General features: G+C 48.2%; 9 protein-coding genes and 1 pseudogene across 18 annotated transcripts in view; 6 read left to right on the top strand and 4 right to left on the bottom strand.

Annotated features, from left to right (window-relative positions):
• Zscan21 (zinc finger and SCAN domain containing 21) overlaps positions 1–9,807 on the top strand; it is a 12,554-nt gene extending 2,747 nt beyond the window's left edge. For both annotated transcript variants that reach the window (XM_040731348.1, XM_040731347.1), the window contains exons 2-4: positions 1,597–2,076; positions 2,826–3,015; positions 8,622–9,807. In XM_040731348.1, the coding sequence (XP_040587282.1) occupies positions 1,681–2,076; positions 2,826–3,015; positions 8,622–9,463 (1,428 nt within the window). In that variant the 5' untranslated portion in view covers positions 1,597–1,680 and the 3' untranslated portion in view covers positions 9,464–9,807. The remainder of the gene's footprint in view (positions 1–1,596; positions 2,077–2,825; positions 3,016–8,621) is intronic.
• Positions 9,808–19,658: 9,851 nt separating this feature from the next.
• Znf3 (zinc finger protein 3) lies at positions 19,659–32,547 on the bottom strand. 4 transcript variants are annotated; one of them, XM_005080438.4, is made up of 5 exons: positions 32,202–32,543; positions 30,006–30,132; positions 27,737–27,828; positions 27,056–27,182; positions 19,659–23,668 (listed from the first exon to the last, which is right to left on the bottom strand). In XM_005080438.4, the coding sequence occupies exons 2-5, from the start codon at positions 30,058–30,060 to the stop codon at positions 22,599–22,601; spliced, it is 1,344 nt and encodes a 447-aa protein (XP_005080495.1). In that variant the 5' UTR covers positions 30,061–30,132; positions 32,202–32,543; the 3' UTR covers positions 19,659–22,598. The 4 variants fall into 4 exon arrangements, with proteins under 4 accessions (XP_005080495.1, XP_012976184.1, XP_040587284.1 ...); XM_013120730.3 differs by having other exon boundaries at positions 32,230–32,542; XM_040731350.1 differs by lacking the exons at positions 27,056–27,182; positions 27,737–27,828 and having other exon boundaries at positions 32,230–32,547.
• Positions 32,548–36,042: 3,495 nt separating this feature from the next.
• On the top strand, positions 36,043–40,241 carry Cops6 (COP9 signalosome subunit 6). The gene is made up of 10 exons (XM_005080437.4): positions 36,043–36,189; positions 36,400–36,522; positions 36,715–36,846; positions 37,274–37,362; positions 37,456–37,518; positions 37,877–37,924; positions 38,268–38,382; positions 38,465–38,557; positions 38,649–38,749; positions 38,865–40,241. Exons 1-10 carry the CDS (start codon positions 36,126–36,128, stop codon positions 39,003–39,005), a joined length of 969 nt encoding a protein of 322 aa, XP_005080494.1. The 5' UTR covers positions 36,043–36,125; the 3' UTR covers positions 39,006–40,241.
• On the bottom strand, positions 39,742–46,904 carry Mcm7 (minichromosome maintenance complex component 7). 2 transcript variants are annotated; one of them, XM_005080434.4, is made up of 15 exons: positions 46,749–46,904; positions 45,387–45,466; positions 44,679–44,843; positions 44,470–44,594; positions 44,218–44,398; positions 43,791–43,928; positions 43,322–43,471; positions 43,042–43,156; positions 42,840–42,971; positions 42,615–42,698; positions 42,120–42,513; positions 41,817–41,900; positions 41,115–41,283; positions 40,255–40,364; positions 39,742–40,097 (listed from the first exon to the last, which is right to left on the bottom strand). In XM_005080434.4, the coding sequence occupies exons 1-15, from the start codon at positions 46,777–46,779 to the stop codon at positions 39,896–39,898; spliced, it is 2,160 nt and encodes a 719-aa protein (XP_005080491.1). In that variant the 5' UTR covers positions 46,780–46,904; the 3' UTR covers positions 39,742–39,895. The 2 variants fall into 2 exon arrangements, with proteins under 2 accessions (XP_005080491.1, XP_040587227.1); XM_040731293.1 differs by lacking the exon at positions 46,749–46,904 and adding an exon at positions 45,894–46,237.
• A 155-nt stretch (positions 46,905–47,059) lies between these two features.
• On the top strand, positions 47,060–54,812 carry Ap4m1 (adaptor related protein complex 4 subunit mu 1). Its single transcript, XM_005080435.4, has 15 exons — positions 47,060–47,265; positions 47,357–47,445; positions 47,808–47,914; positions 47,992–48,088; positions 49,126–49,236; positions 49,313–49,393; positions 50,149–50,211; positions 50,297–50,363; positions 50,447–50,500; positions 50,607–50,713; positions 50,810–50,904; positions 51,129–51,173; positions 51,868–51,918; positions 52,013–52,124; positions 52,217–54,812. The coding sequence occupies exons 1-15, from the start codon at positions 47,208–47,210 to the stop codon at positions 52,439–52,441; spliced, it is 1,362 nt and encodes a 453-aa protein (XP_005080492.1). The 5' UTR covers positions 47,060–47,207; the 3' UTR covers positions 52,442–54,812.
• Positions 52,605–61,819, bottom strand: Taf6 (TATA-box binding protein associated factor 6). Of its 4 annotated transcripts, none has more exons than XM_040731295.1 (15): positions 61,724–61,819; positions 58,300–58,515; positions 57,818–57,904; positions 57,558–57,711; positions 57,295–57,351; positions 57,072–57,191; positions 56,379–56,524; positions 56,222–56,299; positions 56,005–56,106; positions 55,715–55,897; positions 55,101–55,175; positions 54,885–55,010; positions 53,743–53,916; positions 53,391–53,588; positions 52,605–53,124 (listed from the first exon to the last, which is right to left on the bottom strand). In XM_040731295.1, the coding sequence occupies exons 2-15, from the start codon at positions 58,453–58,455 to the stop codon at positions 52,747–52,749; spliced, it is 2,034 nt and encodes a 677-aa protein (XP_040587229.1). In that variant the 5' UTR covers positions 58,456–58,515; positions 61,724–61,819; the 3' UTR covers positions 52,605–52,746. The 4 variants fall into 4 exon arrangements, with proteins under 4 accessions (XP_040587229.1, XP_040587228.1, XP_040587230.1 ...); XM_040731294.1 differs by lacking the exon at positions 61,724–61,819 and adding an exon at positions 61,342–61,717; XM_040731296.1 differs by lacking the exon at positions 61,724–61,819 and adding an exon at positions 61,342–61,717 and having other exon boundaries at positions 58,300–58,477.
• Positions 61,820–62,054: 235 nt separating this feature from the next.
• On the top strand, positions 62,055–67,857 carry Cnpy4 (canopy FGF signaling regulator 4). Its single transcript, XM_040731298.1, has 6 exons — positions 62,055–62,286; positions 64,697–64,823; positions 64,911–65,007; positions 65,888–66,010; positions 66,753–66,870; positions 66,949–67,857. Exons 1-6 carry the CDS (start codon positions 62,172–62,174, stop codon positions 67,074–67,076), a joined length of 708 nt encoding a protein of 235 aa, XP_040587232.1. The 5' UTR covers positions 62,055–62,171; the 3' UTR covers positions 67,077–67,857.
• Positions 67,858–69,287: 1,430 nt separating this feature from the next.
• On the top strand, positions 69,288–78,130 carry Mblac1 (metallo-beta-lactamase domain containing 1). Of its 2 annotated transcripts, XR_005870993.1 has the most exons (2): positions 69,288–70,260; positions 77,837–78,130. XR_005870993.1 is itself a non-coding variant. In XM_005080490.4 (1 exon), the coding sequence occupies exon 1, from the start codon at positions 69,333–69,335 to the stop codon at positions 70,128–70,130; it is 798 nt and encodes a 265-aa protein (XP_005080547.1). In that variant the 5' UTR covers positions 69,288–69,332; the 3' UTR covers positions 70,131–70,299. The 2 variants fall into 2 exon arrangements, 1 of the variants encoding a protein (XP_005080547.1); XM_005080490.4 differs by lacking the exon at positions 77,837–78,130 and having other exon boundaries at positions 69,288–70,299.
• A 2,517-nt stretch (positions 78,131–80,647) lies between these two features.
• On the bottom strand, positions 80,648–123,840 carry LOC121133996 (NXPE family member 3-like). Its single transcript, XM_040731508.1, is given in 7 exon segments — positions 80,648–81,505; positions 88,721–88,933; positions 102,266–102,348; positions 103,715–104,048; positions 104,051–104,092; positions 104,095–104,455; positions 123,679–123,840. Coding segments are annotated over 7 exon segments (1,623 nt in total). The 5' UTR covers positions 123,736–123,840; the 3' UTR covers positions 80,648–80,972.
• On the top strand, positions 118,640–119,426 carry LOC101837002 (annotated as a pseudogene).
• Positions 123,841–138,498: the final 14,658 nt, after the last annotated feature.

Genomic DNA, 138,498 nt, shown 5'->3' with positions numbered 1-138,498 from the left:
ACTACTGTGAATGAGGTACAGCCCTCATTCACACGTGCTCGAGCACACACACATTGACACACAATTTTAAAATCTTTTTTTTTTAATACAAACCTGAATATAGAACTTGGGAAGTGGCTTAGTCAGTGCAGTGCCTTCTCTGCAATCATGAGGCCCTGAGCACCCAGATATGTCTGCTTGTGCCTGAAGTCTCAGTACTAGAAGGGCAGAGACAGGTGGATCCCCGGGCCCACTGGCCAGCTAGCAGACTTTGCTGGCCGGTGAGCTCCTGGTTCAGTGAGAGACCCTGTCTCATAATAAATAAGGTGAACAGTGACAGAGGAATGTCTGGCATTGACCTGTGACCTACACACAACACACAGGAAAGTTCATCTGCACACTTGTACACACCCCCCAAAAAATTGAATATGTTCTCCTTAAAATAAGACACACAAAATTCAAATTGCATCCTAATTAGATTTCCATTATGTTTGTCTTTACATTTTTGTTTGTTTATTTAGTTGGTGGTAGGGGTGGAACCCAATGCTTTGGGTCCACAAGGCAGATATCCTACTCCTGAGCTGTCTTCCAGCCCCTATACCCCATCTTTTTTTTAACAAGCTAGTTAATCCAGCCTCGGACGTAACATGCTCATGCTACCAAACACAGGCATTTGACTAGTCTACCTTTCTTTTTAGTTTCTAGTTTGTTTGTTTGTTTTTGAGACAGGGTTTCCTGGAACTCACTCTATAGACCAGGCTGGCCTCAAACTCACAGAGATCCACCTGCCTCTGCCTCCCGAGTGCTAGGATTAAAGGCGTGCGCCACCGCCCGGCCCATGCCAGTTCTTCTAAGAGGAGTGCTTACTTAGGGTTCCTTACAGTTTCAGAGGTTGAGTCCATTCAGGCGGGCACTGGAACAGTAGCTGGCAGCTACACCCTAATCTCTAGGCAGAGACAGACACTGAACCTATTATGGCTTTTTGAAACCTCAGAGCCCACCCCCAGTGACACACTTCCTCCAACAAGGCCACACCTCCTAATCCTTCTAATCCTTTCAGATAGTACAATCTCTGGTGACTAAGCTTTCAAATATATGAACCTGTAGGGGCCATTCTTATTCAAACAACCACAGTGTATATAAGTATTTCAATCATACTTAGTCCTTAGTTCTTGTTTTTATTTTTGTCCCCTTCATACTCCTTTTATCCCTTCCATATTCCTTCGACTTTTACATCGTCTGCTCCTGCCCTTCAGATTCTGTGTGGGAGAGAAAGCATGCCCGACTTATTTTGGTTAGTCCGGCTTATCTTCTTCATCATGGTGATTTCCACTTCCATCCGTTCTCCTGCAAACATTTCTGAACAGTGCTTTTTTAAAATATGTGTGTGTGGGGTCAGAGGACAACTTGCAAAAGTTGGTTCTTTCCTGGCACCATGTGGGTCACAAGGGTCAAACCTGGGTGGTCAGGCCTACCAGCAAGCCCTTAATCAGCTGGGCCATCCCACCAGCTCTGAGCAGTACTTTTTTTTTTGTGGTAGTTGTCTGGTGGCCCTGTGATAGAGACCAGAAAAACATTTTTCTCTTTTGACAATTTTATGGCAACTATGTTTTTTAGGTTTGAAGTGTGACCCTTAAGAAACAGAAACCCAAAGGCTCCGGGTCTGCTCCCCAAGGCCCTGCTGTGTCTGGAATCTGTGTGATGACCAAGGTGGTAGGCATGGCCACAGTTCTGGGCCCCAGGCCACCTCAGGAGCCAGTGGGGCCTTCGACCATTAATGCTGAAGAGGATGAAGCGAAAGACAGCTGCCGCCCTAGCCTGGAGATATCCCGTCAGCGCTTCAGGCAGTTTGGGTACCATGACACTCCTGGGCCCCGAGAGGCACTGAGCCAGCTGCGGGTGCTCTGCTGTGAGTGGCTGCAGCCCGAGATCCACACCAAGGAGCAGATTCTAGAGCTGCTGGTCCTGGAGCAGTTCCTGACCATCCTGCCCCGAGAGCTGCAGGCCTGGGTGCAGCAGCACTGCCCCGAGAACGCAGAGGAGGCCGTGACTCTCCTGGAAGACCTGGAGCAAGAGTTGGATGAGCCGGGGCTGCAGGTGGGCGGGAAGCCATCAGATGCTAGGAGACGGGACACCCTTGGCAGCAATCGGGGCTTGTCCGTCTGTGGTGTGTGCTGTGCAACTTTTCCCGGGGAGTAGCAACACACAGATAGGGAATCCATGGCAAACCCAAGTACAGACACCGCCAAAGCCCAACGTTTTATTGAGGCTGCTTTACCATGCTTTGGGTGAGGGGTTATTTACAGGAGCAGAAATGACTCTGAGACAGCTGCATCACCAGAGCCCAGCATGCGTGACAGCTCTCAAAGCTGGGAACCTGGAGCACACTGCACAGCCTGCGGGCAGCTCAGAAGGTTGGAGAGTGCCCTTTCCAGGCAGGTCAGCTGGTCTGAGAGTCTTCTTTACAGCTTGGCTTTGCCGGGTTTCCTTTACAGCTCTGCCCACTAATCTAAGAGGGACTCTCGGCTTTTATTGCTTACTCTGGCAGGGAGGGGCCTAGTGCATCTGGTCAGTTTCAGGGACTTCCTGAAGCTAGTTTATGTTGCTTCCCTTCCTATAGGATGGAAAGCAGAAATTGTTACACAGCACAATCCAGTAAGATTATTAACCAGCTGGGCTCTTGTGGGGAGCTGGATCATGTTTGCTCCTATGGTCTGCTCTCCTCTGAAGTACCTCTGGGAGCCAAGTGGGATGGCTGTTTTCCCTTTCCTTCTGAAGGCCTGCCTGGCTCACTTGCGGCTTCTCTCTGAGTCAGCTGTGCATACCCCGTGTCTCGCTGTCTCTAGGTCTCATCTGCAGATGGACAGAAGCAGGCTCGGGAGAAGATGCCAACTGCAGAGACTACAGCGGAGTCCTTAAGCAGCTCCCAGGCTCAGTCCGTGGACGCCAGCCCCAAGTATGAGTTTTGGGGGCCCCTGTACATCCAAGAGACTGGTGAGGAGGAGGTTTTCACTCAGGATCCAAGAAAACGTCAAGGTAAGGTCTCATCTCCTTGTCCAGAGAAATCATAACTCCAGGTAAGGGGTGACCTGACGACTGGGCGGAAGTCACACACTTCTTTCTCCCAACCCTGAGTGCCTCACACAGGCACCCAGCACTAGGGCAGGCCTGCAGAGGCGGAGCAGAGTGAGCTGCTTTAAACAGCAGTGAGACTGGTTGGGAGACATGGACAGGCTGGCTGAGGGAGCCAACATAGTGCCAAACTAGACAGCAGTGAAAAGGGATTGCTGCCTGAGAGTCTGGAGGGTCAAGAAGGGAGACCTGTTATTACCAGAGCCCCACAAGAGCTGAGTCTTGGTAGCGAAGGAAGGAGTTACACGCTAGGAGCTATGACTCCAGATCCTGCCGTTGGGTAAAGAGAAAATAGACTAGATACCTCATTTTCTCAGTTCCTGCCCTCACATCTTCTGGTGTACCAATTGGCAGACGCAACCGCAGCCAACAATGTGGAAAGTCTTTAGGCCTAAGGGTCAGTTTCCTGAGATACAGAGCAAGACAGACTGGGTCCGGAAAAGCCCAAAAACCCTGGGTTCCATCCCCAACACACGAATTCAAGGTCCTCCTTAGCTACATGGTGAGTTCAAGACCAGTCAGGGTTTTATGAGATCTTGTCTAAAAACAAAGAATATTAGGGTAACTAACTATTCTCTCACTCAAATCTCCAAAAGTCATGATTTACATAATAGCCTTATTTTTCTACTGGTGGTTCCTGTTCTTATATACTTTCATTTACCTGGTATAATAAAGTTTTCAAAGATTAATCAGATTTACATGTTGATAGCAGATTGTTCCAAATCTTGTATTTATCATTTTTCATAGGTATGGTATGTTCATGAGCTCATGGCCCTGAGAAAATGCCTGAATTACTATGTTGTAGACATTTGAAATCCCCTCTTGGGACAGGCAGTGGTGGCGCTCGCCTTTAATCCCAGCACTCTGGAGGCAGAGGCAGGTGGATATCTGTGAGTTCGAGGCCAGCCTGGTCTACAGAGTGAGTTCCAAGACAGCCAGGACTGGTACACAGAGAAACCCTGTCTCAAAAAAACAAACAAACAAACAAACAAACAAGGAAGGAAGGAAAGAAAGAAGGAAAGAAAGAAGAAATCCCTTCTTGGAAACAAAATTCTGAGTGCTGTTGAAACTGTATTCTGTACCAGGCATAGTGGCACACATCTTTAGTCCCAGTACTGGGGAAGCAGAGGCAGGTGGGATTTCTGTGAGTTCAAGGCCAACCTGGTCCAGTGCTATGTAGAGAGATCCTGTCAAAAAACAAAACACCAACAGCAACAAAAACTTGTTTAGGGCTGGAGAGAGGGCTCAGCAGAGGCTGCTCTTACAGAGGGGCAGTGCAGGTCTTACACCACATGGAGTGGCTTACAACAGCCTGTGACTCTAGTTCCTAAGGTTCCAACAGCCCCAGCTGGTCTGCAGGCACATAAACAAAATAGTTTGAAAAACGTACATCATAAAGCCGGGCAGTGGGGGCACACACCTTTAATCCCAGCACTAAGTTCTGAATGCTTGACTGAAGGTGCACCGCCACTCCTGGCTGAAAAATCTTTTGAAAGCTACATTCTAGGGGGCTGGAAAGGGGGCAAAACATGTGTGTACATAAAGTAAGTAAATCTAAAAAACCGAACAACAAAACATTCTATAGCCTGGTATGGTGTCACACAACCTGTAGTCCCAGCACTAGAAAAGACTGACATGGAAGAGTTCAAGGCCAGCCAGGCTCTATATCGACACTCAAATTGCTTTTGCTTTTCCAGACAGGGTTTCTCTGTGTAGCTTTGGAGGCTGTCTTGGAACTCACTCTGTAGACCAGCCTGGCCTCGAACTCACAGAGATCTGCCTGCCTCTGCCTCCCGAGTGCTAGGACTAAAGTCGTGCACCACCAACGCCCTGCCAACACTCTGATTCAAGAAACAACAAAGTTGTATTCTCTGGGAAAAGTAAAAATTAAACTTTTATTTTATTTTTAAGTTTTTCATTGTTAAGAGTTGTTTATAGTCTTCCTACCTGGGAGCTTCCCTGGGCTGCAAGAGTAATTATGTGAAGAAAACCAAAAATACAACTGCTCACATTTGGAAGTCTGAAGCAGGAGAATTTCTGTGAGTTTAAGCCAGGAGTGTCGGTACACCTTCAGTCCAGCATTCAGAACTTAGTGCTGGGATTAACGGTGTTGTGAGGGATCCACCAGAAAAGACCTCTCAGACATGGCTCAAACCAAGACAGGCAGCATCAGCCAACACCGACTACACTGGCTGAGGTTAGAGTTTCTCTAGACCACCAACCAGCTCCCAAATAAAGACATGGAGACTTATTACTATGAATGCTCAGCCTTAGCTTCTGCTTGTCCTTCTAGCTCTTAAACCGTCGTTTAAACTGTTTTTATTCATTAGGTTTTGCCTGCAGGCTCTTTTCCTTCCTTTCATTCTGTATGCCCCACTTTCCTGCCTCCTCAGTATCTGGCTGGCTGGTCCCTGGTGTCTCCCTGATGTCTTTTCTTTTTTCCTTTGAGCCTAAATTCCTCCTCCTTGCTCTTCCTATCTGGAAGCCCTGCCTTTACCTCCTTCCTCATTGTTGGCCATTCAGCTTCTTATTAGACCAGTCAGGTGCAGGCAAGGTAAAGCAGCAACACATTTTTTCATAGTTAAACGAATATTCCATAACCATTGGGTTTTCAGAGTATAGTCCCTAGCCCTTCTCTGGGTAAGCTTTTAAGCATAAAAACCACATCCTGGATTGATACACCTCACTTAGCAAGAATGTTAGCCAGAAATCAAAAAGCAAGGTTAGTGCATTTAGGAACTTTCTCCAAACTATGAACTTTGATGGATTAAGACTTTGTTCCTGTTTCAGCAGGTGTTGCTGCCTGTGTTGGGTTCCAAGGCTGAGCAGTACTTTCGTCATGGCATAGGTGTGCTAAGAGCTGGGGCCTGTTGCATACCTACTGTGTGCCAGGAGAATACAGAGCAAGGCCCTGTCCCCCAAAGAAGGGAGACCGTCCCCCTTGCAGAGAGAAGTGTCCCCACGAGCCCAGTTTAGAATGTGGCCTGCCTCAGTCTGCTCTCTTCCTTCTCTTTCTGCCCTGCGCCACTCGGTCCTTCTGCCCCTCCTCCTCGCTTCGGATTCTGAGACCCTGACCCTTTGAAACTTGATTCAGCCTGGGATAGCAAACTCCCAACTCAGACTCTGCTCTGAGCGGCACCACACAAAAGAGCACAGAATACAGGGAGTTGATAGGCATGTACTCCTGATCGCACCGTGGACTGTTGTCAATAGATTTTGTACCCAGTGTACTTTTTCACATTTGTAAATAGAATTAGGACTGGAGATAAGGCTCAGTAGATAAGAGCACATGCTGCGGTTACAGAGGACCGAAGTTTAAGTCCAGCACCCACATAAGGCTGTGTGTGACTCCCGCTTCAAGAGACCTGATGGCCTCTTCTGCCCCCTGCAGGCATCTACAAGCATGTGGCAGACACACAGTTACACACAAATAAATCTTTTAAAAACAGGATAGCCAGGCGTTGGTGGCGCACGCCTTTAATCCCAGCACTTGGGAGGCAGAGGCAGGCGGATCTCTGTGAGTTCGAGGCCAGCCTGGTCTACAAAGTGAGTTCCAGGACAGCCTCCAAAGCCACAGAGAAACCCTGTCTCGAAAAACCAAAAAATAAAAAAATAAAAACAGGATAATTGGGATCAGGTGGCGGTGGCGCACGCCTTTAGTCCCAGCACTTGAGAGGCAGATCTCTATGAGTTCCAGGCCAGCCTAGTCTGCAAAGCTAGTTCCAGGACACAGACAAACCCTGTCTTGAAAACCAAAAAAAAAAAAAAAAAAAAAAAAAAATTGGGACGGGAGAGATGGAGAGATAGTCAAGAACACTTTGTTCTTTTGCAGAGGACCCATATTCAGTTCCCCGCACCCATGTGGCAGGTTAAAACAGTCCAGAACTATAGTTCTGGGAACTTTTCTGGAATCCATGAGTACCAGGCACACACACTTAACATATGTGCAAGCAAAATGCCCATACAAACACCATTCATTCATTTTTGGTTAGAAAAGAACGCTGATTGGTGGTGGTAGCCTTCAACTTAGGAGGCAGAGGCAAGAGGATATGAGTTCGCGGCCAGCCTGGTCTACAGAATGAGTTCTAGGGCAGCCAAGGCCACACAAAGAAACCTTGTATGGGGGAGTGAGGAAGGGAGTACTGGCCTCAACGTATTATGTAAATGGATGGTGACCTTGAACTCCTGGTCCTGCTTCCAGTTCCTCCCAGGGTTGGGATTTAAGCTATGTACCACACACAGCTTCATGCCTAGAGATTCTCAGTCAGCATGTCACAGAGACTTGGGCCAATTTTACTGTAGCTGTGTTCATAATACTCAAAATATGAGGGGCTGGAGAGATGGCTCAGAGGTTAGGAGCACAGACTGCTCTTCCAGAGGTCCTGAGTTCAATTCCCAGCAACCACATGGTGGCTCACAACCATCTGTAATGAGATCTGGCACCCTCTTCTGGCGTACAGACATAAATGGAGGCAGAATGTTATATTCATAATAAATAAATAAATCTTTAAAAAAATACTCAAAATATGAAACCAGCCTGTGTATCAGTGGATAAATGTGCATATGTACATTTCTTTATATATACAACGGAATTATATTCAACTGTAAAAACTTAGGAGTAAAATTATGTGACAGTTGGAAGAAAAAATAGGATAAATTGAATCCTTACATACGTGCCCCTTTGCATAGTTACTTGTCAGTTCTACACAAAGTAGAAGGCTGAAAGGAAGTATTCCAGAGCTACAAATGGGCAGTTTTTATTGTTTGGGTCTGGAATTTTTCTCTTTGGTTGGTTTTGGCTTGATTGTAATTGTGTTGTTTGTTTTTGTTGTTTGTTTTGGTCTCTGTAATCCTAACTGGCCTGGAGCTCATTATGTATACTAGGCTGCCTCAAAAGACAGAGCTCCCTTCCTCTCGTTCCCAAGTGCAAGGCTTAAAGACATACACCACCACGCTTGACCCAAGCTCAGGCTTAGTGCCCAGTTGGGGAAACGGCTTTTAAGTACTCCTAAGGGAGAGCAGTTGGCACTATTCTCAAAGAAGCTGAGTACTCCTGGCAAGGTGTGCTGGACTGGAAGGCTGAGCCCATGGCACTGAAACCTGGTATCTACCCTGGTAGAACTTGAACTCCTTTCTCCCAAGACAGAAATCACTCACAAACATTGGCTGTGAGTATGTTGCAGAAGCAAATGTGAACTCACAGACAAAATAGGTCAGTGTATTCTAGACTGCTTCAGAGCATACAGAGGGAGGACGTGGGAACAGTCTTTCTGGATGATAAGATTTGTAAAATGATCATGCAGTAGGTGTTAGGGGTAGCTCGCTTCTGTCAACACACAGGAGCCACTGTAAACTAGATGCCACAGTAACTCTGTATCCCTGTTAGGGCTGTTTCACACATGCGTCATCCTTTCAAACCCACCTACCTCCCTGGTGACCCTGCTTCCCAGGTGTGAGCTGCCTCCTCGCAGTAGGGACAACTGATGCGTCCTTAACCTGCCTGCTTTCAGGTTTGAAATCGAATCCTCAGGAGGACTCAGCGGATGAGCAGAGAAGTTCTGAAGAGGAGTCTCACGCAGATGGACTGGAAAGGGACATCATCCCTGTGATTGCTGCCAACAAGTACAGCAGGTCCAGGTCGCAGAAGCAGTGGGCCAGCAATCTGGCCAGGGGGAGGGGAGCAAAGGCTTCTCTGCAAGACACAGGTTCCAGGAGAGGGGCAGAGCCGGTGTCTAAGGCTGCCCCAGGAGAGAAACGTTACATATGTGCAGAGTGTGGGAAGGCCTTTAGCAATAGCTCAAACCTCACTAAGCACCGGAGAACACACACTGGGGAGAAGCCATATGTGTGCACCAAGTGTGGGAAGGCTTTCAGCCACAGCTCCAACCTCACCCTTCATTACAGAACACACTTGGTGGACCGGCCCTATGACTGTAAGTGTGGGAAAGCCTTCGGGCAGAGCTCAGACCTCCTTAAACATCAAAGGATGCACACGGAAGAGGCGCCCTATCAGTGTAAAGACTGTGGGAAAGCCTTCAGTGGGAAGGGCAGCCTCATTCGACACTACCGCATCCACACGGGGGAGAAGCCCTATCAGTGTAACGAATGTGGAAAGAGCTTTAGTCAGCACGCAGGCCTCAGCTCCCATCAACGCCTGCACACAGGGGAGAAGCCCTATAAGTGTGAGGAGTGTGGCAAAGCCTTCAACCATAGTTCAAATTTTAATAAGCATCACAGAATCCATACTGGCGAGAAACCCTACTGGTGTAACCACTGTGGGAAAACCTTCTGTAGCAAGTCGAATCTTTCCAAACATCAGCGAGTCCACACTGGGGAGGGGGAAGCGCTGTAACTGGTCACCCTCTTCTGTCGTCGTCATCCTTGTTGTGAACATTAGAATGTGAATGCTAGAAAGCAGCTCTGTATTCCGTGGTGTTTGGTGGTAGATTTTGCGCTAGTCATCAAGGGATGCCGTGGAGGGAGAACTCCACAGTGACACAGCAGGCAAGAGGTCCCCTCACTCCAGGCCTAGTGAACGAAGCTGACATTGCCTTCTGCGTAGTTAAACTGATGTATGTCCAGTATAGTTAAGAAAGAAATATTAAAATTGTCTGTTTTAACATATACCCCACAGTGTAGTTTGTAAAGAGTTGAGCCACGTTGAACCGTCTGTTTCTGAATAAACGTATAGCATCATGTAATGCCTCAGGACTGTTATTGTGATAAATGATGTTGACATAGAACATGTTTTTTTTTGCAGTTTTTGGGTGGATGGATGTATGAGTGTGTGCATGCCCTAGCCATGTGGTGGCCAGAGGACAGCCTGAATGAATTATTCTCCCCTTCCATCCAGCATAAGGGTTCCCAGGATCAAACTCAGGTTTCCCACCTGGTGGCACGCTCCTCACCCACTGAGCTCATCGCTAGCCTTGGTTATTGGACTCGGGTGAAACACTGGCCAGGCACGGGGTATACTCTATGCTCCCGACACTTGAGGGAGGATCATGAGCTCCAGGCTGGCCAGACTGTCTCAGAAAGGGAAGGGAGAGGAGGATAGAGGAAGGAAGGAAGAGCAGCTGCCTCCAGTCTGGAGCTTGTGAACGTGGGAGGCAATCAGGCGATTGTGAGTAGCAGCTGCCTAATGGTCTGCGTTGTGCTGTGTCCTGACATAGTGAGGGCACACTTTTTTTTTTTTTTGAGACAAGCTTTCTCTGTATAGCCATGGTTTTTTTAGATAGAATTTCTCTGAGTAGCTCTAGCTGTCCTGGAACTCATTCTGCAGACCAGGCTGACCTCGAAGTCAAGATCCACCTGCCTCTGCCTCCCAAGTGCTCGAATTAAAGGCGTGTGTCACCACCACCTGGTGTGAACGCATACCTTCATCATTGGGATCCTTTTGTCAGCTGTGAGTTTTATATTAACCCTGTCTATGCCAGTGTCTATGAAAATCAGCTCTCTGTAAGCCACTTCCTTCTGAAAACTCCACATTGAAACCCAACTGCATCACCTTAACCTCCCCTGGTAACCCCGCATGCAGTCTGCACTCTGAAGCGTCTCCCGTTCCTTCCTAGAAACCCAACTGCTCCCTTCCTCCTGTCACTGGCTTCTCTGCATAGTAGGGCAGGTTTTTCGCCTGCGGGAAAAGAATCACTGAGGCATCCAAACCTTAAGACCAGTTTGATAGCTAAGAGCTGGACGTGAGGGAGTTCCCGTTGAGTGCCACGCCCACACTAAGTCTCCACGGACCAGCCAGTGGGAGGGGCGGGGCACTGAAAACAAAAACTGGCATTTTCTTGCTGCTACAGTAGCGTAGAAGATGTATATGGATGTTATTCCCAGAACCTCAAGCTCAGTACATTGATGACCTGTCTCGTTTGTGTTTTCCCTGTAACGGAGGTCCACAGAGGAATGGGGCTTCAGGCAACAGACATGATGTCCACCCTTTAGTGTACTTGACTTCTAACTGCTGAATCCTTGCCTCTGTGACAACCACCACCAAACCCAATAATACCCATGTTCCCATCACTAGCATATGCCTTGTTTTCTTGGTGAGTGAGTTCTTAGGGTCCCTTGAGAAGATGGCCCATCATTAGGTTGTCAGATTTCACGCATTAAATTCATTTTAACAGGGCTGGAGAGATGGCTCAGCAGTTAAGAGCACTGACTGCTCTTCCAGGGATCCTGAGTTCAGTTTCCCAGCAACCACATGGTGGCTCACAACCATCTTACAGTTCAGTCTGGTGCCCTCTTCTGGCCTGTAGGCAGAACACTGTATATGTGATAGATAAATAAATCTTTTAAAAAAATTGACTTTAACGTACATTGAGTCTGCCGACCCTGCTCTCAGGACTCTGCTGGTTAGTGCTGTGTCTCTAACTCATCAGTGCAGGGCATCACTCATGGCCAAGTGTTGACCATCCTGGGCATGCATTAGGACAGTGTAATATTCCCATGTGGGTATGTATGCAGAGGCCATAGGAGAATGTCACGCCTTTGCCCTATCTCTGCCTTATTCCCTTTGTCCGGTCCCAAAGAAACCCAGGACAAATGGCTAACTGTGGAGTCTACTAGCAAGCCAAGTTCATGCTGGCCTCAGGCCCGGTATCACAAATACCTGTGCCAGAGTCCTGGCTCCCCTTAGCGGTTCTCACGCCACCCCACCCCTAACCCTCCGCCGTCCCTGAGCGCCTCTTTCCTGTATAGCCCTGCCGCTTCAGCCACAAGCTGTCTTGGTCCTCTCTCTCCTCTTCCTCTCCCCACCTCACCTCTCCTCTCATGGTCCCGTTCAGTCTACTGGTCATGTCTAGTCTACTTTTCTCCCTGCTTGGAACTCTGGCTGTACTCTCTCAGCTACAGTAAAATCCTTCTCCTCAACTGTACTTAGGGGCAGTCATGTTCTCATTTCCATTCACCCTTGAGATAGGATCTCTCCCTGAGCTCTGTAGACTGGCAGCCAGCAAGCCCCAGCATCCTTCAGTCTTAGCGAGGCCCAGATTTTTATGTGGGAACTGGAGATTTGAACTAGTTCCCCTGCTTGCACAGCAAGGACATTTAGCACTGAGTGGATCCCACAACATCACAGTATTCCTTTGTGATTGTTGCCGGGCAGAAAGGAAAGAGAAATCACCCAAGTGCTTCCTTCCGTAGTTGCTAAATGAGTGATTTTTGAAACTACTTAATCTGCAACTAAGTTTGGGAACAGAAGTGGCACTGTATCCTTTTTCTTATCTGCAGAAGTAAATTTATTTAAAGAAGGCCTTTCTGTTTTAGACTTTGTCCTGGGGTAACACTGTTTTGCCTATGTCTTCTGTTATGTACCAAATGCATGTAATCCTCAGGGATGCCAGATGAAGGTGTTGGATCCCCCCGAATTGGTGTTCTAGGCGGTTGTGAGATGCATTGTGTGGGTGCTGGGGATTGAACCCTGGGTCCTCTGTAAGAGCAACAAGTGCTGTTAAATACTGAGCCATCTCTCCAGTCCAAAAAGAGATTTTTTTTTTTTGGTTTTTTACGAGACAGGGCTTCTCTGTATTATTTTGGAGGCTATCGGTCCAGCCCGGCCTCGAACTCACAGAGATCCACCTGCCTCTGTCTCCCGAGTGCTGGGATTAAAGGCGTGCGCCACCACCACCCGGCTTAAAAAGAGATTTTTTTGAAGGTACCTCATGTAGGCTTGCAGCTGAAGGTGGTGGATGTGGAAACAGAGATTAAAAAGAGCTCATTGGTCTAGGTGGTGGTGCACGCCTTTAATTCCAGCGCTCAGGAGGCAAAGGGAGCTGAGTCTCTGTGAGTTCAAGGCCAGCCTGGTCTACAGAGTGAATTACAGGACAGTCAGAGCTGTTGCACAAAGAAACCCTGTCTTGAAGAAACAAAACAAAAAACTCACACACTCACCAGAGGAGCCCTTACTTTCTTTTGGGGGGCAGGTTTTGAGAAAGGGTTTCTCTGCATTGTTTTGGAGCCTGTCCTGGAACTCACTCTGTAGACCAGGCTTGGCCTCGAACTCACAGAGATCCACCTGCCTCTGCCTCCGGAGTGCGGGATTAAAGGCATGCGCCACCAACGCCCGTCAAGGAGTCCTTACTTGACATAGGTCACAAGGAGCTTGATTTAAAACATAGCTCATTAACCATTGTGTGTATTCATGTGAGTGGGTGTGCATGTGAGTGCGTATGCATGTGTGTGTGTGTGTGTACATGTAGAGACCAAAAGGCAACCATAGATGTCTTCCTCCATTACTGTTCACATTACTGTTTGAAACAGGGCGTCTTACTAACCCTGGAGCTCATTGGTTTGGCTAGACTACCTGGCCAGCGAGCCCCAGGGACTCGCCTGTCTCAGCAACTGAACTCTGGATCCCTTCATCTCTAGTTATAGAAGGACTCTGTCATGCCCAGCTTTATAGTAGTGTTAGGTATCCAAATGCAGGCCCTAAGCAAGCCCTGGTCAACTGAGCCACCTCCCCAGCCATTAACTCTTCTGAACAATCGTAGTTGTGCTGTTTCTTGGGAAAGGGAAGACAGTTAGTTCCTTTAGCAGGTAGTCTGGTGGGTTATTTCAGAAACTTCCAGGCATCAGCCAGCGAGTGACAGAGATCAGAAGAATAAGGGAAGTGCTCTTTCACTTCTTAGGTCCCTTCTATTTCCTAACTGGCTTTCCTGCCTCAGAGTGTGACAGAATTGGTAAGATGCAGTGGGTTCAATGGCTCAGCCAGTGAAGGTAGGTGCCGCCGTCAACACCTGGCTTGCATCCTCAAGTAAAGGTGCCTGTGTCAACGCCTCAAGTGAAGGTGCCTGCCATCAACGCCTGGTTTGCATCCTCAAGACCCAGGTAGTGGAAGGAGAACCACGCCAACAAACTTCTCTGTTATCCACACCCTTGGTGTATAGGGACACACGTACACCCACAAATTTTGTAATGTTTAAGGTTTAAGCCGTTTATAAGATGTCTGGAGGGCTGGCTCGGTGGTTAACAGCATTGGCTGCTCTTCCACAAGACCAGGGTTCAACTCCTAACACCCACATGGTTCACAAGCACCTGTAGCTTCAGTTCTAGGAGATCTGCCACCCCTGCTGGCCTCCCTGGATACCAGGCACTTGTGTGGTCCACAGACATACACGTGTCAGAACACTCATGCACATAAAGTTTAGTGTATTCATTAATTTTAAAAGAACAAAGGCTGGGCATGGTCGTGCACACCTTTAATGCCAGCACTGAGGAGGCAGAGGTAGGTAATTTGGGAGCAGCCTGAGCCACACATGGAAACCCTATCTCAAAAAACAAAACACACGAAGAAGGAAGAAATTTGTTTTGGGGTTTTTCCAGACAGAGTTTCCTTGTACCTTTGGAGGCTGTCTTAGAACTTATTCTGTAGACCAGGCTGGCCTCAAACTCACAGAGAACCACCTGCCTCTGCCACCAGGCGTCTTTAGCTCTTTTTAAGTTGCTCAAGTTGACATTGCACTTGGATTCTCCCGCCTTTCCTACCGTCCTAAGAAGCTGGAATTACAAGTCTGCACCCCCAGGTTAGGCAACCCTGTGGTGTTGGTCTCATGTTAGACTCCCAAGGTACAGGAGCTTGTATACTTCTGCTGTTAGCCATTTGTGGGACACCTAGTTAACAAGCATCCTTCTCCAACCCACTAAAATAACATGAAGAATTAAGCCTTGGCCCTCAGATAAGCCTTCAGTGTGTGTGTTTAACATCTGCAGACTCAACATCTCTCCAGTTTCTCTGACCTCCTGGAGCTGGTTCTTCAGTGTTACAAGTGCTTGCCTAGCAATCACAGGGATCATTTCAAGGTCATCCTTCACCTATTCAAGGCCAAAAACCCTGTCTCAATAATAATTAAGGGACTGGAGAGACGGCTTGAGCATGCCTGAGACTGGACTCAATTCCCATCAACAAAATAATGAAGTGCACAGTAAAGTTCTCACAGGTAGCATGAAGGCCAGCAGGAGCAGGCGCCACACAGGCGTTACAGGTGTTCCTGTAGCCATGCTGCTTTTGTATCATCAAGGCAAGGTCTGTAGGAGGGGAGGAAGGCTGTGAGGGAGTTAAAGAAGGCCCAGAGGTAAGAACACGGATGTAGGCAAGGCTGAGTTGCGAAGAAACAAAACAAACCCTGTGGCATGAAGCCGACTCTGGCTCAGCAGGAAAAGCACTCGCCTCAAGCATCGCAACCTCGGTTTGATCACGTGGACCCTGGGAGTGGTCCAGCTTCTGAAAGCTGTCCTCTCATGCACACGCCCAAGAAATGAAAACATATTTAAAAGTTAATTTTGGTTTTTCTTCCAGGGAAGGACACACAGAAATACTGTTAACATGCTGTCGGTATGACAGTTCACACAGTGTGACACTTTAGCTCATGTGCTGTGTTTGGTCTCCAGTGGGTATGACCATTTGGAGAAATAGTGGACACTTTGGGAGATGAAGCCTAGCTGGAGGAAATGTGTGGCAGGGTCCATTCGAGGAGGACACCTAATCCCACCTTTCTCTTCTTCCTTGCTGCCATGGAGTGAACCTTCTCCTCCACACATCCCCGCTGTCATGCTGTCCAGCCTCTGGAGTTGAGGGTTGGTTTCTGGCCGGGCTGAGCAGGCCATTGGGTTTGTTGAAGGACATCAGCTGTGGATGTGCGGCACAGACAAAGCACTGTTGGCTCAGATCTTACCTGTTCGGATTAAAGAGTAGACTCCAGTATCACAAAGACCTCCAGGGACTAACATCAACTTCTTTCAGTAAATGTTCTCTTCCGCCACCTCCCATGGAAACCTGAAGTCACTGAAGTCACGGCAGAGCCACAAACGGTCCAGTTCACTGTTCTTAAAAGGTATCCCACCCTTTGAAACTTGGTTTGTGGATGTGTGCCCCATATGTGTGCAGCAGAAGAGGGCTGCAGTTACAGGTGACTGAGCTGTCCCACAGTGCTGCTAACCAAACCCAAGCCTGTGGAACAGCAGCCAGTGCTCTCAATCGCGGGGCCATCTCTCACACCCCTGTTCTCCAGCTCTTCATTCATTCAGAGTAGAATGGATTCTGTGCTGTCCACAGACAGGAGGAGCTTTGATGATCTAACACTTCAAGCTTAAATCTAAAAATCCACAGCTGTGAGAGCAACATAAACAGATTCTAAAACGTCTGACTTCATCTGTTAAGTTCCTATATCTGGAGGGGTAATGTCAACTCATCATGTAATACTCAATTTATACAATAAATGAAAACCAGGACAAAGGAAAAGAGGCCCCCAATTTTGTGTACTATAATCTGTGAAACTGAGCCAAGATTAATGTTTCCTCCTTTTATCTGTTATTTGGCCAGGGCCACAATACAGTAACTAATATATGTGGGTAGGAAGAAAAGAGTGTAAGAAAGAATGCAGGTCATTCTTAGCTTGGAGAGACGACGGCTCATCAGTTAGGAGTGCATGCTGTGTGTGGTGGTTGAACACCAATGGTAGTTAGTTAGGAGTGCACACTGTGTGTGGTAGTTGAACACCAATGGTACCCATAGACTCATATATTTGCATGTTTAGTCCCCAGTGAATTGTTTGGGAAGGATTAAGAGGTGCAGCCTCTTGGAAGTGTGACACTGAGGGTGGGCTTTGAAATTTCAAAAACCAGTGCCAGGACCAGTGTCTGTTAGTCTGTCTGCCTCTCTGCTTGCTGCCTGTGGATCAGGATGTAGAGCTCTCATTTACTGCTCCAGTGCAGTGCCTGTCTGCTTCCTGCCATGATGATCATGGACTAGCCTCTGAAACTGTAAGCCAGCCCCCAGTTAAATACTTTATTTCTAAGAGTTGCCTTGGTCAAATGCCTAAGAGTGGAATTGCTGGGTCTAGTGGTAGATTAATTCCCATTTTCCTGAGGAATCTCCATACTGATTTCCAAAGAGGCTGTATGAGTTGGCATTCCCACCAGCAGTGGAGGAGTGTTCCTCTCTCTCCACATCCCCTCCAGCATAAATTGTCTTCGGTGTTTTTGATTCTAGCCATTCTGACAGGAGTAAGATGGTATCTCAGAGCTGTTTTGATTTGCATTTCCCTGATGGCTAAGGATGTTGAGCACTTTCTTAAGTGTCTCTTGGCCATTTTAGCCTCCTCTACTGAGAATTCTCTATTTAGCTCTGTACTCCACCTTTCAAGTGGATCCTTTGGTGTTTTGGAGACTTGTTTCTTGAGTTCTTTGTAAATTTTGGAGATTAGCCCTCTGTCAGATGTAGGGTTAGTGAATATCTTTTCCCATTCTGTGGCCTGCCTTTTTGTCTTTTTGATTGTGTCCTTTGCCTTACAGAAGCTTTTTAGTTTCAGAAGGTCCCATTTGTTAATTGTTGATCTCAGTGCCTGTGCCACTGGTGTTATGTTTAGGAAGTGGTCTCCTGTACCAACTCGTTGAAGAGTATCTCCCACTTTCTCTTCTAAAAGTTTCAATGTGGCTGGATGTATGTTGAGATCTTTGATCCATTTGGACAAATGAGGCAGGTTCATACAACAAGGGCATCTGCTCCACTATGTTCATAGCAGCATTGTTTGTAATAGCCAGAACCTGGAAGCAACCTAGATGCCCCTCAAGAGTGGATAGAGAAAATGTGGTACATTTACACAATGGAGTATTACTCAGCAGAAAAAAACAATGGAATCTTGAAATTCGCAGGGAAATGGATAGCACTGGAAGAAACCATCATGAGTGAGGTAACCCAGTCGCAAAAAGACAAACATGGTATGTACTCACTCATATATGGATTTTAGATATGGATCAGGATAGTGCCAGTCTGCACTTCCACAGATAGAGAGTCTGGGAAACAGGAAAGAACCTAAAAGATATGCATATATGCATGGTACCCAAGAGAAGAGGATGGAGACAAGATCCTCTGAATGGATGGGGAACAGGGCGAGGGGGGGGTAGTGGGACCTGGGAAGAATAGAGGGGGTAAAGAGGAAGGGAGTTGGTCATGGGGGAACAGGAAGTTGAGGGGGTGGGGGTAGAATAGGGGGAAGAGGGAATCATAGGATCGAAGACAGATCAGGCACCAGAGTGACCTCGAGTGATCTAAAGGTATAACATCAATTGGCAAGCTAAGCAATAGTCGAAGGACCACCTCGAATGCCCATTCCTGATAATGAACTTGATGTCTATAACTATCCGGGAGCCTTCATCCTGGGACTGATGGAAGCAGAGGCAAACACACAACTAAGCACTGAACTGAACCCAAGGAACCCAGTGACAGAGAGAGAGGAATGATGAGCAAATTGGCAAAGAATGGGCTGGCAAAACCAGCAGAGACAGCTGATCTGAACAGGGGAGTGCTCTTGGACCCCAGACCGACAGGGGGGAGGCCAGAATGGGACTGATCTGGACCCCCAAATGTGAGTGTCAGTGAGAAGGCCTGGACAACCTATGGGGCTCTGAGCTGTGGATCAGTGTCTATCCCTGGTATACAATCTGTCTTCATGTGCCTATAGCACAAAGAGAGATGCTCTCTCAGCCTGGACTCTTAGGGGAGTGCCTTGACCCTACCAAGAGTAAAATGATAGACTCTAGACATCCCCTATGTGGAAGGATTTGGCAATAGGGTGGGAGGGAGGGTGGAAGGGGAGTGCGGGAGGAGGGGAGGGAGAGGGAACTGGGATTGACATGTAAAACAAGCTATTTAAAATTAAAAAAAAAAAAAGAGTTGCCTTGGTCATGGTGTCTCTTCACAGCAGAAGAGCAGGGACTAGGACAGTTTCTGTAGGACCCGAGTTTGGCAGTTGTGAACCCTTGTCAGACAATTCACAACTGTCTGTAACTCCAGATCCATAGGGTCTGGTGCCCTTCACAGCTTCCTCAGGCCTATACTCAGATAGAAATCTTGCTGGGCGTTGGTGGCACACGCCTTTAATCCCAGCACTCAGGAGGCAGAGGCAGGCAGATCTATGTGAATTCGAGGCCAGCCTGGCCTACAGAGGACAGCCTCCAAAACAATACAGAGAAACCCTGTCTCAGAAAAAAAAAAATCTTAAGAAAGAGCAAAAGAACCTCCTGGACTTTTTTTAAAAAGATGTATTTATTATGCAGTTTTCTGACTGCATGTATCCCTGCAGGCCAGAAGAGGGCACCAGATCTCATTGCAGATGGTTGTGAGCCACCATATGGTTGCTGGGAATTGAACTCACGACCTCTGGAAGAATAGCCAGTGCTCTTAACCGCTGAGGCATCTCTCCAGCTCCTCGCCCCCCCCTTGGCTTTTCAAGACAGGTTTCCTCTGTGTAGCTTTGGAACTCACTTTGTAAACCAGGCTAGCCTTGAACTCAGAGATCCACCTACTTCTGTCTCCTGAGTGCTGGGACTAAAGGCTTGTGCCACCAATGCCCAGCAGCAGGACTGATTTCAAAGCTAGCCTGGCCTATATAGCAAAATCCCACCTAAAACACAAAGCAAACAACTTTTCCCCTCCTTGTTTTTGTTTTGTGTTGTTTGCTAGAAAGGAACAATCCAATACGATGCTCATAATCACTGCATGGCCCATCTTGTTACCTGAAAAGTGCACATGGAACTGGGCTCTGGGCTCACTTAGAAACTTTATTACATAATATACTATTCCAGAATCATTTGAATGGGATCTCAGAGATGTCACTGGAGATGGATTCAAAATCAAATTCCTAGTTAGGTATGGTAGCATATGCTTGTAATCCCAACCCTTGGAAGGTAGACACAGGAGGATCAGTTCAAGGTCAGTCCTGGTTCAAAAGCAAACCACAAAATAAAATAAAATCCCTGGATCAGACAGAAGGCTCCACAGGTAAAGGCACTTGCTCTTGTCAGGCCGGATGACCTTGGCTTCATCCTTGGGACCCGCACTGCAGGAGAACCAACGCCTGCGAGCAGACTTCTGACCTCCATATGCATGCCATGGTGTATGCAGACATGAATATGCAAACCAAAAATAAATGCAAACAATTTCTGGACTGAGGTACTCAAGTTTTTGTCCAGCACGAAAGGGTTGCTAGATTTGATCCCCAGCAAAGGAGAAATACAACAACCTCGTTAGCTATGAATGAAGATGTCTTCCTTTAGTCACAGCACACAGGAGGCAGGGAGTCTGAGGCCAGCCTGGTCTACAGTGAGTTCCTGGACAGCCAGGATATACAGTGGGTGAGACCCTGTGTCAGAAAAGAAAAAAAAAGTTCTTCAGAGTTTTATTTGATAAGGAATTATGTGTGGCTTGAAAAGGCAGATATAGATGCTAGTTGTATATAACTGCCAAGGAGGCAGAGTTGGCTCAGCCTAACCCCCAGCACTTAGAAGACAAACAATGGACTGGCCTCCTTACTAACTTGTCCGAGCTGGCCTTAAATTCACTATGTAGTGCAGGCGGGCCTTGAACTTGTGATCCTTCCCCCATCAGCCTCCCAAGCAGCTGAGACTAGAGGCCTGCACCACCAGGCCTGGTGACAAGTGTTAAAGGATCCAAAAGATAGTCACAAAAGTTTGTGAAGTTAAAGGTACATACTAGATGATCCATCATGATACTCTACCAAAAAAAAATGAGTTCATGGCCGTCTTTTTTGTTGTTTTATTTTTCAAGACAGGGTTTCTTTGTGTAGCCTTGGCTGTCTTAGAACCAGCTCTGTAGACGAGGGTGTTCTTGAACTGAGAGGTTCACCTGCCTCTGCCTCCCAAGTGCAGGGAGTTCACAGCCCTCTTAATGTTACCCTCTTCATCCCATTCCCAGCCTACCATTCTCCATTGCTATAACATCCTTCTGAAAACACCAAACCAAGACAGATTTGCCCATTGCTACAAAGGGCCAAGCACACCTTTTTTACTTTTTATCATCAATCGTAGACATAATGCCGTACAAAATGATCTACAGCTCACAAAGCCCTAATTTGTTATGACGGAGGGAGAAGCTGTAGAAGTTTTAGTCTATAACAATGTCTACAAGGCAGGGAGCTGTATGGGACAGGAAAACCACACATTTGTGACCAAAAAAATGGTTATCAATGAAAATTTTCAAAGTTTGTCTTTGGACTCCATTTATGGTTACTATGCTGTTTTAACTACATAACTTTGATTCCTATACAAACATACACTCTGTCTCCCTTCTGAAAGACTAGTCTGTTTAATAGTGCATTTCATTTAAGCTACAGGATGGGCGGGGCTGGAGAAACATGGAAAGCCACCTGTTGGTTGGAGCACCACCTGAACCCAACAAGGAACTCTGCTGCCAAGCTCGGGCCTCAGGGCCTCTCTGGCTTTACTGTTTGAAGTCAGATGGAATCCAGACAGGTCCAGCTGCTGGGGCCAGATGTTAGAGGTGAGAGGGCAGAACAAGCTGGGTAGGTGAGCTCCCTAACAGCATCCTTAGTTGACATCGAATTACCGTTCGCCACAGGAATAGGAAAAAAGAGGAGAGGAGTCAGGCCAGTGTTAAGTGCTTCTGATCTACCTCAGGTTATTTACTGCTCCATTGAGATTTCCAGTCCTGTTACAAGACAAGTTGTGGGGTCTGCCAACAGTATTGCCAGACCTTTTTTTTTTTTTTTAAGATTTATTATGTATACAGTGTTCTGTCTGCGTGTAGCCCTGCATGACAGAAGAGGGCGCCAGATCTCATTATGGATGGTTGTGAGCCACCATGTGGTTGCTGGGAATTGAACTCAGGACATCTGGAAGAGCAGCCAGTGCTCTTAACCTCTGAGCCATCCCTCCAGTCCTCAGACTTGTCTTGAAAACATAGCTCCAAAGATAGTCATTACAGAAACCCTTGCTGGGGTCCTTTCCCCCACCCCACCCCCAATAAAATGAACCCATTAGCACCAAGTTTCCTGAATTCATGAAGTCATGTACCAAAGCAGCATACTCTTCCAGTCTTAAACCTGGATTAGGAAGAGTGGCTTTGGAATGCGACCCGAGGGTCTGGCATGGTTGTATAATATGCCTTTAATTCCAGCATTTAGGAGGCAAAGGCAGACAGGTCTCTCTGAGTTCAATGACAGCCTGATCCACACAGTGAGTCCAAGAACAGCCAGGGCTAGACCTGTCAAAAACAAAAACAAAACAAACCACCAGCTTGTCTCCCTTCCCAGAGCTCAGCGATGACCCAGGAAGTGCTGCTCGGTGCCTTGTGTGCTCACCACACTGGCGCCAACTAGTGGAACCCTCGGGATTTTGCTGCTAAAAAGCTCCCATCCCCACCTCGGAAAGAAAGGCTCTTCTGGTGTAAGAAAATTGGTTTAGTGCAAACCCCTTCCCAAAAAGGGGTGACTGGTCCCCAAGCTTCCTTCTTTTCCCAGTGCTTAATCTGCTACTCGCCTCACAATTTTTCAAGGCTGGTATCCGTTCCCGGGACGCCCTGCTGATCACCATGCCAGGATGTTTGACCCCACCTGCCCCACTCTCTGAGTGAATGGCTGGAGGTGGGACACACCCTAAATTGGCCCTATTGACAAAGTAAGGCAAGAGCTCTTTAGACTCAGAGATGAGGAAAATAGTGTATGGCTCTCTCATGTGGATTCTCTGATGTTTAATTCAGGAGAAACTCTGAGAGAGTCTCTGCCTACACCCATTACATTCAAAGGCTTCTCTCCAGTGTGAATCCTCTGATGGCGAACAAGAGCTGAGCTGTACCTGAAGGCTTTCCCACACTCACTACATTCATAGGGATTCTCCCCTGTGTGGATTCTCTGGTGCTGAATAAGGCCTGAGCTGTAGGTAAACTTCCCTCCACATTCCATACATTCGTAGGGCTTCTCTCCAGTGTGGATTCTCTGGTGCTGATAGAGGTGTGAGCTCTGGCTGAAGGCCTTCCCACACTCGTTACATTCATAGGGCTTCTCTCCAGTGTGGATTCTCTGGTGATGAATAAGGGTTGAACTCCTACTGAAAGCCTTCCCACATTCATTGCAAGCATAGGGCTTCTCTCCAGTGTGGATTCTCTGATGGTGAGTAAGAGTGGAGCTCCAACTGAATGTCTTCCCGCACTCACCGCACTCGTAGGGCTTCTCCCCAGTGTGGATTCTCTGGTGCAGAATGAGAGCAGAGCTACAGCTGAAGGTCTTCCCACAGTCCTTACATTCGTAGGGCTTCTCTCCAGTGTGGATTCTCTGGTGCTGAATGAGGTGTGCACTCTGACTGAAGGCCTTCCCACACTCGTTACACTCATACGGTTTCTCGCCGGTGTGAACTCTCTGATGCTGAATAAGGTCTGAAGTTCGATTAAAACTCCTGCTACATTCATCACACTTGTGTGGTCTGCGTCCCACGGGAAATCTCTGATGTGAAATAAGGTTGGAGTTCACAGTGAAGCTGTCCCCAAACTCGTTGCACTTCTCATTTCTTTGTCCCATATGGGTGAGCTTTTCCTCAACTCTCACTTGGTGAAACCCCTGTATTTTCCTATTCAGTCTTCCAACAGAGGAGTTCCCATGCTGTCTCTTCAGACTGACTTCTTGCTCATAGGCTTCTCCAAACCTACCACCCTGAGAAGCATCCGTGTGGAATCGGCCCAGCACCATCTCATGTGACCCCATGCCTTCAGAGATTACTTGGTCATTTCCAGTTTTGGATTCACCATCTAGCACAATACAAAAAAACAAAACAAAATCAAGTGATTCATATGTATTTGTGAGAGAAAGAATAAAAGTCAGAGGACAAGATAATCACATGTCTGACAGTTACAGTGCCAAAAGCACATGTCCCTTTGCTGGCCAGAAGAGAGACCTTCCAACTTGTAGGTAGAACCAGAGCAAAATAAGACAAATGGGCTAAAGAAACAGAAGGAACAAGGGAGAAAGCAAAGCCAGGGAGAAAAGATGGGAACCTTGGGGAAGTCAAGGATGTGCTGGGGACGAGAGGAGATGGCCTACTTTGTTGAGAACAAAAACTAGGTAAGGGACTCTGAGGAGTTGGCTCAGAGGTTAAGAGCAGTTGATCACCCTTGTAGAGGACATGAGTTTGATTCCCGTGCCACATGGAGACTCACAACTGTCTGTAACTGCAGTTCCAGGAGATCAGTGCTCTCCTCTGACCTTCAGAGGCACCAGGAACACATGTGATGTATACACACACGCAAGCAAAACATTCATACACATAAAAGAATAAAGTAAACAAAACAGGCCTAGGTAAGAAAGACTTGTTACTCATGAAGCACCAAGGCTTTCAGACGAGTCAGAGGCGGTAGATGCGACTGGGAAGATGGGATAAAGGAGAAGGATGAGGGGTGAAGTAACAAGTTTTAAGAATGGCAGGAGGCAAGCTGGGCGTTGGTGGCGCACACCTTTAATCCCAGCACTTGGGAGGCAGAGGCAGGCGGATCTCTGTGAGTTCGAGGCCAGCCTGGTCAACAAGAGTTAGTTCCAGGACAGCCTCCAAAGCCACAGAGAAACCCTGTCTCGAAAAACCAAAAAAAAAAAAAAAAAAAAAAAAAAATGGCAGGAGGCTGGAAGGGGTGACGTGTCTATTAATTGGAGTACACAGTAGGCTGAAGCAGGGAGATCATGAGTTTGAGGGAGATGCAGTCCAAAACAGGGGAAGCCTGATAGGTGGAGCAACTACATAAGGAACCTAACAGACAGCTGAAGAGAAAGGCAGGGAAGGATAAAAACCAGCAGTAGGACAAGAAGGAGCAGAGGACAGACACTAAGAAACCCCCGGTGAGAACCAACCTGTCTGTAGTCCAACCATGCATGCCACCAGCAAAGACAAAATAGTTTAGCCCAGCTTTGGGCCTTAACCAGGAAGGCAATGTTGTATAGCAGACTAAATAAAAATCTCCATGTCTGGCTTCTTGTTTTCACTACTTACAGAGTTCCTACAGGGAACTCTAGGCATGGAGGATGATTCTACTGAGTCCAGGTAGTAATTTTAGTTTGTCAGTATTTTTTAAAGTAGATAGGGCAAGAACTCATTCGGGCAGACCCCTTTCAAGCCTTCTCTCTTCTCATATCCCCTTAATTCTCATTCCAGCCAAGAGACTGTAGCAGGACTCAGAGGCACCTGCTCATAGGGAAAGGCATGGTCATACTGAGTGCACAAACCTCGACCAGGTCTACAGGGAATGGGAGGAAATGTATTTGGACATCTCAGATGTCAGGTAGGACGATGCCATGGTGCTGTTTGGAAAAATGTCCTCACTGAAAGTGAGGTAAGAGACAACTAACTAACCCTAAGCATCACAAAGGTAATTTCTACTTAAAACAAGTATTAGATTTTATTTATTTATTTTGTAGCTCTGGCTGGCTGTTCTGGAACTCACTATGTAGACCCAGCTGGCCTTGAACTCACAGAGCTCTACCAGCTTCTACCCCCCAAATGCTGGAAATTAAAGGTGTATACCAGCAATACACTCTTTTTAAAAGCACACGCACGCACGCATGGCCCCACATGTATGTGGGTGTTTCTGGAGGCCAGAAGAGGGCATCAGCCCCTCCCCCAAATCGGAGTTAGCAGTAGCTTTGGAGTCCTGTGCAGTGGCTGGTAGGAGGTAAACTGTGGTCCTCAGAGAGAGCAGCAATGCTCTTAACTCCTGAGCCTCTCTCCAACTCCAAAACAACACGTTTCTAGAAGAGGCACATAAGTTCCTGAACAAAACAGTAGGTCCTTGGAGTAATCCAACAGAAAAAGGAAGAATGCAGAGCTCTAGAATGTTCATTCAGACACAGAGCACCACCTTCCATGTTCAGGAATCCCAAAATACTAACCCTTCGGAAAAGTCTCTGAGTGACATACTAAGTTCTGAAAACAGACAGCTAAAGCAGCAGGTGTGGTGTCCACAGGGGGCTCAGCCAGATGAGGTGGCTCACACCCATTCCCCAGCATCAAAGAAGCTGAAGGGCAAGGATTACTTAATGAGGCCCAGGCCAGCCTGGGCTGCAGTGTGAAACCCTGGATGGATGGACGGACAGACGGATGGATGGATAGATCCAAAGACATAAATAACAACAATAACAACAACCAAAAATCCAAACCAAAACAAAAACCACTGGAGCTCAAGCTTTGTCATTTACAAATTCTATTACCATGCTAAAAGTGTCCACTTGCTTGTTTGTTTGAGGCAGGGTCTCAAGCAGAGTCCACAGTGGTCTCAAACCCATTATGCAGTGAGCATATAACAGCTGGTCCACCTGCCTCTACTTCCCAAGTGCTGAGATCACAGGTATATGCCACCATGCCCAAGTGGCTTCTAAGGGTCGTTCTGTTTGTTTTCCATAGTGTTTTGCCTGCATGTATGTATGTGTTACCACAAACATGCCTGCTGTCTGTGGACACTAGAGAAGGGCATCCGATTCCTAGGACTACAGAAGGCTGGGAGCTGGCATGTGGGTGTGGGGAACAGAACCCAGAACCTCGGGAAGAACAGTCAGCGTTCCTAACCACTGAGCCACCTCTCCAGGCCTGGTTTTGCCCTTCTAGACCTCAGGTTACTCACCTATAAGATGAGGGTAACACTAATCAACTCAACCATGGAGTTACTGTGAGGTTAAATGCAAGGAAATGTGAGTTATCATCCTCACTGTTATTAGTTTTTTTTTTTAAAGATTTGTTTATTTATTACATATATACCAGATTGAATTGTAGATGGTTGTGAGCCACCATGTGGTTGCTGGGAATTGAACTCAGGACCTCTGGAAGAGCAGTCAGTGCTCTTAACCTCTGAGCCGTCTCTCCAGCCCCTTAGTTTTCTTTTTAAAACTTATTTATTTTTAATGGGCATGACTGTCTGCATACATGTGTACACCATGAGTGTGTCAGGGGCCAGAAGACTGCTTCAGATCCCCTGAAATGGTGTTACAATTGAGAGCATCCACAAGAGTAATGGGAACTGAACTCGGGTCTTCTGCAAGAGCAGAAAGTACCATCTCTCCGGCACCATTATTAACGTTCTCCAAGACTCCACTGCCGCTAGCAAAGCCTGAAGCCTAGAGAACACAGCGTGCTGTGTTGAGGCGGTACAAGTCCGTACCCAGGGAGAGCACGTTCCCATAGTTCTCCAGCATCACACCCCTGCAGAGGTCCCTCTGCGCAGGCTCCAGACGCTTCCACTCCTTCCAGATGAAGTACACTGCCACGTCCTCAAATGTCACCAGCTCCTGAAACGGCCACATGAGCACACATGGAATTTCAGGGCGAGGGTCAAGACAGGCAGCAGCAAACAGCAGGCAGGATGGGGCTGAGCACCGCTTCCTTGGGGTGAGGGCAGAGGTCAGAGCAGGGCCAGGGGAGGGGTACCACTGCACACATGTGGAGGTCAGAGGACAATCTGTGATAGTCAGCTCTCTCCTTCTAACATGCAGATCCCAGGGATTGAACCCAGTTGGCAGCAAACACCATTTTTTGTTTGTTGGTTGGTTTTTTGAGACAGGGTTTCTCTGTGTAGCTCTGGTTGTCCTAGAACTTGCTCTATAGACCAGGCTGGCCTTGAACTCAGAGATCCACCTGCCTCTGCCTCCTGAGTGCTGGGATTAAAGGCATAGGCCATTACTGCCCAGCTAGCAGAAATACCTTTACCTACTGAGTCATCTCACTGGCTCCAGAACCATGGCTTTGATGTACAGAACTAGAGTTTAGGGCACTAAATGATACATCACTCTAAAAAATCTATTCACAAACCGGAAGGGAAAGAATAAAGGGAACCATTGCTTACCTGGGACTTGGCCTTTAGAAGTGCAGCAGCCAACATCCCGTGCCCCAGACTGTCTTTGTCAGGAAAGGAAGGGACCTTTGAAGAGGAAAGAGCTGGAGGACAACACCAGGGTCAGGAATCAATCCGCCTGCTTTCTAACCCAAGGTCACATGCCTCAAACCACCCAGCCTCTGCTTTCATGAAGGCATATCTTGTTCTCTCGGCGGTGCAAGGGATCAAGGTCGCATCTGTGCCTGCGAAGCAGGAGCTCTACCACGGACCTGCAGCAGCAGCCCCTCTGACTATCCACGCCTGTCCTTCAAGCAGGCCGGGCACCAGGCACGCTCTCACTTTCCTCCATTACTGCAAACTCTCCAAGCAGGTTTTAGGCAGAGGAAAATGAGCAGCTGCCCTCAAGCCCTGACAGAAAACGCAACACCCATTCGAAGACCAAATCTCTATCTATACGATAGAAATATTTCCTAGCTCGGCACTTGACCACATACCTTCCCCAGCAGCCATAAGTTTTGTATTTGTCTCTCAGGTCTAATCCACTACACATAACCAGATTTGACAAAATGGATTCTAAATGTTTTCTCCTAGTAAGCATGGGAACAATAGCCATTGAGGCTGACCCCTGCAGCTGTTAGCTCAGTGCTAAGTGCTTACCTAGCAAATGTATGGCCCTGGGTTCCATACCCAGTAAGTACCCTGTAAGTCTCTCTCCACACAACTTTTTTGGGGAGTTTTGAGACAGGGTTTCTCTGTGTAGCTCTGTAGACCAGGCTGGCCTAGAACTCAGAGATCCACCTGCCTCCGCCTCCCGAGTGCTGGGACTAAAGACGTGCACCACCATTGCTAGACTCCAACAACTCTGTAATGTCTGGGGATTTACGTGTAGGAGCGTCTGTGTGAGCGTGGGCACACGTGCAGGTCAGAGCACATCTCCAGTCCCTGCCCCACCTTGTTTGAGCCTGGCGTCCTCACTGTTTTCCTGCCATGTCTGCCATGCCAGCTGCCCTGCGAGCTTCTGGGGATTCTCCTGTCTCTAGCTCTCATCTCCCCATAGGAATGCTGGGATACAGGCGTTCTCACTATACATCTGTTTAATGTGGGTTCTGGGATTTAAACTCATGTCCTCATGCCATCTCATGTCCACTGAGCCATCTCTCCAAGCACACAATTCCTTATGTTTAAAAAACAGTCTGAAAAATGTAACAAAACCCAGTATCATATATAATTACTACATGATAATACAAAACATTTCAAACAGTAAGTTCGGGGCAGGTAAGATGGCTCAGTGGGCAAAGGCACTTGCGACAAAGCCTGAGTTTGATGCCCACCCCCAACTCACATGGTGGAAGGAGAGAACCAACTCCAGAGGTTGCCCTTTGACCCCTAAACTTTGGTGCATTGTGGCATACAAGTCTATACACATAACACACAAAACAATTTTTTTTTTTGGTTTTTCGAGACAGGGTTTCTCTGTGGCTTTGGAGGCTGTCCTGGAACTCGCTCAATAGACCAGGCTGGCCTCGAACACACAGAGATCCACCTGCCTCTGCCTCCCAAGTGCTGGGATTAAAGGCGTGTGCCACCAAGGCCCGGCACAATTTTTTTTAAAAATAAATTTACTAAAAGTTCATTTTGGTTTGGATGTGGTGCCACACACCTTTAATCCCAGTACCCTGGGGACAGAGCAGGTAGATCTCTGGAAGTTCCAGGGTAGCCTGTTCTGCACAGTGAAACCGTCTCAACACACACACACACACACACACACACACACACACACACACACACACACACACGCAGACACAGACACACAGAGACACAGACACACACACACACACACAGACACAGACACACACACACACACACAGAGACACAGACACACACACACACACACAGAGACACAGACACACACACACAGAGACACAGACACAGACACACACACACAAGAACTAGGCAGGGCATGATGACAGCCATTTGTTTAAACCCGACACTCCAGACTCAAGTCAAGAATCTAGAAAATTCAAGGCCAGCCTGGGCTATGCAATGAGACCCTGTCTCAAAAGACAAGCAAGCATACCGAGTGTGCTGGCCCACACCTTTAATCCCAGCACTCAGGATATACAGGCAGGTGGATCTCTGTGAGGTTCAGATCAACCTGTATAGTAAGTTTCTGATCAGCCATGGCAACAAAGTGAGGCCCTGTCTCAAAGGGAAACAAAACACAAGTAAACAACAGAAAAAGATGCGAACAACCACCTCTCCCAACCCCATATCTCACCACTCTCTAGCAGGGGCGGGGGTTCCTGAGAGGCAAGGTCAGCCTGAGTTTCCATGGTTACAGTAGACAGGTCTGGGCTCTGGTCTCCAGGCTGTAGACTCAGCGGGAAGTAGATTTTGAAGGAGCACTGCAGAGACAAAGAGATCAAAGTTGACTTTACAGTGCCTCCTAAGGGGCTGGAAAGATGGCTCAGAGGTTAAAAGCTGTGGCTGCTCTTCCAGAGGTTCCAAGTTCAACTCCCAGCAACCACATGGTGGCTCACGACATTCTGTAATGAGATCTGGTGCCCTCTTCTGTCATGCAGGCATAAGACTGTGTATATAATAAATAAACCTTAAAAAAAGCCTCTTGGAGGCCGGGCGTTGGTGGCACACGCCTTTAATCCCAGCACTCGGGAGGCAGAGGCAGGCAGATCTCTGTGTGCTCGAGGCCAGCCTGGTCTACAAAGTGAGTTCCAGGACAGCCTCCAAAGCCACAGAGAAACCCTGTCTCGAAAAACCAAAAAAAAAAAAAAAAAAAAGCCTCTTGGTTTCAGAAAGGGAATCACATCTCAGTACACAGGAATGGTGAAAAGAAACACACAGGACACTCTTTTAGATCCCTGTGAATATGAACACTTCCATAATAAGACCACACACGGGATCCAAATTTCCAAACTTTCCCCCATCTACCCAACATCTGAGTGACAAGTGTAGCAATGAGGTGGTTATCATTCACCAGAATGAGATATCTGACCTGAGCCGTGTATGCTGCATACACCTGTAATACCAGCACTGGAGAGATGGGGGAGCATTGGGAGCTCAAGGCCAACCTGTGCTACAAGAAACCTTATTTTGCTGGGCAGTAATGGCACACACCTTTAATCCAAGCACTCGGGAGGCAGGTGGATCTCTGTGAGTCAGAGGCTAACCTGGTCTACAGAGCGAGTTCCAGGACAGCCTCCAAAGCCACAGAGAAACCCTGTCTCGAAGAAAAAAAAAGGGGGGGACATCATCTTGGGTCCCCAGTGTGAGTCAGTAAACAATGTTTCTCATAGAAACTGTGCATAGGGGCTGGAGAGATGGCTCAGTGGTTAGGAGCACTGACTGCTCTTTCAGAGGACCTGGGTTCAATTCCCAGCACATACACATGGCAGCTCACAACCCTCTGTATTTCCATTTCCAGGGGACCTGACATCCATGGCTTACGCACCAATGCCTATAAAAAAAAAAAGCTGCTTAGGGGACCAAGAAAGACCACGTGACAATGAGGACAGGTAAGCCTCCCTTCCTGGATCCTTTCTTCCTTCTGTGGAATTAATCCCTGTAAGAGTAAAGTAGCAAAGTAAGAAATTTGGCACCTTTTGTTCAGTTCCTGGGATGTTATTTATTTTTTGGCTTTTTTTATTGGGTAAGACCTCATGGTATACCCCAGACTAGCCTGGAATTCACTCAGGCTAGCCTCGAAATTATATTCAGACTTCTGCTTCATTTACATCTGTTCTGGGGTTAGAGGAGTAACCCAGTAAGCCTGGCTAATTCCTGGAAATTCATTTTAGGTCAGCTTTTCTCAATGGGGTTGGGGGAATGAGGGAGTTAGGGGGTGTTGGATGACCCTTTCATGGGGGTCACCAAAGACCATCAAAAACACTGATATTTCCGATTCACAACAGTAGCAAAATTAGAGTCATGAACCAGCAACAAAAATGACCGCATGGCTGGGGGGGGGGGGGGGTCACCAACCACACCACGAGGAACTGTACTAACGGGTCGCAGCGTCGGGGTGAGAACCACTGCTGCACGCTTACGGGGGCAAAACGGAGTCGTGAAGTTTGTTCCTAACACAGATGCTGACGAGGCACGGTGGGGAAGGGGACACACGCCGGGAAGCCCGCCGAGCGCCATCGCGCACGTCTTCCCACGGCACCCCACGGAGCAGGCGGTGTGGGCGAGGAGCCCGCAGGACCCGCGCGCGCGCACCTCCTCCCCAGCTCTGGCTCTCATCCTCCGACCCTTCTCCTGCCCCCAGAACGAGCAGCGGTGCCTCCGGGTACCCAGTCAGGACGGCTGGCCGCCACCAGCTGCTGGGAGAGCGGGACCTCTGCCCGGCGCGGGGGGCGCGAACTCGGGGGCGGGGGGGAGGGCAGGGCGGAACCGGGGTCCCGCAGAGGCGTGAGCACCAACCCCCCTTCCCCCGGGGACCGCGCTGGCGCCTCACCGCGAGTCCCGAAGACGGCCCCACTCACCCCGGGGACAGGGACGTGAGACTTAGGGGGCCGGACACGAGCCGGGCCCCGGTGGACCCTGTCACAGACCCACACAACCGAGACCAGAACAAAGAACGGAAGTCGCCCCTCCCCATTTCGTTTCCGGGTCGTCCTCCTTCACCACCCACGACAACCCCAACCCCCGGGAGCCGGACGCCCATTCGCTCTCTCTAGGCAAATGGGAGGTCTTCGTCTCCGATGGTCCCGACTGACTGGTGCGCACACAGACAAGGGCTCCAGACGGCTGGCCGGGTCGGGAAGGGACGACGAGCTGGAAGGCCCTGGGAGTTCAGGTGTCTGGGGAGAAGGTACAGTGGGTAGGGACCAGCCAACACCATCTCCCAAACCTCCACGTGGAACAAACGCAAGAAACTATGTGCGTCATGGGCTGAAGGGTTAGCTCAACTGTGTTTTAAACATTTATTTATTTTTATTTGTTTTTTCAGACAGGGTTTCTCTGTGTAACAGGCCTGGCTGTACTGGAACTTGATCTGTAGACCAGGCTGGCCTTGAACTCACAGAGATCCTCCTGCCTCTGCCTCCCGAGTGCTGGGATTAAAGGCGTGCGGCAACCCACCGTCTATGTAGCAAACTTTTCTACAGGACTCACATGCTGTCTGATGATATTCTTAGCTTTTGGGTTGACGGCATGAGTGTGCAAACGTGTGCACATGTGCGCAATCACACACACATTCAAAATAAAGGAAATAAAATTGATCTCCTACGTGTTACTTACATCTCAAAATTCATTCTGAGACTGATGAAGGACACCTAGTTCTCCTTGGGCCCTAGACAAATGTTAGGCATTTTAAAAACAGTGTTAAATTGCTGTTACTGTTGACATTTACTTGTCTTGTTTTTCTTCTAATGGTAACCTCTCTAAGTTTATAGCATAAAAACCCCCCAATGTTTATTTTCCTGTAAGTAACCAAAGCCACTGGGAATGGGGCAATTTAAGTCCCTAACTAGCGTCTGTTGAACTCTTTCCCCTTACTGCCCAGGTTGCCCTGACCAAAGGCACTTCTGTCTCGCAGTTAGCCAAACTGACCTTCTGTCAGCTATCTGGAGCACTCAACAGAGGCCTGGGGTGTTAAGAGAAGCTTTTTCTTTGAGAGGAACCTTCCCGCCAGCCTGGTTCTAGAGCCGCGTTAGTCCCAAATAAACACACAGGAGGCTATATTAGTTATGAAGCTGTTGGCCTTGCTTGTTTCTTACTGGCTAGCTCTGACTTAAGTAATTACCCCATAATTGTTAATCTATGTATGTCTCTTACCGGAGAAGTTTCCAGGCCTCCTACCCCATGGCGTTACATCTCGAACTCTCCTTGTGTTTCTCCTACCCAGAGTCCTTCTGGATTCCTAGTCCCTCCTATCTAGATTCCCTATTGGCCAGACAGTGCTTTATTGACAAATGCACAAGACTTCCCCAACACCGGGGCACTTACGTAAGATTGCAGATGATTCCCCAAGCTTCTGAGGACTCGGTGCCACCTGTGTACCACACAGTGGCTACCAGATATTCTGCTGCCAAAGGCCCCACAGGGCTGTGTATGAACCTGCAGTCAGTCGTTTCCACCTCGACAGACAGGGAGCCCTTCCCCTAGCGGAAGCCCTGCTGTGAACTGGAGCAAGGCCATGACTGGTCAAGACACGCACCTCAGTGGCCGTGCCTGGTAAGCAAATGCCTGCACTGTGGGCCAGATACTCTTGATTGGCTATGTGAGCAGGTGGCTTAGCCTCACTTTCTGATCCAACTAGGAAACACACTTGTCTTAGTCACCGTTCTATAGCTGTGGAGAGACACCATGACCAAGGCAACGCTTATGAAAAGGAAGCATTTAGTTGAGGTCTTGCTTATAGTTTTAGAGGTCGATCCATTATCACCATGGCTGGGAGAGTAGCAGCAGCAGGCACTAGAGCAGTAGCTGAGAGCTACATCCTGATCCCTAGGCTGAGAGAAAGAGAGAGACTGGGCTTGGCATGGGCTTTTGAAACCCCAAAGCCCAACCCCAGTGACACAGTTCTGCCTTTAAAGCCACACCTCCTAATCCTTCTAATCTTTTTCAATGGTGCCACTCCCTGGTGACTAGGTATTCAAATATATGAGTCGGTGGGGGGCATTAAAAAAAAAGATTTACTTCTATGTGCATTGGCGTTTTACCTGCATGTATGCCTATGTGAGGGCGTCAGGTCTCCTGGAACTCCCATTACACACAGTTGTGAGGTGCCATGTGGGTGCTGGGAATTGAACCCAGGATCTCAGGAAGAACAGCCAGTGCTCTTAACTTCTGAGCCACGTCTCCAGCCTATTGGGGGTCATTCTTATTCAAGCACCACAACAGTCCACCTTCCCTGTGGGTACACTCGCACATGATAAAGGCTTCTCTTACGAGGTTTGCCGAGGCAGCTTGATGGCTAGAGTCCTCTGCACGACTGCTTGACTGTGGAAAGGTGCTGGGGGCTTCTATGAGGTTGCCTGATCACTATTGTGGTTTGAAAGAAAATGGTTCCCAAAGGGAGTGGCACTATTAGAAAGTGTAGCCTTGTTGGGGGAAGTGTGTCACTGGGCCAGTGGGCGGGTGGGCAGGCTTTGAGGTCTCTTTTGCTCAAGCTTCCCTCGGTGTGACTGTCAGTCCACTTCCTGTTGCCTGCAAGGTGGAGGACTCTCAGCTACTTCATTATCACATCTGCCTGCACACCGCCGTGTTCCCTGCCGTGATGACAATGGACTGAGCCTCTGAAACTGTGAGTGAGCCCCCCTCAATTAAATGTTCTCCTTATAAGATTCGCCATAGTGAGTTGGTGGCGCACGCCTTTAATCCCAGCACTCGGGAGGCAGAGGCAGGTGGATCTCTATGAGTTTGAGACCAAGCCTGGTCTACAGAGTGAGTTCCAGGACAGGCTCCAAAACAATACAGAGAAACTCTGTCTCAAAAATCCAAAAAAAAAAAAAAAAAAAGATTCGCCATGGTGATGGTGTCTCTTCACAGCAATAGGGATCCTAAGACAATTACTGAAGAGGCTATGCCAGTAAGCAGCAGATACCCACACCAGTGTGGCCTCAGATTCACCTGGCACCCATCCCACTGGGTGCCCCAAATCCTCCCAGGAGCAGTTACAAAGTTGTGTAAGGAGTCAGGTTGCTCTGCCACTGAATCGGCTAGACCGTTTAATAGCAGTCACAGCTGAGGCGGTAACTCAATGAGTAACCTGTTGGGACCTGAGTTTGAATCCCCCGGCCACACACACAAAAGCTAGGCGGTGGTGCACACACGCCTTTAATCGTAGCACCCAGGAAGCAGAGGCAGGCGGATCTCTGTGAGTCTGAAGGCAGCCTGCTCTAAGAGCCAGTTCCCAGCCAGCTGGGCCACACCGTGAGGTTCTAGCTCAACAATCAAGCGAGTGACCAAATCCCTGCATACAGATTATGTGCAACACGAGAAAGTTTAATATCTTGAATAAACTGCGTTCCATATCCTGCTCACAGCCTTGTTTTCCTTTGGTTGCAATTTTCTCTGTCTCCAGTACGTACAATGCACCCACTGAGCCCTGGAAATTAACAGCCCTCCTCTCCAGTGACTTCTGGCTAACCCAAGGCCTAGCGATCAAGAATCTCTGTGCTTTGAGCATAAGATGCCAGGGCTGGTTGGTGCACACCTGTAACCACAGCACCTGGGAGGTGACGGCAGGAGGATCAAAGCGCGAAGTCACCCTCAGATACACAACCCACGCGCGCTCTCTCGGACATCCAGGACTGCCAAGTACTGGCAAGACGCCCCGCCTTCCAGCCGCGCCAAGCACAGACTGAGCACGCGCCGCTCGCCGACGGAAGCCGGGAAGGAAGGGGGCGGGCCGTGGCTGGCGGGCGCGGGGAAAATGGCGGCAGCGGCGGCTGCGAACGGGAGCGGAGGCAGCAGCGGCATGGAGGTGGATGCAGCAGGTAACGGGCTGTGCGGAGCGACTTCTGGCGTCGCCCTCGCGGAGTCTCCTGAGTACTTCTTAAACCCGGGAGAAGCGACATCTCTCCCGGGATAACCTGCGGGCAGGGATGGACGGGGGCCCGGCTCTGCGGGTCCCCGGCTCCCGTGTCCAGGGGAGAATGTGTGGGCCCGAGCTTTCACCCGCTGTGTTTTCCTTCCGCCTTTAACAGTCCCCAGCGTGATGGCCTCCGGGGTGACGGGCAGTGTTTCCGTCGCTCTTCACCCCCTCGTCATCCTCAACATCTCCGACCACTGGATCCGCATGCGCTCCCAGGAGGGGCGGCCTATGCAGGGTGAGTGTCGCGGGTGCGTCTCGAGCCCTCCTCTGGAGACCGCCTCCAGTCGCGTTTCCCTGCCTCCCACCCCTCCCTGGTTAGCCTCCGCCGGCTTTGATCCACCCTGACCTCCGAGCCGGGGGTGTTAGGAGGGAGGGGCTTTCGGATGCCCGCTCCTCACCTATCTTTGGTGCGCTTCTCTCCCCTCAGTGATCGGGGCTTTGATCGGGAAGCAGGAGGGGCGGAACATCGAAGTGATGAACTCCTTTGAGCTGCTGTCCCACACCGTGGAGGAGAAGATTATCATTGACAAGGAGTACTATTACACCAAGGAGGAGCAGTGTGAGAGGGGACTAGAAGTGGGTGGGGGACGCGGAGTGCCGTGGGAGGACTTGGGGGAGCGGGGGTTGGGTTGGGCTGGTTTATAGGATAAAAGTGCATCGATTCTCGTCCTTTTGGCCAAGATCAAGTTTAAGATAAGAGTGCTGGGGGTGTAGGACAGTGGGTATAGTGCTTGCCCTAACATGCAGGAAGCCCAGAGTTAAGTCCTCATATAAACCAGGAGGTGGAGACAGGAGATCAGAAGTAGAAGGTCATCTTCGGCAAGTAAAGGATGAGCGATGTCAGAATAGAAAGATGTAGCTACTCCAAACTGAGCCAGAATCTGAGGAGGGAGGGAAGAGCTGGCTAGGAAAAAAGATCGGCCAGGCCCATGAAACTTAAGGAAGAGAGGTTTAAAGAAAGATCGTTTCCTCTGCCCCTTCTCCAGTTAAACAGGTGTTCAAGGAGCTGGAGTTTCTGGGTTGGTATACCACAGGGGGGCCGCCTGACCCCTCCGACATCCACGTCCACAAGCAGGTACGCGGGCTCAAGTGTGTCCATGGTGGGGAAGAGAGCACAAGGTCAGAGGAAGAAAGGTCGACTTTTTCTGGGCCTTCTCTTTCTTTTTAGGTATGCGAGATAATTGAGAGTCCCCTCTTTCTGAAGTTGAATCCCATGACCAAGCACACAGATGTGAGTATTGCTGACCTTGGTCCCCATCTAGCACTATGCCTGCTTTTGATCCTTATGATCTGCTATAATTCACTCTGTGACATCATCTGCGTTAGAGAATGCTTCAGTTAAATATCCACCATGCTGCTATTTACCCATCACTTGTACGATGTCATCTCTTTAAGTGGCACTTTTGTATGTAAGGTGGGTATGTTTTTGGGAAAATTAGAAAAGGTGAGCCAAGTGTGGGGACACACTTGTCATCAGTTTTAGCACTCAGAAGGTTGAGGGCAGGGTTGTGAGTTTGAGGCCCGCCTGGCACGTGCATAAGTTCAAGTGCATTTGCTCTCAGTAAGAGTTGTCTCCATCTGTCTTACAGCTTCCTGTCAGCGTTTTTGAGTCTGTCATCGATATAATCAATGGAGAGGTAATACCTACCCTGCAACCTTCAATCCTGCTTTTAGCCTGCTTCGTGCATGCCGTGCACGTGTGTAGTCACAGGACAACCCTGGATGTCCATCCTAGCTTTCTACCTTGTTTGAGACGGGACCTCTTGTGGTCAGGCCGGTTGGCCTGGGACCTTCTGGGGATTGTGTCCCACTTCTTGTCCTGTAGGAGAGCTGGGTGTACCCGCATTCTACCACATCTAGCTTACTGTGGGTTCTGAGGACCTAAAGTCAGATCCTCAGAGTTGAGCAAGTGCTCTCCCCACAAGCCTTCTGCCCGTTTCCCGATTCTGACGCCCCTCGTGGGAATCCTTCGCTCGGCAGGCCACAATGCTGTTTGCTGAGCTCACGTACACTCTGGCCACGGAGGAAGCTGAACGTATCGGTGTAGACCATGTGGCACGGATGACAGCGACAGGCAGTGGGGAGAACTCCACTGGTAAGGGAGGTGAACTCTTCTTTGGAGGTGAGTGTGGGGTGGCTGTGGTCACATACCGGCCTTCATGCCGCATCCCCTGCAGTGGCTGAACACCTCATCGCTCAGCACAGTGCCATCAAGATGCTGCATAGCCGCGTGAAGCTCATCTTAGAGTATGTCAAGGCTTCTGAAGCAGGTAGGACAGGTGCCTGTCACTTGTAACCACTTTTTCTCCCTCCTGGAGAAGTGACAGCATCCACATCAGTGCAGCCTCATTGTACCCTTAGGAGAGGTCCCCTTCAACCATGAGATCCTGCGAGAGGCCTACGCCCTGTGCCACTGTCTTCCGGTTCTCAGCACAGACAAGTTCAAGACAGACTTTTATGATGTGAGTGTTAATACCCCTGTTGGGGAGGTGGCCTCACACTATCACACCAGCTTCAGTTGTCCTTGGCCCTAATGTGAGAGATCCCTGGGGAACTGGTTCTTTTTCTTCTTCCCAGCAATGCAATGACGTGGGGCTCATGGCCTACCTCGGCACCATCACCAAAACGTGCAACACGATGAACCAGTTTGTGAACAAGTTCAACGTCCTCTATGACCGACAAGGCATCGGCAGGCGAATGCGGGGACTGTTTTTCTGATGAGGGTTCTAGAAGGGATGATGTACAGGGCTCAGACAACTGTCATTGGTCTGGGCGCTGCATTCCCCTTAGAGAAACTGTCATTAATAAAAGAGCAGCCCCTTAGCAGCCCTTCAGTGCTTTGTCCTAACAGGCCCCACACTGGCTTCTCCAACTTGGAGCCCAAAGCAGCCCTGCTCAGAGGCAGAGTCCATTCATCAGTGCTCCTTTTAAGTTTTAGACTTGAGGTGTGCGACACTTGTCTAGATAGGCAGAATGTGGTAGGACTGCCTGTTTGCTTGTAGTTCTGTGATGTCAGTTCACGTAGGCCTACCCACAGAAGTGACAAATGTCTGCTTCCCCAATCTATGATGGGGAGGGATACCAAGCCCATCCTTGTTATGGATAACTCAAACCCTTGTTCCCATGAATGCTGCAAAGTACCACTTGGTCTCCACTTCAGCCCACCTGTGAACCCTCCGCTGAAGTCCTTTCTGGTGGGTGCTACTTTTTACACCATCTTCACCTCCCTCCCAAGAGGTGAACACACAGTGGAAGTATTTCAAGAAATGAGTGGGCCGGAGACTTTGGCCCTCACCCTGGCACTACCATGGTAAGGCTCACGTACCAGGGGAGAAGGCTCCATCAAGTCCTTGCCACACCCCAGTCACTTACATGTGGCAAAGTCAAATAGAAATTTCTACTGGAATTATGATGTCTGTCCATTCCCCAATGCCATTTTAACAGAAGCCAAGCCCAAAGTCAAAACATTTTATTAACAAACAAAAAGTGCAGCATGGATGGGAAAATGGGATCTGCTTTTCGGGGCATCCAGCGAATGCTCTGGGGGTGCACAGCAGGGCCTTAAAAGCTGGTCATCAGACAAAACGGCGAACCTCAAAAGCTGGTCATCAGACAAAAGTGATCCGTGTCCGAGAAGTATTGACCTGCCAGACATTCAGCTCCTCATATTCATCCAGAGCTGCTTGGAATTGGGCTGGTGTGAAACCACGTGATATGCAGCGCTGCTCAGCCTCAGAAAACCGGACACTTCGACCCCCTGAGACTAATTCACGGACTGTGGCAAATATCACATCTGCTGGCCTCTGGGTCCTGAAACACATGGGTGGCAGCTGTCAGTGTGCAGGGCTAAGCAAACAGAATAGCAATCCCAAGGTCAAACTTGTATGTTTGAGTGCAGAAGTCACAAAGCTAACAACCAGCTCAATAAAGTCAAGTGCCCCAATTTCATCTTCATCGCGACACTCACCTAGCTGTTTGTCCTTTTTCACCCAGAAGGGAGTCCTTCGACATCTCCATCAGCCTTATGGCCTCGTTCACATCTTCCTTTTCCACAGTGTCCACCATGCGGAGGCGAGCCTAAGGGAGGCAGGGAAAAGATGGGGGCCAGAGGGGAAGGAGTGAAGTCCAAGATCTTCACTGCTCCAGCTTCAAGGCTGGGCAAGCCATGTCTGCTACTTAGACAACAAAAGTGGGGACTCCTCCCTGCCCCCCACATCTGCAGTGTTGGGCCGGCACTGTCAGACCGAGACAAGTGCAATGCCCAGGGCAGCTTCCAGCAATTGCCCAAGTCTCCGCCTCTCAACACTGGCCAGTCCCGGTAGGTGTTCAGCTGTCCTGTGAGAGGGACCACACCCTTCTGAACTCCACTAAGTTCCCCATCCTGACAAATGGAGCCTGGGGAGCTCAGCTAGGGCCATCATCATCAGAGACTGTGTCCTGGGGGCTCGGGAAGTGCTGGCTCAGCAGTAGTCAGGTGATTACACTACCTGCACGAACAGCACTTTGGAGCCCCCAGGACTAAGGTCCAAGAGGGAAGGACAGAGTGGAGATTTCTAAGACCATATATCTAGGACAACAGGAATTCAACAAGTCCGTCTGCCCCTCTTGGATTTAAGTAGCCAGCAGCCTTTCCCTCCACGGGTGTCGTGTGCCCTGCTGGAGCAGCAAGTACCCACAGTGCGGTAGCACAGAGAGGACCACTATCTGCACTGTCAGCACTTTAGCCCCAGCAGGGCTGTGGGAGGGAGTCCAGGAGGCAGCCTGAGGGCCTAAGGTGAGGTGGTAGGCAAGGGTCAGCCTTCCAGCTGACAGGGACACAGCACTCACCAGAGCAGTAGCAAGTCGGAGAATGGCCAACAGGGTCCGGGCAGAAGTATAGGTGGCATCCTTACTGGCCCGGGCCTCTCGCCTCATCTCTACATACGCTGCTGTGATGTAGTCAGCCAGAGATTCAGGCACGGTGGGCTGCCTCTCCCGGCACATGGCTATGTACCGTCTGTGGGAAACAAGGCTTGTGTGAAAGCATTACACAGGCATGCTTTATAGATTCCCTACTTAATATTGTATGCAGGAAGTGGACAGCTGCTTGGGCATCACTGACACACTTCTCAAAACGGGTTGCCATTGCTCAAGTAACTTCCAACTTGTCAGCAAGAGCAACACAAATCCACCTGTACTGGGACGCCCTAACCCACTGAACTTATCACAAAGGAGAAAGACCAGGTAAAAAGAATTTAGAGACTTGAAGATGACTGAGATAATGAGTCATATCTACGCCACAGTAGCAGACATGGTCAAGGAAGATGTATTTGCCTCACCACTAGGACAGGATGATGGTGAGGAAGGTTCTTCTATGGGGAAGGGGGTAATTATGGCAACATTCCCAACAGATCTCTAAAGGTCTTGTTTCCACAGCAGCTAGGATTATAGCCTGCTGCTCCATCACCTCAAACCAGAAAAAAACTGATGATGCCTTGCATTATGTGGCTAGGAAACAAAATGAGACCTGGGTTCACTCCCTACCCCTACCTCATAAGCTTCATGTCCAAAGGTTCAAACTGGGCAGGGGGCTGCCGGCTGTGCTGGTGGACATAGGTGATGTGCTGTGCCAACCTAGGGAGAACACAGGCCAAACTCTTTAAGAGCCTCGTACCGTGAGGGTCTAACTTAGGACCCCTTCTTGGCCCCCTTTCGCCATAGTATGGCAGACAGGCCTCCCAGGAAATCCTCAGCCCCCAACCTTCCCGCCCCTAGGAACTGAGGAGAAGGAATAGTTTGATGTGCCCAAAGTGCTAAAAGGAGCTGTCTCTATTGGTATTGTACTTTATTCACCGGAGGTCATTGTCTCGGTCAGGCCGGTCCTGAATCAGCCAGAGAAGGTCGAATCGGGAAAGCAGAGCAGCAGGAAGCTGTATGTTCTGTTCCAAGCTGCGGCGGGGGTTGTATCGCCCATAGGCAGGGTTGGCAGCAGCCAGGATGGAGCATCGGGCATTGAGTGTGGTGAGAATCCCTGCTTTGGCGATGGAGATGGTCTGTTGCTCCATGACCTCATGGATGGCTGTGCGGTCAGCTTCGGCCATTTTGTCAAACTCATCGATGCAGCACACACCCTGGTCAGCCAGCACCAGGGCACCGCCCTCTAAGGTCAACTCCCCACTCACAGAGTCTCTCAGCACAGCTGCTGTGAGCCCCACTCCAGAGGAGCCCCGGCCTGTTGTATACTGGCCTGCAAAAGCAAACAGCGCACTGCTGAACAAAGGAGCCACTTCCCAGGCATTCAAGGCTTCAGGGTTTCAAACACTGAGCTCTGTCCCTGCCCATACTCACTTCGGGGGGCCAGACGATCAATGTAAGATAGGAGCTGAGATTTGGCCACACCAGGGTCTCCCATAAGGCAGATGTGAATGTTTCCTGGAAGACGGGAAGGAAGCCTAAGTGGCATGCTCAACCCAGATTGTCTACCAACAGGGATGAGCACTTTAGACCCGTTGTACTCTCAAAGCCCACACTATTTCTCCTAAGACCACGGAGCCAAGTCATTAGCCTTCTTACCCCTGATCTTCATGCCTTGAGGAGACTGGTCCACTCCGCCCACCAGGAGCAGCAACAATGCTTTCTTTACATCTTCATGCCCATAGATCTCCGGAGCTATAGAAGCTGCCAACTTGTCATAGAAGTCCTCCTCTGCAAAAGAATAAGCTTCAGGACAAAGCGAGGGGAACACTCCACTATCGGCTTGACTTGCGGCTCTCACCTGCAATCTGTTTTAGTTCCTCCCTGCTCAGCTCTCCAGCCCCCGCTGCGTCATCCTCACTCTTAGTCATCTTCACAATCCGGTGGGCTTCCAGGAAAGTTTCTGAGAGTAAACCCTGGGCAGAATAGCAACACGAATGGCTTCCTTTTAAACTGTCCATCACCAGAACCTCTCCACAACCACAAGCCTTACTGGTTTTACTTTTCTAAGGGTGTGCAGAGAGTGAGCAGGTGGGCAAGGTGGAAAGGGAACTATTTCCTCATTTTGAAAGCTCCCTCACCTGTGCCATCTGTTGGAAGCCTGTCCGCAGGACTGGCAAGAAGATACCAGTGACACTGACATGGTCACCAGGCAGGGCAGTCCTTGTATTCTCTCCTTGTAACACGACTGTGATGCTACGAGGGATGTTTCCCACAGGAACTTGATCACTCTAGGCAGTTTGGAGGACAGAACACAGAAACAAATGAGTCAAGGAGAAAGTGAGGCAGACAAGGACCTGACCTGAATTCACTCCGGAAGCCCATTTTATGGTTGAGACTCAGCCATCCCAAATTAGAAGACTTCGGGAAGCTGAGCTCTTACCCTCATCCCAATTCAACCAGAAAATTTCAATTAAATCACTCGACCCTCTACCTAGAAGCACAAAAAATTCTAGTGTAAGCTTGCTTGCTCTACAGATGACTTCTCTTCCCCAGGACTTCACCCAGCCACCCCCCCCCCCCCACTGTATAACCAACTGCAGGACTCACATGTTCCTGAATCTTCATTTCCTGGAACTTAATAAATTTGGAACCACGAGTCTGCAGGTAAAGCCGCCCCCCTGAGCGGTTGGTTTGGCACTCCTGGCTGGGACACATTATCAGAGGCATGAAGGTGGGAGACTGGATCTAGACAAGAGAAAGGAAACAGGAAATCAAAAGCCCCTTACAATCACCACAGGAATCATTTCTGCTTTGCAACGAGACATTCTGAAAGTACATGAAACCATTGAAAGATTCTGAGTGAAGCAGAATCAATAAAATGACCAGAGAGATCAAATCGCTGAGTTAAAAATGAATACCACAGCAATTTTTGCAACAGCCAGAGAGATAATGAAAGATTTTAAGTAGCGGAACAGTTTATTTCAATAACAATGAGCCCAGACAAGTATTTCCCTGTTCCCTACTGTATACTTACCGGCTGGTAAGTCTCTGCCCCACACTGATCACAAGTATATGTGGCCACCACCATCCGGGGTTTGACTTCAGAGACACGAGTGACAATCCCACGCACAGTTACCAATTTCCCCACAGAATCAGCCCGCACTTCCCGGATCACTCGAGGCTTGCTGCTACTTGGGCCTTGGAAATACAACTCACTAGAGAAAAAAACGTTTGTCAGCAAGGTCCTGGAGAACAAGTCCCCAACCTTACCCACAAAGACACTTACAATCTACGCATCAGCTCAGAAGGATATTGGTTTTGAGGGTTCCGGACTGCCCCAGGGTCTCTGCTCCGCTGCTCCATCATCAACCGGTGCTCAATGTAAACATCCAGGACATCTTTATTCACCACCTAAAGCAGACAGGAAAAGCGAGAGAAGGATAGGAAAAGAATACAGGGGGTGTGGGGCAGGAGAGTCAGAAACCAGTAACCTACCTCCTTCTCCTTGTACTCAGGCAGAAGCTCTTGTACAACATCAGCAAACAGCTTTGAGTAGCGTTTGGCATTCTCACAAATTGAGTCGACCAACTCAGGGTCATCTTCAGCTACATCATCTAGGTCCACGTACAATGCCACTTGTTCCCGATGAGCCAGATGCACCTGAGGCAAGGAACAGACAGCAATGCTTTAGCGTCACCAGCCATCCCTACATCCCCAGAGAGGAAAGAACACAGGGGAGAGTGAGAACTTCCTGACTCCTAGCCACTACAGTCTAGCATGGTGGTGTGCTTGTAAGCCCAGCACTTGGGACACACAAGCCAACCTCAGCTGTTTAACCAGAGTGCTCTTGAAGCCAGTCCATGTCATACAATCTCTGAAAACCAAGAGCCAGGAAGGGGAGAGATGGCTCAATGGGTTAGGCACTTGCCACCCAGCCTGAAGAACTGAGTTTGAGCCCCAGATCCCACACAGTGAGAGAATGGACCCCCACAAATTGTCCGTTTGACCTCCATACCCACGTGAGCCCACACATACATGAATAAACATAATTCAAACAGTTAAGAAAAGAACAAAACCCAAAAACTAAAAAGAAATAAAAACTTTGTGCACAACACAGCAATCAACACCAAGTCACCCGCTGATAGCCACCTTGCACAAACTATTACACGCCATCCCACTTCCCTACCCGACCCTGGGCCTTACCAACTGGGTTCCATACTTGAACTGCTTTTTTCCCAGGTCATCGTCATAATAGAACTCTTGCAGAAACTTCCGAACTTTTTCTACAAACAAATGTAAAAATAAAGAGCAAGTCTTAAGGCACAGTGAGGTTTAAAGGGCACTGCTTCCGAGTCTGAGCATCAGAGTTCAATCCCTGGGATCCACCCACAGGCTGGAAGAGAACACACTCTCGGCCCGTGTCTAACACCCACGTGCAAGCCGCGTTTATGTTCGCGCAGCACACACAATTCATGTACCAAATACCTCAGACACAATCTTCCTTTCGGATTCTTCAAATTTTCAACAGAAACCCACTTTCATTTAGACGGGACCGACGAACTAGCTAGTTAACATTCGAAACAAGCCTACCCAGTTCTCCCCCAAGGAGGCAGTGCTCCTTCCCAGAAGTCTGCTTTTACCCGGGGAGGAACGTAGGTCCCGGGCACTTAACGAGTCTTGCCCCAAGCTTCCCAAGAGCATTTCACTCACTGCCTCAGTTAGGAATCTGTTTCCTCAGTCCTCTCAGCTCGCTCACAACCGACTCGCAACTCTCCTTCCACCTGCACAACTCACAACTCTTTTTCTTCTTCTCTCGCCAGGACGTCCGCCACTCGGCCGCCTCTGCACCCCGCACCCCGCTCCCGCCACCGCTTCCGCTCTTAGTAAACAAAGAAGCACATGGGTCCGGACTCCAGCCGCCTCACAGCCCGGGATTCCTCCGCCCGAGGCGGGTGGCAGCGCGGCGATTGGCCAGCACGCCCAAGGGGCCCTGGGGGCCACTTCTCCGCCGCCTCCCGCGGCCGGGCGCTCAGCCTCCCGGTTCCAGGCACGCCCCTCCCCGCGGCAGCTACCCCGGGAGCCGCCGCCGCGCGGAAGGACACTGTTTACACACGACACTCCCTCCGACGGGCAGCGCCACTTCCGCCAGCTTCTACTTCCGCTTGGAGGGCGGCCTAAGACAACCAATCCCGGCGCGTAGCGGCCCGGCAAGCCCCGCCCCCGAACCCGGCGCGTCTCGAGTGGACGCGGGAATCCTCCAGCGCCCCGGAGCGCGGAGGGAAGGCCCGGGTCCCCCGGGCCACGCACTGCATGAGTTCCCACGTCGCCCAGGCTGTGTCTGCGGCGCCCCTCCTCCCCGTGGCCTCGGCCGGGCCGTCCCCGGCACGCGACCACATCACCCCTCTCCAGGCAGGGCTGCCTCCCTCCCGATGCCCGCCCGCCCCGGGCGCAGGCCGCCCGTCCCCAGTCACAGACCCCGGCTGCCCCAGACCCCAGCTCCCCTCGGCAGGTGTTGGCAGGGAAGCCCCGCGCGGGAGCGCCGCTCCCCGCCCCACAGCGCGTCACCTTTCTCGATCGCGTAGTCCTTAAGCGCCATGCTGCCGGGGACCGCGCACCAGGAGCCGAGCACAAGTCTCACTGCGGGGGAAGCAAAGACCGCGCGCGGGGCGACGCAGCTGGCCAACCGAAATTGGCGCGAAACGTCCTTGTCCACGTGACGCGCGCCGCTGAGGACGGGGCCAATCAGAGCGGGGGTCCCTAACCGCTGCCGGCCCCAGTCTCAGCCAATCACCGCGCGAGTCTGGGTTGAGTGACAGGGAGCGAAGGGGAGGGCCGGAGAGCGAGCGCCAGGCCCCGGCGGGGTGGGCCCCGGGTTTCCCGCGGTTCGGAATTAGTGCGCGGCCGCGTGGGTGTGGGAGGGGCTGTTTCTTAAAGCGCCCGCCTCCGCGCGTCCTTTTGTTCCGCGACCGCAGGGCGGGGTGGGTTCCACTTTCAGCGGCGTCTCGTCTGCCCTCCTGAACAGCCATGATTTCCCAGTTCTTCATTCTGTCCTCCAAGGGGGACCCGCTCATTTACAAAGACTGTATCCTTGGCCCGCCAGGCGGGGTGGAGTAGCTGGTAGACGTCGAGCCCAGAGTCAGTCTGTGTCGCCTGTTCCTTAACTATCCTGCCAGTTCGCGGGGACAGTGGCGGTCGTGATGTGGCCGAGCTCTTTTACCGGAAGCTGACGGGACTGCCTGGAGGCGAGTCCCCGGTTGTCATGGTAACCGCCTGAGGCGGGCGAGCAGGGGCTTAGGACTGTAGAGCTTGGTGGGTGCCTCGTCTCTCCCTTTCAAGGGCTGCTTGATAGGAAGCTTCCAGGGAGGGGAAGGGACACGTTTCTCCAAGGGTGTTTACTGAGTGCTAACAAGACGCCAGAAACAGAGCCCCGAACCCACATCTCTTGGCTGTCAACAGCCCCAAGAGGTAGGTCACACGTTAGGAGGCCGGGTAGTTGAGAGGTCTCAGGGATCACCCACACTCACACTTTCTGCTGTCAGCAGTAGCGACCTTAGGGTGCCATCTCGTGGGCTACGTTGCTGCAGTTCTGGTCTTTTAATGCCTCTCCCCCCAACTCCGCCGCAGTATCACGAAGACCGTCATTTCATTCACATCAGACACAGTAGTCTCTATTTGGTAGCCACAACCACCGAAAACGTCTCTCCTTTCAGCCTCCTCGAGCTGCTTTCCCGGTGAGTGGGGCTGGGACGGCACCCGAGAAGCAGGGCGTAGGCGGTTTATTCACACACACTCAACTGTGTCTCCTTAGGTTAGCCACTCTTTTGGGAGACTACTGTGGCTCCCTCAGTGAGGGGACCATCTCACGGAACGTGGCTCTTGTCTACGAACTGCTGGATGAAGTACTGGTAAAGCCCAAAGACTTTGCTCTTTTTAAAAGTATTCATTCATGTTGCCTGTGTGGTTGCCCACACCACTGCACGTGTGTGGAGTTGCTGGAGACAGTTTTTTTTTTTTTGTTTTTTTGAGACAGGGTTTTTCTCTGTATTGTTTTGGAGGGTCTCCTGGAATTAGCTCTGTAGACCAGGCTGGTCTTGAACTCACAGAGATCCTCCTGCTCTGCCTCCCGAGTGCTGGGATTAAAGGTGTGCGCCACCAACGCCCGGCTTTGCTGGAGACAGTTTTCTCCTGCTATCTGAGTCCTTGGCATTAAACTCAGGTTGGCTGGCTTGGTAGCAAGCACCTTCACTGGCTGAGCTGTTTCACAGGGCTCCCTCTTTCTCTTCTCTGTTGGACAGTCTCGGGCATTGGTCCTTACCTTCTACCTTGTCCTTTTCTGGTCATGGTGGTGTATACCTTTCAAATACCAGCACCCACAAGCAGATGGATCACTTTGGTTTGAGGCAAGCCTTGTCTACATAACGAGTTCAAGGCCAGCCAGGGTTACATTCAAAACATTGGAAAAAGAAGCCGGGTGTGGTGGTACACTTGGGAGACAGAGGCAGGTGAATCTCCAAGTTCAGGGCCAGTCTGTTTTCCAGAGTGAGTTGCAGAACAGCTGGGGCTACACAGAGAAATCCTGTCTTGAAAAGCTGGGCAGGGAGGAAGGGTGATTCAGGTGCGGGGAGAAGAAGGAGGAAGAGACAAAAAGAGAAGGGGCAAGGTTTCTTCAGCGCACGCACACTAAACTAGCTAGCCTGCAGGTTTCTGGACTCTTCTGTCTCGTCTCTCATCTCCAAATGGGAGCACTAGGATTATAGGTGTCATTATCACCTTGCCCGGCTTTCCTTCCCCTGAGCAAGCCCTTTACCCTCCGAACCCTCTCCCCAGCCCAAGGACTTCCTGTCTCATTCCCTGCTACCCTGAAGAAATGGCCTCTCTTCTGTCATAGAATTGTGTGGTTAGGAGGCAAAGTCCACGCTATTTCACTCTTTCTGTCCATTAGGATTATGGCTATGTGCAGACTACCTCCACAGAAATGCTGAGGAACTTCATCCAAACCGAAGCTGTGGTCAGCAAGCCCTTCAGCCTCTTTGACCTCAGCAGTGTTGGATTGGTCAGTAGCAGGGAAAGAGGAGGGGCTGATGTCTGTGAGCATCAAAGCTGAGGCGGTTGCCTTGGATGTTTTACAGTTTGGGGCAGAGACACAGCAGAACAGAGTGGCCCCAAGCAGTGCTGCCAGTCGCCCGGTCTTGTCCAGTCGCTCTGACCAGGTAAGGGGCCGATCAGTGAGGCCAGACTTGATGTGTTTTTTGTTTTTGTTTTTCGAGACAGGGTTTCTCTGTGTAGCTTTGGAGGCTGTCCTGGAACTCGCTCTGTAGACCAGGCTGGTCTCGAACTCACAGAGATCCGCCTGCCTCTGCCTCCCGAGTGCTGGGATGAAAGGCTCAGACTTGATGGGGTTTTGTTTTGTTTTGTTTGTTCTGACACCCCAGAGTCCAAGCAATTGGGTTATGTTTCCACTGCTTTTGACATGGTTCCTTCTGTTATCCCTGGGTTCCTACCCATGCCTCTTATGTGTGTACGTGAGGTGCATGCCTTTGTGTGGGGGCTTTGACGTCCTCCTCAGGGATGCCGCTCACCTTCTTTGGACAGGATCTTTGAGTAGCCTGGAGCTCACTGACTACTCCCTAGGGTAGGTGTTATAGGCTCCTATCCCCACACTGGACTTTCACATGGGTTTTGGGGATCAGACTCAGACTGTTACATTCATGTGGCAAGTGCTTTACTGACCAAGCCATTCTCTGTAGTCCCAGGTCTTTGGTTTTGGTTTTGGTTTTTTTTGAGACAGGGTCATCTGGTAACTGAGGCTCTCACATTATAACCAAGGCTGGCCGTGAACTCGGCAGTTCTCCTACCTCAGCTTCCTAAGCACTGGGATTGCAGGCATATGTGAGCACGCACGGCATTGTTTGTCCATGTTAGAACAGTTTTCAGCCTCCACAACTCAAACCCCTCTCTTTCTTAGAGCCAAAAGAATGAAGTGTTTTTAGATGTGGTCGAGAGGCTGTCTGTACTGATTGCAGCTAATGTAAGTCTGGGTTCCCACCCCTGGAGCTGAAGGGAAATGGGGCTTGAGGAAGGCGGAGTTTTAACTTCCTTCCGTCCCACCCCAGGGCTCCTTGTTGAAGGTGGATGTCCAAGGAGAGATACGGCTCAAGAGCTTCCTTCCTGGAGGTTCTGGTGAGGACCATGGTTAGTGTGGGACGGGCTTCCTGGTGATATGTGGTGGTATCTGATGCCCTCCGTGTCCTTTCCTCCCACAGAGATGTACATCGGCTTGACAGAAGAATTCTGTGTGGGAAAGTCAGAACTGAGAGGTAAGGGGAACATGAGTTTTTTTCTTTCCAAAAATATCATGGAGAGACACTGGAAATGTCTCTTCCCTTCTGAACATGGGTTGGGAGAGCCATCTTCTCGTTTCAGGTTATGGGCCAGGAATTCGAGTTGATGAGGTGTCATTCCATAGCTCCGTCAATCTAGATGAGTTTGAGTCTCACCGGATCCTCCGCCTGCAGCCACCTCAGGGCGAGGTCAGGTCTCGGGTGGCCTGGTGTACCCCATCCACCAGAGGGGAGGGAGGCAGTCCCAGTGCAAGAGCATGCTGACCTGCTCCTCTCTGGCCTCAGCTGACTGTGATGCGTTACCAGCTCTCTGATGACCTCCCCTCACCACTCCCCTTCCGGCTGTTTCCTTCTGTTCAGTGGGACCGAGGCTCAGGCCGGTGAGACTAGTTCCTGTGTTTACAACTCCTCTAAGCCAAGCTGTAATATGGAAGGGTGGCAGCAGAGATGATAGCATGCAGGTTGGAAATTAGCTCGTGTTGGGATGGACCTCAGCCCTTTTCCTTCGGGTACAACTAAAGCAGCCTCCTGTGGAAGCCCCAGATAAGCAGTGATGGAATGCCAATAGGATACAATGTTAGTGATTGTATGCCACCTTTTCCAGGCTCCAGATTTACCTGAAGTTACGGTGTGACCTGCCCCCTAAGAGGTGAGAGTTGGGGCTGGTCAAATTGGGTATGGTGGCACACACTTACAATGCCAGCCCACGGGAGACAGAAACAGATCAGGAGTTTAAGGCGATCTCGAATACATAGGGAATTTGAAACAAAACGCAAAAAAAGAGTGGGGGTTACTCAAAACCAGTTCAACTGTACAGGACAGGAAACAGGACCTAGGGCCTGCTAATTCTTCCTGCAGACGAGTTCCTTAAAGCTCTGTTCTGTGATGTGTGCCTGTAATCCCAGCAGTTGGGAGGCTGAGGAAGGAGAAACATCAGTTTGAAGCCAATCTGGGCTTCACAGTGAGATCTCATCTTAAAACAAACCAGTGTTTGCATCCGCCAAGTTTAAATTCCACTTCATTGAGAGGCTGGGGCATTTGGGAGAGGGTTACAGAGGTAATGTATCTGTGTTGAACTCCTGTTGGGACATCGAGCAGGAGCAGAGCAGGGGCTGGGGATGTAGATCAGCATATCTAATGCTTGCTTAGCATGTACAAAGCACTGGGTTTGATCCTCAGCGCCGCACAAAGTGTAGTGCACACCGCACACCGGTAATCCTAGCACCCTAGGGAAGAGAACCTGAAGTTCAAAGTCATCTTCAACTGCATGAGTGTCTCAAGAACAATGCAGACAGGGTAAGACATTGCCATCCTGGGGCTGACTCTTCTTTTCCTCTTTGCAGCCAAGCTCTCAACATTCATGTGCACCTTCCCCTGCCTCGAGGGGTAGTCAGGTCAGGATGCTTGCTGGGAAGACTCCCTGGGTAGAGCCCCTGCTCTAGCACGGAACTAGCCACTTAGGTGAGCATCTTCCCTGTCCACCTGCAGCCTGTCTCAGGAATTGAGCAGCCCAGATCAGAAGGCAGAGCTGGGAGAAGGAGCCCTGCACTGGGACCTGCCCCGGGTACAAGGAGGCTCTCAACTCTCAGGCCTCTTCCAGGTATTTATTCTTGACCCTCATGCACCTTCCGCAACAGCCCAGTTCTGGTACCAGGTAGCTGTCTAGCCTCTCATCTTCTGTTTTACTTACAGATGGATGTCCCTGGCTCACAGGGGCCTCCCAGCCATGGGCCCTCCCCCTCAGCATCCCCCTTGGGGCTGGGTCCTGCCAGCCTCTCCTTTGAACTCCCTCGGCACACATGCTCTGGCCTCCAAGTTAGATTCCTAAGGCTGTCCTTTAGTGCCTGCGGTAGTGCCAACCCTCACAAGTGGGTGCGACATCTGAGCCACAGCAACGCCTATGTAATTCGGATTTGAAGCTCCCCAGATGAGGGTATGGACAGCAAAGTCAGCAGAGGCAGCTGAACAGAAAGAGGACATTTTCTTTCTTGTGTCTTTGGATCTGGACAGGAAGTCTCAAAACCAGGAAGGTTTTATAGACTCACCTTCCTGTTGTATGTGACATGGGAGGCTCACAAGCTTACAAAGGCAACTTTTATTCTGAGGAACTTACTGTACAGTATCTAAGAGAAAGTCACTGGGGAAAACAGCCCCCTCCCACCTCCCTCACGCGTTCTTTGTGCGTGTAGGACTCTGCGGAAGAGATCAGCGATGTGGTGTGATCACAGAGCAGGTTGAGGGGAGCCAGGTCCGGTAGGCTGGGAGCCATTAGCCTTTGGAGTCCCTGGAGCTGGAGGGGGGCTGTCTCCAGCCTCCTGCTTCCCCCCACAGAGGGCACTGCCCCCAAGTGGGGATGGTGAAGAAGATGGAGGGACTGGAGAAGGATGAGAAGGGGGGCCTCCTTTGCCTTCCGCTGTTGGGGGAAGGGAGACCACGATGTATTTCTGAACACTGCCGGGACCAGCAGGGGCCGTGCTTGGGGGTGCAGTAGTGGCAGTGGAGACCAGCTTGACGATGGGCTGCACGCTGGGAACTGTGGTGGTGACGGGGGAGGTAGTAGTAGAGCCTGAGCCAGGAGCTGAGGTGCTGAGGGAGAGGACCTGGGGGGAAAGACAGGCAGCGTGACTGGTGACCGTATGGTGTCTACCTCACACCTGGAAGGCCTGGGCTCATGTTGCCCTTGCTCCCCTCGGTTCCCACCTTCCCTGACAGTCCCCACTGAACGCTCCAGGAGACCGGCTAGCTTGAGGTGCTAAGATCCTGACGAGTGGCCCTTCTACCTTCTGGGTTTGGGCCCGGAGGGCTTAGGCCTCTGCTTGGGAGGCTTCCCACGTGCTCCTCACATCCTCACAGTGGCCCCACATACCTGCTGGGTTGATGAGGCACTGGAAGATGAGGACATTACGATAAACTTGGTTGGAGGAGGAGAAGGCTGAGGAGGGGCAGCAGCTCTCGCAGACACCAGTGTCTGGACAGGCAAGGCAATGGAGCCCGGGACCTTCAATAAGCCAGGCGTACGAGGGCCTGGCTGAGGAGCCTGTGAGAGGGTCAGCGTGGGCCGAGGCTATGAAAAGAGACAGGAAGAAAATGTCAACACTGAAGGCAGACCTGGGTTGTGCTTGCTCTAAGCTCTTCACCGGAGGTGGGGGAGGGGTCAGGCTCCCTGAGATTGCTGGCTGTGGCATATTTCCTGTCAGCCTCCTCCCTCAGCAGCTGACCTGTGTGATGGTAAGTGTGGTCCTGTTGACCTGCTGAGCTTGCATTGCGGCCTGGGCCCTGGCCTTCACCACATGGGAGCAGAGAAGGGGCCCAAGGGACCCAAAATCTCCCCGGTAGGCATCCTGATTGTCGGGTGGAGGGCGAAGCTTCGCCAGGACCGGGGCACAGTGTTTCTGCAGAGAAGGCAAAGTGAGGGCTGGTACTGTGCGGCACACGTGAGACAGGACAGGAGCTCCCCACTGCCCGCTAGAGCCGGGCCACAGTGAACAGCTGCCACCTTCCATAAGGACCACATCTGAGCCGGCTGTGGGGGTTCAGGCCTGTAGTCCCAGAACTCGTGCTAAAGCAGGAGGATCACTGAGTTCCGAGCGAGCCAGAGTACAAAGAGGACTTAGGGCGAGCATGGGTAGATGAATGTCTCAAAAAAAAAAAAAAAAAAAAAAAGAGGGCCAAGGGGAATACAGCTTAGTGGTACAGTGCTTTGAAAACATGCATGTGGCCCTAGGTTCAGCTCCCAGCAGTACACACAAAAGGGAGTGGGGGACTAGAGGTGGCTCACACGTTTAGATAAAGCACAATCACCTAGAACTCCAGTCCCGGGAGATTTGTCATCCTCCTCTGGCTTTTGTGGGCACCTGTACACACGGTATACATTCACACAAACATACAAAAAGTCTTTTAAAAATAAAAGGGAATGATTTCGGTGGGTGTGGTGGTGCATTGCTGTAATCTCAGTACTCAAGAAAGCAGAGGTAGCAGGACTGCCACGGGCCCAGCATGGTCTACCTCACAGGTGCCGGACTAGCCCAGGCAAGACTCCATCTATGAGTCGACAAGTGACAGACTCCTGTACAGACTGGCTGGCGTGGACAGGATCTGCTGTTATCTAGTGATGACACATGGGGTGCTCATGTGCCTTGTGTAGGGTGAGACAGGAGTGATGTGAGGACAGTGCGGTCCAGAGGTTAGTGACTGTTAGGCCTCTCGCTTCTGTTTGTGCCTAACTTTCCATGTGCACAATGCTGACGTCTGAAAAGTAAAAGTTAAGATGTGCCTCGTGCTTGCTAAACACTGTAGCTGTGTTTCTGGGCTGGGAGTGGGGCTGATGGGAAGAAGGGGCGGGTGGGGTGGGGCTCGTCACCAGGAGAAGGCTCTGCACATGGTCCGCTCCGATGCGGTCAATATTGCTCAGTACTGGCCCATCCAGGACACTGCGGATCCGTTCCCCTTCCTGCTGCAGCCTTGGCAGAATCAGTGTTTTAATTACCTGGTGGGAAGGAAGGGGAGAACCCAGATTAGATGGTCCCCAGAGGTCTCACACCACATGCAGCTGGCCCTCCTTGCCCTGGGCACTAACATCATGTCCCAGCTCTGCCAGGCCTGCAATGGAGCCATATCGAGTTGTCCATGGAGTCTTCTCATCTACCCAGCTCTGTAGAGAAAAGGAAAACCCAGATGAAAAGGTTTTGAAAGGCTAACTGCTAAACCAGACCTGGTGGTACATGCCTGCCATCCTGGCACACATGAGGGAGACGTGAAGATTATAAGTTCAAAGCTGCAGGCAGTGGTGGCGCACACCTTTAGCCCCAGCACTCGGAGGCAGAGGCAGGCAGACCTCTATGAGTTCAAGGCCAGCCTGGTCTACAGAGCCAGTTCCAGGAAAGCCAGGACTACACAGAGAAACCCAGAATCAAAAAAGCAAAACAAAAAGTTCAAAGCCATCCTCAGTTTAAAGTGTGCCTGGGGTGTGACACCCTGTTTGAAAAGGCTAATTTAAGGACTGACACCACCTACAAACACAGAGCGTCAAGACACAGAGGTGCAAGCCCTTTGGACGCAATCTCCCTGGCTCCAGTCCGCCCCATGTTCTGGGTATCTCTGCAGCAGATGGGTAAGGTGCTTTCTTTCCGGGGATAACCCTAGAGGGTGACTTCCATCATCCGACTCACCTGATATGTTTTTGGCACTCACCTTGGTAAAGGTCTTGGTGATCCGGGACTGGATGTTGTTGGTGGTTGTGCTGAAATGCTTACAAATCTGGGCCACCAGACGGGCAGCAAAATCCCGGAGTGCCCAGTGATTGTCCACATCTGGCCGCAGGCACAGCTGTCTGCTCACAATGCAGGTCATTACTGCTGGAATCAGCTCGTGCACCTGAGGGAGGCCAGGCACTGTCAGCCTCTTTGGTACCTGATCTGTGGTGCGTTTGGCAGAAGGGGCCCTGGCCTTGGAAAAGGCAGGAGGTGGGCAAGAGCACTCACATATTTCTCTAGATACAGCGTGGGGTTGTCCATCAGGGCCTTCACCATGCGCATCAGGTAGATGAGCAAGGCCAGGTTATTCTGAACTACATTCACACGGACCTGAGGGAGGGAAACTTAGTGGGGGGGGGAGCAGAGGGAAACCCTTCAGATGGACTCCCCTTGCCGCCCCCTTCCTTGGAGCCTCATCCTTGGTCTGGCCTGTCCCTCCTCTCACCCCCTCAGAGATGAAGGTGCTGAAGCGTGGTAGCATCTGATAGAGTCCCGGGTCCGTGGCAATGCTCTGCAGAGCTTCCTGTCAAGGGGGCACGAGTCCGGTGAGACCGTTTGCTGGAGGAAAGCTCCCGCGGCCCGGCAGCCAGAGGCAGGCTTACCGCTCTCTTGGCCTCACAGGACCCCACGCAGGCTTCTGTGATCTCCTTGTAGTACAGCTGCTGCTCCACAGACAGCTCATGGATGCTGCGGGGCTTCAGGCGGAAAGGTGCTCCTTCCAGCAAGGGAGGCGCTTTCTTCTCCTTCCCTGTGATTGGGGAGACAGGCTTGAAAAGGAAGCTCAGGCTGGGGGATGGCTCACTCAGTAAAGCGCTTGCTTTATAAGCACAGGGAACCCATATTAAAAAAAAAAAAAAGTTGGGCATGGTAGTGCATGCTTGGAATTCCAGTGCTGGGGAGGTAGAGACAGGAGGATCCCTGGGGTTTGCTGGCCAGTCAGCCTAGCCTACCTGAAGACTTCCAGGCCACTGAGACCCTGTCTCAAAAAACCATACAAAAGCAAAAAAAACCCCAAAAACAAAGTAGACAGCACAAGAGGGCTGATTGCTAAAATGACTTTTTTTTGGTCTCCTCCCACACACACACACACACACACACACACACACACACACACACACACACACACACCAAAAAAGCAAGCTGCAGAAGAGGCTTCTGTACAGGACACACCCTCACCACAACACATAGCACTTCTCTAGGCTTCTAGGCCAGAAAGGGGTTCCGTCATCCCTGCCTTCACCTGCTTCACTGAGCTTTGGGATAAGAGGAGGAAGAGGCGTGGCCTGGACCCTGACCTTTGCCATCAGCTGCAGCTGTCCCTTGACCTTTGCCTTTCAGGGGTCCGTCTTCTTCTTGGCCTGGCTTTGCTGACTTCAGGGGTTCTGTGGCCTCAGCCTTCTGCTGCTCTTTGGGAGCTGGTGGGAAGCGGTCAGAGGGGGAGTGATGACAAGGTGGGAGGAGCCCATAGGACCGAGGATGAAGGAGGGGAAAACAGAGGCTTGGGCACGGAAATGATACCTGGAGGCGGATTCTCTGGTATAGCTGGCTGGCAGCCTTCAATGCTCAGCCAATGTGCTGCAAGGAAGATGTCAAACCGTGTTACTGGGCACGGACACTGGGGAGTCGCCCACATGAGGGAAGGTGTGTGTTCCTCCCGGAGCCTCCCTGGCCCTTCACCAGGGGTCTCACACTGGCTGTTTCTTTGTTCCCTCACTTGTGCCGCCCCCATCACATGCCTCCATGCCCTCCTCCCTGCGCACCCAGCTCTGCCCTCCCTCCACCTTTGAGGCAGACATCCAGAGGCACCCGAGGCAGAGGGGTGTTGATGATGTCGCTCAGGTCCACTTCCTTCTCCTCGTAGAAGTAGAGCTCCCGGCCCCCACCAGAGGCAAAACGGAAAGGGATGAACTCCTGAGCGTGGAAGCCATACAGCGGCTATATTGAGACAGAACAAAGCATGAGAAATCACCACGGAGGCAGCTACACGTGCATCGTCTCTCCACTCTGAAGCCTCCATCCCCTTTGCGTCCCTCCAAATCACCTCCACATTCTTTAATTTCAATGCATAGTCAATATCACTAGTAGTGAGCTTCTGTCGCTTCCCCATGTGCATGAACTTCAAGGCATCCTAGGGGTTGGGAGGAGAAGAGATGTTTTTCGAGACAGGGTTTCTCTGTATTGTTTTGGAGGCTGTCCTGGAACTTGCTCTGTAGACCAGGCTGACCTGGAACTCAGAGATCCGCCTGCCTCTGCCTCTCGAGTGCTGGGACTAAAGGCGTGCGCCACCAACACCGGCTGGAGAAGAAATGTTATTCTAAGACCCTGAGGAATATAGCCCAGTGAGTAAAGCGCTTGCCTAGCATGCACAGGGACCCGAGTTCAATGCCCAGCATCGAATAAACAGCATGCTAGTACAACCTGCAGTCGCAGCAATGGGAGGTGGGGGCAGGAGGGGGAGAAGTTCCAGGTCATCCTCAGGAAGCTGGATCTTTAACACAAAGCAAGGCTGGGCAGAAGGGTTACCTGGGCGATCTCCTTGATGCGGTAGCTGACCTCATCTGTCAGTAGCTGGCAAGTCTCCTCCTGAATCTGAGCAATGCCCATGGATTCTGCCACCACCTTCATGGACTCGGAGGGCAACACAGTATTGCTGAGTTTTAGCTTCTTCTCCTCGGCCATGCTGGAATTCCAACTCCTGTCCCTGGAAGGATGCCACCCCAGGGTGGAGAGATGGAGCCACTGGCAGTGGGACAGGGCAAGATAAAAGAAAAACAATTCAAACCTAACCCTGAGCTCCCTCCCTACTTGCTTCAACTTCAGATCATCTAACAACTTGATTTGTCCTTTATTATTTTTAATTTTTTGGACACGGGCTCACTATCTAGCCTTGGTACTTCTAATTCCAGCTTCCTGCTTCTTTTTTTTTTTTTAATTTTATTTTATTTTTGGTTTTTTGAGACAGGGTTTCTCTGTGTTAACAGTACTGGCTGTTCTGGAACTCACCTTGTAGACCAGGTTGGCTTTGAACTCAGAGATCCCAGAGATCCACCTGCCTCTGACTTCCCAGTGCTGGGATTAAAGGCATGCGCCACCCCCTGGCTTCCACTTCTGCATTTCAAGCACTGGGATTATACGCAGGCACTGCTGTGACTAGTGGCAACTTGTTTTGTTTTGTCTTACTTTTGGGAACAGGATTTCTGTAGCCTAGTCTCAAACTCAGTAACAAGATAGCCTGGACTCTGGATCCTTCTGCCTTTACCCTCTTAAAGCTGGGGTTATAGACATGCACCTCCATACCTAGATTTTGTGGTGCTGGAGATGGAACCCAGGACTTTGTGTCTGCTAGGCAAATACTTTTTTTTTTTTTTTTTTTGGTTTTTCGAGACAGGGTTTTTCTGTGGCTTTGGAGTCTGTCCTGGAACTCGCTTGGTAGTCCAGGCTGGTCTCGAACTTACAGAAAGCCTGCCTCTGCCTACCGAGTGCTGGGATAAAGGCGTGCGCCACCAACGCTCGGCTGGGCAAATACTCTTAACAACTGAGCTACATCTCCACACCAGGTTTTTGCTGTTGTTGATTTTTTTTTTTTCTGTGTAGCCCTGGCTGACCTGGAACTTGCTCTGTGAACCAAGCTGGCCTCAAATTCAGAGATCCACCTGCCTCTGCCTACTGGATGCTGGGACTAAAGGTGTGTGCCATTACTACCTGACACCCCCCCCCCCCCCTTTTTAAGTAGGGCCTCTTGTAGCCTAGGCTGACCTCCTACTCCATAAATAGCCAAGGTTGAATTGGACTCCTGATACTGATATCTATCCCTCCCAGGTGCTGGGACTGCAGGCCTGTGTCACCACACCCAGCACAGCTCATTCCTATCTGGGCCCTTGAATCAAATCCACCAGGCAAGGACTGAATGATGTAATGGTAGAGCACTTGGCATGTACAAGGGCTTGGGTTCGATTCCCAGCCGTAATCCAAAACGAACCAGGCAGCCCAACCAGACCCTTTTTTGGCCTAGGTGACCATAACCTGTCACCTGCTGAACTCTAACAGCCCCTGGACAAGGTGTTCCTGTTTCCATCGGAGATTACCTGCTGTCCAAATACACACTAGATTACCATTTCTTTGCTGTAATGGTTCCCCTTTTGCCATAAAACCCTTCCAAAGAGCTCCCTTCAAATGTCTCCTGTCCAGGTGTTGGGGTTGACACTTCTGATTTCAATGGGCTGCCTTGAGTAGCACACCAGGGTATGCTTCAGAGTGAGACCCTACACAGTGCACACTAGGAATCCCAGCACTCTGGAGGCTGAAGTAGGGAGACAGCGAGTTTGAGGCCAGCCTGGACTATGCAGTAAGTTCCTGTCTAAAGTGTTTTTTTTTTGTTTTGGTTTTTTTGGTTTTTCGAGACAGGGTTTCTCTGTGGCTTTGGAGGCTGTCCTGGAACTCACTCTGTAGACCAGGCTGGCCTCGAACTCACAGAGATCCGCCCGCCTCTGCCTCCCGAGTGCTGGGATTAAAGGCGTGCGCCACCAACGCCCTGCTTTCCCACTTTATTCTGTCACCATCATTCTCCTTTAAATCTGACAGACACGCACTTGGTTTGTATAGCTTTTGCTGTTGTCATCCCAAACTGGCTACATGACCCCACCCCACCCCCTTTCTTTAGGGACAGGGTCTCATGTAGCCCAGACTGGCCTCAAATTCACTATGTAGACAACACTGATCTTATCCCCTAGTCTCTTGGTGTCTCTCCACCTCCCAAGTGCTGGGATCACAGGCAAGGGCCACCAAGCCTGGCTTTACTTCTTTGTCTCCTCATATATATGCACGTATACACATGATCTCACTCTAGGGTGGATCTAGGGCCTTCCACACGGTAAACAACCCCTGTACAACTGGGTCTCAGCAAGTTGCTGAGGCTTGTCTGCAACTCACTAAAGTCTAGAAACTGAGATCCGTCTGCCTCTGCAGCACCAAGCTTAGCTATCACTTCTTCTTCGCCACCCGACCTCACCAGTGGACAGGAATATATCCGTTATGTTCACTGACCTCTCTGGTGCCTAGACTGGTGCCTGGAGACACTGCTAAAACAAATGAACTGTGCCGGGCGTTGGTGGCGCACGCCTTTAATCCCAGCACTCGGGAGGCAGAGGCAGGCGGATCTCTGTGAGTTCGAGGCAAGCCTGGTCTACAGAGCGAGTTCCAGGACAGCCTCCAAAGCCACAGAGAAACCCTGTCTCGAAAAACCAAAAACAAAAACAAAAAAAACAAAAAACAAATGAACTGTAAGTCTTAGGGGTGTAAGTGTTCTATAAACACTTGGTATAACAAGTACCAAAATGAAGAAGACACAGACTCAAGCTTAGAGATTACTCTGTGGTCAAAAGGAAAGGGGCTTGCCTGACATGGACACAAGGAAGACCAACCTCCGGAGTGTTCAGAACCGAGTGCTAGGGAGACCGGGGAAAGAGGCCAAAGGGCACTGGGTCCTTTCAAGCCATCCCAGGTCTTGTCAGACTTGTGTTCGATCTTGTCTACAGGGAGTACAATTACTCAGCACACACTCTGTACCTGGTGTCAGGGACACGAGAAGTAGTGCCCGGTCCCCTGCGGTGCTCTGTCACTAAGGGCTCATAAAACACTCTTCGCAGCCTCGGGAGCCACAGGAAGACTTCTCAGAGGGCAGACAGCTTGAGCTAGATCTGTGCACCACTTTCCTCAGCAGAGAACCGGCTCGAAGATTTCCCCGGGCAGCGCTACCGGAGGCTCACAACCCACTACATTTCCCCAACCTCCTGCCACTGCAAACACGCGCGGAGTCCCCACGGGTACGGACACACAACCGACCGTCCTCTTCGCGGGTCTCACATGGGCCCTTTCAAAAGGGCCTCCTCCCGGATACACCTCAGACCTTCCCCCGCCAGCCAAGCCCTGGGAGCAGTAAAAGCCTCACCGCTGCCAAGGCGCCGCTCACCCGGCGCTCGGCGCCATCTTGGCCCCGCCCCCTGGCAGGAGTAGGTCCTGGCAGAAGCCAAGTGCTTATCGCTGCTCTTCCCTACATCAAAATAGACCATCTCGTGACACAGGCTTAAATTATATAAAAATTACATTCTACGTACATGTGTAGGGATAATGTTATTATATTCTAATTACTTCAGTCAGTGTCTTCACTACTCAGCTGCCAGGACCTACAGGAGGCGCCACAAGACTGAGGCGGGGAAGCCCAGAGCCATAGGCTCCGCCCACTCTCGGGCTAGCTCTGAGCATGCGCTGACCGTTCCACGATGGATTTTTTTTTTTTTAAAGCTGTGGCCCGCTGCGTCTAAATTTAAAGGGCCCGCTGCCTTCCAGAAGTTAGTCTGAAGGGAAACTGTGGCTGCCTGCGTGGACCGCGATTTGTCATGGGACCTGTGCGGTTGGAAATACTGCTTTTCCTCCTGGCAGCGTACAGTGCTTGGGCTGGGACTACGAAAAAGGAGGAAGATGACACAGAACGCTTGCCCAGCAAATGCGAAGGTATAGAAAAGTAGCTGTTCTTGTTGCATCTGCCTATCCCACCTCCTGCCTCTCTAGCTCAAGGCTGGATCAAAGACGGTCACTCGACCGTCTAGAAAGAGGCTCTTTAGGAGCTTGGTAACTCTTGAATGGGACTAAGGGAGGGACTCAGGGTTAGGTTCACACTACATTTCCCAGGCGGCATCCAGAAGGAGCCAGGTTTTTCTTGCAGGCTCTGGCCCCAATGGATTGTGGGAATTGTAGTTCAAGAACCTGTAAAGTTGATCCTACCGAGCTCGCATCTTCTTTAGTGCGTTTCCCGCCTTGTTATCAGACCTAAATCTGGATAGCCTGCACGGGTGGGGTTTAAGGTTCATAACTCCTAGACATCCTGTGCCTCGCCCTGGCAAAGACGCTCGCAAATTACAGGCCTGATGCCCCCCTTCAGGGGTTTAAAGGTGAGTAAGTCGGTACCTGAAGCTCATAAAGGAAAGGTAGACACCACACCCCTTAGAAGTTGCCCTTCGGTGTGAGGCGTTGTAGTTGGGGTGTACTGTAGGGATTCTGCTGCATGCGGCATGGTCTCCGACTGTATCGGTCAGGATCCAGGCCACTGAGGCTTGTTGTCTCTCTCCCTGTTCTCCTAGGACTTCTTGGTCTTCCTAACCACAGGCCTATTCTTGGCACCCTTGCTCTATCACTTCTGCTGTCAGATGAAGACCTGGATGACACACATGTCAGAGGACAACCGCAGGTGTCATTCCTTCAGGAGAAATGTCTACCTTTTGTTTGAGACAGGTTCTCTTATTCCCCTGGAAGTTCGGCGCATAAGCCACCGGTCTTCTCAAATCACCGGGATTATATGCGTCACCTCACCCAACTTTTCCATAGGTTCTGAGGATCTGAACTCAGATCTTCAAGCTTGCAAGCACTTTACTTCCCAGATCTCAAGCCAACCTTCTTGGGGGTGGGAGGTGTCTGTAAATGTCTTGTATTTGTAAATGGCAAACATTCTTACACTTTCATACTTCATTCTCATCCTAAAAGTGACTGTACTTCAGACACATGACTTCTCACACTCAGAGAGTGCCTTGTCTCTCCGTGACTGCTCCCATCCCCACTTGTCTGTATTGTTTGTTTGAGGCAAGGTTTCTCTGTGTAGTCCTGGCTGTCCTGGAACTCACCCTGTAGACTGGCTGGCCTTGAACTCACAGAGATCTGCCTGCCTGTTTCCCGAGTGCTAGGATTAAAGGTGTGTGCCACCAACACCCCACATCCTGATAAGCTCCTATCTGTTCTTCTGGAGTTTAAATGGCTTTTTGTATTTCTTCCTTGCTGTCACCTTCTGTGTCATAAGTCCCTGGAGGAAATGGGAGTGCCTGTGTGTCTGAGGTTGTAGCAGTTTAAACACTTTTGTTATTTACCCCTGTTTAGCTTGTCACTTTTTTTTTTTTTTTTTGGTTTTTTGGTTTTTTGAGACAGGGTTTCTCTGTGTCTTTGGAGCCTGTCCTGGAACTCGCTCTTGTAGACCAGTAGCCTGGCCTTGAACTCACAGAGATCTGCCTGCCTCTGCCTCTGGGGTTAAAGGCGGGCACCACCACCGCCCAGCGCCTGTCAATTCTATAGGAGACTCTTTTGAGAACCCAACTCACCGAGTGCCAGATCAGGTGCTGGGAAAGATGACGGTGGAAAAGATTTGTTCATCCTTATTGAAATTACAGTGGAATAGGCGACCTTTGAATGAATTTTGCATTTTGCAAAGTCTTCTTGGGGGAGGAGATTTTTTTCAAGGCAAGATTTTTCTTTGTAGCTTTTGTAGATCAGGCTGGCCACGAACTCACAGAGATCCTGCCTGCCTCTGCCTCCAGAGTGCTGGGATTAAAGGCGTGTTCTGCCACCGCCCAGCTTTCTTTGATTCCTTTAAAATTTGTGTTGTGTGTGGATAAACGTGTGGTCTGAGGATAACACGGAAGAGTCTGTTCTCTCCTCCCACGATGAGCCGTTTTACTAGTCCTGGAAACAGATTTCTTGTTTATATATCTATCTGACAGTGTGTTATGGACACAAGATGGGTTTTATGCTGTCTATACTCTAATGTACATGTAAAAATAGCTCAATGAGTAATGTCAGAGTGACACCAAGTACTTACACAGTGCCTGCTGTGTGCCAGACATGACTAGCGGGTTTACGAATGTCGATGGACTTAAATCTTCATCACACCTCTGTAAGGGGGTCTTATCCACGTTTCAGAGGTGAAGTTGGGACCCAGCGAGTATCACACAGCTACTGAGACTGAGTCAGTGTCCTCTCCCAGTCACTCTGGCCACAGAGTGTATGCTTCTATGGATGCTCTCCTGAGTTGGATCACGCACAGTGACTCTCATGTGACCACTTGTCTCCTTCGTCCCCTCGGGTGTCTCCTGACTGCCAGTGTGTAAGCTGCTGAGCACGGAGCTACAGGAAGAGCTGAGTCGCACAGGCCGGTCTCGAGAAGTGCTGGAGCTGGGGCAGGTCCTAGACACAGGCAAGAGGAAGAGACACGTGCCTTACAGCCTTTCGTGAGTCTGCTTGTCCACCTTCTAACCAACCCCCGAGGGGCCCGGTCCCTCAGACATCAAGGCTTCTTCTTTCCCTTCTTCCCACAGTGAGACAAGGTTGGAAGAGGCTTTGGAGAATTTATGTGAGCGGATCCTGGATTACAGTGTCCATGCTGAGCGCAAGGGCTCGTTGAGATATGCCAAGGTAAGGCTTTCCTCAGCAGGGCCCTGCTGGTTTCCCTTTCTCCCCAAAAGCTTTGCATGTGCCCTGTATGCTCATGTATGTGCACGTCTGCATGTACAGAAGCAAGAGACCAACACTGGGTGTTTTCCCAGGAGCCATCCACCTTGTTTTGTTGTTCCATAATTATTTCATGTGAGCATGTGTCACAACCGAGGTCAGAGCACAACTCGTGTGACTTGGTTCTCTCCGCCATGTGGTCCTGAGGATTGAACTCAGGTCATTAGGCTTGGTGGCAAGCACCTTTACCTACTCAGACATCTTGCCATACCCACCTTTTTGCTTTTGCTGTTGTTTTTTGAGACAGGGTTTCTCTGTGTAACAGCCTTGGCTGTCCTGGAACTCGTTTTGTAGACCAAGCTGACCTCGAACTCACCTATCTCTGCCTCACGAGTCTTGGGATTAAAGGCACACACTACCACACTCTGCTCCTACCTTGGTTTTTGAGACAGGTTCTCAGGGGCTTACTGATTTTTCAAGCAAGCTAGGCTAGGTAGCCAGAGAACCCCAAGAATCTACCTGTCTGTTGTTCCCCAGTGCTGCAATTGTAAGCTCATGCCGTGCCTCCATGCCTTAAAAAAAATACATATATATATATATGGGTTCTGGGGATTGAACTAAGGTCCTCAAGTATTTTACCCACTGAGCTCTCTTCCCAGCCCAGGACCCTGTTTCTCAGAAACAGACCTTTATCATCTAAGATCCTGGGGGAATATTTGCCCTGTTACAGCCAGACTCCCTCCTAGAACACACCAGTCTCCAGCAGGTGCTAAGACTGATTTGGTGAAGGGGAAAGAAGAGGTGAGATGGTGGTTGGACTAACACCAGGTTTTCCGTCCCTCAGGGCCAGAGTCAGACCATGGCAACCCTGAAAGGCCTGGTACAGAAGGGGGTGAAGGTGGATTTGGGGATCCCTTTGGAGCTGTGGGACGAGCCCAGCGTGGAGGTCACGTTCCTCAAGAAGCAGGTAGGATGGGACACCACTCTGTCCAGCGAGGTGACAAGAGCTAAATCCTAGAAGTCCGTCTAGGGGATGTCTTCCTCTGTGCAGGGACTGTACCATTAATTAGGGCAGGCCCAAAAGCATATCAAGAAGTAATATTGCAAGGCTAATAATATCTGCCACTGCTTACTGGGTACCTACTATGTGCTGTTCTGGGCCTTGTTTTACTCTCACCACAGGTGTGATTACCAGTTCCCACTTCACCGGCTAGACTTTGAGACACACTGAGTTCTTTTTTTTTTTTTTTTTTTTTTTGGTTTTTCAAGACAGGGTTTCTCTGTGTAGCTTTGGAGGCTGTCCTGGAGCTCGCTCTGTAGACCAGGCTGTCCTCGAACTCACAGAGATCCGCCTGCCTCTGCCTCCCGAGTGCTGGGATTAAAGGCGTGCGCCACCAACGCCCGGCTTCACACTGAGTTCTTGAGACAGGGTTACATGTAGTCCAGGCTGGTCTGTAGTTGAGAATGAGCTTAAATATACGACCTTTCTGCCTCTGCCTCGCAACTGGGATTACAGGCGTTTGTCACCTAGCAGAGTAGATATGCTAAGGACTAGATAGTCATAAATACTAGTAAATGTTAAAGGAAGAGAGCCACACATGTGGTAATCCAGGTGTAACCTGGTTACCTGCCTGTCAGTGGAGAGGGAAGCCAGGAAGTGGGAAGCAGAGGTGTTTCCTGTGAACGGTCCTCTTCCTGCCCTTCGCCAGTGTGAGACCATGCTGGAGGAGTTCGAGGATGCTGTGGGAGACTGGTACTTCCACCACCAGGAGCAGCCCCTGCAGCATTTCCTCTGTGAAGGTCACGTGCTTCCAGCCTCCGAAACCGGTAAGGGAAAAGGCTGGGTCTCTCTGCTCCCAGCTTCCCCTATCCCCCGGCATCAGTACTGAAACTGTTCTCTCCTAGCTTGTCTACAGGAAACCTGGACTGGGAAGGAGGAGGTCGGTGACCGGCACGAGAAGGCAGAGGAGGAGGAGGAAGAGGAGATAACCAAGACTTCAGGCGATCCCAAGCATGACCCAGAGGATCTCTGAACCCCCAGGAGGGGCCATGGCGTTTTCTAAACTCTGCCCCGTTCCCATCCCAAGCCTTGTAACAGTCCTTTTCGTATGACCTCAGGCATGATCCTGGGGACCCAGAATGGCAACATGAGAGGAGGAAAAGGTGGAGAGAAGCAGGGCCAAGTTCAGCCTCAGAGAGAGGCACATGCAGCCAACTCCATCGAGCGTGCGAGAGAGAGAGAGAGAGAGAGAGAGAGAGAGAGAGAGAGAGAGAGAGAGAGAGAGAGAGAGAGAGAGAGAGAGAGAGAGAGAGAGAGTGCGCCCTGTGTGTGTGTGTGTGAGCCATGGGGCTGAAGCTTCCTCGAATGCACTGGTTGGTCCTCACCTGCACTGACGGGTCAGTGACCATGTGAGCTGTGGGGAAGTCACTTTGCTTTTGGAAGGGCCTATTGTAGACCTTTTCAAGAGGCCACCGGAGGGCTCGGCTGGTAGAATGTCAGCTAGCTCGGACCACACGAGACCTGATGTGGCAAACCCGTCATCTCAGCACTTGAGAAACGGAGGCACGCGTTATCAGAGGTTCAAAGCCGTCATCCTGCTCCGGGGCAGTTTCAGTTTAAGACCGACCGGAGCTACACGAGAACCTGCCTCAAAATGAGAGGCCTAAAAGGGACACTCACCAGCCCCCAAACACCGCCCGCAAACGTGAGTCTTAACAAGAACAGGACACCGGAAGCCACGCTGAGACCCCGGGTGGGGCAGACGCGTTTCCTGTTTCACGTGTCGCCAGCTAGTAAACCTTTCTTTCTACTGAGTCGAGCGAGCCCCGTTTCAAGCGTGCGCACATCAGGGTCGAGGGGCCGCCGCAAGCACGCCGGCAGGGGTTGGGGAAGCCACTGCACTGGAGGACCAAGAGTTCAAGGTCTTCCTCAGCTACGTAGCAAGTCAGGGACCAAACAGGGCTCCGCTGAGACCCTGTACCAGAAAACAAGAACAAAACAAAGCTCGAGGCTCACAAGGCACACAGCGCAAACTGCACAGGAGAGGAAAGAAAGTTAAGGACCACAGCTCAGGCTTCAGCCGCCATAGGTCGTACGGGAGCCTGTAGAGAGCAAATTTCTCCCGTTTTCCTGACCTTTTTTTTTCTTTCTCCTCCTCCTGTTGGGGTACCCCGAATTGAGGAGGGGTCCCCAAGCTAGATTCGTCACCCCAAGAATCAAGAGTCCACGCGCCAATTGATGCAACGCGCAAGAGGCTTTTAATTAGGCATCTGCAGATGGGCCTCTCGGTCAGCTTTTAGACCGATTGGCCCCGAGGTTCAGTTACAATCAGCTTTTAAAGACAAAAACCACAAGCTTTTGGGAGGGGTCCCTATCTCGTGACGGGGGAAGGGGGTACGTAACTCCCGACCCAGGGAAGTAGATGTCTTCCTGACCTACAATGTTGTAAATTCCTCAAACCTTGGCATGAGTTAATTATCTCTCCCTAAGTAAATAGTGGTATCTCCTCGTTTCCCATTAATCTTGTTTGCCCATCTCTGACGCCCTGGTCAGTTCTTCACAGATGGCAACCCATAATTGGCCTTTTGTGGATTTACAGCCCTTCTGCAATTAAGGCCTCTAAACCATACATTCCATTCTGTGGTATGGCCAGTTCCTGGGATGGGGTCCTTTGTTCACTTCCCAAGTTCACTAGTGGGGTGCCCTCCCTGTTTAAGCTTATATTTTATTTCTATACATTCAGGGTCTTTCACTCTGGGTAAAAGAAAAGACTCGAGAACAGCAGTAGTTTAGTTTCAAAATGAAGAGGGTAAAAGATATCCTTAAAATGTTGATGGGTCTACGAGCCTAAAGGAACCCGTGCCGATGCATCTAGGTAGGAGGGGTCGTGTGGCAGGGCTGGTGGGGCGATGCCGCTTTAAGAGCTGGGGGGCGGCGCTTGCCGCAGGCGCTGGGCGGTGCGGAAGCGGGGAGGGGGCGGCGCCTGCCGCGGGCGCTCGGCGGTGCGGGGGCGGGGAGGGGGCGGCGCCTGCCAGGGGAGCTCGGCGGTGCGGAGGCGGGGAGGGGGCGGCGCCTGCCGCGGGCGCTCGGCGGTGCGGGGGCGAGGGGGCGGCGCCTGCCGCGGGCGCTCGGCGGGGAGGGGGCGGCGCCTGCCGCGGGCGCTCGGCGGTGCGGAAGCGGGGAGGGGCGGCGCCTGCCGCGGGCGCTCGGCGGTGCGGAAGCGGGGAGGGGGCGGCGCCTGCCGCGAGCGCTCGCGCCGGGCCGCCCAGGGGGCGCTCCTTCCCCTGCCATGAGCGGTCCAGCGCGGACGGAGCCTCTGCTCGGTGATCCCGCCTTTCTGGCGTCCAGCGACTCCCACTCGGTGACGGTGCTGCTGCGCGGCTACGCGGAGCCGCAGGGGGCGGGCGACGCGGTGCGGGCTGATGGCACCGCGACCCTCGTCCTGCCCCGGGCCTGGGCGTCGGGTCCCGGCCGCCGGGCGGCCCCGGCCGCAGATGGCGGCGCAGAGGCAGCCCTGGAGGAGGCGGTGCGCGGCCCCATCCTCGTGGACACCGGAGGCCCCTGGGCTCGCGAGGCGCTGCTGGAGGCCTTGGCCCGGCAGGGCGTGGCCCCCGGGGACGTGACGCTGGTGGTGGGGACCCACGGGCACTCGGATCACATCGGGAACCTAGGGTTGTTTCCCCGGGCGGCTCTGCTAGTGTCCCATGACTTCTGCCTTCCCGGGGGCCTCTATCTGCCCCACGGGCTGGCTGAAACGCGGCCCTTGACACCGAGCTCCGGACTGCAGGTGTGGGCCACGCCGGGCCACGGAGGACAGCGGGACGTGAGCGTCGTGGTGCAGGGCACCAGCCTGGGCACCGTGGTGGTGGCTGGCGATGTGTTCGAGCGCCTCGGGGACGAGGACTCCTGGCAGGCCCTGAGCGAAGACCCAGTAGCTCAGCAGCGGAGCCGGGAGAGGATCCTGGCTGTGGCTGATGTGGTGGTGCCTGGTCACGGAGCCCCCTTCCGGGTGGTCAGGGAAGTAGGGAAGAGTTCCGAGGATCAGGAAAGCACCTTCAGCGAGGCACTGGAGTCCAGGGGACCCTGAGGGCGCCGTCACAGCAAGCAAGCTTTGCCACGTTCAGCCTTGCCAGGAGGCAACTTTCAAACAGCCACCCTTGTCACTCACTGTCTGCAACCCAAGCAGGACGGAGGACTGACTCAGCCCTGCATCCTCTGTGAGCCTCAGTAAAATGCAGAAATAACTCTTTCTTCCAGAAAAAAGATTGTAATTAAGATACATTTGTTTGGTGTGTGTGTGTGTGTGTGTCCGTGCAGGACTGGAAGCAATTTTCACCCTGTGGGTCCCCGGGATTAAGTCCAGGACGTCAGGCTTGGTGGCAGGCACCTTTACCCGAAGAACCTTCTTGATGAATATTCTTTTTTTTTTTTTTTTGAGGCTGTCGGCCCAGCCTGGCCTCGAACTCACAGAGATCCGCCTGCCTCTGCCTCCCGAGTGCTGGGATTAAAGGCGTGGGCCACCACTGCCCGGCCTCACCTTTTTTTTTTTTAAGACAGTCTCATGCGTTCCAGTCTCCTGCCTCCACCTCCCAAATACTGGGTTTACAGAGTTACAGTCATGTACATTCCCACCTGACTTTGGTTCATTCACTTAATCATTGAATTCACCCAGTGGATAACTATTTAACACCTATAATGTTTCAAGCACGTATGTATGTATGTATGTATGTCAAGTGATACTACTACAGTGAGCAAATGAGGGGTCCCTGCCTCACACAGAAGCCACATTCCATTCAGGAGACAGATGAGTGACCCTAATAGTAGCAACCAAATCATTACAGGGTGTGGCTCGCAGTGTACGTGCAGCATGAGGCTAGGACAGAGACAGGGTGGGGAGGATAGGGTGGGGAGGCTGCTTGGTGTTGAGAGGTTGGGGGAAGTCTTTTTTTTTTTTTTTTTTTTTGGTTTTTTTCGAGACAGGGTTTCTCTGTGGCTTTGGAGGCTGTCCTGGAACTCGCTCTTGTAGAGTAGGCTGGCCTCGAACTCACAGAGATCCGCCTGCGTCTGCCTCCCGAGTGCTGGGATTAAAGGCGTGCACCACCAACGCCCGGCGGGGGGGAGAGGGGGGGAAGCCTCTTTATGCTCTACTTTCATTATGTGTTTCGCACGGTAGATGCACAAAGCCAAGCTATGGCTTACACGTGGGTGTCAGGACAAGCTGTAGGAGTTGTATCTCTCTTTCAACCACGTAGGCTCCGAGGGTCAAACTCAGGTCACCAGGCTTGGCGGCAAGCACCTTTTCCAGCTGAGTCATCTCTGTGGCCCCTGGTTTTTGTTTCAGATTAGGGTCTTTTGTAACCCAGGCTGGCCTTGAACTTACTATACAGCTGAGGAAGACCTGAAGGCAAGAGTGAACACTGCCAAGCACAGCTGGTGTCTTGTGCTTCTACCTTGCTGTGCAGCTCAGGCTACACCTAGGATTCGCTATGTAACCCTGGCTGCCCTCAAAATCTCGTCCTTGTGTCTCATCCTCTGGCTTCGATTACAGGGGTGAGCCACCAACCACATCCAGTTTGTGGGAAGGCACTTGACCAAAGAACTGAGTGAGGAGAGAGCTGCCTCTGAGGACCCAAGGGTGTCCGTGGCAGCAGAGCAGTAGATAACATTTGAGCAGCAAGAAGACGCAGGGGGCCTTGGGAAGTGGTAACTCAGTACAGTGTTTGCCCAGCAGGCACCCAGTACCCGATTCAGTCTCCAGCATGGCCTAGAGTGTAGACACACACCTGTAACCCCAGTACTTGGGAAGTGGGGGCAGGAGGACCAGAGGTTTAAGGTCATCCTCAGCTACAGAGCAAGTTGGAAGCCAGCCTGGGCTACATGAGACCTAGGCTCGAAAATAAATGAGGAGGACTCATGGGGCTGGACTGCAAAGGGACAGGGGAAGGTGACGAGGAATGAGGGCTCATGTCGGGCAAGCCTGGGAATCGTCGTAGCATGGAAGCCACTGGCTTAGAAACAGGCTGTGACAACTTAGTTGTTTTCAATCTGTGGCTCCCTTCTCTAATCCCAACACTCAGGAACTAGAGGCAGGCGGAGCAGGAGTTCAAGGTCATCCTCAAGCTGCGTGGTGAGTTTGAGGCCAGCCTGGACTAGGTCTCAGATAAGTAAAACACAAATAACCACTTGATCAGAGTGGAGAAGGCCTTAGTGTGGACAGAACAGGATCAGGTAGATAGATTAGTAGGAAGTGTTAGAATAGCGTTTCTCAGCCTGTAAGTCTCGACCTCTTAGGGCGGGGTTGAATGACGTTCATAGGGATTGCCCAAGACCATTAGTAAACATTTACATTATGATTCATAACACTGGCAAAGTTGCAGTTATGAAGTAGCAACAAAAACTAATTTTATGGAACAACATTCCTCACATGAATCTTCCTCCCAGCATGAGGAACTGTATTAAAGGGTCGAAGCGTTAGGAAGAGTGAGACGTTAGTGGCACCTGCCCTTAGTCTAGAAGTTTTAATCCTGGCTGTGACCCTCTTCACTATTGTGTCCCAAACCACCCCCAGACCCTTGTCTACCCGTTTTAGGGACACTGGGGTGGGATGGATGGAGAGGAGGGAGCCCATCTTGTTTTGAACAACGAGCTTCCCTAGGTGGGGTCATTTCCGAGGTGTCCACAAAGGTCACAGGGAGCTGGGGTGTGGGCCAGTCAATGCCATACAGATTCATAACTGGTAATGACCTTTGGTGTCCATGAGAGTGCTGAGAATCCCGGGACCGATGGACACTGGGGAAGTGACAAATTGGTCCCCTAGCCAGGCTCTCTAGCTAGTCAGCTACAGAGTGAAGGAAGGTCAGAGAAAGCACTGGAGCCTTCCAGTGTAGTGCTATGCCCCACGCCTCACAGCCGCCATCAGGGAACCCGGCCTGATGAGTGACCTGTAGATCTGCTGGCTTCAGTGCTGCCCAGAGGATGAGAACATGGGTGGGGGATTAAGTTAGGGTTATTCCTACTTTTACAGGTCAAGGGAGGATCTGGAGAGATGACTCAGCAGTCATGTCAGTGGCCAGCAACTGCCTGGAATGTCAGCTGGGATCTGACACCTCTGGTCTCCAGTAGCAGGCGAGCATGCATGTGCGTGCGCACGCGAGGGTGCACACACACACACACACACAAACATAATTAAAAAGTGTGTGTGTGTGTGTTTTGGTTTTTCGAGACAGGTTTCTCTGTAGCCCTGGCTGTCCTAGAACTCGCTCTGTAGACCAGGCTGGCCTCTAACTCAGAAATCCACCTGCCTCTGCCTCCCAAGTGCTGGGATTAAAGGCGTGCGCTTTCCATCTTGAGAGCTGGGATTACAAGTGAACACTACCTTTCCTGGCTTGTAATGTGGCATTGGGGGTCGAACCCTCGGGTTTGTACAAGCCAAAAACAACAGCAAAACAACAGCAAACCCTAAGAACCTTCCAGTTCTCTTCCCTTAGGAAACACATAGTTGTTTGTTGTTGCTTTTGTTTTTTTTGAGACAGGGTTTCTCTGAGTAGCTCTGGCTGTCCTGGAACCCACTCTGTAGACCAGGCTGGCCTCAAACTCAGAGAGCAACCTGCCTCTGCCTTCTGAGTGCTGGGTTTAAAGGCATGTGCCCCACCCCCAGCAAAACAAGTCTTTATAATCCCAGCACCAGGGAGGCAGACCTACCTGGAATACAAAGTGAGCTCAAGGCCAGCCTGGGCCACTTAGTATGACCCATCTCAAAACAGAAAGTAGAAGAGCACTGGGGAAGAGCTTCAGTGGTGGAGAAATTGCCCTGTATGTGTGAGATCCTAGGTTCAATCCTCAGTGCTGCAAAGAAACAACAAATAAATGCGCCCACTCTCAAACTCTGAATATATTGGGTGGCATTTACCCCGTTGCCTGCATGAACCAAGGCAGCCACCAGAGTGCAGTCTTTCCTGTAGGTCCTGTTTTCCCACCCCTGCAAATCTCTCCGGAAGACATGCAAACCCAGAAGAAACCCCCTCAGATCTTCCATCATCTTTTGCTAGACTTAGCAAGTGTATTAGTCGGGCTCTCTAGAGTCATAGAACTTATGGAATGACTCTCTTTATATGTGTGTGTGTGCTGTCTGGTTTTGTGTCAACTTGGTAAAGCTGGAGTCATTAGAGAAAGGAGACTCAGCCGAGGAAATGCCTGGACGAGATCCAGCTGTAAGGCATTTTCTCATTTAGTGATCAGTTAGGGGATCAGTTAGGACACCACCATGGTGGGTGGTGTCGTCCCTGGGCTACTGATCTTGGGTTCTACAAGAAAGTGGGTCTCAAGATGTTTTGGGGGGGTCTGTAATGCTCCTGGTTCTATAAGAAGGTGAACTCAAACAGTTGCAGCGATAGAAACCCTAACAAAGACAGTGTGTGTGTGAATTTATTGGATGACTTATAGTCCAACAATGGCTAGCTGTGAATGGAAAGTCCAAGAATCTAGTATTTGCTCAGTCCCACAAGGCTGGTGTCTCCGCTGATTGACCTGGAACTCACCAGGTAGACCAGGCTGGCTTCAAACTCACAGATTCACCTGCCTCTGTCTCCCGAGTTCTGGGATTAAAGGTGTGGATCACCACGTTCATCCTCCTATTTTTATTTTTAAGTTATGTGTACCGTGCATTTGTGTATCTCTGTGTGGGTGTGTGCGTGTGAGTGCCGGCTCCTGAGGAGGCAGTTGGAAGCCATCTGTGAGTGTGGGAGCACCTGATCTTGGGTCCTCTGTAAGAGCAGCAAACACTTTTGAGTACTGAGCCATCTGTCCAGCCCCAGAACAAATTCATTTACACATGGGGGCAGAGAGACAATCCTTAGGGTGTAGTTGAACATTTTCATCAGGATGGTCATCTCCCCGATAGAAACATGGAGACTTATTATTAATTAAAAAAGCTTGGCCTATAGCTTAGGCTAGTTTCTAACTAGTTCTTTAAAAATGTAATTTTTTTTAGATTTATTATTTATTTATTTATTCTGTATTTATTATAAACAGTGTTCTGCATACAGGCCAGAAGAGGGTGCCAGATCACATTATGGATGGTTTTGAGCCATCCTGTGGTTGCTGGGAATTGAACTCAGAATCTCTGGAAGAGCAACCAGTGCCATTACTGCTGAGCCATCTCTCTAGCCCCTAACTAGTTTTCTTCTTCTTCTTCTTCTTCTTCTTCTTCTTCTTCTTCTTCTTCTTCTTCTTCTTCTTCTTCTTCTTCTTCTTCTTCTCCTCCTCCTCCTCCTCCTCCTCCTCCTCCTCCTCCTCCTCCTCCTCCTCCTCCTCCTCCTCCTCCTCCTCCTCCTCCTCCTCCTCCTCCTCCTCCTCCTCCTCCTCCTCCTCCTCCTCCTCCTCCTCCTCCTCCTCCTCCTCCTCCTCCTCCTCCTCCTCCTCCTGTGTCACCTGTGCTGGAACTAGTTCTTGTAGTCCAGGTTGGTCTCGAACTCACAGAGATCTATCTGTCTCTGCCTCCCAAGTGCTGGGCCTAACTAGTTCTAATAACTTAATTTAACCCCTTTCTATTAATCTATGTGCTGCTACGTGGCTCATGGCTGTTACCGCTCCTCCTGCGTGTCCTGCTCTGTGTCTTGGTGTTTCTGTCCTTCTTCCCAGCATCCTCTGTGCCCCCCAAAATCTTGCCTAGCTATTGGTCGTTCAGCTTTTTATTAAACCAATCTGAGTGGCACATCTTCACGGTGTACAGAGATTATTCCGCAACACTTAGGGCACATCTGTAGAGATGCCCAGATGAAAGGAGAGAGTCTATGTTAGTGACATAGATGGGCAGTAGAACTCTTGCCTAGAATAAGCAAGGCCCTGGGTTCAGTCTCTAGCAGCAGAAGGGAAGGGATTTAAGGCATGGAGTGGACAGAAACAGCTTGGAGTACATAGTGAATTGCAGGCTATTATAGGCTATATAGAAGATCCTGTCTCAAAACAGATTAATACACTCCCAAGTTGGCCTTGAAATATAGGAAATATCCACACAGCTCAAAACATAAAGGGGCTGGAGAGATGGCTCAGTGGTTAGTGGCATTGGCTGCTCTTACCTAAAACAGAGTTTGATTCCCAGCACTCAAGCTGGGTGGCTCACAATTGTCTACAACTCCAGCTCTAAAGGATCCAACACCCTCTTCTGGCCTCCATGGGTATAGCATGCATGTTCTCTCTCTCTCTCTCTCTCTCTCTCTCTCTCTCTCTCTCTCTCTCTCTCTCTCTCTCTCTCTGAGATAAAAATGAAAAGAATGCAATTTAAGGATCTCTAACATTTATCTCTCATGTCTAACTCTCTGTCACCTTCCTGAAAAGATCTCCCTTGTTAACCCTCACCCCAAAGCACAGATAATAGGTGGTCCATGCACACTGCCAGCCAATTGATAACCTCAAGTGAAACCAAGGTCAGCACAGATGAGATTCCCAGAGGTCTCTCCACTCACGAGATTGCCAAACACAGTCAGCATGAACAGGACGAAAGGCATGGGAGACCTGGTGCACAGGGTGTAAAGTAGGAGGGGTTTTCTTCACTATGACCTTTGAGATCTGTACTAGAGGAATGAGTCCCCAAATGTTAGACACACCTCTCAGATGTGGTGTTACTGCAGATTATGATGTGTTTGTTTTTATGAGGTTGACAATGGAACCTGGGAAGTTGTATATGCTAGGCAAATATTCGACCACTGAGTCACACCCCAGCCCCTCACACATGCAGGGCCAGTGTGAACTCAGATCATCCCTTGGTGGCAAGTGCCTTTACCTACTGCCATTTTGTACCCCTATCAAAATAAAGATTAGTGTATCCTCTGTAAGACTGAGCTCATGGTGTTCTGTCTGTGACACAGTTGGAACCCAGGGCTTCATGGACACTAGGCATGACAAACAAAACCTCTTTTTGTTTGTTTTTGTTTTTTCAAGACAGGGTTTCTCTGTGTAGCTTTGGCTGCCCTAGAATTCCCTCTGCAGACCAGCTGGCCTCGAACTCCCAAAGATCTGATGGCCTCTGCCTCTGGAGTGCTGGAATTAAAGGCATGAGTCATCACTTACTGCTTGGCTGAGAAACAAAACCTCTTACTCTGTAAAAATGGCACTGGAGATTCAGGGTAATGAAACTAAGGCAGTTTATTTTATGACTTTACAAAACCAGGTGTCAGCTCAGAGCGGCAGGTGCTGATTGAGCCCAGAGAACAGCTTTTTTTTTTTTTTTTTTTGATTTTTCGAGGCAGGGTTTCTCTGTATTGTTTTGGAGGCTGTCCTGGAACTTGCTCTGTAGACCAGGCGAGAACAGCTTTTATATCTAACATGAAAGTCTCCCTTCTTCCCTGGGGGGAGAGTCAGAGGGGCAATCATACATGTCACCTGCATCTTTCTTTCCCTCTGCCACACATATTTATCTTTCCTCCCTCCCTCCCTCCCTCCCTCCCTCCCTCCCTCCCTCCCTCCCTCCCCCCCCCTCTCTTCCCCTTCCTTCTTTTTTTGTATTTTTTCTTGAGACATGTACCCCTGGCTTTCCTAGAACTTTCGATGTAGACTGGGCTGGCCTCAAACTAACAGAGGTTGCCTGCCTCTGCCGCCTATGTGCTAGGATTAAAAGCTTGCACTACCATGCCTGGGTTATTTGTTCATTTCTTAACAAAGAATCCATGTGTAGGTTCACCTCCATGTTATACATCTTGTTGTTTACTTATTTAATATTGTTTTAAAGATTTATTTTAATTTTTAGTATTGTATAGGTTATGTGTATTTCTGTGTTTGTATGCCATATGTGTGTAGGTGCCCATGGAGGCCAGAACAGTTCACCGTTTCCATCAGAACTGGAGTTACAGGGAGCTGGATGCCACCCACCAACCTGGGGTCCTCTGCAGGAGCAGCAATCACCCACAATCACCGAGCCATCTCTTCAGGCCTCATCCTGTTTAGTGTAAGGCTTTGTCATGTCCACAGACAAGCTTGGACCTAGGTAATTTTAAAAGTGTTAATGTATTTAAGTGACTGTGGGTGTATGAATGTTTAATTGACCTTGGGTGTATGCATGCATTGCCTGAATGTATGTGCACACCTGCATGTATGTGCACACCTGCATGTATGTGCACACCTGCATGTATGTGCACACCTGCATGTATGTGCACACCTGCATGTATGTGCACACCTGCATGTATGTGCACACCTGCATGTATGTGCACACCTGCATGTATGTGCACACCTGCATGTATGTGCACACCTGCATGTATGTGCACACCTGTATGTATGTGCACACCTGTATGCAGGCCTGTGGGGGTGAGACAAGGGTGTCGGGTCCCCTGGCACTAGACACGGTTGTGAGTCATCATGGTGGTGCTGGGAATCAAACCTGGATTCTCTGAAAGAGCAGCCAGTGCTCTAAACCACGCAGTCATCTCCCCAGCTCCAATGCTTTCCCTTTTCTCCTCTAACTCTCAGCTTGTTGAGGAACAGTTAGACCAGTAGATGCTAGCAGGGTCCTTGTGTGTCTGTTTATTGCTGTTTGAGCCTAGGCTAGCTCAGGGCTCCTTTGGAAATGGATCATTCTCTTTTCTTACACACATAGTGTTCACAGTGGAGCTACACCCGGGTCCAGGGAATGTTTTCATTTTATCTTCTGTGTGGGTTTGCCTGTCTTCCTAACTTTGTACATTGAGACTCTAACCACTGACATGACTGTGTTTGGAAATCCTGACTTTGAGAAAGTAATTGAAGTTAAATGAGATGTTTGGTTTCATTTTTTTCTTTCTAATGTGGTCCCGAGTTCTTTCTGGAGAGTCACTAGCACTATAACCCTGCCTTGATGCAGCTCCCAGATCAGGCTCTGGGTGTCACAGCACACATTTTCTTACACTTTCCTTCATCCTGGCAGATGGTGTAATGCCTGTGTCTGGCTGGTGAGCAGACAACTCTCTCAAAATGAACTTTATATTATTGGCAGGCTCTGTTGCTGCTCCCGTCTCATTTGTGTCCAGTTTACTCTTTAGTAGACAATCACATTCCAGCAGGCACAGTGCGGTAGATCTGAATTCCCAGCCTTCGGGAGAGTTGAGCAGTACAACTGTAAGTTCAAAGTCATCTGGGAAGTGTGTTTGTGTAGAGAGAGACAGAGAAATAGAGAGACACAGACAGAAACAGAGAGAGATGGGATTGCTGCCTCAAAGAGCTGGGAAGACATCTCAGGGGTAGAGCCCCTGCCTAGAACCCCCCAGTGAGGGGCTGGGGTGTGACTCAGTGGTAGAGCCCCTGCCTAGAATCCCCCAGTGAGGGGCTGGGGCGTGGCTCAGCCGTAGAGCAGTGTCTACCACACACAGGCTCCTGGATCCATGCCCAGGGCCATGAAAATGAAAAGTAGACAAATGCACAAGCAAGTCCAATAGAAGTGCAGCGTCTGGACAAGACTGTTAGTTTTCTTCCCACATTCACATCCTGATTGTGACAGTTCATGACACACAGTCTTCCAAGACATTGTCATTGGGAGACACTAAGTACAAGGTACCAGGAATCCCTCTGTATTATTTCCCACAATTGCAATATCTGTAACGAAACTAATTAAAATTTCCCAAAATTAAAAACAAAGCACCATCTGGTATGAGACAGAGTGTTTGCATGACTGTGATCACAGCACTGGGAAGCTGGAGCAAGGGTCAGAGGCGTGAAGACATGTGCGTTTTAAGAAGTGGTTTACTTTTATGTTATTATATGTATTTTATACTATATGCATTACTTTGTCTGCATGTGTGTCTGAGAAGGGTGTTGGCAGATGCTGCCATGCGGTGGTGACACACCTGTAGTCCCAGCAGTCAGGAGGCAGAGGCAGGTAGGACTCCTGAGCTCTAGGTTAGCCTCGTCTACAGAGTGTGTCCTGGGACAGCCAGAGCTACATAGAGAGACCCTGTGTGGGTGGGCGGGAAGAGTGTAAGATCCCCCTGGAACTGAAATTACAGTTATGAGGTGCCATGTGGGAGCTGAGAATTGAGCTCAGGTCCTCTGGAGGAACAGCCAGCACTCTTAACCACGGAGTCATCTATACAAACCCAAGACCTGCCTTAAAAAAATAAGAAGAGAGGCCTAAGCCATAACTTAGTGGGTAAGGGCACAAACATGAGGGTCTGGGTGTGAAACCCCAGTACCACAAAAAAAAAAAAAGGATATGAATTTTGTGCTGTAACCCAAAGCTGCGGGAGACAGAGAAAGAAGGGTCCATGAGGCTTCCTGCCTGCCAGCCAAGATCCAGGTTCAGTGAGAGATCCTCTCTTGAGGGAATTAGGTAGACCGGGGCACCCTACCCTCTGGCCTCTGTGTGCACATGGGAGAGGGCACCTGTACACACATGCGTGCACACATCATGCACTGATGTGGAAGTCCTGTGTCAATAAAGCACTGCTGGCCAATAGGAATCTAGATAGGTGGGACTAGGAGTCCAGGAGGACTCTGGGAAGGAGAAACACAGAGAGTCAAGATGTAACGCCATGGGGTAGGAAGCCCAGAAACTTCTCTGGTTAGAGACATACCTAGATTAACAATTATGGGGTAATTACATAAGTCAGAGCTATCCAGTAAGAAACAAGCAAGGCCAACAGATTCATAATTAATATAGTCTCCTGTGTGTTTATTTGGGACTGATGCGGCTCTGGAACCAGGCTGGCGGGAAGGCTTCACTCAAGGAAAAGGTTTCTCTTAACAATGCACAGCTTATTACATTCAAAAGGAAGACACTATGTAAAACATCACCTCATTTATATAAAATTAGATTCATCTGTGAGGCACACAGAGCAATGTATAACCTTGGTGACCATGTGTCACTGTGGGTCAGCCAGGGTAACTGCAGTTTTCCACTTGGTGTTCATCTTTTCGATGGCCACACTCAGGCTCTCCATCCATCCAGCCTCAGGTCCCTCAGGCGCACTCAGGTGGGACAGATGAAGGACAGAAATAAGTCCACTTCGTTGCGGACAATAAGCTTGTTTGGGTGGATGTTGTCTGGCACAGCCAGGCTGGAGGTCATTTCCCAAGCATCCACAAAGGCCACTGGGAGACCAACAAAGGCAGCTCGGAGGAGCCTGTTCACCTGGAGCGTGAGCCAGTCACTGCCATACACGGACTTGTAGCCAGTATTGGCCAGTTTGATGACCACTAGAGTACTGGGCTCGCGGTCCAGCAGGGCTTTCACGGCTTCCCGAATCCCTGCCAGTCTTCGAGCAAAGACGGATGGAGGGAAAGTGGTAAAATGGGCTCCCATACCCAGGACCACCACGGTGTAGGGTCCCCCAGCCAGGCCATGCAGTTCTCTGGCCACAGAGTGCAGGGAGGCCACTGGGGTGTGACGAGAGCGCAGGGGCCAGCTGTGGGCCCTCCAGTGCAGCACTGCACCCCGAGTTGTGTCCACAATCATCAGGGGGCCTACCTGATATTGGACATGAAGATCAACTGGCTTCAGGGCTGTAGAAGGAGGAGAAAGAAGGAATTAACATAGGGGATCCGCAGCAAGACTCAGGCGGAAAGGGCGCGCGCTGCCGGCCCCGATGGCTGTGGACACAAAGGCTTTACCAGTTTGGCCACTTACTGGCCTCCACCCATTTTTCTTTAGCATCTTTACCCTGTGAGGAACTCAACCACTTCTTTCCTTGGGTCTTTGTCGAAAAGGTACCAGACTCTTGAGTCTCATTTCATACTTTAAGTGTCGTTTAAAACACTATGTTTCTGCCAGGCGTTGGTGGCTCAAGCCTCTAATCCCAGCACTCAGGAAGCAGAGGCAGGAGGATCCAGGACAGCCTCCAAAGCAATACAGAGAAACCTTGTCTCGTAAAAACAGCAACAACAACAAAAAACCAAAACAAAAATAAAAACCCCCCGGGGACTGGAGAGATGGCTCAAACGTTAAGAGCAGTAGCTGCTCTTCCGGAGGTCCTGAGTTCAATTCCCAGCAACCAGATGGTGGCTCACAACCATCTATAACGAGATCTGGTGTCCTCTTGAGACCTGCAGGGATACGTGCAGGCAGAATACTGTATACATAGTAAATATTAAAAAAAAAACAAAAAACAAAACAAACCAATTCTCTGTTGCCTCAAATGCAACATGGATAAAAACAAACCCACTGTTTCTACTCAAATTGCTCTCTACTTCCTGAATCTCCCAACCACACCCCAATCAACTAAAATCTTGAGAATGACTTACAGATGTTTTTGTTGTCATTGCTTGTTTTAGTTTTGAGTCAAGGGCTCATGTAGCCCAGGCTGGCCTCAACTTCATTATGTAGGTAGGATGACCCTGGACTCCTTATTTCTGTTTGTACCTCCTGAGTGTACTACCAAACCCAGTTTTTCTTCTTTAAATTTTTTTTTGGGGGTTTTCGAGACAGGGTTTCTCTGTAGCTTTGGAGGCTATCCTGGAACTCACTTTGTAGACCAGGCTGGCCTGGAACTCACAGAGATCCGCCTGCCTCTGCCTCCCGAGTGCTGGGATTAAAGGCGTGCGCCACCAACGCCCGGCTCTTCTTTAAATTTTTAAACATGCTTTCAGTACAAACATGAGGACCTGAGTTAGATCCAACAGAACCCATATTAAAAAGTTAGGTGTGGTCCTGTGTGTTTGTAATCCTAGTGCTGGGCTGGGGGCTAGTGTTGGACCCCAGCCCCCTTGGGGTCTCTGTGAGTCTCTGGTCAGCCAACAAGTGCAATATGTTTTCTAGTCCTGGCTTACTGCCCTGGCCTTGCCAACTGACATCAACATCTAGCACGAGTAAAACACGGTATCTTCCACCTGGGGTTTTTCCATTGTGCTGTAAGCCTGTATATAAGGTTGCTCCCTCTCTACAATAAAGAAGAGACCTCTTAGCACAAACGACTGGACGTCTTGTCTTTTGGTTCAATCTCCAAGCTTTTGCCCGATACATCAGACTTACTCGTGGCACAGGCTGCACCACAACTGGAGGTCCCACCAAGATTGGGAAAGAAGGAAGACCCTGAGAGATCACCTTCAAAGGATTTATGAAGGTGAATTGAAGACAGGTTCATTTAAATCTCCAGGCTTTCGCCCGACACTAAGGTCGAGAAAGCAAGGGGAACTTGAGAGATTGCCCTCAGTGGTTGGCCAGCAGGTAAGGATTTGTGAGGGTGTATTGGGAAATGGGTACCTCAACTTCTAAGGCTGTATTGATAGAACAGTTAGTAGAATTATTAAAGAGACAAGGTACCAGCACTGAGCAAAAGACAGCTAACGATTTTATTTTAACTTTGGAAAAGACAAGTCCATGGCTTTTACACTTGGAAGGGCTTAATATCTCTGATTGGGAACAAGTTAAAAATGACCTCCAGAAGACTCTTCAGAAAGAGGGACTGGAAGGTTTTCCTATTGCCGCCTTTCCCCTTTGGAGGTTAGTGAAGGATTCCCTATCGAGTGATAGTGCTAAGATGAAGGAACAAATGGCTAACCTTGAAAAAGCATTTGTAAATGTCCAGGAGGAACAGTTAGTAAATTACTGCCCATGTTTAGCCTTAAACTGTACTCCTAGAGATTGGCTACAATTGTGCCTACAATGAGTGGGTATGGCTGTAGCTTCTGAGTGCAGCTCAGAACTTCTCCAATGGAGAGATGATGAGGAGCACACAGAACTTTTTACCACTCAACCAGTTGCTTTAAGAAATTCTGTTACTCGTAAGCCAGAAGACGGGACAGTACTGGGACATTTTTAGCTGGAGCCATTGTGACTAAGCCTCCACCCATACAGCTTATTAAGTCAGAGCCACTGTGTGGGTAGACCCATGGCCCCTGTCTAAAATAAAATTGGAGGCTGCTCATCAGCTGGTGCAAGAGCAATTGGAGGCTGAGCACACTGAACCTTCCACCCCCCCTTGGAATACACCTATTATAAGAGCAATTGGAGGCTGAGCATACTGAACCTTCCACCTCCCCTTGGAATACACCTATTATAAGAGCAATTGGAGGCTGAGCACACTGAACCTTCCACCCCCCCTTGGAATACACCTATTATAAGAGCAATTGGAGGCTGAGCACACTGAACCTTCCACCTCCCCTTGGAATACACCTATTATAAGAGCAATTGGAGGCTGAGCATACTGAACCTTCCACCTCCCCTTGGAATACACCTATTATAAGAGCAATTGGAGGCTGAGCATACTGAACCTTCCACCTCCCCTTGGAATACACCTATTTTTGTTACAAAGAAAAAATTAGGAAAATGGCGCCTGATACAGAAATTGAGAGAGGTCAGTAAAACTGTGATGGTCATGGGTGCCGAACAACCGAGTTTGCTCACTCTGGTAGGAATTCTGAAAGACTGGTTTTTATTTGTGTTGGTTTACATCCTAATGATTGTATGATTTGCCTTTAGTTTGCCCTCCATTAACTTTAAGGCCTCAAAAATTATTTTAAGGCTAGACAAATTAAAATTTTTGAATGGATATCCTGCAGGGGGATCCTGATCCTGCTTCTTCCCGCACCCTTACTAGAGAAGGCAGAAATTGCATTAAAACGATACAGCAAACCCTAGACAGATCAGATCTTACAGCTTACTGTTAGGGCATATAAGATGAGTTTGCAAATCTTTGGCAAAGGACCTGATGTTATTGTTACCCCTTGCAACTCCTCTCAAATTGCTTGGCTACAACAGAATACTGATGATAGGAAATGGAAAGATGGTGAAGGCCATAGGGCCCTTTTCAACCTTTTGTTTTAATTCAAGGATTGGCTGGAGCTGTTCTGTCACAGAGATTTCAATTAAGGAAGTTTCATTTCAGCAAACTAACTATGACCTAGGGGAAAAGGATAACTAAAAGATGTATGTATGTTCTCTGTGTATGGTGTGGCCACACTGGTATGTGTGAAAGATGATTGTGAATGAGTGCATGTTGACAAGAAGAACTGCTTAAATTGCCTTGGATACGATTAAAAGGATACCTAAGTTGCTTTGGATATAGTTAAGATGCTACCCAAATTGCTTTGGATATAGCCAAAAAAGAACATCCAGCCAGTCAATGTCTTAACAGGAAAGGTTGACAATTTGAGTCCTCAGAACCAGTCAGTGGAAAAATAACAGAAGCCTACAACATGGCCTGAGAGCCAAAGAAATCTTTATGGAAGATTCTATAGAGTTTAGCAGAGGAGAGGATGCAGAAAGTCTCCTAAAATTTTATGCTTGGAAAAAGAAATGTAGAGAAAAGAAAGGTTTTTGAGAAGAAGCCTCAGAAAACCTGCTGCCCTGTTAGACCCTATCTACAAGGAGTCAGTGTAAATACAAATTAGGTCTGGTCGGCTAGCAAGAGCTTTACAAATTGGATTACAAACTGGATTAGAAAAAGAGTACTCACAAAATTCAAGTAATTTTCAAAAGTTATTTGGGACATATGTTATAGCCTAAAAAAATTAAGCCTAAAAAATTAGAGAGGATAGTTTGCAACCTTTGAGAAATTTTCAGAAGTTGTTGGGAAATGTTCAATGGTGGCATCCTTTTTTAAGGGCATCTATGGAATCTAGGAGATATTTTAGCAGAGAACCAAATATGATACATGTTCCTTATACCTAGTAACAAGTTGATTGGTTGTTTCAGAACAGTGACTCAGGGAAAATACTTTTACTCAATTTTCAGAGAGAATTGGTAATCAGTCTCCAGCTCATAAGACTGTTGCAATTTGCACTAACACATCCTTTTGTATTCCCAAAATTGTAGAGAGCAGTCCTGTAAAAAATGCTGTCAGTTTTTACTGATGGTTCCGTTAATGGAAGAGTAGCTTTTGTAAAATACATGGAGCAAACAACTCCGGCTTCAGCTTCAGTCGAGTTACAAGCTGTCGCAATGGTTTTTCAACTTCTAGTAAAAGAGTCATTTAATTTGTGTAGTGATAATCATTATGTTTTTAAAGCAATAGAGAGAGTTCAATGCATAGGAACTGGCAATTATCAGGTTAGAATAGTGTTTGAGCAAATTCAAAATACACTTCTTCTAAAAAGTTGCCACATCTTGTGGATGACACGAGAGCATGTTTAAACCTTCCTGGCCCACTGGCTAAAGGGAACAAGTCAACAGATAGATTAACAAGATTTTTCGCTTTATCTCAGGTAGAGAGAGCTCTGCAGTCTCATAACTTTCATCAGAATAACAGGAGTCTAAGAAAGCAATTTGGTTTAACTAGAGAGACAGATCGTCAAAATTGTCAAACAATGAGGTGTGCCCACAAACTAATTTAAAAGTGATGGCAAATGGTTGTTACTCATATTACAGAATTTGGAAAGTTAAAATGTGTGCACATGGCAGTTGATAGGTATTCAGGTTTCTTGACGGCCACTGCACAAGCTGAAAAAGTCACCAAACATGGGATAAGTCATTGTTTAAAAAATGTTTTGCTTACATGGGAGTTCCAAAAATGATAAAAAACAGACAACGGGTCTAGATACTCAATGGAAAATTGATCAAAACGTATCTTCAAAAGATAAAAAGCAGGGAGTAAGGTCCTCAGTCTCCAACATGATGCAAAATTTTAAAATGTGGATGCCAGTGAGCAATTTGCTGCCATAGATTCTGGCATGATGAAACTTGAGCAACTTTTGCTCAGGTCAAATGGAGACATCCATACGCTAGACAGTGGAGAAGACTCGATTCTGCCCTAATTTGGGGTCAAGGGCATGTTTGTGCTTCCTTGCCGGAAAAGACTAAAGCTCCGTGGCTGCCAGACAGAACATTTGGTGAGATTCATGGAGCAGAGAAAAACTGGACCTGAGACCATGGGAGCCTGCCCAAGCCAGTTCCAGTGAGATCCCCTGAACCAGTGTTCCTGACCCTTGATGTCATCGAATCTACAGCCTGAGAAAGAAAGGAAACAGTTGTTTCGAGATATCCAGTTTCTCAACAGGCCTGCTGCATCAACTTCCCGGACCTGTGAGTTTTCATCCCAGAGCTGACAAAGAGCTGGAAGACTAGCAGTCTGCCCTGGACACACCTTGAAACACAGAATTCATTTTGCCAGTTTTTCCCTTTGGGGAAAAAAGGACCCATTTAAAATTGGACACTGGAGCCTTTAATCCCAGCAGGGAGGCAGAGGCAGGCGGATCTCTGTGAGTTCGAGACCAGCCTGGTCTACTGAGCGAGTTCCAGGACAGCCTCCAAAACAATACAGAGAAACCCTGCCTCGAAAAAAAAATTGGTCACTGGTATGGACTGTGATGAGTGACAAAAGCCTCTTTTCAGTAATTGAACAGGACATGGTCACTTGAAATATCAGCCTTGGTGGTTCCTGTTCCTGGAATCGTACCTATGCCAGTGTATTTTTTCTGGAGAAATGCAATTTGCCCTAATGCAGCAAAAAAGAGACTTTGGCATCACTGCTGGGGTGATTTTAGCTTTTGCTGTTGCTGATACAGCAGCCATTGTATCTGGGACTGCCATCTCACAGTCTGTAACTATAGTGAATAAACCAGCAGGGGAAGTAACAGAGGCTCTCAGCACTCAGAGCTCCTTAAATAACTTAGTCCCGGTAGGAATTTTACATCCTTAAACCTGTTTATCTACCCTAGTGCACAGTTGGGTTACCCCTGCCAAAGTTTATACTCATCAATTGGCCAATGAAATTATTAGGATGAATGAGACCTGGGTTCCTCCATCGTCTGGAGAGCTCATCCTTATGGGATCCCAGGTGGCAGCCATTTAATCAAAGAATGGGCCTTGTCCCCATCTCTGGGTCTTGTAGCCATTGGGCTTATTATCATATGATTCATTTGGCTAAGGCGCTAGACAATTCCAGGTTTGGTTTGTCACTTGACAAGCACCAAGAATCCCTCAGCTAAACTATGGTTGAGCATACAGAAAAATTAGGCAGCCAATGACAAAAAGGGGATGCCAACCACCCTAAGACAGGAGGGTCACACAGCCCGGGTGATTTCTCCATTGATGGGTAAGGTTGGCATTAACGTCCCAGTCACCCGAGACAGGCGCTAATTTATATATAAAGAAGGGTGAAGCCGGGCGGTGGTGGTGCACGCCTTTAATCCCAGCACTTGGGAGGCAGAGGCAGGCGGATCTCTGTGAGTTTGAGGCCGGGCTGGACCGACAGCCTCCAAAACAATACAGAGAAATCCTGTCTCATAAAACAAAACAAAACAAAACAAACAAAAAAAAGAAGGGTGAGATGTTGGGCCCCAGCTCCCACGGGGTCTCTGAGTCTCTGATCAGCCAACAGGTGCATCCTATTTTCCAGTTCAAGTACATCCTGTTATCTAGTCCTGGCTTACTGCCCCAGCAGTAAGCATGAGGAAAACACAATCTCCTTCACTTGGTTTTTTCCAAAGTGCTGTAAGCTCCCTCTCTACAATAAAGAAAAGGCCTCTTAGCACAAATGATCAGACATTCTGTCTTTCGGTTCAATCTCAAGGCTTTTGCCCGATATATTAGACTTGCTTGTGGCGCAGGCGCCACAGGCTAGACCCTCAGGTGTCCTAGATTGCTTGTTTGTTTTTTTTATTTATTTATTTATTTTTGTCAACTTGGCACAACCTAGAGTTATCTGGGAAGAGAAATCTCAGTTGAGAAAATGCCCCCATCAGATTGGCTTGTAGGCCCGGGAGTCTCCTCCAACGCAAGTGTTGCCTGGCTTTTCCATCATGAATGCTCACACGCCCTCCCCTGCTCTAATGGTCACTCACAGGGCACCGTGTCTCGCAAATACTCCCACCACTGCCGAAGTGTGGAGTCCCCCATCATGTAGACGATGCGGCCAGCCAGGCAGTTCAGGATGCTGCCCACAGTGGGGAAGGAGCGGCTGGAGCAGAATGTCGCGTGCCATCTGTCTTGGTGGTAGAAGCCGGAGGGTTTTGGAGACAGGTGGCCAGGGCGGCACGGGGGCCTTGAGGGCAAGGCTATAGGACAGAGAAAAACAGAGCACACTGAATTAGAAAAAACATGAACATTTTATAAAATGTCAACATTCTTTTTTTAAACTTATTTATTTACCATGTAATCAGTGCATGCGAGAAGAGGGCACCAGATCCCATTGCAGATGGCTGTGAGCCACCATGTGGTTGCTGGGAATTGAACTCACGACCCCTGGAAGAATAGCCAGTGTCTTATCCCCTGAGCCATCTCTCTAACCCGAAATTTCAACATTCTAAAAAATGTTTTGTAAATTATTTTTACTTATCTTGTTTATTTGGGGTGGATGTGTGCATACTATAGCACATATGTGGTACTCAAAGGCACCCTTTGGGAGTCAGTTATTTCCCTTTGTATCCCAGGGTTTGACCTCAGGCCATAAGCCTTGGCTACAAGCCCTTAATACAATGAGACATTTTGATGATCCAGTCAGTCAGTCTTCTGCATACTTTATATGTAGCATATCAGAGCCTGTGAAGTTGGTGTGTTTGTGTGTGTACACACGAGTGTTTGAAACAAGTCTTATGTAGCTCCTGGCAGCCTTAACCTTCCCATGGAGCTGGGAATGGTCTTGCCTTCCTGATCCTCCTGCCTTCACCTCTGGTGAGCTGGGACTACAGTTTTGAACACTGACAATCAGGATGCAGCACTGTCTGCAGCAGGCTCTTTCTTTTGGATCACAAACCAGCTATGAAATCATGACACAAAGACTTATTAGGTATGACTGCTCAGATTTGTCTTATGCTTCTCCCCCTAGTTCTTATGACTTAGCAGGTTTCACTTCATCTATGATTTGCTTCAGGGTTTCTTACCTTTCTTTCTTCCTGCATATCTTACTTTCTGCTATCTCCATGACTGGAGTGGCCCCTGGCATGTCCCACTCTCCCTTGATGGGGGAAGTCCTTCTGTGTATATGCAATTTAAACACTGTTGGCCAATAGGGAAGCAAGATAGGTGGGACTAGGAGACTAGGAGGATTCTGGGAAATGTAGTGAGGGGAGTGGTCACCATGTGATCGCAGGGAGAGGATGCGTGAGCCTGCATCCTCAAAAAGATAAGACCTTGTAAAATTATATGTTAGTAATTACGGGTTGATAATTAAGTCAGAGCTAGCCAATGAGAAACAATAGCAAGCGGCCAACAGCTTCATAATTAACATAGTGTCTTGTGTGTTATTTGGGGCCTGAGCAACAACGGGACCCAAGCGGCTGGCGGGAAGAATGTGCGTTACACTCCCTGGTTCACATCTCTTTTCTTCCTCGTTCTCTGGAGCCTGGATTTCTCCTCTGACTTATTCTCTCTGCCCTCCAGCCCCACCCACCTATCCTTTCTGTGCCTAGCTATTGGCCGGTCAGCTTTTCATTAGGCCAATTAGGGATCTCAGGCAGCCAAGGTAAGCAGCCACACATCTTCACATAATTAAACAAAGGCAACACACATTTCTACTGCGAAAGTAATATTCTGCAGAATGAACAAATGTAACACGTCTGCACAGTTAAATATTCCACAACAACTGTCCATGTACAGTTATAGAGGGGGACACTGAGATCCCCATTAAGTCATTTACCATGGTTAAAAACAAGGATGATGGGCCAGAAGTAGTTGAGATGGTATCCTGTGCCTGGTCCAAGCTAGGCAAGCACTCTTCCATTGAGTTTAGCTCCAATTTATCAAGGGTTTTGTTTGAAAAGTTCAATGACAGACAGGGACAGCGTTTGAAAGCAAAGAGGTATGCTATGCAGCCTGAGCGCTAGCTACTGTGCACACGGCCCTGGCAGGAAAAAAATAAAAAAGCTACAATAAAACTCGCCAAAAGGCTGGGGAGGTGGCTCCGCGGATGATGTAGGAGCATGGGCGAGGGCGAGGGCCTAAGTTTGACAGTGTACAGTGTAAACGCTGGCCATGGAATGCCTGGGCCCCCTGGAGAGGTGGCGGTGGCGGATCCCAGGGGCCTAGCTACCAGTCAGACTGCTGAAACTGCAAGCTCAGTGAGAGACTTTGTCTCAAAAAATAAAGAGCATCTTTATTAATGTGACCCCATGTTGACTGTCCTAGAACCTTGACCTCTACCTGAGTCCTTCCTGTGAGGAGCCGCCCTCGCTATCGCTATTGCCGTTAGAAGATGGCGCTGACATCCACTGTCAGTTGGAGTTAACTGTCGCTGTCAGTTGGAGTTAACTGTCGCTGTCAGTTGGAGTTAACTGTCGCTGTCAGTTGGAGTTAACTGTCGCTGTCAGTTGGAGTTAACTGTCGCTGTCAGTTGGAGTTAACTGTCGCTGTCAGTTAGAGTTAACTGTCGCTGTCAGTTGGAGTTAACCGTTTAAACTGTGCCTCTCCCGTGACGTCATCTGGGGTGATGTGCAAACCACCAATCCCGGCTCTACACATCTCACTCGGAGCTCCTAGGCTTATATAAGGGGCTGGGTTTCTTAGCTTGGGGTCTCCCTCTAAGAAGCTGATCATCTATCTCTCAAGATGCATTAAAGCTTTACTGCAGAAGGATCCGAGTGTTCTGCGTCGTTCTTGCTGGCGAGACGGTAGCGCGGGACATCTGGTGCCGAAACCCGGGAACTCTTCAACATCGCCGGCGCCGCGGGAGACCCCTCGGAAGACGGGGCGGATTCAGAACTGCAGGGACGTAGGTTCAGAGAGGTATGCTTTATCCTGAACAACCCTTTTCTCGACTTTGGCCTTAGTTTGTCATCACCGTGGGACGGGTCAGTGGAGGCTTTGGTGCTAGTCCTGTTTGTCCTTCTCCTTCATCGTGGCTGGTGCTGACAGAACGGCGCTGTCCGTCTGGCGCTGTCCATCTGGCGCTGTCCATCTGGCGCTGTCCATCTGGCGCTGTCAGTCTGGTGCTGTCAGTCTGGTGCTGTCAGTCTGGTGCTGTCAGTCTGGTAACGGAGTTGAGCGCGTTTTTAGATAAGCTGTCAGCGCGATGGGGTCGTCACAGTCAGTGGTTACAGCCTTACAGACTGTGCTAAAACAAAGAGATCTTAAAATTGCACCACGAACACTTCAAAATTTTGTGAAGGAGGTAGATAGAGTGGCACCATGGTATGCTTGTTCCGGGTCCCTCACTGTGGCCTCATGGAACAAGCTAGGTAAAGAACTAGACAGGAAGCATGCAGAAGGAGATCTCTGCTTAGGTACCAAAGCCATTTGGAAGCTAGTTAAAAACTGCTTGGAGGATGAGGCCTGTCACCCTGCTATAATAGAAAGTCAGGGAACCTTAGAGGAAGTTCAGGATAGCATGTCAGAAACTGAACGGAGTGAGAGAATGGGAGCTCGCAAAAGAAAAGACATGTCTAAGAAAAAGGCCCTCCCCAGGAAGTTAAGAAAGGGGGAGAGAAAGAAGGGAGTTATCATTCACCCCTTAACAAATCTAAGAAAAAGAAAAAGCCAGAATCTAGTCTATACCCTGCAGTAGAGCTAGAAGCCTTGGAGCTAGATAATTCTGATTCTGACACTCTGGATTCTAGCGAAGAAGGTGGTCTAGAGGAGGAGGTGGCACGGTATGAGGAAAAAGATATCACCCTGATAGACACCGGCCACTGAAAACAAAAATGAATGTGAGGCCACCGCCTATAAATCCGGCGGGCTCACGCTCCTCAGCGCCTCCGCCAGTATGAGCTTCGGCTGAATACTGGTACTGACTCCTTTTTACCTTTAGAGGAACGGAGAAAAATACAAATGGCTTTTCCAGTATTCGAGAATGTGGAAGGCGGAAGAGTACATACCCCCGTAGATTACAATCAAATTAAAGAATTGGCCGAATCCGTTCGTAATTATGGGGTCAATGCTAACTTTACCACATTACAGGTGGAAAGGCTTGCTAATTTTGCCATGACTCCCACTGACTGGCAAACGACAGTGAAAGCAGTGCTTCCCAACATGGGACAATACATGGAATGGAAGGCTCTCTGGTATGATGCAGCCCAGGCACAAGCTAGAGTTAATGCCACGGCTGAAGATGAGAATCAGAGGCAGTGGACATTTGAAATGCTGACAGGTCAGGGTCAACATGCCCTTAATCAAACCAACTACATCTGGGGCGTCTATGGTCAGGTGTCGGCCGCCGCTATTAAAGCATGGAAGGCCCTCACAAAAGGGGAGAGTCCAGTGGACACCTTACAAAGATTGTCCAAGGACCCCAAGAGCCATTTTCAGACTTTGTGGCCAGAATGACAGAGGCCGCCAGTCGCATCTTTGGTGATTCAGAACAAGCTATGCCCCTGATTGAGCAACTTGTCTATGAACAAGCAACCCAGGAATGTCGAGCGGCTATCGCCCTCGCAAAAGCAAAGGTTTACAAGATTGGCTCAGAGTGTGCAGGGAGCTGGGGGACCCCTAACCAATGCAGGACTAGCTGCCGCCATTTTACAAACGCACAGGTATAGAGATTTATCTAATCGAAAAGCTTGTTTTAATTGTGGGAGAATGGGGCACCTTAAGAAAGATTGTCAAGCCCCTGAAAGAACAAGAGAATCGAAGCTTTGCTATCGTTGTGGTAAAGGTTATCATAGGGCTAGCGAATGCAGGTCAGTCCGGGATGTAAAAGGGAGGCTTCTGCCCCCTATTGAAGAATCCAAGGTACCCCAATCAAAAAACGGGTCACGGGGCCCATGGTCCCAGGGCCCTCAGAAATATGGGAACCAATTTCAGAAAAGCAATCAAGAGGAAGTAGAGGTTTCCGAGGAACCTCCGGAATGGACTTGCGTGCCGCCTCCGACTTCTTACTCATGCCCCAAATGAATGTTCAACCGGTCCCAGTCCATTCCCCTGGACCTTTGCCCCCTGCCACCATTGGGCTTATTCTGGGCCGTGGCTCCTTAACTTTACAGGGACTCATTATATATCCTGGGATTGTTGACCCATATCATAAAGAGGAGATTCAAGTTCTCTGTTCTAGCCCTCGGGGTGTATTTTCTATAAAGCAGGGAGATAGAATTGCACAACTGGTGTTGCTGCCCTCCCTCGGGGATGGAGAAACCTACACTTTACAAAAAAGGGCTATGGGATCTTCTGGAAGTGATTCAGCCTATCTGGCTATACCCCTAAATGAGAGACCTACAATAAAATTGTTAATTAATGGAAAAGAATTTGAAGGGATAATGGATTCGGGAGCAGACAAAAGCATTATTTCACTCCATTGGTGGCCGAAGTCTTGGCCCACTGTTGTTTCATCTCATTCTCTACAAGGTCTTGGATACCAGTCCTCTCCTGCCATCAGTGCCTCAGCCTTAACCTGGCGGGATGCTGAAGGCAAACAGGGATGTTTTACCCCCTATGTGTTGCCACTCCCTGTAAATTTATGGGGACGAGATGTGTTACAAGCCATGGGCATGACCCTAACTAATGAATACTCCCCCAGGCATCAGCCATTATGGCAAAGATGGGGTATACAAATGGTAGAGGCTTGGGTAGGCAAGAACAAGGCAGAATAAAACCCATTACACAACACGGAAATCGGGGTAGAAAAGGACTGGGTTTTATTTAGGGGCCGTTGAGGCTTCACGACCCATACCATGGAAAACAGAGGAGCCGTTATGGGTCTCTCAATGGCCTCTATCCTCTGAAAAATTAGAGGCTGTCACAAGATTAGTGCAAGAACAGGAACGGCTGGGGCATCTAGAGCCTTCTACCTCCCCATGGAATACACCAATTTTTGTTATTAAGAAGAAATCTGGGAAGTGGAGATTACTCCACGACCTGCGGGCCATTAACAATCAGATGCATCTTTTTGGCCCTGTTCAAAGAGGCCTTCCTTTGCTTTCTGCACTTCCTCAAGATTGGAAGCTTATTATTATAGATATTAAGGATTGTTTCTTCTCTATTCCACTTTACCCACGGGATAGACCAAGGTTTGCCTTCACTATCCCTTCTCTTAATCATATGGAACCAGACAAGAGATTTCAGTGGAAGGTACTGCCGCAAGGCATGGCCAATAGCCCAACAATATGTCAGCTATATGTGCAGGAGGCTTTGGAGCCAATTAGGAAGCAATTTACATCTTTAATCGTTATCCATTATATGGACGATATTCTTATTTGTCACAAAGAGTTAGATGTTTTACAAAAGGCTTTTCCCATGCTGGTGGCTGAATTAAAACAGTGGGGATTAGAGATTGCCTCAGAAAAGGTTCAAATTGCAGATACAGGCCTCTTTTTGGGCTCAAAGATTACTCCCAAAAATATAGTTCCTCAGAAAATAGAAATTCGCAAAGACCACTTACAAACATTAAATGATTTTCAGAAACTTCTGGGAGATATAAATTGGTTGAGGCCCTTTTTAAAAATTCCATCTGCTGATCTAAAACCCCTCTTCGATCTCCTGGAGGGTGAGCCTCATATCTCCTCACCCAGAAAATTTACCCCTGCCGCCCACCGAGCCTTACAGATGGTGGAAGAGGCCTTACAGGAAGCACAATTACAACGAATTGAGGAGTCACTACCTTTTAATCTGTGTGTTTTTAAGACAGCTCAATTGCCAACTGCAGTCCTGTGGCAACATGGACCATTACTTTGGATTCATCCAAATGCTTCCCCTGCTAAGATTATTGACTGGTACCCTGATGCTGTTGCACAGCTCGCGCTCGCGGAATAAAAGCAGCTGTTACACATTTTGGCAGGGATCCTGATTCCTTGATTGTGCCTTATACTGCTGCACAAGTTCAGACCTTGGCAGCCACATCTAGTGATTGGGCAGTTTTAGTTACTTCCTTTTCAGGACAAATTGATAATCATTTTCCAAAGCATCCAATTTTACAGTTTGCCCTAAACCAGGCTATAGTGTTTCCACAAGTGACAGCTAAAGACCCACTCCCAGATGGGACTGTGGTGTACACTGATGGATCAAAAACTGGTATGGGAGCTTATGTGGTCAAGGATAGGGTTATATCTAAACAATATAATGAAACTTCACCTCAAGTTGTAGAATGTCTGATAGTACTGGAGGTTCTTGAGGCTTTTCCAGGACCCCTCAATATTGTATCAGATTCCTCTTATGTGGTTAATGCAGTTAATCTCCTTGAGATAGCTGGAATAATAAGATCCTCCAGCAGAGTTGCTAACATCTTTCAGAAGATACAAGCTGCCTTGTTAAATAGGAGATTTCCTGTTTTCATTACCCATGTCCGAGCACATTCTGGACTCCCAGGTCCCATGTCCTTAGGGAATGACTTAGCGGACAAGGCTACAAAGCTGGTGGCCGCTGCCTTGTCTACCCATGCACAAGCAGCAAAAGAATTCCATAAGCGCTTTCATGTGACGGCTGAGACCTTGCGCCGTCGTTTTGCTCTATCCAGGAAAGAGGCTAGGGAAATTGTTACTCAATGCCAGAATTGCTGCGAATTCTTACCTACTCCCCACATGGGAATAAACCCACGTGGCATTAGACCATTGCAGATGTGGCAGATGGATGTTACTCATATTCCCTCTTTTGGAAGGCTTCAATATGTTCATGTTTCTGTTGACACCTGTTCTGGCGTAATGTTCGCCACACCCCTAACAGGGGAAAAGGCCTCATATGTGATTCAACATTGCCTTGAGGCCTGGAGTGCTTGGGGAAAACCCAGAATTTTAAAAACAGACAATGGACCAGCATATACCTCTCAAAAATTCCGACAGTTTTGTCGGCAAATGGATGTTACCCATCTAACTGGCCTACCTTATAACCCTCAAGGACAGGGCATTGTGGAACGTGCCCATCGTACACTCAAATCATATCTGATTAAACAAAAGGGGAGTATTGAGGATGTTCTACCCTCGGTACCAAGAGTTGCTGTATCCATGGCACTTTTTACCCTTAATTTCTTGAACTGTGATGCCCAAGGCCACACTGCGGCTGATCGCCACAGTTTAGAGCCTGATAGGCCAAAAGAAATGGTAAAATGGAAAGATGTCTTGACTGATCTCTGGAAAGGCCCGGATCCTATTCTTATAAGATCCAGGGGAGCTGTGTGTGTTTTTCCACAGGAGGAAGAAAACCCCCTGTGGATCCCTGAAAGACTCACTCGAAGAGCTCCTTCACAACTCCAGAATAAGAAGGATGGAGGCCAAGTGGGTGATGAAGACTCTCCTACTCGGGATGATGGTTCCTAGTATGATGGGAGAGTTACGGTGGGCCATCATGTCTACCTTCCCCTACCGATGCCAGTGATGCAGAATGCCCAGGTGTTCCCTAGATTTTTCACAAATAATAGAGAGTTGGGGCTTGCCTTTTTGCCTTTAGATCCTCAGATACAGAGTTTTCAGGATGAGAGAACCTTGTCATTAGTAGGAAGCTTGTGCTTTACTGTGATTTCTTCATTAAAGGATAATTTTATTCATATGGATCCAGAAAGATCTAATGCTAATCCTTTTGAATTAATGGAAGCTGTACTGATCTTTCTCCTATGATAGTGAGAAGGGACAGATTACTTTTGATTGGAAAGGGGCATTAGGCAACAGTCTGAGTGAGGGACAGAGCTCTGGATCATCTGATTGGTCCTCCTCCAATGTTAAGTATACCCCTTTTAAGAGAACTAATTATTCAGCTGCCCTTTATTTGGGTTGTGAGTAATGATACCTTAGGTAAGAATCAGAAAGAAATAAATTGTTCTGCTTAGAATTGTTTTTATGCATTATGCTGGGATGCTATTAAGCACCCTTTTGCTTTGGTAATGCGCATGCCTCGATTTATTCCAGCTCCTGTTGAGGCGCCAAGTAATTTGAGTTTGTTTAGGGAAAAGCGAGATTTTTGGGATCTCTGCTATTATTGTGGGCCTGATAGCCACCGCCGCGGTTACTGCTTCGGTTACCGCCTCGGCCCTTGCACTTTCTGCCACTGTGCAGACAACTCAAACCATTAATGAACTATAGGCCACTGTGACCATGGTCCTAGATAAACAGGCCACTGCCAATTCTCAGATACAAGGAGGCCTGATGTTGGTAAACCAACAGATTAATTTGGTTCAGGAACAATTGGATATATTGTGGCAGATGGCCAAATTGGGATGTGAACAAAGTTGCCTGGCCTTTGTGTCACTTAGTACAATATGAGAATTTTACAAGAGCAGCTAACCTGTCAAAAGCTCTGTCTCAACATTTATTACAGAATTGGACTTTTGAGTTTGAGCAGACACTCCGTGAGTTGAGAATGGCGATCCTGCAAGTGAATTCGACGCATCTGGATCTTTCTCTGATGGAAGACCTCTCCCCTGGATTTCATCTGCATTTTCTTATTTTAAGGAATGGGTGGGGGTAGGATCATTTAGCCTAGTTCTCTGCTGTGGAATAGTGTTGATGCTTTGGATGGTGTGTACGCTCAGAGCCCAAACAAAAGGAGAAAGTGGTGGTGGCACAAGCACTTGCTGCCTTAGAACACGGAGCATCCCCTGACATTTGGTTAACCATGTTAAAGCAATAGGTCGCTGGCCTCCCAGCTCTTGCACCCCACGAGGCTAGTCTCATTGCACGGGATAGAGTGGGTAGGCTTCAGCAGCCCAAGGAGTTGCAAGGCTAAGCACTGCACAGGAGAGGTCTGCGGTATAACGACTTTCTCCTGGGAGATAAGTCATCTTGCATGAAGGTTCTATGTCATGATCTCCTTCCCCCAGAAAAAAGACATCGGACTGGTCAGGACTTCCTCTGGGGATAAGACCCTGGAGAGGAGCTTTGTACATGTTCCGAATTTGCACATGGGGATTTGACCTCTATCTCCACTCCAAAGTTGTGGGTGTCCTATTGCTTCAAAAATAAATGAATAGGGGGAGATGTGAGGAGCCGCCCTCGCTATCGCTATTGCCGTTAGAAGATGGCGCTGACATCCACTATCAGTTGGAGTTAACTGTCGCTGTCAGTTATCCCTTTTACATCCCGGACTGACCTGCATTCGCTAGCCCTATGATAACCTTTACCACAACGATAGCAAAGCTTCGATTCTCTTGTTCTTTCAGGGGCTTGACAATCTTTCTTAAGGTGCCCCATTCTCCCACAATTAAAACAAGCTTTTCGATTAGATAAATCTCTATACCTGTGCGTTTGTAAAATGGCGGCAGCTAGTCCTGCATTGGTTAGGGGTCCCCCCAGCTCCCTGCACACTCTGAGCCAATCTTGTAAACCTTTGCTTTTGCGAGGGGCGATAGCCGCTCGACATTCCTGGGTTGCTTGTTCATAGACAAGTTGCTCAATCAGGGGCATAGCTTGTTCTGAATCACCAAAGATGCGACTGGCGGCCTCTGTCATTCTGGCCACAAAGTCTGAAAATGGCTCTTGGGGTCCTTGGACAATCTTTGTAAGGTGTCCACTGGACTCTCCCTTTTGTGAGGGCCTTCCATGCTTTAATAGCGGCGGCCGACACCTGACCATAGACGCCCCAGATGTAGTTGGTTTGATTAAGGGCATGTTGACCCTGACCTGTCAGCATTTCAAATGTCCACTGCCTCTGATTCTCATCTTCAGCCGTGGCATTAACTCTAGCTTGTGCCTGGGCTGCATCATACCAGAGAGCCTTCCATTCCATGTATTGTCCCATGTTGGGAAGCACTGCTTTCACTGTCGTTTGCCAGTCAGTGGGAGTCATGGCAAAATTAGCAAGCCTTTCCACCTGTAATGTGGTAAAGTTAGCATTGACCCCATAATTACGAACGGATTCGGCCAATTCTTTGATTTGATTGTAATCTACGGGGGTATGTACTCTTCCGCCTTCCACATTCTCGAATACTGGAAAAGCCATTTGTATTTTTCTCCGTTCCTCTAAAGGTAAAAAGGAGTCAGTACCAGTATTCAGCCGAAGCTCATACTGGCGGAGGCGCTGAGGGGCGTGAGCCCGCCGGATTTATAGGCGGTGGCCTCACATTCATTTTTGTTTTCAGTGGCCGGTGTCTATCAGGGTGATATCTTTTTCCTCATACCGTGCCACCTCCTCCTCTAGACCACCTTCTTCGCTAGAATCCAGAGTGTCAGAATCAGAATTATCTAGCTCCAAGGCTTCTAGCTCTACTGCAGGGTATAGACTAGATTCTGGCTTTTTCTTTTTCTTAGATTTGTTAAGGGGTGAATGATAACTCCCTTCTTTCTCTCCCCCTTTCTTAACTTCCTGGGGAGGGCCTTTTTTCTTAGACATGTCTTTTCTTTTGCGAGCTCCCATTCTCTCACTCCGTTCAGTTTCTGACATGCTATCCTGAACTTCCTCTAAGGTTCCCTGACTTTCTATTATAGCAGGGTGACAGGCCTCATCCTCCAAGCAGTTTTTAACTAGCTTCCAAATGGCTTTGGTACCTAAGCAGAGATCTCCTTCTGCATGCTTCCTGTCTAGTTCTTTACCTAGCTTGTTCCATGAGGCCACAGTGAGGGACCCGGAACAAGCATACCATGGTGCCACTCTATCTACCTCCTTCACAAAATTTTGAAGTGTTCGTGGTGCAATTTTAAGATCTCTTTGTTTTAGCACAGTCTGTAAGGCTGTAACCACTGACTGTGACGACCCCATCGCGCTGACAGCTTATCTAAAAACGCGCTCAACTCCGTTACCAGACTGACAGCACCAGACTGACAGCACCAGACTGACAGCACCAGACTGACAGCGCCAGATGGACAGCGCCAGATGGACAGCGCCAGATGGACAGCGCCAGACGGACAGCGCCGTTCTGTCAGCACCAGCCACGATGAAGGAGAAGGACAAACAGGACTAGCACCAAAGCCTCCACTGACCCGTCCCACGGTGATGACAAACTAAGGCCAAAGTCGAGAAAAGGGTTGTTCAGGATAAAGCATACCTCTCTGAACCTACGTCCCTGCAGTTCTGAATCCGCCCCGTCTTCCGAGGGGTCTCCCGCGGCGCCGGCGATGTTGAAGAGTTCCCGGGTTTCGGCACCAGATGTCCCGCGCTACCGTCTCGCCAGCAAGAACGACGCAGAACACTCGGATCCTTCTGCAGTAAAGCTTTAATGCATCTTGAGAGATAGATGATCAGCTTCTTAGAGGGAGACCCCAAGCTAAGAAACCCAGCCCCTTATATAAGCCTAGGAGCTCCGAGTGTTCTGCGTCGTTCTTGCTGGCGAGACGGTAGCGCGGGACATCCTTCCTGCATGTACCCGGAACCCTTCCTCCAGCCTGGGGCCGGTGACCAGCACCTTTCCTGGTAGGAGTGGTTGCCCACACATGGGAGCAGCTCAAGGGCCTCCCTCAGTGACCATCCACTTGGGGATTACAGGATGTTAGGGATGGGTTGGAACTCCAGCTTAGACGGTGTCTGGACACAGGCATCCCAAGGCCACATGGCTGGACACTTGAATCCTTGTGCCTGAGGCTCTAGGCCCACCCTTGCGTCCTCTGGGCGCCGTGTCTGGTGTGCTCTGGATCAGAGCACAAAACAGCTGACACTTTCTACCCTGTGCCCAATGTTCTTTAGTGGTTAAACAGATTTTCTACATAGATTTCATCCTCTCTGTCTCTGTCTCTGTCTCTGTCTCTCTGTCTCTCTGTCTCTCTCTCTGTGTGTGTGTGTGTGTGCGTGCACGCATCTGTGGTGTTTTCATGTGGAGCTCTGTGAGCTGCAGGGAGGACCCTACAGATCTTCCTCGCTTCCCCTTCAGTCTGGCCTTTGGGTTGGGCATACGATGGATCCAGGAGTCCCTTACTTCTTTGAGGGAGGCGTCACTGTGCAAACGCTGCACTGGGCCTCTATGAGCAATGCTTTGTGCACCGACCTGGCTCCTGCCTGGCTGCTGGCTTTCTGGGTGTGGCCTGAAAGCAGAATTAACTCGAGCCTCCCTTGGGCTGGCAGAGCCCCGTAATTCCCTCTGATTACTGCTGATTAACAGGATACTGAAAAAAACTTGCAAAAAAGAAAACAACAGACCTCCAGTGAGATGGCTCAGCAGGCAAAGGCACCTGCTCCCAAGCCTCATGGCCTGAGTTCAAATCCTGGCACTACAGATGCACACAAGTAAGTGAACCGTAGCACATCTTAAAGTCAAATACATCGAAACAGAGAGAAACTGGTGCAAATTCTGACCTCAGCCTGACCTCATACACTTCTGCAGGGGAGAGCGAACCCCACCCACCCATATACCACACACACACACACACACACACACACACACACACACACACAAACAGACAACAAACACACATATACACACATGCAAACACACACCCCTGCACCACACACACACACACCAAGAAACACACCACAAACATACACAGATACACACAGGCACACACCTACCACACACACACACACACACACACACACACACACACCCCACAGCATAAAGGCCCACAACCCCTCTCAGCTGACAACCTCTCCCACCCTGATTTTCCAGCCTCACTCACCCAGATCACTCAGGTTTCCTGTGGCTGCTGGTGTCACCAGGATTGGAGATATGCCTGAAGGGAGTGTCTGGTCAGTCACACGCCTGAAGAAACACCGAGTGTGAACTTTGAGGGAGGTTGACCAGGGAATCTCTCTGCCTAATTCCAGCTCACTACAACACAGTGAGCACTGACAGGGCGATTGTAGTAGGAGGAATAGACTCGGAAGAGAGCAATGGTATCATTCACTCATAGTCAAGTTAACAAAAGGGTCACGTGGTTCTCTCTGTAATAAACGGAGCTCCACAGGAAGTGGAGGAGGAAAACACAGGAATCTCACTAGAGTCTAGAAAGAACGATACAATGTTTTACTGTTGTTAAAGAAACTTTAAGTCACTCGGGAATACAGGCCAGCCCCACCCCTACCTCTTGCTGTTTTGGCACCCGGTTTAACCTGATACAAGTCCATCCCTGGCTGGACTTGTATCACTAAGCAGCCAAGGATACACTTGGCTCGTGAGTTTTCTGCCTCCATTACAAGGTCATCCTCTACCACACAAGCAATTTGAGTGCAGTCTGGGCTGCAACAATCTCTAAATAAAGAGATGATGGTGATGATGGTGATGATGAAGCCTCAACAGGTAAAGGTTCTTGCTGCCAAGCATGATGAGCTGGGGTTGATAAACGCCCCCTTATGGTGGAAGGAGAGAAGTGACGGCCTCAAGTGTCTTCTGATGCCCACACGAGCTTACGACACATACGTGAACTGCCCCTCATATGTACACACATGAGTGTGTGTCTGTGTGTGTGTGTGAGAGAGAGAGAGAGAGAGGGAGAGAGAGGGAGGGAGAAGGAGAGAGAGAGAGAGAGAGGGAGAGAGCAAGCATGCACTTGGGACGGGGACACATCGGCATTGGGGTTCCTCACTTGGGATGGGGACACATCAGTATTGGGGTTTCTCACTTGGGACGGGGACACATCAGTATTGGGGTTCCTCACTTGGGACGGGGACACATCAGTATTGGGGTTTCTCACTTGGGACGGGGACACATCAGTATTGGGGTTTCTCACTTGGGACAGGGACACATCAGTATTGGGGTTTCTCACTTGGGACGGGGACACATCAGTATTGGGGTTCCTCACTTGGGACGGGGACACATCAGTATTCGGGGTTTCTCACTTGGGACGGGGACACATCAGTATTGGGGTTTCTCACTTGGGACGGGGACACATCAGTATTGGGGTTTCTCACTTGGACGGGGACACATCAGTATTGGGGTTTCGTGCTTGGGACGGGGACACATCAGTATTGGGGTTCCTCACTTGGGACGGGGACACATCAGTATTGGGGTTTTTCACTTGGGACGGGGACATATCAATCAGTATTGGGGTTTTTCACTTGGACGGGGACACATCAGTATTGGGGTTTCGCACTTGGGACGGGGACACATCAGTATTGGGGTTTCTCACCCAGCCAGCAGGTCTTCATCACGCGGTGTGGTCACCTTCAGGTAACTCCCACTCGAGTGACCTACTAAAGCGTTGCAGGGCAGAGCAGAGGGCTGAGCACAGAACCAGACCTCCCCGGAGACCACGTCTCTGTACCGGCAGGTGGGCCCCTTGGCTCCAGTTGACTGAGGGTCCACGTTGCAGATAACAGTCTCTCGAGTGCCGTCCCTTCCTCGGAAATACCCTCTGAAGTCAACGGTGGCCCGTCTTTCTCTCCAGACCCTCTGCAGGACCCCGACTGCCTCACTCGAGTGGATCAGCCTCACCTGCACCTGGGCCCACCCGGCCCAGAGCAGGGGAAGGACAGGAGGTAGGTGCCGTTCTCCAGATCCGTCACCTCCCTGGGACTCCTGCTCTCAACTCTGGGCCCAGGAGCTTCGCCCGAAACAGGTCTCCACCATGAGTCTTGGGCCTACCCTGGTGATCCCTAGCCACAAGGATGGCCTCTAGGTTACTTCCCAGAGTATAGCTGGCCTGAGCAGGACCCTTCAAGGTGTACGTGGAGGTTTGGGGGCTGGTAGACGCCAAAAAGTCATCCCTGTCTCCACCAGTTGGAGGCCAGTAAAGAAGGCTGGTCAGGTTGGTCAGTTCTTGAGGGAGAAGGTCCCAGTCGATGGTCTCAGAGACACATTTAGAGGCAGGATGGGGTGGTGGGAGCCAACTCTTGATGGGCTTAGGCCAAGCCATCATGAGACAGATCACCTGTGAATAAAGAAAGAGGAATGTGCCAGTGTGTTGTGGGCACCATATTTTCTTCCCGGAAGGAGGTATTCCACTTGATCAAGTAGCATCTGTTGATCCTACCTGTGTATGTCATTCTGTCTGTCATTCACAAGTCTTGCATTGAGTCACCATGACCTCTATTTGAAACAACCAGACACTGAGCTGATAATGTCACTAGAACTTCTGGGACATCCCACTGGAGTTGTTAATGGTTATAACAAAATGGGGATCCCTGATGTGGTTCTCTTCTTTTTAAAGATGTATGTGTAGGAGTGTTTTGCTTGCATGCATATATTGCTCCATGTCCATGCCTGGTACCCAACGACAACAGAAGAAAACTTGGGATCTCCTGCAAATGGTTGTCAGCTGTCATGTGGGGGTAGGAACCAGAACCAGTAATCTGTAAGAGTAGCAGTGTTCTTAACCACTGAACCATTTCTCTAGCTTCAAGTGGTTAGTTTTTTTAATACTGTGTGTGTACACATGTTGACCCGCTCATGGATTTGCACACTATGTCCTGCACGTGAAGGTCAGAGGACAATTTGTAGGGTCATATCTCTCCTTTCACCATTCCCAGGGTATCAAATTCAGGTCATCAGATTTGACAACTAGCCCTCTTACCTGCTGAGCCATATTGCTGGTCCCAATGTTGACATTATCTGATATGCTGGAGACTAGCACCATTGATGCTTACAGACACTGTGGACCCAAGAACTGAGAACCTCATTGTGTACATTGCTAGATAGATCACAGGTTTTAAGGTAGGTAGGACTAAGAAAATGGGGCTAAGGTGGGCCAATAAATGGATTGTGTGAAAGTTTACCTAAACAGCATTTTCATGGAGATGGAAAGTACATACTATAAGTATATAGATACCAATAAAATTGACCTATACATTCAATACTATGAGGATCAAAATCCTAATATCTTGTATGTGTGTTTATAAATTATAGGGTGATTATGACATTTCCAAGCATGGGACAAAGCCAGGTAGAGCATGTGTGTTGTCCCAGCACTTGGGAGGCCAGGACAGAAAGATCTGTGGTTTCAGGTCATTCTTGGCTAATGGGCAGCCTTTGTGCAGGAGTGGAGGAACACACCTAGATGTATGAAGTTCTGAGTGGGTGTGTGCTGTTGTCACGGCACAGCCATGTCAAAGACCCCAATGTCTCAGACACATGGGAATCTGGCAAAGCCTTCCCCATGCTAGGTTCAGGGAAATGGCATAGCCTTCCCTCTTGGTCTGAGTCTGGATGTACATAGTGTGTTTCCACCATAGTTGCCTCCCCTAAGATGTTTGATGCCTGAAGTCTGCTCCCCAACAGAGACACCTGCGCCCAAGACTAGCTCACCCTGCTTCCTTGTTGACCTGTCTACCATTAACACACCACGTTGTCCAACTGTGAGCATCAACCCAGCCTGCTGAGTTCTCTGCCTGCTGCAGCTTCTCCACCAGAGAGCCCAGCATCCTGCGTGTCCATGTGTTTATCCTGTACTCGTTCCTCCCAACCTAGTCATGCTCGTCCCCGAGAGTGCATGGATAGATACGAAAATCCTGGGAAACAGGAGACCCTGTCACAAACACAAACAGACAAACATGAAATAGGGCCATCCCGGGGCTCAGAGGCTAAAGTGCTTGCAGTGTAACCCTGATGATCTGAGTTCCACAACCCATGGTGGCAGGAGAGAATTACCTCCCAAGTCCTTCTGGTGTACTCTTCAGCACCACAATACCAACCCCACCACACACCATCTTCCCTAAACCATCCCTTACACCATTTCTCGCCACACACCATCTTCCTTCCATACCATCTCCTCTGCCACACACCATCTTGTAGGTGGAGTTTCTCATCAGGACCCGGATCAACTCTGTTCTGCCAGCCACTTCCCAAATAACTACCCAGAGACTTATTATTAATATAACTTGGTTTGTAGCTCAGGCTTATTACTAACTAGCTCTTACAGCTTAAATGAACCCACTTCTATTAGTGTGGTGCCCTAAGGCTTGTGGATTTTACTTCTCCTGCATGTCCTGCTTCCTTTCTGTCTGGCTGATGACAACTCTGACTCCGTCCTTCTTCTTCCCAGCATTCTTTCTGTCCAAAAATCCATGCCTAGCCACCAGCCAATCAGATTTTATTAACAATGAGAGCAATACATATTTACACTGTACTAAGATTGTTCCACAACACCATCTTCCCCCCCACATTACTCTCCCACACCATTCTCACACACATACCACCCCCACAAAAACCAGCCCCCATTAAACCAATCCCTACCACACATCATCCCCCCAACACCATCCCCCCCACACAGTCTCTCCTACCACAATCATCCCCTAACACACCATCTCACACACACCATACCTCCTACACCATTCACCCCACACCACCCTCCCCACATCATCCCACACCCATACCTCTTCTCATACACCATCCCCCACACCATCCTACACACACACACACACACACACACACACACACACAGATAACTTTTATAACTTGATAATGATAATGTAGGCAATTTAGCCCAATCAAAAATGAGCAGAGAGGCCAGAGAGATGGTATAGGTTAAGAGTGATGCCCTTGGCAAGTGCCTGGGGACTGCCTGGGGACTGCCACTGAGCCTTCCACCCCAGATTCCTGGTCTTCTTCTCCACCCATGGGCCCGGATCAGGACTAGGACCAGGAAGAGAAGAACTACCAGAGTATTGGACTTGCTTGCACCCACTGAAAGGGAACGCTGGTCCCCTAGCCACCAAGCCAGGAAGAGGACCTTTCTGCACCAGCTAGAAGAAGGGATGGGAAGGAGACAATACAAAAACACACTCAGCAACAGAAAAACAAATATGACGCCACCAGATTCTATAGACTCTACACCAGCAAGACTCAAACATCCCAATGCAAACGATGCAGAAGAGAACAGCCTTAAAAATAACTTCATGAAAATGATAGAGGCCCTCAAAGGGGATATGGGAAAATCTCTTAAAAATGGAAGAAAAAACAAACCAAAAATCCAAAAAATGCAATAAATGGAGGAAAAGACAAAGCAAAAATTGCAAGAAACAATTCAAACAGTGCAAGGGTTGCAAACTGAAATAGAGACAATAAAAAAAAACCACAGTCTGAAAGAGGCTGGAGATCGAAAAGCTGGGCAAATGGTCAGGTACTACAGATGCAAGCATAGCCAACAGAATACAAGAGATGGAAGAGAGAATCTCAGGTGTTGAAGATACACTAGGAGAAATAGATTCATCGACCAAAGAAAATCTTAAGTCCAACAAATCTCTAACACAAAATATCCAGGAAATATGGGACACAGTGAAAAGACCAAACCTAAGAATAATAGGTATAGAAGAAGGTGAAGAAAACCACCTCAAAGGGGCAGAAAACATATTCAACAAAATTATAGAAGAAAACTTTTCCAACCTAAAGAAAGACATGCAATGAAAGTACAAGAAGCCTACAGAACACCAAATAGAGTGGACTACAACAAAAAGTTCTCTCACCACATAATAATCAAGACTCCTAACACATAGAATAAAGAAAGAATATTAAGAGCAGCTAAGTAAAAAGGTCAAGTAACATATAAAGGCAAACCTATCAGAATTACACCTGACTTCTCCATGGAAACTCTGAAATCCAGAAGGTCCTGGATAGATATTCTATCAACACTGAGAGACCACGGATGCCAGCCCAGACTATTATACCCAGCAAAGCTTTCAATCACTATAGATGGAGAAAACAAGATATTCCATGACAAAACCAGATTCAAACAATACATATCCACTAACCCAGACTTACAGAAAGTTCTGGAAGGAAAACTCCAACCCAAGGAAGTCAATTACAGCCAGAAAAACATAGACAATAGATATTCCCACCTCACCAACAGACAAAAGAAAAAAAGGGGTGGAAATCCACATATAATTCCATTACCAGCAACCATTCCAAAACAAGCAAGAATGAGCAATCAATGGTCATTAATATCCCTCAATATTAATGTTCTTAACTCTCCCATAAAAGGACACAGGCTAACAGAATGAATTTGAAGACAGAACCCATCCTTCTGCTGCATATAAGAAACACACCTAAGGCTCAAAGACAGACATCACCTCAGAGTTAAGGGTTGGAAAAAGATTTTCCAATCAAATTGACCCAAGAAACAAGTGGGGGTAGCAATCCTAATACCAAACAAATTAGATTTTAAAATAAAATCAATCAAAAGAGATGAAGTAGGTCATTACATACTCATTACAGGAGAAATACACCAAGATGAAGTTTCAATTCTGAACATCTATGCCCCAAATACAAAGGCATCCATGTTCATAAAAGAAGCATTACTAAAACTCAAATGACATATAAAGTCCCATACACTTATAGTGGGAGACTTCAACACCCCACTCTCACCCCTAGACAGGAATACCAGACAGAAACTCAACACAGAAACAAAGGAACTAATAGAAGATATGACCCAATTGGGATTAACAGACATCTATAGAACATTCCATCTAAATACAAAAGAGTATACCTTCTTCTCAGCGCCACATGGGACTTTCTCAAAAATCAAGCACATACTTGGCAACATATCAAACCTCAACAGGTACAAAAAATTGGAATAACTCCATGCATCTTATCAGACCACCATTAAAATAAGAATTTAACAACAACACAAATTACAGAAACCCTACAAACTGATGGAAATTGAATAATGCAAAATTGAACCATTCCTGTGTCAAAGAAATAAAAAAATTAAAGACTCCCGAGAATCCAATGAGAATGAAGACACAACATACCCAAACCTATGGGACACTTTGAAAGCAGTGCTACGGGGGGAAGTTCATAGCACTAAGTGCCCACATGAAGAAACTGGAGAACAGTTATACCAGAGAATTAACATCACAGCTGAGAGCTCTAGAACACAAAGGAGCAAATACACCCAGAAGGAGTAGATGCCAGGAAATAATCAAATTGAGGCCTGAAATCAATAAAGTAGAAACTAGGAAAACAATACAAAGAATCAATGTAACAAAGACTTGGTTATTTTTTTTTAATTTTTTTATTTTAAATAGCTTGTTTTACATGTCAATCCCAGTTCCCTCTCCCTCCCCTCCTCCTCCACTCCCCTTTCCCCCCCACCCTCCCACCCTATTGCCAAATCCTTCCACATAGGGGATATCAGAGTCTGTCATTTTACTCTGGGTAGGGTCCAGGCACTCCCCTAAGAGTCCAGGCTGAGAGAGCATCCCTCTTTGTGCTATAGGCACATGAAGACTGTTTGTATATCAGGGATTTGAGAAAATCAACAAGATAGACAAACCTTTAGCCAAACTTACAAAACCAAACTTACAAAATGGCAGAGTGTGAACATGCAAATTAACAAAATCAGAAATGAAAAGGGACACATAACAAGGGACACTGAGGAAATCCAGAGAATCATCAGGTCATACTTTGAAAACCTGTATTCCACAAAATTCGAAAATTTAAAGGAAATGGACAATTTTCTGGATAGCTATCACTTGCCAAAATTAAATCAAGAATAGATAAGCAATTCAAATAGACCTATAACCCCTATGGAAATAGAAGCAGTCATCAAAAGTCTCCCAACCAAAAGAAGCCCAGGTCCAGATGGCCTCAGTGCAGAATTCTACCAGAAATTCAAAGAACAGCTTATACCAATTCTTCTCAAAGTATTCCATGCAATAGAAGCAGAAGGGTCTTTGCCAAACTCTTTCTACGAGGCTTCAATAACCTTGATACCCAAGGAACACAAAGACACAACTAAGAAAGAGAACTTCAGACCAATATCCCTCATGAACATTGATGCAAAAATACTCAATAAAATACTGGCAAATCGGACCCAAGAACACATCAAAACAATCATCCACCATGATCAAGTAGGTTTTATCCCAGGGATGCAGGGATGGTTCAACATACGAAAATCCATCAATGTAATCCAGCATATAAACAAGCTGAGAAACAAAAATTACATGATCATCTCACTAGATGCAGGAAAAGCCTTTGACAAAATCCTGCACCCCTTCATGATAAAGGTCTTGGAGAGTTCTGGGATAACAGGAACATACCTAAACATAATAAAAGCTATATACAGAAAACCAACAACAAACATCAAACTAAATGGACAGAAACTCAATTCAATTACTCTAATTTCAGGAACAAGACAAGGCTGTCCACTCTCTCCATACTTTTTCAATATTGTACTTGAAGTTCTAGCTAGAGCAATAAGACAACAAAAGGAGATCAAGGGGATACAATTTGGAAAGGAAGAGGTCAAACTTCCACTATTTGCAGATGATATGATAGTTTACATAAGTGATCCAAAAAACTCTACCAAGGAACTCCTATAGCTGATTAATACTTTCAGCAAAGTGGCAGGATACAAGATCACCACAAGAAAATCAGTAGCCCTACTATATACAGACGTTAAAAGGGCTGAGAAAGAAATCAGAGAATCATCACCCTTTACAATAGCCACAAACAACATAAAATACCTTGTGGTAACACTAACCAAACAAGTGAAAGACCTGTATCGCAAGAACTTTGAGTCTTTAAAGAAAGAAGACACCAGAAAATGGAAAAATCTCCCATGGTCTTGGGTAGGTAGGATCAACGTAGTAAAAACAGCAATCCTGCCAAAAGCAATCTACAGATTCAATGCAATCCCCATTAAAATCCCAGAACAACTCTTCACAGACCTTGAAAGAACACTTCCCAACTTTATATGGAAAAACAAAAGACCCAGGATAGCCAAAACAACCCTACTCGACAAAGCAACATCCGGAGGAATCATCATCCCTGATTTCAAGCTCTATTATAGAGCTATAGTCCTGAAAACAGTTTGGTTTTGGCACAAAAATAGACAGGTAGACCAATGGAATCCAATTGAACACCCCAATATTAACCCATACACATATGAACATCTGATCTTCGACAAAGAAGCTAAAAATATACAATGGAAAAAAGAAAGCATCTTCAACAAATGGTGATGGGATAACTGGATATTGGCATATAAAAGAATGCGGATAGATCCAAGTCTATCACTATGCATACATGGATCAAAGACATCAACATAAATCTAGCCACACTGAACCTCTTAGAAAAGAAAGTGGAAGGTACCCTTGAACGAACTGGTGCAGGAGACCGCACAGACACTGAGATTGACAATTAATAAATGGAACCTCCTGAAACTGAGAAGCTTCTGTAAGGCAAAGGATACAGTCAACAAGACAAAATGGCAGCCCACAGAATGGGAAAAGATATTCACTAACCCCACATCTGACAGAGGGCTGATCTCCAAAATTTACAAAGAACTCAAGAAGCAAGTCTCCAAAACACCAAAGGATCCAATTAAAAAGTGGGGGATTGAACTAAATACAGAATTCTCAGTAGAGGAGTCTAAAATGGCTGAGAGACACTTGAGAAAGTGCTCAACATCCTTAGCCATCAGGGAAATGCAAATCAAAAAAACTCTGAGATGCATTTTACTCCTGTCAGAATGGCTAAAATAAAAATCACCAATGGCAGTTTATGCCAGAGGCGATGTGGAGAGAGGGGAACACTCCTCTACTGCTGGTGGGAGTGCCAACTTGTACAGTCAGTTTGGAAATCAGTATGGAGATTGCTCAGGTAAATGGGAATCAGCCTACCACAAGACCCAGTAATTCCACTCTTAGGCATATACCCAAAGATGCATATTCAAACAACAAGGATGTCTGTTCCACTATGTTCATAGCAGCATTATTTGTAATAGTCAGAACCTGGAAGCTACCTAGATGCCCCTCAACTGAAGAGTGGATAGAGAAAATGTGGGACATTTATACAATGGAGTACTATTCAGCGGAAAAAAAAACCAGTGGAATCTTGAAATTTGCAGGCAAATGGATGGCACTAGAAGAAGCCATCCTGAGTGAGGTAACCCAGTCACAAGAAGAGAAACATGGTATGTACTCACTCATATATGGGTTTTAGACATGTATCAGGGGAGTGCCAGCCTACAATCCCATGGCCAGAGAGTCTGGGAAACAGAACCTTCATCCAGTGTCTGATGGAAGCAGAGACAGACACCCACAGCTAGACACCGAGCTGTACTCCTGGAACCCAGTGACACAGAGGGAGGACTGATGAGCAAAGGGGTTAAGACTGGGCTGGTTTAACCCCCAGAAACAGCTGACCTGACAAGGGTTAGCTCTTGAATCCCAGACTGATGGCTGGGAATCCAGCATGGGACTGATCCAGACCCCCTGAATGTGGGTATCAGTGAGGAGGCCTAGGCAATCTATGGGGTCTTGGGTAGTAGATCAGTATTTATCCCTGATGTACAAATGGACTTTTGTTGCCCATCCAACAATGAGAGATGCTATCTCAGCCTGGACTCTTGAGGCCCTGCCCTGGATGAAATGACAGACTATGGACACCCCTCATGGAGGGTCTCACCCTCCCTGGTGAAAGGAGTGGGGATTGGGGGAGAGGGAGGGAGGCGTGGTGGGAAGGTGTGGGAGGGGGGAGGAAAAGGGAGAGGGAGCTGGGATTGACATGTGAAACAACCTTGTTCCTAATTTATATTTAAAAATAAAAAAAGACTTAAAAAAGAGTGATGCCCTTGAAGAGGACCAATGGTCAGGGTCCAACACCCAGATCAGATGGCTCAAGACTATGTTTACCTGAAGTTTCAGGGGAGCTGATGCCCCTTCTGGCATCTGCTTTCATGTGGTGTATTAAATAAATCAATAAGTGGAATGTACCAGAAGACCAGATTTTCTTTCTTTCTTTTTCCAGACAGGGTTTCTCTGTGTAGCCCTGGCTGTCCTGTAACTGACTCTGTAGACCACACTGGCCTGGAACTCACAAGAGTTCTGCCGGCTTCTGCCTCTCAAGTGCTGGGATTAAAGTGCATGCCACCATCACCTGGCAGTGACTCTACTTTTAAAGCCAAAAAGCAACTATTAGTATTAAATGTTTTACATTTGTATGGAGTTTTGTATACTGATACAAATTTGACGTTATTTTGTTACACTGTATATATGTTTTTATTCTTGTCTAAGATATTTTTATATATTTATACAGATTTAAAGTTTTTAGAACATATTTTACATATGTTTCTACTGTTATTTAAGGTATTGTACCCATGCAGCTCATTTAACAATGAAATGTAAATTTCTAGTTCTTGGAAGTTACTATTACAAACTAATGAACATAAGAAAAAATGCAGGTTACAATCATACATCTAGTCATGTTAGGTATAATTTCAAGGTAAAACATATATTTTAGTTATACAGGTGGTCTCTACATAATATGGCATTTAAGAAGTTTTGATAATATAAGGTTTTTATGACAATGAGACATGTCTTCTCCTGGCAGCACCAATCTTCTCCAGAGAAGATGATGGGCACTGAAGAAACTCCATATGGATTTTGATTTCTTGGTGGCAAAAGTTAGCCGCTGGGCAAGAAACTGCCCTAGCCTTAACTGCTGGCAGTATGATGTCCAAACTGAACAAACAAGACACAAAAGAAAGTGACTGCCTAACTTTTCTCAGACATGGTGAGGAAGTCCTTCAAAATTCCTGCTTCACAGAAAATTCTGTCAGATAAAGTCTTTAGAGTAGTTCTATATGATGATAATGGATGCTGCAGCATTATAGAGGAACCTTGTATGACTGTCCAGGTAATAGTATATCATTCTCAGGTCTCTGATGGTGTTGAAGACTAGATAGTTACAATTATAGTTTTCCTTGTTACCAAATTCAGAAAAGAAACTCACAAATGAGATATAAAGTGTATAAGGTTGAGAGACATAAAAGGATAGTTTTGGGTTGATAATACAAGTTAGTACAAAACCTTGGACTTACCAAGCTAGGATAGATAATGGAGTATTTTGTCTGAATTTGCCAAATGCAAATTTACTGGACAGTGTAAGTGTAACTCTTACTTGGTAATTGTTTTTTTTTTTTACAGATTTTATTTATTTATTATGCATTCAGTGTTTGTATGCCTGAATGCCAGAAGGGGGCACTATTTGTGTGAGCCACTATGTGGTAGCTTGAAATAGAACTCAGGACCTTTGGAAGAGCAGTCATAGATCTTAACCTCTGAGCCATCTCTCCAACCCTGATAATTGTTCTTATTGTATATAGTTTTTACTATGTTAGAGTTAAAAATCTTCCCTTTTTATTTGGACAAAAGGGGGAAATGTTGTGTGATATTTTGATTGCATTCTGAGAATAAAACTTGTCTTAAGTCAGAGGAGGGAGCTAGCCTCTAGTTGACCAACTTTAACCATAGAGGTTTTGGAGGACTGAGGACAGATAGGAGACAGGAAGTAGTAAGGTGAGCTGAAGTAGTATGGTGGAATGGAAGAGAGAGGAGACCCCCTAGTGGCTTCTCTTCCATTTCTCTGATCATTTAGGCTCTTACCACAATATCTGACTCCCAAGTTTTTATTGATAAAGAATAATTAGATAAAGGAATCACAGGGTTTCTTCGTGTGCATTCCTGGCTGTCCTGAAACACACAGTGACCCATGTGCTTCTGCCTCCCAAGTGCTGGGTTAAAGGTGTGCATTAGCACCACCCAGTCTCTTTATTTTATTTTAATTTAAGATTATTATTTTACATATCAATCCCATGTTCCCTCTCCCTCCCATCCTCCCACGACCCTTATCAACTCTCCAACCCATCCCCCAACTGCTCCCTAAGGACTGTGAGGCCTTCCATGGGGGAATCATCAAAGTCTGTCACATCATTTGAGGGAGGGCCTTAACCCTCCTCCATGTATCTGGGCTGCAATAGTATCCCTCCATAAGGAATGGGCTCCCGAAGTCCATTTGTACACTGAGGATCAATACTGGTTCCACTGTTAGAGGTTCCATAGACTGCCCAGACCTCCTAACTGGCACCCACATTCAGCAGGCATGGTTAGGTCCAATGCTGGTTCCTCAGCTGTACGACTGGGGTCCATGTGCTCTCAATAGGTAGGTTAGCTGGTTCTTTAGGTTTCTCCAGCACAGTCTTGACTGCTTTGCTCATCCTTCCTCTCTCTCTACAACTGGATTCCAGGAGTATGACTCAGTGCTTAGCTGTGGGTGCCTGCTTCTGCTGCTATCAGCTACTGGATGAAGGCTCTAGGATGGCTGTTAAGGTAGTCATCAATCTCATTATAGGAGAAGGGCATCAAAGGCGGTCTCCCCACTATTGCTTAGATTCTTAGTTTGGGTCATCTTTGTAGATCTCTTGACATTTCCCTAATGCCAGATTTCTCTTTAAACCTATACTGGCTCCCTCTTTTAAGGAATCTCTTTTCTTGTTCTCTTCTGTTCCTCCCCTGTCTCAGTCTTCCTGATCCCTCTTGTTCTCCTCCCCCCTCCCCAATCTCTTCTTTTTAAATTAAAGAAGTTGTTAGCACTCACATGGCAGAGGCTGGCAGATCTCTGAGTTCAAAGCCAGCCTGAACTACAGAACAAGTTCTTGAACAACCAGGGCTACAAGTCCTGACTTAAAAATAAATAAATTAATAATAAATAAAGTTATTACATTTGTTAATATGTGTGTATGTATGTGAGTACACACATTTCATGGCACATATGTGGAGCTCTGAGGACAACTTTAGAAAGTCGGTTTTCTCCCTCCACCATGTGGATCTCAGGAGACTGAACTCAGGTTGTCAAGCTTGGCAGCCCTAAGATTTTTGTTTTTTATTTTAATTTATTGAAAAAAATCTGACTATGTAACACTCCCTGCCATAGGACTCATTTTCTAACCAGGCTGGTCCGGAACTTGTGGTGATATTTTGTTTGTGCTCTAATAAATAAAGCTTGCCTGAAGATCAGAGTGTGGAGGTAGCCACACTAGTTAGCCATAGATGCTAGGCAGTGGTGGCACCTTTAATGCCAGCACTCAGGAGGCAGAGGCAGGTGAAACTCTGTGAGTTCAAGGCCACATGGCCTACAAGAGATTGATCTAGTTTAAAAGAGAAACAGAGCCAGGCAGTGGTGGCTCACACCTTTAATCCCAGCACTAGGGAGGTGGAGACAAGAGTGGATGGAGAGAGGAATACAAGGCAGGCGGGACAGGAGCTCATGCCATTCAGTCTGAGGTTTCCTAGAGACTGCATTCAGTCTGAGGTTCCTAGAGACTGCATTCAGTCTGAGGTTCCTAGAGACTGCATTCAGTCTGAGGTTCCTAGAGACTGCATTCAGTCTGAGGTTCCTAGAGACTGCATTCAGTCTGAGGTTCCTAGAGACTGCATTCAGTCTGAGGTTCCTAGAGACTGCATTCAGTCTGAGGGTTTGTAGGGTCAGCATAGCCCCTTTGGTCTGAGGATTCTGCAGAGGTAAGTGGCTGGCTCCTTTACTTCTCTGACCTTTCAGAATTTAACCCTATATCTGACTCCAGGTTTTTTTTTAAATGAATTTTTATTCAAATTAAAAGCGATCTTATCTTACATACCACCAATTCCAGTTCCCTCTCCCTCCTGTCCTCCCATGCCTCCCACCAATCCCCCATCCCACCCCCATCCACTCAGATTGTTTATTATTAAGACCTATTAGAACTCCATGCTACAGGAACTCACAAAGACTTACCGCCCCTGTCTCCCAAATGCTGAGATTAAAGATGTACATCACTACACCCAACCCTCTAATATTATGTTAAGATTTATTTTCATTTATATGTATGTATGCCACACTTGTGAAGGTATCTATGGAGGTCAGAATTTGGTGTCAGATCTCTTGAACTGGAGTTACAGGCATTGTGAACCAGTAAACGTGACTGCTGGTAACTGAACTCAGGTCCTCTGGAGGAACAGTAAGCATTTTTAATCACTGAGCTCTCTCTAGCCCCCCTTACCCTCTTTTGTGTCACTTCCCAATTCCAGTTGATCCCCCATGTAATCTCAAATAGTCCTAATTCTACTTTCATGTGTGTATGTGAGTGTGTTTGAGAGTGTGAGTGTATGTTTGTGTGTGAGTGTGTGTGTATGTGTGTGTGTGTGAGAGAGAGATAGTGAGTGTGAGTGTATATGTGTGTGTGTCTTATTAGTTTTGTTGTAGGAATCTAGCATCTAGGGTAAACAACAGAACAGAATAGTGGTTTTGCAGAAGTACCTTGAAGAAGTCTTGGTTTGCCTGCGACCATGTCAGAGGAGCAGTAGCTGGCCATTGACTTGAGTGGATTGACTCACCAGGAAGCAAAGCTCCCAAGGGTGAATCCTGGCGAGGCAAAACCCCGAGAGCCTCAGCTCCAGAATGCATCTTGTTAACGCTCTGTCTTTACATGTTTGCCGCTGACATTTGTCTCTGATATCTGGCTTGGTGTCAATGGGTGTGGGAAGATCCTACTGCCTTTATGTGGTGTGGTTACCTCACGGAGATATCCCATTCTTCTGGGCATTTTTACCTGGGAGCTATTATGAAGATTTCCTCCTAAGCTGTACCGTTTAACGGAAACAATGTTTTTATACAATAACAGTGTTAGTTTAAATAGGATTTAAACAGCTATTCATTGGTTGGTGATCCTTGTACCCATTTCTGCCCTCAGCTTTCTGATATAAAAGCTGTTGATGAATGGGTATGAGCACTGAGGGTTAAAAGAAGAGATGACTGATTGTTTTTCATATATAAAACTTTAGGTTTGTGATTTTTTTAAGATAAGGATTACCTTTTAAGATAAGTAATAAAGTGATTGGTACTTGGTAGCCCCCAAATGCAGCCTGCCAGTAGAAAAACTGACTGAAAACAATACCTTGCTTTCTTACACTCTGTTAGTTTGTTACAAGTTGATTGGACATGAATGTATGTGGGTTCTTAGGGAGACTTGTTTTTTTATTTGCATTATGTAAAATGTTTAATCGTGTAAGGGATATGGAAAACATGATGCTTTTAACTTGTATTCATTGTAATAATTCACTTAAAATAGATTGTAATCACATTATAATTTTTATATTGCTTGAAAGACTCTACTGGGGTATATAAATTATAAGGGAAGAAAATCAAGACACGAGAGTAGGAAAACACCTGGAAAGAAGTAGAAGGAAGTTAGAAGGAAGATCAAGAGAGACAGAACAAAACATCAGGGCAGGAAAACAACAGAAAAAGAATGGAGTAGAGCAAGCCCTGTAAGAACAATAAAACAGTGAGATCAGATCGATCTAAGATGGCAACTGTGGAACTGGAAACCACCCCTACTGCTAATCCCCCTCCTGCGGAAGAGGAAAAAACAACCTAATCAGGGGTTGCCGTGCAGAGCACTATGTCAAACACCCTCTACAGAACAGGTGGGCACCCTGGTTTTTTAAAAATGATGAAGGCAAAATTTGGCAAGCAAACCTTCGATTGATCTCTAAGTCTGATACTGTTGAAGACTTTTGGGCTTTATACAACCATATCCAGTTGTCTGGTAATTTAATGCCTGGCTGTGACTACTCACTTCTTAAGGATGGCATTGAGCCTATGTGGGAAGATGAGAAGAATAAACAGGGAGGATGATGGCTGATTACATTGAACAAACAGCAGAGACGAAGTGATCTCCATCGATTTTGGCTAGAGACACTGCTGTGCCTTATTGGAGAACCTTTTGATGACTACAGTGACGATGTATGTGGAGCTGTTGTTAATGTTAGAGCTAGAGCTGATAAGATAGTAATATGGACGACTGAATGTGAAAACAGAGACGCAGTCACACACATAGGGAGGGGATTCGAGGAAAGGTGAGGACTTCCTCCAGAGACAGTGACTGGTCATCAGTCCCACACAGACACAGCTACGAAGAGCGGCTCCACCACTAAAAATAGGTTTGTTGTTTAAGAAGACACCTGAGTATTCTCACAGGAGACTGCGTCACGCTAGGCTGGGAGCTGAACCAAAGCCTCGTCCAAGCAGAGTGGACTGCACTGAAGTTTGATTCCATCTAAATGTTGCTAAGATATAAGAGAAGTCTCATTCACCTTTGTCTTGTACCTGTGTTCATTTCTCCCCCCCAATTTTTGCTAGTGTGTCCACTATCCCAATCAAAGAATCACAGTATCCGTCACCCCAGAACCCGCAGATGTGTTCCTGGCCTGCACTGTAACAGCTGGTTAGAACTGCCACGATACACACATTTGCCTTTCCACAGTATTTGAAAAAGAACTTGCATTTCTGTTACCTTAGCAGGAAAAGACCTGTTTCTGTTCCACTCCGTGCAGGAGCGTGATTTGCTGGTGAGAGTCTAAGTGCAGTTTCCTTTCCCAGGATGCTCCTTGCTGTCCTCTTGCTGATGGCTGCTAGAGTTTAATTTATTTGCTTCCCTCCTTGATAACTTTAGTGATTCTGATTTCAGTTTTCATTTGTTTTGTTTTTGTTTTTTCCTCATGTAACATTGGTGAAGGATCCAGGAATATGACAGAAAGGTGTAATAAACATTAAATTTGTGCATTCTTTGGTAATTTTTTCTTTTTTTGTAACTACAAAGCTTTGCTACAAATTTATGCATTTCATTCAAATCAGTGATCTATGTCTGTGTGACCCTTAAACATAATTGTGGACTATAAAAATGTAACACCATAATTATATTCCTACCTAGAATTAGTATGTCTAATTTGTGTCTTTATGCTGTACTTTAACACTTTGTGTTACTTAGGGTATTTGCTTTGGTTACAAATGGTTCACATAGAAAAGCATCCCATTTGTATTAAGACAGTGTAAACAACTGTAAATGTGTGCAGTGAATTGTCTTCTAGAAAACTAGATTTGTCCTTTTATTTCTCCATCTCTGTAGAAGGAATCTGTACTTCATATTGCAAAGGCAGTCTCTTGTGTCTTCTAATAGTGTCATCCCCATTCACAGCCTAAGTTTGGAGCACTAGTTTATTATTATATTTATTACAATTTTTAATAAATTGAATAGGTAGTATCACATATGTACTGAAACTGATGTGGCTATCTTTTTTTTGATAAAGTTGAGGCACAGTTTTCAGTCTTAGGTTAAATAATATACTTCAAATATGTTACAATTCATGAGAATTGGGATTTTAGTGTATCACCATTTGATAAGAAGTGGTTATAAAGCTAATTGTTGACTTTGAGATGCTTTTACTTAAAGGCCAGAAAACTAGAATAAGGAGAGTATAGGGGAACGTGTGTTAGGATCTTAGTGTTATTGTCTGAATAAAACAGAATAAACAAGTAAAAAAAAAGAACAATAAAACAAAGAACTAAGCTTTGGCCCTCAGAAAAGTCCTATGTGTCTGTTTGTCTGTCCAGTAGTTCACCTGTTCTGTATCTCCTCTTCAGTTTCTCTGACCTGCTGAAGGCAGGTGAGATCCTGACATGCTGGAGGGGTGTGTGTGTGTGTATGTGTGTGTGTGTGTGTGTGTTTCCCTTTTCTGAAAAGCCCCAGAGCGTTCAGTTTTGTACAAAGAATGAAGTTTTCCTCCCTCAGATAGAAAAGTGAAGTTGGGTGATTAGTCTGCCGACTTAGTTGGACCCTGAATCCGAGCTGCCGGAGGCTGGTGCTCACAGCAGCAGCATTGGTGGAAGTCACTGGCTGTTTTCTGAGATTTCCACAGCTCCTTGTCTGAAGCAGCCTTAGAGCCTTTGAGCACACAATGCAGGCACACCTGAAACTCCTGGATTGTTGGGTATTGCAAACCACACACAGTAAAAGACTGAAGAGACCTGGCATGATGCTCTCCTTCCGAAAAGCACAGAGACTGAATCAGGGACTTTGGGACTTTACCCAAAAAACAACTGTGCAACAATAAATAAACATGCCTTTGTACGGCTGTTTAAAGGTTCAGTCTCCCTGTGGAATAATCCTTTTGTTCACTGTGGAGATGTATTACTCTCATTGTTAATAAAGAGCTGACTGGAAGAGGCTGGGTGGGCGAGCCAGACTAGGAGAATGCTGGGAAGAACAAGGGAGGAGTCACAGAGGCCGCGGGAGGAAGCAGGAGATGAATATGCTGTGTTGAAAGAAGGCCCTGCCACGTGGCAGGGGGTAGATAAGAAATATGGGCTAAGTTAAACTTGTAAAAGTTAGTCAGCAACAAGCATACACTACTGGGCGAGCATTTATAACTAATAATATGTTTCTGTGTGGTGACTTGGGAGTGGGCTGGTGTGACAGAGCTCATCGGTGGCCCTTTCAAAAACTTCTCTCTATACAGTCCATCAGAGGCTGGCCCTTCCTGGGGCTACACAGGCCTAAAATTTCATCTCGGAGTGACCTCTTTCTTGGACTACTCACACAACACAGGCCACTCTGACAAGCTTAATCGAAGCGCATAGACAACTTGCCAGCGCCTCCACTCTGAGGGAACTCTCTTCCTCTCCCCAGTGTTCACTATCCGCCTGTAGATCCAGGGAGAGAAGAGCCTCCTGAGTGCTCTCTGGTGTTACTTTTATGTTCGCATCCCCCTCCACCGCCTTTGGGTGTTTTGGTGACACACAGGACTTGGCCTGGAGTTTGCCCCATAGCTCAGCCTCCAACACGTGATTCCTTTCTCTGCCTCCCAGACGCTGGACTCCTCCAGGCGAGCCACCATCTCTGGCTTGCCTGTGTCTTTGGTCTCCTTGGACATTAACTGTATGTCACAGCTTCACTCCTTTCTGTGTGTGCAAAGGCTGAAGGGAGGGCAAAGAAGTCTGCCCTTTCACAGGGCACAAGGTTGCTATGGAAACGAAGTTGACATCATCCTTGGAAAGAAGGAATTCCTAAGGAAATCTGTATTTCCAGGCAACAAACACCCCAAACTCTTACTGCTTAAATTCCAAGAACAATACCCTGTGAGTTAAAACCCAGTTCTGACAGACAGGCAAACAGGAAAAGCTTCCTCCCAAACAGTCCTGGCTTTTTCTCATACACAATCTCAAGGGAGAAACACAGGGTCATCCTAACTCTTTTGCTTTTGCTCCAGGGAGGGTTTTATTTCTTTCTTATTCACCGTGTGACTTTCATGCATGCATAAATACCTATGGATCATATTCACCCCATTATTGTCTATCTCCCCCATTCTCACTGACTCCTTCAGCCCCCCAAGTCCTGTGTGTGTGTGAGTGTTTGTGTATATGTGTGTGTTGTGAGAGTGTGTGTGTACTTGTGTGTGTTGTGAGAGAGAGTGTGTATATTTATAAGAGAAAGTAGGTGAGTGCATGTGAGTGCATGTGTGTGTGTGTGCATGTGTGTGTGTATGTGTGTGTGTGCGTGTGTGTGAGTGTGCGTGTGTATGTGCATGTGCGTGTGTGTGTGCATGTGCGCGTGTGTGTGCATGTGCGTGTGTGTGTGCGTGTGTGTGAGTGTGCGTGTGTGCGAGTGTGCGTGCGTGTGTGTGTATGCATGTGTGTGTGTATGTGTGTGTATGTGTGTGTGTGTGTGTGTACGCGCGCGTGTGCGCACACATAAGACTTTCTATTCCCTGACTTTTTTTCCCTCCAGGCTAAAATCAGAACCAGACACCAAAAGGCCTCTTTCTCCTAAACTAGGGCAGGGAGAACAACATCTTCTGAAGTTGAGAGAACTGAGAACTGAGTTGCTGATGTGGAACACAGCCATTACCGTCCTCATCAGACCCGCTGAAATGGCAGGCACGGGCCCCGACAAGGGCCAGTCAATCTGTAGACTGTCCTTGTGGAAGGAGTATTTGAGTAGGACTTAGACCCCCACCCCAAACCTTTTCCAGGTGTCTGCAATTCTGCTCCAGCTTCCCGTGGTGTCGGGAGGTGCTGGAGTTTGTAGCAGGTGAAAGCTAATGGCAGGGAGAACTCCATTCATACAGCTGCAGGGAAGTTGTCTGTGCAGCCGATTTGCTGGCATGGTTGGGGGTAACTTGTGCTCCTTAAGTAAATCCAATAAACCCACTTGTCCAGCAAGCCGGACTTAGGTAGAATTGTTCTTCTGCCTGCTGGTGCTGCCCTGTCTAAGGGAAGCAAACATTTGCTCTTTTCTTCCCAGAAAGAGTCCACATACTTGCTCGTATTCTTTCTCCTTAGAGATGTCCCCGAAAAACTTCTGAGTTTATATTCCCTGATGGACTGCTCACAGTCCTTCTTAGAAAGATGTTGTCCCCCTGCAGTTGATGCTCCCAGACGTCCCTCAGGGGTGGACGGAGGACGAATGAGAGCTTCCGTCAGTCCACTCTCCAATCTCAAAGCCTTTGCCCAATACCTACATAGACAAGCAGTAATGAAGACAGTAGGGGACAAGGAAGTACTTACCAAAACCACAAAGACTAGCCCCACAGTCAGAGTCCTGTAGCCCGTCAGTTGCCCCATGAATGAACCCAATGGCTTAGAATTTTATGGAATAGAAACACGAATCCAGGTCCCTCAATGGCATCATGAGTTGAGGAGGCCCTCCAGTCATAAAGGGGCTGATTAACTGCGTTGACTTCCTGTTTCCGTGAACACTGTCACCTGATGTATGTTATATATTGGATATCAAATACAGAGTTATGGAAATAGCTGCAGTGATGGCTGTTGGTGGGGAGGTGGAGCTGGCTGGGTTACATGGGTGCTGAGGCAGAATTCAGGTGGAAAAACAGGCTTTTTATTCACATACGTACTTCTGTGTGCTAAGATTCCTGGTTCCCAGTGAGCCAATGGAAGCATACGCCCAGTGGAGTGTTTGTTGCAGGGCACAAATGTCCTTGGACTCAAGCTGCCCTGTGGCTCTTTTTATTGCCAGGTGTGGCAGAGCACAGAGCCACATCTGATGCAATACCTGTGTTCCAAGGACTGGAGCTGGCAGGGCTATGTGGGGATCAACTCTGCCACTAGAACTGTGGCTCAGCTGCCCCAGAGCTTAGTGTTTGCTTGTTTATTTGTTTGTTGATCATCCTCCCTCACAGATAGATTAACATAGTATAGATTGATGGTCCCTTCATGGGGAAAATAAATGGGCCTGACTTCTAGCACAGGAACAACTGCAACTAGGGCACAAAGGACGCATGCCTGTGTCGATTGTATTTCCTGAGTATTGGTCAATCATTATCTGGATGCATTATTGCTATTGGATGCATTATCCCCTCATGCTTGTCTAATCAATACTGAGATGAGTGCCTAAGTCTCGTTTTGATTCATTTATTCTTATTTTATGTGCGGTGGTGTTTTGCCTTGAGTGTCAGGTCCCCTGCAACTGGAATTACGGACAGTTGTGAGCTGCTATGTGGGTACTGGAAACTGGAACCAGGTCCTCTGGAAAAGCAGTCTGTGCTCTTAACCACTGAGCCATCTCTCCAGCCTCTTAACTCTCATTTTAACTAAACTAAAAGAGCAGAAGTTTAATTATAGCTCCACATCTAATACAAAGCAATCACCTTAAAATTATTTAGGCTATATTATTACTCAACAACAAATTCACCACAGTCTTCTTAGCTTAAGCTACTGATGATTTGGCTGTGCTCCCTAACTTGCTTTGTGGAGCATCTCAGTTAAATTTCATAAGAAAGATAATACCTGAAGCAGAGCAGGTTATTAGCTTATTAAAACATGTTGCCGCTAAATTGGGAGTTCATAGGATTGATTCCTATCTTCCTTATCAATTACTTGAATCCTTCCTTCTGTCTCTTCACCTACTGTAATTATGTATTAGCAAGGTATAGAATTTTTTTCATGTTATAATTCTATTGTATGTAAACTTGTAACTCCTTATTTATAAGAAATTACAGACTTAATAATAATGGAAAGGATGGGTCTTAAACCACTCACTGATAAAGAACCTACAGAACTAATTGTGGCGCTAAATAAAATGCATGTTCATTATTTGTCTCACACCGATTGGCAGATGCAACAGCGTGTTCCTCCAGATCTATAGATAATTGTTATCCAAAAGGCTCCTTTTAAGAGTTTTTGAAGACACCTCACGGGTATTGCTTAAATTTACAACTACAAATTCTATAGAGATTGGTTTTATGGTTTTACAGATGGTTCTTCAAAAGGACAAGGAGCATATGTTTTACATACAACTTCCACCAGCTCCACAAAAAAACCTTGTACAACTTAATGCAGCCCATTGGAGACCTGCTCCAGAGTCCGCAGAGACAGTTCAAAGAAAAAGCTCACAGCGTAGCAAAACTTAACTTAGGACTTTTCTTTCTGAGGGGTACAGAATAAATTCACACACACACACACACACACACACACACACACACACACACACACACACACACACAGTCCCAGTCATGCTCCAGTTCTCTTCATTCTCTTTATGCTTCTCCCTGTTTCGATTCTCCACAGCTCATAGACAGGTTCAACAGCAAAACTTCTTGTGACAAAGCTACAAAAGTTGCGTCTGAGGGAGTAACCGTAGCAACGCCCAGCTTCAAGGTCACTTGTGTACAGACTGTGACCTGAGGCTGGGGACAGTGCCTGGGGAGACAAGCAGCTCAGAGATTCCTGAAGGGAATAAATCTTTATCAGAGATTCCTGAAGGGAATAAATCTTTATCAGAGATCCCTGAAGGGAATACATCTTTATCAGAGATCCCTGAAGGGAATACATCTTTATCAGAGATCCCTGAAGGGAATAAATCTTTATCAGAGATCCCTGAAGGGAATAAATCTTTATCAGAGATCCCTGAAGGGAATAAATCTTTATCAGAGATCCCTGAAGGGAATAAATCTTTATCAGAGATCCCTGAAGGGAATAAATCTTTATCAGAGATCCCTGAAGGGAATAAATCTTTATCAGAGATCCCTGAAGGGAATAAATCTTTATCAGAGATTCCTGAAGGGAATAAATCTTTATCAGAGATTTCTGACTGGAATCTCTTTATCAGAGATTCAGCTGGACTTGGCAGAAGAGGCTGGTATAGTATTTTTTTTTTAATTTTTGTTTTTCAAGATAAGGTTTCTCTGTGTAAGCTGTCCTGGAACTTGCTGTATAGATCAGACTGACCTCCAACTCACAGAAATTTGCCTGCCTCTGCTCCCCAAGTGCTAAGATTAAAGGCTTGAACCACTATCACCTAGCTTGCATAGTATTTTAAGTTGCTTTGTGTCAGTAACCTTGGTTAGACATCTGTATTTCTGTCTTTTTGTATATCTCTAAAGTTTTTTTTTTAACTTATCTGCTTATAGGAACATTTAGTTTAGTTTGAAATTGTCCCGAGGTTTTGAATGAGCTAATTGTGTGTAGCTTGTCTTATGCTGGGGAGAAATTATTGCTGATAGTCTGAATTAAAGAAAAAAAAAACCAGGCTTTTAAGTGTGTTACAGTCCTCATGGGACAATAGGTCTAGTTATGAAACATATCCTAATATATTTTCTATTTATCAAAATTATACACCTTATTGAGAAGTCAACTTCCTGACTACCATAAATATATGTGCCCATAAGATTGAGATGCAATCCTGAGATTACATATACATATCGCAGAGATTACAGTGCAGGTATTGGGAGATGCTATAGCTGTTTCTACACATGTAAAATTACAGACAGGAGCAACAGTTTCCGGAGTCAATGTTCCTGGAAACCTTGCTTGAGCAGGATCCTCCTCCATCAGAAAATTATTTTATGTGGTGCGTGACACCTGAATTATCAGTTGCTACCTGCTGTATTTGTGTCATGGTCTGAAATAGCGCACGACAACAGTCATTGCTGTGGGGTGTTTGTCGGCTGTGTAAAGATGTATTGCTGTAATCAGCGTAATAGTAAGCTGAATGGCCAATGGCTATGCAGGAAGTATAGGTGAGATTTCCGGGCTGAGAGAGGACTCTGAGACAGAGAAAGGTCGAGAGGAAACGGGGAAGTGTAAGATGAAGAGAGACGATGACATGTGGCAGAGCACAGATTGATACAAATGGGTTAACTTAAGTTATAAGAGCTAGTCGCGACAAGCCTAAGCTAAAAGCCAAGCTTTTATAGTTAATAATTAGTTTTCATGCCATTATTTGTGAACTGGCAGCCAACAAGAACAACAAAAAGAAAAAAACTCACTACAGCTCGTCCTTTCTAACGTGGGAGAAAAGGCATGTGGCAGGATTGGGAAGGCAGAGAGCACACTGGAAGGATGGGAACCTTTGGAATGAGGTCCTTGAGGAGGGAATCTAGCAAAACACCCAGAGTCTTTGTGTTTATGACTAGTACAAAGTCATTGATTAAATCCATACTTTTGTACAACATACCAAGTAGTTAAAAACAACAGTGTTAACAGGCTTGGGGAAGATTTAAAGAAGGAAAGCAGGAGTAAATTGGAATTGGAGTAGTTTTTTAGAATTCTAGATAATAAAGTGGGTCAAGGGATGCAAACACAATCAATCGCACATTTGTCACGTTCCCTTGGAGTCCAAACAGGGTTAAACCAAAAGTGCAAAAAATAGGAGTTAGATTCTTTTAAAATTTTCTCCTTAAATGATTTCTGGTACTGCCTGAGAGATTATTACATCAGACTGCCTACAAAATGTAGTAAGAACTAGAGCCTTGCCGTAAGTTCCTCCACAAAGGGACTGCCACTCTTTGACACTATTCAATTTTTATTTTGTTTACAGCATCAGCTTGATATATTCTTATTTTTCTTTTCTTTCTTTCTATTTTTTTCAAGATAGGATTTCTCTTTGTAGACTTGGCTGTCCTAGAGCTGCCTCTGTAGCCCAGCTGGCCTTGAACTCAGACCTCTGCCTGCCTCTTCCTCCCAAGCGCTGCTTTTAAAGGTGAGCACCTCCCTTGCCTGACTGGTTATATAATTTCATGCTTACATGGGGAAACACAATCATTTTCTCCTTCTAGATTTTCTGTGATGACTTCTCAGGTACCTCTGTGTATCCTGTTATCTTGTTGGAGAGTCTTCTTCAGGTCAAAATTCAAATTGCCCTGAATTTTAAAGCTCTCAAACCTTATAGCCTGTCTTAGTCAGGGATACTATTGTGAAAAGACACTATTGCTGGGCCCCAGCCCCACCCGGTCTCTGTGAGTTGCTGGTCAGCCTACAAGTGCAACCTGTTTTCCAGTCCAAGTGCTTCCTGTTTTCTAGTCCCGGTTTACTGCCCTGGCCTTGACCCTCTGACATCAACATCCAGCAGGAGGAAAACATGCTCTCTTCTACCTGGGGTTTTTCCACTGTGCTGTTGAAGGACCTAAGGTAATCAGGTCCAATGTATTGCGACATCCCAAGCTCAATAACCAGACAGTTGGATGCAAACCGCAAGAGGTTTATTGTTCACACAGGCGCCCACGGGCACTCCAGCAGCCTTAGCTAGCTGAGCGCGCTGGACTTCAAGAAAGTTTTCTTTTTATATACACAATCTTGGCAAGCAATAGGGGTATTGCAAAAAGCACGGGCATAATTTAACCTTCCTGGAGAAACCACAAGGTCAAAATTAAGCTTATCTCAACAGTCTGGCGGTTTCATGCTTCAGCACTCTGGACCAGATGTTCTTTTCGATCTGACCTTGTTCCCTGCCTGGGGGACCTTGGGGAATTTTCCACTGGGGCGACCTTCTGAGTCTCAAGGGAGGTGTATTGAGATCTCTCATTTCCCCATTTCTTTTTGTGAAGTTTTAATCCTAAAACTTATGGTCCCTCTTGTTGTTTAAGAGCTTGGTACTGCTGTGTGAGAACCAGGGCCTTGGTGATAGATAGGCATTCCTTAATGAACATCATAAGGTGATTTAAAATACAGAGGCCAAAAGTAAGCAGCAGTAACAAAATAACCAGAGGAACTAGTATAGTAGAAATCAGGGTGGTCAGCCAGGGGGACCCATTGAACCAGCTCTCAAACCAACCCTGTTGATATTCCCGATCTCTTCGGCGTTAGTTGAGTCTTTCCCTAAGTTTTGCCATGGAATCTCATATGACCCCAGAATGGTTAACATAGAAACAACATTCTTCTTTGAGGGCGGCACAGAGCCCACCTTCCTTAAGAAAAAGGAGGTTGAGGCATCTTTGGTTTTGTAAGGCAACCTCAGCCAGGGAAGCAACAGACAATTCTAATTTAGTAATAGACCCCTCAACTGCTTTGATGTCTTCCTCAATGGCTAGCTTTAATTCTGAGTAACCTTGGGACCCTCGAACCAGTGCAGCCGCTCTGGAGCCTATCCCGGCCACCATTCCTGCCCCCACTAGGAGGGCTAGGGTAAGTGGTATAGGCTCTCTCTTGTACCTTAATGGGATCCCCTTGTAAACCTGCTCCAGAACCTCAGGAGGGTGATAATATACACGGGGAAGCAAGCAGACTAGGACACAGAAATCTTTGGAGGCACTTAGGACTTGGGTGTGCACACAGGGTGTCAGCCCAGTATTACATGCCCACCAGAGCCCCAATTCTGGGACCAGGTAATTTTGACTTCCTGGCTGCTGGATGATTCGGTTACAGAGGCCCGAATTGGAGGACGGAGGTGTTCCTAGGCCTAGACCCTGGCCAGAAACTTGAGTGAATGTTAACCTATGGTCCGCCCCCCAGCGGGCACTCAGAGTCACTAGTGGCGTTAGTAAAATTCCCTAGCGTAGCAATCCCTTCATAATAGGAGGGCTCGGACACCAAGCGTATCCAACAAGAAGCAGTCAGATTCGGCTGGGTTCTGTAGAGGCCTTAAAGGCTCCTTGGACCAGGTTAAAGAGTCTCTGGCCCTTTAAGGAAGCTGGGGGGGGGAGCTAGGGCACGTTGGGGTGTTAACAGAACTCCATGATACTGTGGTTGGGCTGGTGGGCAGGGCCAGTGGAACCTGAGGCCTTGGGGCCTTGGGTGGTCCCTGTTCCCCTAGGACTGAGTTGGGACCAATAGAGTGGGCATTTGTGGGGGTAAACAGAGTGACTGAATTGTGACCTGTTCGGTATAAACGTAGTCCCCAAGTTTTGCCCATGGTCCAGTCTGCCTGTTTCCCATCCTCTGTGGATCTAATTATCAAGGGGTTACATCTGCCTCCCGGATTAGCACCTCGCGGCGAGCCGCTGCCCCTGGTGAGCTCGAAGCATGGTCTGCAATCTTTCCCCCCACAAGTCCATGGCCCTGTCCCTGTATCTCCTGGGGTGGTTCCTCTGGATACTGTGATTAGGTCCCATGAGGAACTCGGTTTCCAAGAGGTATCTCCTGTTGTTTCACATCCCCATTGTTTACAGTATCCATCCACGCCCCCCCCCACATAATTTTTGCTCTGCCCTGGAGCTCCCGTTAGCGGGGCATACGTAAATACCCAATTTCCTCATAGAGCCATGCCATCCAGGAGCCCGGCACCCGTAGCCCAGGAAAGCTTCCTGCTCGTTAGGATCACAGGTGTCACCTACCAAATCACATAAATCTACCAACAGTTCAGGAAACCAGGTGCTCTTGGGAAGCCCTTTGTGGGAGGTTTCGTTTGCAAAGGTTCCCGTTTCAGTGTTATAAACTCACCAGGTAACAAGATAGGGAGCATGGGGATTGGAGCCAGGGTGGCTACAGAGACCTACAGAGAACAAAAGGCTACGACTAAGGTTAGGGTTCTTTTAGGAGTCTTATTTTGAGAGGGTTTTGGGTGCGTTGAAGCCTCCATGAGGTGGTGGGTAGGTCTTCCGGGTTTTCTCGGGGAGCAGGCTTTACATGCAACGCATGCACCCAGGCCGCGATGCTGTCAACCTTTAAGGCAGTCGGGGTGGTCAGCAGCACGGTGTACGGTCCTTTCCAGCATGGTTCCAAAGTTTTGGACTGGTGCCTCCTCACGTAGACCAGGTCACCAATCTGGTGGGGATGGGGCCTGGAAGGTGGTCCCTTATCCCGGTATGCCACTGCCAAAGGCTTCCAAATCTGCTCCTGGACTATCTGCAAGGCTTGGAGGTGTGCCTGCAGGGTTGGGGTAGTAGCATAAGCGGAAACATCAGAATCAAAGAAGGTTACAGCAGGGGTGGTCCTCCATAGAGGATTTCATATGGGGTTAGGCCATGGGGGCCAGGGGTGTTCCTGGCCCGATAGAGAGCCAAGGGCAAGAGTTGAACCCAGTCTCTAGTGCCAGTCTTCAATGCTAATTTAGTCAAGGTCTCCTTAATCGTTCTATTTATTCTTTCTACCTGACCTGAACTTTGGGATCTATAAGCACAATGTAATTTCCAATCAAACCCCAGTAACTTGACTTACCTGGGAGACAAAAGCGGGTCCATTATCAGACTCAATCAGGCCAAATCGAGCGAAGATCTCCTCTAGAATCTTCTTAACCACTATCTGGGCTGTTTCTCGTTTGGTAGGAAAGGCCGGAACCCACCCTGAGAAGGTATCTATGAAAACTAGCAGGTTTTTGTTACTGTACAGGCCAGGTTTAACTTCTGTAAAGTCCACTTCCCAATAGACACCGGGGCGGTGTCCTCTGGTCCTGGTCCCTTCTGGAAGTTTTAGTCTTCCTGCATTGACTTTTGCACAGGGAATGCACTGATCAATAACCTGCTGAATGAGATTCTGCACATGTGGTATGCAAAAAAAGAACTCTTCCCTTTCCAATAGATTGGATAGGTAGGTTAATTTATGGAGGTCCATTATTAAGGTTCTGGCGTCCTTCTGGGGTAAGACCAGCTTCCCTTGAAGTCTCCATCCTTGGACCTCTGGGTCATATTTGGCTCCTATTCTGTGCACTTCTGCCAGGTCTACCGCCGTATAGGCGAATTTCGGTTGGGGAGGGGCTGTTTGAGCAGGGATAGAATCTGGGACCCAAATGCTGCCCTTCTTGCTGTTTCATCTGCTAGGCGGTTGCCTAAAGCGATAGGGTTATCCCCCTTCTGGTGTCCTGGGCAATGGATGATGCTTAATTTTTTAGGTAAGAACAGGGCTTGTAACAGGTCCAGTCTTATTTTTAATTTCTTTACCTCCTGAGGTCAGCAGCCCCCTCCGGTAGATTTCTCTGTGCACATGTGCCGTTGCAAATGCATACCGGCTGTCAGTATGAATGCTAGCCCTCTTTCCTTCTGCCTTTTTTAGTGCCTGGATGAACACAATGAGCTCAGCCCACTGTGCCGACGTTCCTCGGGGTCTGGCGCTCGCCCAGATGGTCTGGCGCTTATCCACCACTGCCGCCCCCGCCCTTCGCTCACCTTCATGGAGGAAACTGCTCCCATCAGTGAACCATGTAACATCCACGTCCAGGAGAGGTTGGTCGGTCAGGTCTGGTCGAGTCCCATGAGCCTCGGCTAGTATTTGTTGACAGTCATGGAGCACCTCCTGGCTGTCTTCTGAGTCCGGCTGGGTTCAAGGTGGTGGCTGGCCCAAATCGTATCTTGTCAGGTGCCAGGAGTAGCGTCTGGTAGTGAGCCATCTGCGCGTTTGACAGCCAGCACTCGGGAGGCCAGCGGACGATGGTTTCCACTGCGTGGGACGTAATGACAGTGAGGGGCTGCCCCAGAGTTAGCCTGTTTGCGTCCTTGACTAGAACCGCTATAGATGCCACCATGCTAAGGAAAGGGGGCCATCCTGACGCCACATGGTCCAGTTTCTTGGATAGATAGGCTATAGGACTCCTCCATGGGCCCAACTTTTGGGTTAGGACCCTTTGGCAATGCCTTTTCGCTCATCGACAAACAAGTCAAATGATTTTGTGACGCCTGGGAGTCCCAAGGCAGGGGCTGACAAGAAGGTCTGATTGATTTTGTCAAATGCTACCTGTTGTTCTTTTCCCCAATCAAATTCAGCATTCTGTTTGGTCAGGTTATATAAGCAGGGTAGCCATTTCCGCAAACCCGGGGATCCAGAGTCTACAGAAGCCTGCGGTTCCTAAAAATTCCCACATTTGTCGTGGGGTTTGCGGTGGGGGAATGAGGGCCACCGCATTTGTCGTGGGGTTTGCGGTGGGGGGATGAGGGCCACCGCTTGCTTTCGGGCCTCCGTCAGCCATCGCTGGCCCCTTCTAGGGTATAGCCTAGATAAGTTAAGTTCTGTTTACAGATCTGTGCCTTCTTCGCAGAGGCGCGGTATCCCAAAGCTCCTAGCTGCTTTAGTAGGGCCCCAGTACCTCGTTTGCAGCTCTCCTCAGTTCAGGCTGCCAAGAGCAAATACTCCACGTATTGCAGGAGGACGAGGTTGAGGTGTTGCCTTCGAAAGTCGGCCAGGTCCTGGTGTAGAGCCTCATCGAAGAGGGTTGGAGAATTCTTGAAACCCTGCGGCAGCCTGGTCCAAGTTAGTTGTCCGGATAGTCCGGAGCCTGGGTCTTTCCATTGAAGGCGAAAAGGGGCTGACTCTGGGGGCTGAGCCTCAAGCAGAAAAAGGCATCCTTTAAATCTAGCACAGTATACCGGGAATGGGAGGGAGGCAGGGTGCTCAGAAGGTTGTATGGGTTAGGCACCCTACGATGAATGTCCTCAGTCCTCTGGTTAACCTCCCTTAAATCTTGTACAGGGCGATAGTCCCCAGTCCCTGGCTTCTTGACGGGAAGGAGGGGTGTATTCCAAGGGGAACGACAAGGTTTTGATATGCCCAAATCTAGCAGTCACTGTATGTGGAGTTGGATGCCCCTGTGGGCCTCCCTGGATAACGGACACTGCTTAACAGATATGGGGGTGGCAGATGTCTTTAGGTTATGATGATAGGTGGCTGGTTCACGGCTAGCCCCATTCCCCCCGGTCTCTACCCAGGCCTTGGGGTATTCTTTGAGCCAGGCTTGGATGCTTTCCAGGGGGGTTTTGTGAGGCTGTTCCAGCAACTTGTATTCATCCTCCAGTTTTAGGGTGAGGACATGGAGGGGACTCCCATTTGGGCCGGTGACTGTGGCCCCCTGTTTATTGAATTGAATTTGGGCTCCCAATTTAGAAAGCATGTCTCTCCCCAGGAGAGGGTAAGGGCAATTTGTCACGTCTGCTTCTTGGCCTGTGTCCGAGAACGTGCGGAGGGTGTTGGGGATTGACAACACAGAGACTCGTTCAACGATATAAAGAAAACTTTAAACAGGCTCCAAAAAGGTTCAAGAAAACCTCCTAAGAAAGGCTCCCACCAGAGATGCGACCCCCGGGAAGGGACCCCCGACCCACGGGGATGAGGTGATGAGGGTCGCTACTAATTTGGTGGGCCTTCACGAGCAGATCCGATCTGGAAAGTGAACTTCAAGAGGTTAAGGGAAGCAGGCTCAAGACAACGTTCGCTGATCAAGAGCCTTTATTTTTTTGGGGCACGCTGGAACTTATAGAGGAAGGACCTCAGGGGGTGGTACAAGCATGTCAATCAAGTCTCAATTCAAATATACACCAAATACGGTAAAGACAAAGCTGTAATTTTCCATCAGTCATTAGTTGCATTCCACAAATGCTTGTCAGCGTAAGTCAGGTGCAGGAATTAGGGAGGGGTAGGGAGTATACAACAGAACACTTTAATCTTTTGTTAACAAAGACAATTACTCTGTAAGGGTACTTCCCTCTGGCTAGGCGGGTGGGCTGCCCTGTGTAAATTTAACTTTTATGGTTAGCCTTTTCCTTTGTCTCAAGGGCATGTGTACTCGCAGTCACGTAGGCAGAAGGCCAAGGAATGGTTGACAGACTCCATTTTGTTCAAGGTTCTAGCAGTTAGCAGTCCCCAACACAGAGAAGCTTCTGCTCTCTCCTCTCCCCTGGCTGGTTCTGCTCTGACACCAGAGGTGGATGTGTGTGGGTTTGAAGGTGCGATTAGTCTTTGGACAAGGTCGAGGTCAGGGCGGTTTCCGTGGGCAGGCCTTTTCCAGGAACTTATTGCCCCGGGCATTGTATTGTTTTTAGTAAACATTGTCTTAAAGCTGCCTACTCCCAGGCAGAAGGGGAAGTGGGTCTCTGCTCAAGGTCTGGTGTTCCCACAGCAATTCGGGACATGTAAGAAGGAGTGGGTCACTTTACCTGCGGCCAGATGCACTTTCCGCACTTCTAAATAGACCTTTTGCTTTTCCTCTGTGGTCAAGAGTATCTGGAGGAGCTGTTGACAATCATCCCAAGTGGTCTGATGAGTCATTAAGATGGACTCAATGAGCCCAGTCAGTTCTTGGGGATCTTGGGAAAAGGAAGGGTTATGGGTTTTCCAATTGTAGAGGTCAGATGCAGAGAACGGCCAGTACTGAAGCTGGCCCCCTACTGATCTTAAGGGAAAGAGCTGAGCCGACCATAGTCCATCCTCTCCCTCCTGACACGGTCGCTCTCTGTGGAGACGTAAGCGAGCCTGAATAGGAGTGGACCACGGGCTGGGGTCATCCTGGTTCGAGGAAATCAGGGGAAGGCAATGGAGGAGAGCTGGGTTCTTCTGCTCCAGCTGGACCCGGGGGAGGGGGATATGGGGGGGGAGGATCAAAGGAAAGCAGGTCGAGATTGGAGTCAGGGGGAAGGACAGGGTGCTTAGACTTCTCCCTATTGGAATCGGAATTGGCCAGAGGGTAGAGTAAGGAGGACGGAGGGGGGGCAGTTGGCATGGATGAGAGAGGGACAAGAGGGGTGGATGGGGGTAAAGAGGGGATGGAAGTGCTGGGTAGGAGGTCAGGTTTTTGGGAGTGAACAAATGGGCAGACCCACGGAGGTGGATTGCAGGTCAGGTCTTCCCAGGTGACGATGTAGGCGACCTGGTCAGGGTGTCCGTGGGGTCCTGCATAAAAAACTTTGTCTTTCACCTGCAAGATAACGTTCAGGTTAAACGTGCCGTCTCGGGGCCAACCAACGTTGAAAGTTGGCCACTCAGAACTGCAGAAAGTCTGCCATTTTTTCTTTTTAACATCCATGGATTGGTTGTGTGCTCGAGCTAAGATGTCATTCCAATGGTCTAGAGTCAAACTTAAGGGGGGTGGCTAGAGATTGTCCCATCCCAAAAAGATTTTCCAAAAACAACAAAGGACAAACAATAATAACAGAGACAATAAACAAACAACAGGCTAGACTCCTCGTGGCATGGGACGGATGGAAGATCGGATTTACAGACGGAGAGACAGGCAACCTCTGCTCATCCTCCTGTAGGGTGGCCTGTTCACTCTCAGAGACAAAGCAGGTCCCGAAAAACCAGGACCCCGGGCACCCTGGGACGTCTCCCAGGGTGGTGGCACCAAGTGAGGACAGAATTCGCCAATTCCCTCACTGGACACCCAGATTCAGAAGTGTGCACTAGACCACGACAGAAAAACAGAAGAACAGACAGACAAGGGGTGGGGTCAATTGATCGTCTTACCTCCCAACATCTAGGTTATTGAAAGGGGTCGTCGGATCTCGGTGGAACCTCCAAATGAAGGACCTAAGGTATTCAGGTCCAATGTATCGTGAAGTCCCGAGCTCAATAACCAGACAGTTGGATGCAAACCGCAAGAGGTTTATTGTTCACACAGGCACCCACGGGCACTCCAGCAGCCTTAGCTAGCTGAGCATGCCGGGCTTCAAGACAGTTTTCTTTTTATATACATAATCTTGGCAAGCAATAGGGGTATTGCAAAAAGCACGGGCGTAATTTAACCTTCCTGGAGAAACCAACAAGGTCAAAATTAAGCTTATCTCAACAGTCTGGCAGTTTCATGCGTCAGCACTCTGGACCAGATGTTCTTTTCGATCTGACCTTGTTCCCTGCATAGGGGACCTTGGGGAATTTTCCACTGGGGCGACCTTCTGAGTCTCAAGGGGGGTGTATTGAGGTCTTTCACTGTAAGCCTGTATATAAAGCTCCTCCCTCCTATGAGAGACCTCTTAGCACTTGCAATGAACACACACACACACATTCTCCTGGCAATAAAGGCAACACATGCATTCTCTTAGTACAAACAAGTGGATGTCTGGTCTCTCTTTTCCTGATACCTTGGAGTTGCTTGCGGTGCAGGCGCTGCACACCATGACCACAGCAACTCTTATAAGGAAAACATTTAATAGAGGGGGCCCACTTACAGTTTCAGAGGTTCAGTCCATTATCATCATAGAGTAGAGGCAGGGAGGGTTCTGAAAGTCCTACATCTTACAGGCAACAGGGGGTTGACTGACAGTCACACTGAGGGAAGCTTCAGAAAAAGAGACCTCAAAGCTGTCCCCTCAGTGACACATTTCCTCCAACAAGGCCACACCTCTTAATTGTGCCACTTCCTTTGGAAGCCATTTTCTTTTAAACCACCATATAGGATCAGGTTTAAATTTTTGCCCTTCCCCAAATGATGTGATGGACTTTGATGGTCCCCTGTGGAGGGTCTCACTATCCCTGGGGAGTGGGTTGTGGGTGAGTTGGGGGGTCGGTGAGAAGCATGGGAGCATGGGAGGGTGAGGGAATGGGGGGATGGATATGTAAATAAGAGTGTTTCTAAAAATAAAAATTAAAAAAATGTAAAAAAGTTAATAATCATATTTAACTAAGTAGACTTTGGGTTTTTCTTTTTTCAGCTTTGTGCTTACTCTTGGTCTGATACATGATCAAGTCCCGGCAATGGAAAAAGTTAGAGGAGAATCATGAGAGCCCATCCTCTATTAAAGACATTATTTTATACATTATTTCAAACTTGCAGTCATAACTATTAGTGAATGGTTCTCACATCAGCTTGACATCTGCCACTACAGCTGTCTGCATCCGGGACCTTCTCTGCTGACAGGTGTGTAGAGAACTGTGCGGGGTGCCCTACAGGCTAGCACAGGGCCTCCCCTTAGCTACTCAGCTATGGAGCTCAGCTCCAGGCATGGCATGGGGCCCTGGTGGTTCCTGGAGATCCCTGTTGGGTCATACCTGGGATTTGATTTTATCAAATAGATCTTTATGCAATTTCTTTCTAGGAACCCCATTACAACTAAAAAGTGATAATGGCCCTGCTTATACCAGCAGACAATTTGAAGAATGTTGCAATTTATGAAATCTTGATCATGTTACTAAAATCCTTACTACCCACAGGATGAAGCTACTGTGAAACAATATGTTGAAATACTTATATACACCCACCCCAAGCCCCACATACTATGCTACATGTTATACTAACTTAAAATTTTTTCACTAAAAAGATAATGCTTTTTTTACTACCCCAAAAGCATTTTGTCTCTGAGGAGGCACAAGTTAAAGATATGGTAATAGGAAGATCTAGAAACTAATCAATGGAAAGGACCTGATGTTCCTCTAATATCCAGGTGAGATTATAATTATATCTTTCCAGAAAATGAACAAGATCTCCAAATGGCTCCCATGCTCATGCCTCTGACCAGG

The sequence above is a fragment of the Mesocricetus auratus genome, unplaced genomic scaffold, assembly GCF_017639785.1.
Source record: "Mesocricetus auratus isolate SY011 unplaced genomic scaffold, BCM_Maur_2.0 Super-Scaffold_100025, whole genome shotgun sequence".
NCBI lineage: Eukaryota > Metazoa > Chordata > Mammalia > Rodentia > Cricetidae > Mesocricetus > Mesocricetus auratus.
This window is presented reverse-complemented; position numbering and strand designations above follow the sequence as displayed.

What these genes read in the sequence shown, in the direction of transcription:
- Mcm7 (XM_005080434.4), bottom strand. Translation starts at nt 46,779, where the DNA reads ATGGCGCTTAAGGACTACGCGATCGAGAAAG. An exon ending in GCTTCCAACAGATGGCACAG is followed by an intron (nt 43,157 to 43,321) that starts GTGAGGGAGCTT and finishes TATTCTGCCCAG; the next exon opens with GGTTTACTCTCAGAAACTTT. An exon ending in GAAAAAGGACAAACAGCTAG is followed by an intron (nt 40,098 to 40,254) that starts GTGAGTGTCGCG and finishes CATGTGTTTCAG; the next exon opens with GACCCAGAGGCCAGCAGATG.
- Znf3 (XM_005080438.4), bottom strand. Translation starts at nt 30,060, where the DNA reads ATGGAAACTCAGGCTGACCTTGCCTCTCAGGAACCCCCGCCCCTGCTA. An exon ending in CCCGCCCCTGCTAGAGAGTG is followed by an intron (nt 27,829 to 30,005) that starts GTGAGATATGGG and finishes GTTGTCCTCCAG; the next exon opens with CTCTTTCCTCTTCAAAGGTC. An exon ending in TGGGAACGTGCTCTCCCTGG is followed by an intron (nt 23,669 to 27,055) that starts GTACGGACTTGT and finishes GTATTGTGCTAG; the next exon opens with ATGGTGAATCCAAAACTGGA.
- Mblac1 (XM_005080490.4), top strand. Translation starts at nt 69,333, where the DNA reads ATGAGCGGTCCAGCGCGGACGGAGCCTCTGCTCGGTGATCCCGCCTTT.
- Taf6 (XM_040731295.1), bottom strand. Translation starts at nt 58,455, where the DNA reads ATGGCCGAGGAGAAGAAGCTAAAACTCAGCAATACTGTGTTGCCCTCC. An exon ending in AGCTGCAGCTGATGGCAAAG is followed by an intron (nt 56,525 to 57,071) that starts GTCAGGGTCCAG and finishes CCCCAATCACAG; the next exon opens with GGAAGGAGAAGAAAGCGCCT. An exon ending in CCTGTGAGGCCAAGAGAGCG is followed by an intron (nt 56,300 to 56,378) that starts GTAAGCCTGCCT and finishes CCCCCTTGACAG; the next exon opens with GAAGCTCTGCAGAGCATTGC.
- Cnpy4 (XM_040731298.1), top strand. Translation starts at nt 62,172, where the DNA reads ATGGGACCTGTGCGGTTGGAAATACTGCTTTTCCTCCTGGCAGCGTAC. An exon ending in CTTGCCCAGCAAATGCGAAG is followed by an intron (nt 62,287 to 64,696) that starts GTATAGAAAAGT and finishes CCTGACTGCCAG; the next exon opens with TGTGTAAGCTGCTGAGCACG. An exon ending in TCACGTTCCTCAAGAAGCAG is followed by an intron (nt 66,011 to 66,752) that starts GTAGGATGGGAC and finishes GCCCTTCGCCAG; the next exon opens with TGTGAGACCATGCTGGAGGA.
- Ap4m1 (XM_005080435.4), top strand. Translation starts at nt 47,208, where the DNA reads ATGATTTCCCAGTTCTTCATTCTGTCCTCCAAGGGGGACCCGCTCATT. An exon ending in AACTGCTGGATGAAGTACTG is followed by an intron (nt 48,089 to 49,125) that starts GTAAAGCCCAAA and finishes TCTGTCCATTAG; the next exon opens with GATTATGGCTATGTGCAGAC. An exon ending in CTGTACTGATTGCAGCTAAT is followed by an intron (nt 50,212 to 50,296) that starts GTAAGTCTGGGT and finishes GTCCCACCCCAG; the next exon opens with GGCTCCTTGTTGAAGGTGGA.
- Cops6 (XM_005080437.4), top strand. Translation starts at nt 36,126, where the DNA reads ATGGCGGCAGCGGCGGCTGCGAACGGGAGCGGAGGCAGCAGCGGCATG. An exon ending in CCATGACCAAGCACACAGAT is followed by an intron (nt 37,519 to 37,876) that starts GTGAGTATTGCT and finishes TCTGTCTTACAG; the next exon opens with CTTCCTGTCAGCGTTTTTGA. An exon ending in TCGATATAATCAATGGAGAG is followed by an intron (nt 37,925 to 38,267) that starts GTAATACCTACC and finishes TTCGCTCGGCAG; the next exon opens with GCCACAATGCTGTTTGCTGA.